Source organism: Diabrotica virgifera, chromosome 8 (assembly GCF_917563875.1).
Source record: "Diabrotica virgifera virgifera chromosome 8, PGI_DIABVI_V3a".
Taxonomy (NCBI): Eukaryota; Metazoa; Arthropoda; class Insecta; order Coleoptera; family Chrysomelidae; genus Diabrotica; species Diabrotica virgifera.
The window spans coordinates 35,875,456-36,019,634 of NC_065450.1; the positions used below are offsets into that span (position 1 = coordinate 35,875,456).

The 144,179-nt window shown below is 33.1% G+C and overlaps 1 protein-coding gene across 5 annotated transcripts; it reads right to left on the bottom strand.

Moving 5' to 3' along the window:
- Positions 1-34,536: 34,536 nt before the first annotated feature.
- LOC126889439 (cuticle protein 19-like) lies at positions 34,537-99,838 on the bottom strand. 5 transcript variants are annotated; one of them, XM_050657742.1, is made up of 4 exons: positions 80,381-80,515; positions 61,885-62,208; positions 39,235-39,520; positions 34,537-34,947 (listed from the first exon to the last, which is right to left on the bottom strand). In XM_050657742.1, exons 1-4 carry the CDS (start codon positions 80,390-80,392, stop codon positions 34,916-34,918), a joined length of 654 nt encoding a protein of 217 aa, XP_050513699.1. In that variant the 5' UTR covers positions 80,393-80,515; the 3' UTR covers positions 34,537-34,915. The 5 variants fall into 5 exon arrangements, with proteins under 5 accessions (XP_050513699.1, XP_050513701.1, XP_050513700.1 ...); XM_050657744.1 differs by lacking the exon at positions 80,381-80,515 and adding an exon at positions 76,820-76,865; XM_050657743.1 differs by lacking the exon at positions 80,381-80,515 and adding an exon at positions 71,661-71,772.
- Between the last annotated feature and the right edge of the window lie 44,341 nt (positions 99,839-144,179).

A 144,179-nucleotide genomic window follows, 5' to 3' on the forward strand; every position in this document is an offset into this window, starting at 1 on the left:
ATGGAGTAAATTACTTCATATGCAGTCATGACCGCGAATGTGTTAATTAAACGCTTTTTTAAACGCTTTTATTTAGTTCAATAGTGTGCGTCAAATATTTAGAAGTTAATTTGGGTGCCTTTTCACCAATACAAATGAATGAAAATTTGCAGACATATGCATTCGCGGGAACAATACACGAACAATCAACAAAAAAAAAGTTTTATGTTTATTAATTGTTTAAATAAAAAAAAACGATTTTAATGGAAAATGCTTAAATTCTCTTGTTTTTTACAATGTAAAAACTTGAAACTTTTACGTGTTGTAGCTAATGATATGAACTATACATAATTTCAATTTTTGCGTTAATTGTTTACGTTATGCTTCATAAATAAACAATAAAGTTTCAAATTTTTTGCCGATCCCGATTACTTTTCATGACGATATATTTTAATGTTTGAAAAGTGTAAGACTAAAAAGTAAAAAATAAAAAAATATGAAAAAAAATTTTCGGACACGCTTTTCTTTAGTTACGAATGACTAAAATTAAAAATATTATGAAAAATATTAACTAAAAAGCAAAAAATAAAAACAATTGAAAAAATCCAACACATTCGTTAAAGAAAAGCGTGGGGCCAAAACCGTTTATTCGATGAAGACGCGCCACGCTTTTCTTTGACAAATGTGTTTTTTTATTTTTTTTGTTTTTCAGTTGATTTTTTTATAACATTTTTAATTTTAGTCACTCGTAACTAAAGAAAAGCGTTTCCTAAATTTTTTTTCATATCTTTTTTTTAATAATATGAACTATTATGTGTTAAACAATTCACCTTATACCAGTTTTTGTGCAGAAACGTACGTTTTTGTTTAATTTATTGCGTAAAATATCAGGACAGTGAAAGACACTACCACAAGCGTGAGACGAATATGTAGGAACAAGTAGTCGTGTCGTTGATTAGGAATGATAATTGGAGCGTTGAATGCCGGAATATGGTGATAAATTTAAGTGGTACATAAGGAAAATGCAAGAGTTTGCTGATGAGAATTTAATTAACTTACTGACTATACTTGTACAGTTTATTATGTTTGTAAAATCGATTCAGAACGTGTAACACTTCGTGTTCTGGTTGTAGAGCTAATCTCAACGGACTAAAGCATTTTAGTTTTTACTCTTAAAGTGTCCATATAAGTGTTATCGTAAAACATAAAAATGTAACTTGGCCAGATTATTAACTAGTCTTTGAAATTACTTGTGCAGCAGATTTATTTTTTGTTCATACAAGAGCTATTTTTATAGAATAACTTTTCTAATACCTGACGCTGATATCTTCCCTGTTTTTTTAACATGGGCTTATAAACTTACCGTAACGTATAAGATTGTGCGGTTCAGAAACTTCTTTCGCAAACTCTAAACATAACTCTAAAAATCTTCTTCTTCTTCTTATACAGCCTGTTTGCATCCACACCTGGACAAAAGCCACCCCATCAGTTCTGCATTCTTTTCTCTATTGTGCTATTTGGTGCCAGTTTCTCCCCATTTTTGCTTTGATATCATCTAGACATCGTTTTTGTGGCCTGAATACGACTATGCTCACGTAGTCTCCAACGTACGTCTTCCATATTCGTCCTTCTTCGAACGTCCTCATTTCCAGATATTGTTCCCTCTGAGAGAACCCTAATCCTGACCAGACATCTCGTAACGCGACAGTTCGTAACCGGACAACTGGTAACGGACAATTCGTAATAGCGACAGTTCGTAACGGCGACACTTCGTAACGGCGACAGTTCGTAACTATATAAATTCGTAACGGACAATTCGTTACGTCCAAATTGAATTATTCTGTTTATTTTTGTTAACGAGGAATCTAACTGTTATAACAGTTATAATTGAAATTATGTTTATCTATTTAAGGAATCAGTACTTAGGGGAGTGCATATAGATTTTCACTTCGGAAAAAATTAAACAAGATAGAAGTTTTTGTAATTTCATTAAGAAATGTTTAATAAACAACATATCAAAAAGTTCTACTCGAGAAGTGGGTGCATCATTTTTAATTAAACAAATGAACTGCGAAATTAGATGTTTTTTAAATAACTCCGAAAATATAAATTGAAGAAAAAAACTGACTTGACCGTTGAAAAATTCAGAAAATTTTACAAAAAAAGCTTTCCATAAAGATTTTTCTAAAATTAAATCTGTAGCTTCTATAATTTTTTATTTATAACTCTTAAAGTCATCCTTCTCACAAACATTGGCGCACTGTAAACTAGCGTACAGGGAAGTGCACGATTGAGTTATTTTAATGTAATTATTTAACTAGTGGATCAAATGAAATTTTATAAATTGATCATGGAAGAAGAATAATTTAGCAATCTTATGGTTGTAATAATAAGAAACAAAATGTATGGGCATAAGAATGGTGTGGGCGGAAAATGAGACATACATGAATTTGGTTTAAAAATGATTTAAAAAATTGTAACTAATACATTTTTTCTTATAAAACTCTCAATTTTGCATAGCTTACCTTTCAGACATGTTACTAAATGATATTTCTCTCAAAAAATCTCAACAATTTAATTCAAATGATACGACGTCTCAAAAAATGTAATTTTTGAAAACTTCTTAATTTTAGAGAACTACCATCAATTTAAGACGGTATTACTGAAGTTTGAACAGGTTTATTACAATTCTATAGGTACTTTTTTAAAGCTTAAGATGTAATCTTTATAATTCACTAAATTATTTTACTTTAGAAATGAAATAAACTATTTCTCTTTGAGAAAATTAAGAAAGATAACAAAAATGTAATACAAAAACCGAAAATTACCAGTTAAAAAAATGTTTATACAAAGTGATCAAAACTTGTTTCTATAAAACTTACCTAAAATACATTTAATAATAAGCTTCGACAATAATAAATGTTCAACAAAAAAAAATTTTTAGCTCTTATACAGTATGTCTGCGTAACTTTAAACCTATTGATAACTTTTTTATTATCAGTTTTACGAAAAAAAGTTATTCTTTATAAAATACTCTGCATCGTATAATATAATCTAAGATGCAACCATCAAATATCAAATTTTATCGAAACCTCATATTTCGATATACCTCGAAATACGAGGTATGTCAAACAATATGAATTTTACTCAGGAGTAAAGTAACTTTATATTTCACAATATCGAAAATTATTATTAGAAAAGTTGTTTGGAATTAAAAAATATGTTTTAGTGTTTAATTACATCCTTCTAATTAAAATATTGTGAATAATAGAGGCACTTAACTCATAAGTAAAATTCACATTTTTTACATACCTCGTATAAAATTGCAAAAGTTTGATATCTGTTAGTTGTATCTTAGATTTTAGACCAGGTAGAGCATTTTGTGCAGAATAACTTTTTTTCGTAAAATTGATAATAAACTAGTTATCACAATTGTAATAAAATGATGATGGGTACCCTAATTTGAGGAAAAATAAAAAATTCGATTGGAATGATTTAATTGTATATTAAAACATAGTTTTTAATTTCAAACAACTTTTCATAATAGCATTTTTTGATATTCTGGAATATGAAGGTACTTTACTCTTTAACGAACTTTATATTTTTGACATAACTCGTATAAAATTGATAAAATTTGATATATGACGGTTAAGTTTTAAATTTGTGACTGTCCAGAGTATTTTATGAGAATAACTTTTTTCGAAAAATTGATAATAAAAAGTCTTGCATGTGGTTTCTAGCTACGCAGACATACTGTATAAGAGCTTCTTTATAAGAATTTTTAAATTTTAATGCCATATTCGGATTTAGCATAATCAAAAACAAAATAGAAATATATTTGATTAAAGTAAAATGATGAATTCAACGATATTTTTAAAATTATTTATATAAAACAATTGTTATTGTTTAAACAATTAATAAACAATTAGCGGCCAAATCTGAGAGTAGAACTTTTTACTTTAACATGTATATAAACTAACAAAAAAAGTTTTAGATAAATATAAGCTTGTTTGAATTTTTCCGAAACAATGCATATTTTCGTTCTAAATGCACTCCCCTAACTGGGATAAACATGTTTAACCCATTTTATGATTAGTGTTTCAGAATATATTAAAAGTCTTTAAAAACAAACAAATATTTAAATACATACAAACTTTTAACAATATTTTTAAAAGTTTATCACTCTTATTGTTCCTTAAATTTGCATATACCTAGACAAAGGAATAATGAAGTCATTCGTGAAATCTTTAAGCCAACAACCGTCTTTAAACATTCCCAATTTTCTAGTAGTTTGTAAAGGAAAGATTATAGTTGCCTGTTATTATAATATACCTTGTGATTGGTTATAGCGTTGAGGTATTCAATCAACGATTATAGTTGATACGAGGGATGGCTTTTAATACTTTAATACTTGGTTTAGACACCACAATAGCCGGTAGTAAAACAATAATTCTCGGCGATTTAAACGCCAGAGTCGGCAACATACCTGTGGCTGGAGTTACACAAAGATTTAACGAAGAAACGCTCAAAGACAACGGAGAAAGACTCCTAGAACATTGTTTATTGAAGAACTTCCGAATTAACAACACATACTTTGACCATCCAATACAGCATAAGATCACCTGGTCAGATACAAAAGGACGTAACTCTATGATTGACTACATTATAACAAACAGACAAATACACCCCAGGGATATACTAGATGTGCGCACTCTATCGTCCGCCAATGTAGGATCCGACCATGGCCTGGTACTAGGGAAAATAAATATATAAATCAAAACACAACGCAAGCGAAATACAAAAGTCGAAGAAAAGTTAAACATAGAAAGCTTAGAAGACGAAGGGACAAAAAATTGTATAGAAACAGACTAACAGAAAAGCTAAACAGCCATAACCTAGAGACTAAAAAGGATATAGAAGAAACCTGGAAAATTATTAGAAAAAGTATTCTACAAGCAGCAGAAGAAGCTTTAGGTAAAAGAAAAGTCAACAGGAATAAACGGGAATACAAAACTCCATGGTACGACGAAAGGGTGAAAGCACTAGCAAATCAAAAGAAACAAGTTTTCCTAACATACAAAAGAGTGAAGACACCGGAGGCACGAGACGACTACGTGACAATCAGGAATAGAGTAAACCAAGAAATAGATAACATCAAAAACAAAATACTGGTAGAAATTTACCAAAGATATGGAATACGACCTCTATGGATCCCAGAAAAAGGTGTGGAAGATGATAAGGAGATAAAAAATAGAAATGAATGAATTTGATAGATAACATTACGGAGACACAATGGACTGAGCATTTCACGAAATTATATGGAGAAGGAGAAGAAGAGAACAGACAAATAAACATTAATGAAACCCACGATAGAGTTCTAATATCAGAAGAAGAGCTACAAGAACGAAAAAAAATTAAAAAATAGAAAAGCACCTGGTCCTGATAAGATATATATTGAACTGATAAAATATGGAGGAGGAACACTGCTCAAATGGCTCTTAAAACTATTTGTCGATATAATAAATATCGGAGTAGTACCAGCGGAATGGAAGGAAAGTCTCCTGCTACCGATACTCAAAAAGGGAGACTCAAAAAATCCTGAAAATTATAGAGGCATTAGCTTGATGAACAGCACATTAAAATTGTTGACGGCAGTTATAAAAGATGAAATCGAGGAAAAATCGAACATGGCAGATGAACAACAAGGCTTCCGGAAGAACCGCAGCACAATAGATGCAATTTTTATTATCAGGCAAATAGTAGAAAAGTCTATTGAATGTGGAAAACCAGCATACATGTGCTTTGTAGATTTAAAAAGTGCTTTTGACAGGGTGAGGTGAAATGATATCTTAAATTTATTTCAAGCTGAACAAATAGATCACCAGATAATAAAGCTAATTAATGAAATTGACAAGAACAACAAGACCAGAGTTATAATGTCAACAGGAGAAACAAAACGCATAGAACTGAAAGGAGGAATCCGCCAAGGAGACTCGCTCAGTCCATTGTTATTCAATATGGTGATGAATCAAATAATTCACGAAGTAAGAAAACGACATGGATACCACATGGGAGCGCATAAAATCACGATACTATGCCGATGATGCAGTACTAATTGCTGATAACGAGAATGATCTACAAAATCAGCTCCACACTTTCAATATCACAGCAAATAAACTTAATATGGAAAATATAAAGGCAGTTTTTGTTTATATTCGATTCAGAGTTGGACCACCATCTCCATACAGCTATTTCAGCATCCTCATGCCTCCTCAGTGAAGCTATGCAGTCACAACTCTGATATGAGAATATCAGTAGAAAAAACTAAATGTATAATGATAAGTAAAGAGCCGCGTAGATGGAAGTTAGAAATAGACGGCAAAATTATAGAGCAAGTAATGAAATTCAATTACTTAGGGGTAGAGATCACTAGTGACAGGAATATAAGAACAGAGACCACAACACAAGAAACAAAAGTGGCAAGAGTAAGTGGTTGCCTCCGAGAAACCATACGGAGAAACAAAGATCTGACCACGGAAAGCAAAAAAGTATACAAGACAAGAGTAAGACCTATCTTAACATATGTAGCCGAGACAAGGATCGATACCAGAAAGACGAAACAACAAATCAACAATGTCGAAATGAAAGTATTAAGATCAATAGCGGGCATATCATTAAGAAACAGACAAAGCAACAGAAGTATACGAGAACGATGCAAAATTCAAAATATTAACAGGTGGATAAAAACAAGAAAGAAAAACTGGAACGAACATGTAAACCGAATGGAATCAGATAGATTAGCGAACATCTGTAAAAACAACAGGCCGTAAAGCAGAAGACCCGTTAGAAGGCCGCCGAAAATGTGGAAAGACAATGTACAGTCAACAACAACTGAAACAGAATAAGAGGCAGACAAACAGGAGTAACCCTAGTCGTGCGAAGAAGAAGAAGATGATGAAGAAGAAGAAGAAGAAGAAGAAGAAGAATACTTGGTTTAAATACTTTTATTATATTCTGAAACACGAAACATAAAATGCCTTAAAAATATTTATCCTGATACTGATTCGTTAAATTGATAAACATAATATCATTTTTCTACAATCACTTGATAAAGAAGACTTTTTCGCTTGTCAATGACAACGAAAAGTTGACGTTTACTGAGTACCGTCACTTTACCGCTCTAGCGCGTAAAGTTTGATTTTATGCTCGTTGTCTGTAGCAACCGTACAACCTTAAATACAAACACATTGACAATTCAAACTGAAAGATATAAAAGTTAATGTTATGACAATATAATGACAGATATAAAATAGTTACAATAAAGTTAATGATTTAAAAATAGTTTCATTTTATTAAGTGATTGTGACTGTAGAAAAAATGTTGCATCTATGTATTACAAGCGCAAAGTGACATTATTGTTTTCGAGTACCTAATTACCGCTCTCAGCTACGCGTCGAGCGATTACTCTTACTCTCAAGCAATAATGAAAGCAAACTTTTCTCTCTTAATATATAAATAACTATTATAACTGTAATAACATTTAGTTTCCAAGTTAACAAAAATAAACAGAATAATTCAAAAATGAATAACCATTTTCAATTTCGTTGCAAAACGAAAACACAGCAGAACCATATTCTAGTCCAATCAGAGTGTGCTGCAAGCACCCCTACCGGTTTCGAAACTTATTAGTCTCTCATCAGGAGGCACATATGCTGCTCTCCCTGATCCAACCAAAACAAACCCCAGCGTGCAGTCCCGGATTGCAACGAACGAAATGGTATAGATGCCCTAGCGGCAACTACTAGCAAAAAGACTAAGTTTTCACTCTAATGGCATATAAAACAACATAATGCTATTCTACATCCCACCAGAATGAAAACAATGGGAACCTTCTCTGGTTACACCTCGGAGGCTTCTACAATTTGCAAGCCATACGGATGCTGCGACTAAGGAAGATGAGGGAATTCTACAATTTACAATTCACGTCCCATCTGCTCAGCGCGGTAAAGTTCCAACGAGAATGGTTCCCTTCATATTCCACACAGAGTAAATGTAAATCAAAAATGAATAACCATTTTCAATTTCGTTGCAAAACGAAAACACATCCGAACCATATTCTAGCCCAATCAGAGAGTTCTGCAAGCACCCCTACCGGTTTCGAAACTTATTAGTCTCTCATCAGGAGGCACATATGCTGCTCTCCCTGATCCAACCAAAACAAACCCCAGCGTGCAGTCCCGGATTGCAACGAACGAAATGGCATAGATGCCCTAGCGGCAACTGCTAGCAAAAAGTCTAAGTTTTCACTCTAATGGCATATGGCATATAAAACAACATAATTCTATTCTACATCCCACCAGAATGAAAACAATGGGAAAACTCTGGTTACACCTCCGAGGATTCTACAATTTGCAAGCTATACGGATGCTGAGACTAAGGAAGATGAGGGAATTCTACAATTTACAATTCACGTCCCATCTGCTCAGCGCGGTAAAGTTCCAACGAGAATGGTTCCCTTCATACTCCACACAGAGTAAATGTAAATCAAAAATGAATAACCATTTTCAATTTCGTTGCAAAACGAAAACACAGCCGAACCATATTCTAGTCCAATCAAAGAGTGCTGCAAGCACCCCTACCAGTTTCGAAACTTATTAGTCTCTCATCAGGAGGCACATATGCTGCTCTCCCTGATCCAACCAAAACAAACCCCAGCGTGCAGTCCCGGATTGCAACGAACGAAATGGCATAGATGCCCTAGAATAATTTAATTTTGACGTTACGAATTTGTATAGTTACGAACTGTCGCTGTTACGACTTGTCCGTTACCAGTTGTCCGGTTACGAACTGTCGCGTTACGAGATGTCATGGAACCTCTCCTATCATAGCCCGTTAGATCGCCCTGTGTCGTTCTCAATCTGTTGGCTGATACCTCTGTAAGTGTCATGGTCTCAAATCCATACCTAGGTCATACCATTGGTAGAATACAAGTGTTGAATACCGATTTATTTAGATTTATTGGTATATTCTATTAATCGCTGCCCTTTGATACTATTTGCCTACAGTATGATCGTGGTACTTAGGTAAATAACCTACATGGTTAAAATCACCCCAAAGACGGTAAATAATTGAAAAAAATTCGGAATCCATACGTAGTTTCACCATAAAAACCTATCACCCCTAAAAGGTTGAACCACGCCGAAGCCAGCGAATAATTTAAAATTCGAGATTTATACCTGAAATCACTCTGAAGAAACAAGTAAAACAATAAATAAATCGGAGTATGTACTTAAGTTTACTATAAAAGTTAAAATAAGTGTACCTATAGATATGTATATTACGGTATACCGCATCATCACTCGCATCACGATTTTTGAATATCGAATATTAATAGGTTTTTGGTCATGTCAAAATTCCGTACCGGGCTGTAAGAAGTATTCCCTAAAAGAAAAAAGATAATGTATTTTGATTAGTAAATAAAAATATTAATAAATAATTTTTCTAAACGTATGTCTTTTTCTAAACGCAAACTAAATGTAATAGACCAGGGCGCATCAGTAAAAATTACAGTACATTTGGACGTTGAGAGGTGACTCAAATTTTTTTGCAGAAATTGCTTGAAAATAACTCAAATAATATTTGGGTTATCCTCCCTCTTAAAAAGGTCCGGAACATTGTTTAAACAATCAAAATGTCAAAAAATGAAGGAAAAATTCGATTTTTTTCTTCGTTTTTTGATTATAACTTTAAAAGTATTCATTTCCGAGAAAAGTTGTTCTGACATAAAAGTTGGGTAATTAAATTTCCTATAATATAAAATTAGTTATAAATTTAAAAAATAGTCACCCTTGTTTCAAAATAGTAATAATTGCGAAAAAACCAAACAAAAACAAGTATTCGCATTTTACGTTTTTCAACCATTTATGCTACACTTAGGAGCTTCATATTTCACCCAAAAAAACTTTATGATACAGTAAAACAATACTGCAAATTTCTTTAAGATCGGTTTAATATATTTTGCAAACTGAATTTTGCAATCCAGCTTTCGCAAAAAAAATTCATTTTTTCAAAATGTTACAGGTCTGAAAATAAAGCCGATAGCAAGTTAGAAGGGTACTGTACCTTTTATTTGCAATTTGCATAATTAAAATCGATTAACTACCACGACGTCAGAAATTTTTTTAAATAAACATTAATCATCGGTTAGTTTGCTTAACAGCGGATAGTTTGCTCTGATTGGGCATTCCAATGACCTTTGATAATGATTGATACATTTTAATGTTTATTACATTTCGATATAAATAAATAAATTTGTTTATTGCAAAATAAAAACACATACTCTATTCTTTGAAATAACACTTTTTTTTAGCAAAAACTTTCTTTGTTCATATATTTTAACTTAGAGAATAACAGTTTATTATTTTTAAACATATGCAATTTTTTAAACAATATTTCACAAACGATAATAAAATTAGTTTGATTTTTGTGGAATTAAAATATTAAAATACAACAAAATATAGAGTAAGAAAATAATATATTAGATAAAAATTGGAAGAAATTTTGGTGGAAATCAACTTGTGTGAATCGAACACCGCTGTCCTGCTCGTAGCACCAAAAATTAATGTTTATTTAAAAATTTCCTGACCCGTGGTAATTAATCGATTTTAATTTTGTAAATTGTAAATGAAAGGTACAGTACACTTCTATAAGCAAACAAAAATTCAACTTGCTATCTGCTTTATTTTCAGTCCTGCAACATTTAAAAAAATGAATTTTTTTTTTGCGAAAGCTGGATTGCAAAATTTATTTTGCAAAATCTATCTAACCGATCTTAATGAAATTTACGGTGTTGTTTAACTATCACATATAGTTTTCCTGGATAAAATATGAAGGTCCTAAGTTTAGCATAAATTGTTGAAAAACGTAAAATTCGAATACTTGTTTTTGTATGGTTTTTTTGCAATTATTGCTATTTTGCAACAAGGGTGACTATTTTTTAAATTTTTAACTAATTCTATATTGTAGTAAATTTAATTACGCAACTTTCATGTTAGTACAAGTTTTCTCAGAAATGAACAGTTTTAAGGTTATAATCAAAAAACCAATACAAAAATCGAATTTTCCTTTCTATTTTGACATTTTTATTATTTAAACAATGTTCCGGGCCATTTTGAGTGGGAGGATAACTCAAATGTTATTATTTGAGTTATTTTCAAACATTTTCTTGCGAAAAAATTTGAGTCACCTCTCAACGTCCATCTCAAAACAGATGCGCCCTGGACTATAAGTCACGTAATTAAGATGTAAGCTAATTTTTAACATATTTGCAGTTTAGTTTTTCCTCTCTAACTCATTGTTATCTGATTTGAATTGATCAGTAGAATATCGATGCTGTTGTAACCACAAATGAATATATTATACCAGAATATGCAATCAAGTATTGGTGCAATATCCGTTCAATTTCAGAGATTGTCTTGTAAGTGATAATTTTCCGATTGAATTTGAATTAATTAAAGTTAGCCTTACCCACTTTATTGTCTTATATATTTGATTGAAGAGGTAATAAAAACTAATATAAAATGAAGAAGCAAATATACAGTGTGGCAACCTCTTGAAACTACATGGAATATAATCCGATTTCTACGAAAAGATGTTGAATATAACAAGCCATTAGTCCTGATATTTGATCACTACAAAACGACATAATAATACGTCCTCGGGAGTGCTCCTAGTAGCATTTAACGTGTCTTGGTTTGTTCATTTCTCCTGCATTTTGATTGTAAATTTTATATAATACAGTTCTGGACCTCGGAAGTAAACTACACTATGTCGACATGGCGTTTTTCTGAACAAGTTTTTTTAATCCAGTAGTGTTTATGATTCCATAAATCAATCTCTCCTTGAATGGAACTTGGTATGTTCAACTAAGGCTTTTTGTTTTAATACGTATTGTTTGTCTTTCTGTTTAAAAGTTTTTAATGAACATAACAAATGTGTATTCGCTCTTTATGGTTGGTAAATACCATTTTGGTGTCTATTATTTTTTTAGTAGTTTGTTGAATTATTACAGAATAAATCTTTTGGTATAAATACTTACATCTTAACTTCCATCTTATCTTTGGTATTTGATAATAATCATAAAAGAGGCAAAAAATTTAAATCTAGTGCAAATGTGTATTTTATGATACTATATACATTGGAACCTCGTTAACTCGGATTAATCGGGACCGCGGTCGATCTGGGTTATCGAAAATCCGGGTTAGCCGGAGAAAATGGTAAAAATTAATAAAATAGGGTATACTTACAGATAAACTCCGTTATAATTGAAATAACGTGAAATATAAATATATGCACAGTACACATCTGAATTACGTAACAATTACGCCTTTATCAATTCTACCTAATGCTTCTAGTTTCTTTTCCATTGCCACTACAACATTTTTACCTTTTGTTGCCATTACGTAGACAAAAAAATAAGCAAACACAAAATCTGAATAGATTTACGAACGATTACAGAACGGAAACGAACAATACGACTGTACTACACACAATACGGTCTCAATCGCAACGATGTTATGTTATTTAATAACAATAAAGATTAAGACCATTGTTTAAAAAATAATTTTTTAATAGTCTTTTAGTCTTTTTTAAACAATGCTAAGAGAGTTTGAAATAAATAAAGGATACTACAGGTGCCTGTTGTTTCCGATAACACGACAATTAACGTCGTGTGCCATGAGTCATTTTTACTATCGTATATGTAGTCCAAATTACACAAATACCCATTATCTCTCAAATATTATATTATATTACATACATTTTTATTGTTGAAAGGTTTGTCTGATAAAAATCGGTCCGGGTTAGCCGGACTTCCGGGTTATCGGGGCCGACTTATCGGGGTTCCACTGTACTTATATACTACCCCAATAATATTATTATTATCTAGATATTATCTAGAAGCCTACAGATTCCTTAAAGTATTTAATGCCTGGTTGCACCAACAGATTTTAGGCTTAAGACGTGCTTTAAGCACCACTTACGAAACATACGCCATGCACCATGGAGTCTTAGATCAATTTTCAGCTTGCCACAATGAGCATTTTCAGCATCAGAAGGGAATTTCAATATTCCCTTCTGATTGGATGATATCAGAACAAGTTGAAGAATTTATTGTACATTTCATTCGCTACACCTGCAATTTTGAAGAGAACCCTGCTTTATTAATTTATGATAACGTAAAAAGTCATTTGTCTCATTAAAGCTCTCATGATATCCAAGAAAAATGATGTTTTAATTTTAACTTTACCTCCCCATTAATCCAATTAAATGTAACCAAGGGATATTGATGTCTTTGGCCTTTTAAGGCTTATTATAATGAAGAGAAAACCATGACACCTTCTACTATAATTTCAGAACTCAAAAAAGTAGGGTACATTAATTTGATTGACATGATTTTACCGAAGCAGACTTCTTTAGTCTGCTTCGGTAGCAATTATGTGACTGATCTTGTGAAATTATGTGACTGATCGACCGGCTGCTGGCACTGTGGATCGTCAACAAGACATACTATACTCTATCAAGTACGTCGCCCAAAGGTTACCTTCTACAAGTAGAAGAACGAGCTGCTTTAAATAATTCAGAAAACAGTTTCCTTCGTCCAGAAGATGGTTCAAGTCAGTGCCGGTTTAACCTAACTTCGGGCACTGGGCGCTGGATATTTAGAGGCCCCCTTAATTGCTACTCGTCAGTTTTTTTAACAAGAAAACACATGTATTAACTATAAATGTTTATTGTTAAATCCATACAATATTTTTTTAAAACAAACAATAATAAGAATAGCAAACGTAAAAAATATTCCAAAAAACATATTTAAAAATATATAAAAAAAGAGAAAGTTCTACAAAACAACACATGACAAACACAAAAATATATTCTAAAAAATACATAAGGCAAAAATTAGATCACTTGTTTTCTTGACTAGGCATTAGCAATCAGTCATATAATACTATCACAATTTAGTTGCTCCAGGTCTTCATTTTCTATAGTACAATAGTGACATGCGTCTAGATTTTCTTGATCCTTTGGTGTTAAATATATTTTTATTATTTTTAAAGCCGAAAATACGGCTCGCCTGACGTGAAGTTTGTATCGTCAAATTAATAAACTTGCAGTAAATGTGAAATATTGGGAATCGTTGCCTATACAACCTGAATGACAACAAATTTTTCAAATGTTTTTTCAACTTTTGGCATAACGTTATAGAATCAGTAATTTCATTATGCAAGTTTTCTTTGGTTTCATCAACATGTTTTTTATATGAGGCGCTCCGTGGACAAACGGCGAATACGCCAAATGGGCATTTTGAGAAAAACGCGATTAAAGTTGAAAAAGTGTTTTTAATTCAATAAGGGCGAATATACACGTCATCAAAATTTTGTAATGCGGTTAGGTAAAAACTATTTTTTTTATAAAAAGTTTTGCTTGTTAAGCAAATAAGATCACCCCATCTAAACCAAAATTATAATTCAGGATATTGAAAAAAGTTTTATTCAAAGGATATGATATGAAAAACATTTTTTAATTAAAAATTGTTCTGTTTAAGATAAATCAAAAACTAAAAAAACACCAAACAATAAATTATTAATTCAAGCAAAAATCCATAACATCATCCTGACTTTCTCCAGTTAGCGTTGCCAAATTGGTTTGTGATTCTTGGAGAGAGATCAGCTCATCAAAGAAACTCCTATGATGAAGCGGTATGTATGGAAGAAGTGACTTGATGTCTTTTATTTTTTCCTCTGAAAGTTTTATAGGCTGTTGGTATTTAGGAGACAAAACTGCGGCAGATAAATCAAACAAATGGCGTTGATATTCTCCTACTTTTCCTTTCTGCAAAACAACTTGTTCGGACAAAACATTTTGGTACGTTGGTTGTATGGAAAACCCTTGTTTGAACAACTTGGAGTAAAGAAATACTTTACCATCTTTAAAACTAGCAGTTGATTTTCTTTTTGTAATTAACTTCTGAAGAGCAGTGAAATCAAAAAACATTGATGATGTCATTTTTACTACTTTGAATGGTCTGACCTTCCTTGATGAACGAATTAAGTCAATATAGTGGTCTTCAGAATAAACATCAATATTTCGAAGCCTTAACTCAATGTGACCAAAATCCCTGTCACAAGGTAAATATGAATGTCCAGGAATCATAAAGTAATGTTCTATGAAATCAAATTTTAATTCATGAATTTTTTTCAAACAAGCTAAAACAATGTTCATATTTTTGTTCTGGCCCCCACAATTTTCACTAAATAGCACAACTTTTTTGACTTGATGATCCATAGAATCAAAGTAATGGGACAAGCAGCTTGCTATTTCACATGAACCACGACCTCCAGTACTTTCATTCCACATGTACATAACACATTTTCCAGATTTAACATCATGGACTGCAAAATTGTAGGTCCAAAGCTTCCTTTTGTAATACTGTACAGATGTCGTCAGTTTAGGGGTAGGGAGAGTTTGCTGCAGATCTATACAAATTGCTGAAACTGAGTCTTCATTATTACTTTTATAACTTTTAAGTATTTTTTGAACTGCTTTGGCTCGTCTTAAATGAAGTTCCTTGGCAACTTGCAATTGGTTACGTTGTAAATCATCACAATTTGAAAGTTCCATATCTGTTTTGTCACAAAAATTACAAGTATCCGACTTAGGAGGGTTGAAACCAATATTGAATTTTTTATTAAATGTGTCACGATAGAACCGTGAGCTGACAGGGTCAATTAAAGGGTGATTTTCTGTCATCCACTTACAGTACAGGTCATACAACTTGTTTATGTTTAAGTCTGTGGAAAGGTACTTTCGGTAAGGGCTTTTTGCTCTGCTGTAATGGCTTGAACATTTGGGTAAACTATTTACATGTAACATTACAGTTTCTTTCATTTCTACACTTACTTTGTTAACTGGATTTTTATTTCCTCTTCTGTCCAATTCTACAGTGCCACTTGTGGATACTTTATTCAAAACAGTTCGAACCCTCTTTTCAGTGACACCATGAATCGCATAGAATGCTTTTCTGCAGACTTTAAATTCATTGCTTTCAAAAAGTACACTGTACTCAATACTACGTAACTTTCGACTAGGTCGATTTTTAATGCGACAACGGTTGACAGAAACAGATTTCACTCTTTTAGATAAGTAAGCGTTTTGTAGGTTATACTCAGATAATTCCCAAAAGTTTTTAAAAATTATACTAATTTTCTCCAAACCTACTTTCTCAAAACATCCACAGGAACAGGGACTTCCCACAGTCCGCTTAGGCACAAGTTTTCTGTTTTTAATGGTGCTGTATTCTTCACCTGAGTTTCTTTTAACTTTATTCACATTCTTTTGCCACGTGTCTTCAGTTTTCGACCTTTTTCTAGTGTAGCCTTTGTTTTGGTCTTCTGTAAACTCGCTTTCTGACATTGTAGCAGTAAAATTTTAACTTTATTAGTAAAGTAACTCAAACTATTCAAACTAATCAAAATAAAAACTACTTGTTTTGACAAGCAAAACGACACTGTAGCTTAAAACGGTAAAAATAAGACGGAAATCACGGAAATTTTATTCAGAAATTTGGCAAGACAGAAGTGGGAGGGCTAGCTGTGTACCGACGTAGCGGTGGCGTATTCGCCGTTGTTCCACGGAACATTTACCATACTTTTTAAGATTCATACAGTTTGCTTCCGTTAAGTCAACCTATTATAGTTCTGAATAGAAAGGACGAATAAACCATGTTATGGTGGTACATTGTTCGAATAATGATCAGGCTATCCATTGCATTAAAAAAAAACTGTAACTGGCGTATTCGCCCTTTTTCCTCGGAGCGCCTCATATGTCAAGCTAGTATTAATTCACGTCTTGACTGCTTCTTTATCTATCGTAGAAAAAAATCTAACAGCTGATGTAACATCTTTGTAGTTTCACGTGTATGTTTACGTGTGTAAACATACATGCAAAACAGTGTATGTTTCAAAAATTTGAAAATTTGAGCGGGGCGTAAGCAAATGGGTGAGTTCCAAAGTTTCACAAGAAAAAAGCGAATATTTCGCGAAATGAATGACAGATCAAAAAAATAAAAAATACGTGCTCATTATTTTTCAAAAATCTATCGAATAATACCCAACACGACTTCCCACGGAGAGGGGTGGGGGGAGATTTAATATTTTAAATACGAATCCCGCGATATTTCGCGAAATGAACATCAGATCGAAAAACTGAAAAATACACTTATTCAATATTTTAAAAAATCTATCGAATGGCACTAAACGCGACCCCCCACGGAGGTGGGATGGGGGGTTACTTTAAAATCTTGAATAGGAGCCCCCATTTTTTATTGCAGATTTGGATTCTCTACGTAAAAATTAGCAACTTTTATTTGAAACATTTTTTCGAATTATGGATAGATGGCGCTATAGTCTAAAAAAAATTGTTGGAAACGGAAAATTAAATTAAAAAATGGAAAGTCCCCACTAAAATGGAAAACTTTACTTAATTTTTTTTGGTTTTAGGACCTACTCTTCAAAACCCAATAGGTACCCAAAGCGCTAGAGTGACTGCACATTTAGCATACTTTGCTCACCTACCATTAGATATGGTGTTGTTTTTTCAGTCGTTTCATGGCATCCTTTGCTCTATTTCATTGTACCACGGGCATGGTGCGCAATGAAACAAAATTGAATTTTTCGAATATGGCCGCTCACAATCACACATAATACAAAGAATAATGGATGACGTATTTTTTACATCGATTAGATCATAAGGTAACAGGTAAAATTTTTTGAAAATGAAAAAACAAAAAAAAAGTTCAAAAGTCTCAGTTGGGATAGCTATGGGTAAAAACAACTTTTGTGTTTCAATGTACCCCAGCTTCGCCTGGGTGGAAAAATGTTAATAGTAAAGCATCTAATTATGTAAAAAATAAAACTATGAAGAAATGTTAAAGAATAATCTTAAAAAATCTGAATATTTTTGATTATTTTTTGTTAAATGGAAAACGTACACCTTCAGTAGTTGCTCAGTTATGCGCATTAGCATTCATAGTTGAAAGGTGTTATTGATAAACTTGACGGATGTATTTTAAACGACATTATATACAGCCATTTAACATATGTAAATACAGCCAACTAAGGTTTTATTATCTACCTCTTTAGGAAGTGTTTGAATATGTAATGTTATACATTTGCCGATATTATCATTCCATGCAAAGCAGTAATCAGATGACGAGATGTGGTTTTCACTTTCACTCATTTTTTCGTATACTAAACCAAGATTACATACATATATCTATATATACAACTTTATATATCTATATATTTTTTTCAAACTTAATAGGCCGAAACGGTTTGTATGTGAGACTAAAATAAAATAAGTACTAAACCTTTACTCTTTTTTAATCTTTAGGCAATCAAGTTTGATCTCATTGCATCACAAAATAGGGAACTATTTTTGTGAGTGGGTTTTTAAGAAAGTCATATTATGTTTTAATCCATTTCGTAGTGAGTTGTACGTTTTTGGATTTTGCTCATATAATGGTAAACTAGTCATTCTATTCCTTTCAATCTATTAGGAAATTGCTTATTGCATTCACCATGGAAATGCCAAAATAGTTGAAATATTTTAAAGTAAAATAGGTACAAGATTAAAAAATGATTAATAAACCTCTCAGTTTACTATTTTTACGGAAAGGAAAGGGCTTTTTACGTAATGATCCATATACCCCCAAAACGTCATTTTGGGGTGGTATCTAAAATCATTTAAGAACTATGGCTTTAACAGGTCGTTAATTTTGTACCTATTTTCAATTAGAGCTTAGAGCCTTTAAGTTATTGTTTTCATTTAAAGGTGACAGACAACCTTTTAAATATATGCTTTATTAAGTAAGGCTTATAAAGTAAGGCTCCTGCAATGTTATATTTTCTCAATATTATACTACGGGTCTGAATCCTGGACACTCACTGAAGCGATAGAGAGAAAACTTGAAGCCTTCGAGATATGGCTATGCAGTCGAATACTAAGGATATCATGGACGGAGAAGATAACCAACGAAACAGTACTACGAAAAATGGGGAAAGAAAGAAAACAATGTCCTACGAATAAAAGGAGAAAGTTAGAGTATGTATCTCGGACGCATAATGATAAACGGCACTAAATACATATTAACTAAAATAATCCTTCAATGCATAGTATTCGGAAAGTGAGGAATTGCGAGAAGAAGAATATCATGGTTAAAAAACCTGAGGAAAGGGTTTTCTGCAATAACTAATCTATTTAAAGCATCGGTTAAAAAATAATTATAGCCAAAATGATCGCCATTATTCGAAACCAAAGACACTGAAAGAAGCAGAAAATACCCTGTATAACGCAGAACACCTTCTTTTATAGTAGGGGAGCAAAGTATGCAAAATGTGCAGTCACTCGAGCGCTTTGGGGACCTCTTGGGTTGTGAAGATTATGTTCTAAAACAAAAAAAAGTTAACTAAAGTTTTCCATTTTAGTGGGGACTTTCCATTATTAATTTAATTTTCCATTTCCAACAATCGTTTTTTCAGTTTATAGCGCCATATATTTATAATTCGCAAAAATGTTTCGAATAAAAGTTGCTTATTTTTACGTAAATAATCCAAATCTGGAATAAAAAATTTGGGGCTCCTATTTAAGATTTTAAAGTAAGCCCCCATCCCACCTCCGTGAGGGGCCGTGTTTGGTACCAAATTTGATTTATAATAAAAAGATTTTACTAATCTTAGCTAATTTACTAATCTACTTAGAACTCTTTTAGCGTTTCTGTTACTTTATTTCTGTCTATTTTATCGTAAGGAGCTTTGTAATCAATAAAAAGTACTTGGGCTGGAATGTTGTATTCATATCAAGTGATCAAGATTTTTTTCAACATAATAATTTGATCCAATGTTTATCCTCTCTTAAAAAATCCTCCCTGTATTCTCCTAGACTTTTCTCCATATATTTTCTACTTGTTTTTTGATTAATATGGCGAGCACCTTATATAATATCTCTAACTAGGATATTCCTCTACAGTTTGCTCATCCAGTTCTATAGTATTTTTACTACAAAAGCGATATTACGTAGGTCAAAATTTTTATTATAAACATGGCAATAATGAAAAGTCACATTCTAATGTTTTGACAATTCTCTTACGTCAAAAATTTTGACCTACGTAATATCGCTTTTGTAGTAAAAATACTATATCTCCCTTTATGTGTGTGACGATAATACAGTACGTAAATTGTTCAGCTGGACATAGGAAACATACATCGTATATATTTAGATACATAAATCCATACATTGTATTATATTGAGATAATTGTGGCAACTGAGCTACAAATACAAATTGTCAGTAATTGTTTATCCTGGATGTTAGCATTAACTTCAAAATTCGTTAAACGTCAAGTATTATTTGTCATCTGACCCCCAAAGCGAAGAGTATTGTTCAAAATGTTTATTTATACTTCTCCAGAAAAGATACACATAATTAAATGGTATTATCAAGGTAATTCGTTGGCAGAATGTGTAGATCTATTTGCTAATACTTTCGAAACTAGACCCATACCTTGTAGACAAACAATTGCAAATGTTATAAATAGTTTTGAAATACAATATTGCTTAAAAGATTGTACAAAATGTCACAAAAGAAAAGAGATGTCCCCGGAAAGACAGCAGGAAACGAAAGAAGGGATGAAGATATTTGTTCTACAATTGAGGTAGATAACTGCAGAACCACCAGAAGTGTCGCCAAGGAGTTGGAGGTTTCGCATACCACAGTTCATAAAGTTCTAAAAAAATATGGCTTTAAGAGTTTCAAATACTCGAGAACCCAGGAGTTATTTCCCGGAGATCATTATCGTAGAATGGAGTTTTGTCAAGCTGCAATGGATGCATCTCACGAAAATGATGATTTTGTAAAAAACATTCTTTTCACCGATGAATCGTCATTTTCTGTACGGGATCATCACAATCCTTCCAGAACGCGGTATTGGTCTCAGGAAAATGAACATAAAAGCATTGTACATCGGACTCAACGCCCTCAAAAACTTAATGTGTGGACCGGCATTTTGGGTGACCATGTAATTGGTCCATTTTTCATTGAGGGAGTTCTGAATTCAGCTAAATATCTTGCTCTTTTACAAGATAGCATTATTCCAGCTATTCAGAATCTCTCAAATGTACGTTTAGAAGATGTCTGGTGCCAACAGGATGGCTGTTCCGTTCATAATGCGCGTATCGTGAAAAATTATTTAAGCACAATTTTTCAAAATCGCATTACAAGCGGAACAAGCAACCAAATTAAATGGCCTGCAAGATGTCCCGGTTTGGCTCCCATGGATTTCTTTTTCTGGGGACATATTAAATCCACCATCTATGGCAACGATCTCGAGAGGGCACATAGTCTAGAGGATTTGGAAAATAAAATAAGAAACGCTTGTGCTACGATTACGCCACAACAGCTTGAAAACGTTAGGCAAGCATTTTATGATAGACTAGGTTATTTTCTTGCAAAGCAAGGTGGTCTATTTGAACCTTTCATTTAGTTTACTTATTATTTTGTACCGTATAATGTATTGTTGGATTTCCAATTACTTTAAATTAATTATTTATTTGTGTTTAACTGGTTTGAATAATAATTTTTCGTTTTTCGTTGGGCATAGTACACAATATAATTTTTGAAAGGTTTTTAACTGCATTTTATTCACCTTAAATTATTTACGTAGATTTACGTAGCAGAATTACCTTCCTAGCGTCTTTTTCATGAAAGAAAATTCTACATAGAGTTTAAAAACAATCGGCGTGGTTTCCTGTAGGCCTATTGGGGACGATCTTCAACAATAGAAAAGATCAACGCACTGGCTAGCTTACCTCAAGTGGTATGAAAACGGCTAGATATGTTTGTAAAGGAGAAATTTACTTTACTCAAAGGATTGTGACCGATCAGAGGTCACAGGTCAAAGTATCCTCAAAATACTAAGGTGGCCACTTGAGGACACTTTTGCCTTTGACCCCCTACGACACGCAAAGACCGCCGTTCGTGAAGTTAGAATCCTCGTTTATATTCATTTCTTCTTCTTCTTCTTTAGTTTATTGGCCTCCACCTACTTGGGTATTTGGCCAGCTCATCGTCGCGGAATAAGGGAAAAATCCCTTATTCACTTACAATTTGGAGTTAGTACATTGTACAATTTGATTATTCTTATTCTTCTTCTTCTTCATTTCGACTGACACAAATAAAAGTCAAAACATCACAATATAGTAGCTGAATATTTTTGGCCTGTGGGAATGAGAAAACTGTGTCTGTTTAATTTTGTAATTAGTTTTAAATAAAAAATATTTTAAAAATTAAAGTAAAATTATTAACTCATTAATCATAATCTTTGTTTTTGAGATATTTATGGACATTCTTGCTTACAAATTTACTTATTATATTCGTTGTAACAACTCTATTGCACCAGAAACTCGAACTCGAACACAAGCTTCAACTAACACAGATTAGCGCAGTTGCCACACTCAACTTAATGTACATTGCCTATGTCCAGCTGTACGATTTACGTACTGTATAATTTTATCATCTAGAATACGCCAATGAATTAAGTAGAACGTGTTTTTGTACCGTCTCGTACGATATAAAAGTCGGAACGAAAAGCTTATTGATGATTATTCTTGGAGCGTTGATCGAAGAATAATAAACAACAATGAGGTATAAGAGGTGAGTTATCCCGACCATTTTATACCGTCGTTTTGGTGTGTTGAACGATTCCGACGGATTTCCTTTTACCTATCCTTATGCGAGCGGTGATCGTATTTCCCAACATGTCTTTTCCGCTGGCGAGCTGAGCGAGCTTTCCTCTCCTTATAATATGTCCGTTTCATATTAATAAATGTAATTATTCCTAATCCACGCGTATTTATTCATGTACCAGATATCGTCATATCAACCCGTACCTAATATTCGATACGTAGGTTTAAAATATATTTTATTAACGACATTAACGAGTACTAATTAAGACTAATTATCTTATCATTTGTAATGTTTTGATTCTAAATAAATGTCTTAAAAAGCGAACCTTCTGTCTTCGGCTGAATTTTTGTTACCTGGAGCAACAAACGCAACGACCTCGTTACATGTGTATGGACATTATAATGGACTTGTTCTAGTCTTGGGGTATTTTTTGAGCATTCCATACTTCTACTTTAACTCGATACTTTGTTTTCGTAAGGCCTCTCTTCCCTGTATTAAGTTCTCTGCCACAATGCCAGTTTGACCTGGTCGTTTGTGATGTTTCATATCTTTTATTATTACTGAAAGACAGGGAGGGAAGTAATTTTGAAATGTATAAAATATTTATTTTCTAGCTGAGCTCTTTCGGCTTATAAAGCCGTCGTCAGAGCTAGGGTCAATAATTTCAAAATACCAATATGAAGAAAGAGGGATCCAATGTAAGATTGAAAAAACTTTTTCTTATGCAGTTTTTTATTAATTGGAAAAAACTTTGTTCGATGTTTGGAAAAAAAATCTTGTGTTCAGCTGTGAAATTGTGGTTGATACAATGAAAAACATCTAATACAGGCACAAAGGACTCCCACAAAAAACACATTACAAAAATAATTTGATCATGTTAAGGTAAAAAAAAACTTATCATCTGAAGTGTACGTTGGCAGCAGGCAGAATAAGCATGCAGTATCTTTTATTATTTCTTCAATTTCTTCTTTTGTAGGATTTGGGATTTCCTCTCCTTCTGTTTGCGAATCAAGAACAATATAATTTTTTTTAGTAACCATTCCATACATGGTGGTCAGTAAGCGCGAAATATTAAACAAACAGCTTTTGGTATAGAAACATAATCAAAGAGATCAATAGATCCAACAAAACACGAATTAAAACCGCACATGGGCTCACGGAAGAAATCAAAATCAATGTCGGCATGAGACAAGGGGACAGCCTCAGTCCACGCCTATTTAATTTAATAATGGAAGAAGTTATAGGTATTGTTATCAGAATGAATCAGGGATATAAAAAGGGTAACCGAACCATGAGAATACTTTGCTACGCTGATGATGCAATCTTAATAGCCAAAAACGAAGATGACTTACAACGCCTACTACAAAAATTCAAAATAACCGCCGAAAAGTATAACCTGACACTGTCCACAGAGAAGACCCAATCGATGGTAATATTCAAGAACCCAATTAGATGTAAATTAGTAGTGGACGACCATATAATCGAACAGGTAATGGATTGTAGATACTTGGGTGTGGAAATATCTAGCGACAGATATCTGCGTCAAGAAACAAAACAGCAGGCAACGAAAGCTGCGAGAATATCTGATTTCTTGAGGGATATAATCTGGCGGAATAAATATATGAGCACCGAAAGCAAAGTCCGCATTTATAAGACATGTGTTAGACCCGTGTGAAAGAAATGGAAACATCTGAAGAAACGAAATAAAGAGAGGAGTCCGGCAAGGCTGCATACATCTATTATTATTTAACGCTAATTCTGAAAAAGTAATGCGAGAAACTCTGGAAGATGAAACAGTCGACATAAGAGTAAATGGAGTCTCAGTTAACAACATCAGATAGTTAACAACATCTTAGTTAACAACATCATAGTTTACAAGACCTGCAAAGACTCATGAGTAAAATAGTAAGTAAAGGTGTAGTAGTGAGTATGGACTCTCCCTCAATATCAAAAAGACGAAGTTTATGAAAATTTGTAAAAACATCCATAATACTAACGAAATCTTGATAGTAGAGGGCCAGCAGATCGAAAGAGTAAAGAAGTACTCTTACCTAGGAACACTTATAACGGAAAATAATGACTACACTGCAGAAATCAAAGTCAGAATCGAAAAAGCACGTTCTACTTTTATGAAAATGAAAAGGTACTATGTAGCAAAGATTTAACATTAGCTCTTAAAGTACGCCTAACAAAATGTTACGTATACAGTGTACTATACTCTGGAGTGGAATCATGGACGTTAAATGTAGAGACAACGAGACGACTTAACGCCTTTGAAATGTGGACCTATAGAAGAATTATGAGGGTTTCCTGGGTAGATAAAGTTACGAACGACGAAGTACTAAGAAGAATAGGTAAAGAGAAGGAAGTTGAACTTACAATTAAAGAAAGAAAACTACAGTATCTCGGACATGTGATGCGGGGCGAGAAGTCGGGGCGACTCATAATGTAAGGAAATATAGATGGCAGAATAAGCATCGGAAGAAGACGAATTTCATGGCTGAAGAACCTGCGAGAATGGTTTGGATGCAGCTCAAAACAACTATTTAGAGCTACTGCCTCTTAAAATTAAAATAGCGATGATGATTGCCAACCTCCGTAGCGGAGATGGCACCTGAAGAAAAAGAAGTTAGACCCGTACTGACATACGCAGCTGAGACAAGGGCCGAGACAGACAACAAAGACCAAACAAATAATGAGAACAACAAAGATGAAAACCATAAGATCCATAAGAGGTATCACATTCAGAGATAGAATACGAAACGAAGACACATTGAGAGAGCTGAAGACTCAATAAACGATGGTACGAGGGATGGAGCTCCGGATCGCAGTAAATACTGTAACAGAAGAAACAGGACATAGTCCTATTACAAGAAGAAGAATAACAAGAAGCTTTTGGTTAACCAACAACGAATTGACAGGTGAACAGCTACACATACCTTGCTACCAACATAAACAGCCAATGGGACAACTCAAGTGAAATAAAACATCATCATCACCATCATCATCCAGCCCTTTGCGTCCACTGCTGGACATAGACCTCCCTCATTTTTGTCCATTGTGCTCTATTTTAAGCACTTTGCATCCAATTTCTTGACATTCTCTTGAGATTGTCAGTCCAACGAGTAGGTGGTCTTCCTCTACTGCTTTTGTCTAATCTCGTGCTCCACTCAAGTAGTTTCTTCGTCCACCTCCCATCACTAATTCGAGCGAGTGTCCGGCCCAGTTCCATTTCAGGGTGGCAATTCGAGAAATTACATCGGTAACTCCTGTTCTTCGTTTTAAGTCTTCATATAACTAAAACAACGCATAGGAAAAGCGACATCAACGTTCATAATGTTGAAGTCTCTTTTCAGAAGTCACGATTTACCAGCTGCTACCAAATTCTCTATTATCAGATGCTATGCATTTTCTACGTTAGTATACGGAGTAGAGGTCTGGACACCTTCCAAAGCTTCTTTAAGAAAACTCGAGGCAGTGGATATGTGATGTTACAGACACATTTAAGAATTCCGTGGGTGGATCGTGTGATTAATGTTGAGGTTCTGCGTAGAATAGTCAAGGAATGCGAGATTATTAACACCGTCAAAGAGCGCAAACTAGAATATCTGGCTCATGTTATGAGGAATGAACAGAGATATGGCTTGTTGCAACTCATTCTTTAACCCTAGAAAGACCAAGGAGGGTTAAAAAGTATCCACAACATTGCATTACATCCGATTTTCTAAATACCTTTGTTCCTAAAAATCTCAAATAATTAGTAGTTGTCGGCGTACTACTACTTCCCTATTACATGGCATAATTAAAGGAACCGAAAATTAAAGGAAAGGAAATTAAAGGAACCGAAAATCTAGATTTTACTAATGGAAGTGCTAAGTTTAAAAGTATGATTGAGTTTTTAAATTTTAATTCATTTTTGCTTTATAACAATGTAAAAAACTGGCAGGGCAAAACTTTAGATCAAGTAGTAGCATCTGCAGATAATATAAATAGTTGTAAGGTATGTCAAGAGCAGTTACCGTTAGTAAAGGAAGATAGATTATATCCATCTCTGGAAATTCAACTTTCATTTACAGTATCAAGTTTTAGATAAACAGATAAGTTAGTTGGTAATAGATTTAATTTTAAAAAAGCAAATTTTGATTTGATGTGTGATTTGATGAGAAATATGACGTGGGAAGCTGTAACAGAGGAAATAGAGGTAGATAAAGCTCTAGATATATTTTACTCAAAAGTACTTAATATATTTGAAGGATCTGTACCACAATATAATATTTACAAGAATTATTCTAATTTTCCGAAATGGTTTACGCCTGATATCAAAAAGTTGCTCAAACAAAAAAATAATTTTAGAAAATTAAGACATGTTTCAATTTATTTTAACAATCAATTTATAGAGACCAGAAAAAAACTGAAATCATTAATTAACATAGAGCACAGGAAATATATACGGCAAATTGAGGAAAATATAGAAAATGAGTTTAACAATTTCTGGAATTTCATTAATAATAAGAATTCTAAGTCTAATCAAACAGAAATATTTTATTTTGGGGGTAAAGAAATAAATCAGAGTGATACTGCTAATGAGTTTGCGAAATATTTTGAATCTGTTTATTCTACCGACATTTCCAGCTATAACACTAATTTTACAAATATTATTAGTAATAACAATGTTTTGAATTTACCATCAATAACAAGCGTGGATTATGATAATGCAGTCAAAAAGCTGAAACCAAAGAAAGCTGCCGGTATAGATGGCATCCCCCCGTATATTTTAAAGGCATGCCAAGAGTGGTTAAAGTTACCATTATTACATATTTTTAATCTAATAATAACTTATTCAAAATTTCCAGAAAGATGGAAACTATCTTCAATTACTCCAATATTTAAGGCGGGTAACAAAAGAGATATTGAAAATTATAGAGGAGTCGCTATTATGTGTGCTCCATCAAAAATTTTCGAACAAATATTGCATGCTCATGTATATAATCACGTCAAAAATAGTATTAATGATCATCAACATGGTTTTATGTCGGGTCGCTCGATAAACACAAGTTTTATTTCATTCACCGAGTCTGCAAACAATGCGTTAGAAAAACAATTGCAATTGGATGTAGTGTATACGGATTTCGAAAAAGCCTTTGATAAAGTAAAACACGATGTTCTTTTAAGAAAGTTATGTAATTTTGGCTTATCTGATAATCTAATAAAGTTATTTAAAAGTTATTTGCAGAATAGGAGTCTTGTTGTAAAACACAATGGAAATACTTCTGGTAAATTTAAGACTAACTCGGGAGTACCACAAGGGTCTAATCTTGGACCACTTTTGTTCTTAATGTTTATAAATGATTTAGCAAACGTCATCCAGTATTCAGATTACTTATTATTTGCAGATGATTTTAAGTTATTCAAAATAATTCAAACTGTTAGGGATTGCGTAATGATTCAAAGGGATATTGAGAACATTTTATTATGGGGTGACAATAATAAGATCAAATTCAATATAAATAAGTGCTACGTTATGTCTATTACCCGTAAAAAAGAACCAATAGTATTTGATTATTTAATAGGACTGAATGTTTTAAAAAGGACCAGTGAGGTCAAGGATTTGGGTTTGATTTATAATAATCAACTGTCATTTGCTACACATATTGGTAAAGCTGCAAAACGAGCGAACCGGATGCTGGTTTTTATATGTCGACAAACTGGCGATTTTACTAGTATTAAGGGTATAAAAATATTATATAATACTTTAGTTAGACCAATTTTAGAATTTGGTTCCATTATTTGGGGACAACAACCTCAAGTACATTTAGAGGCACTAGAAAAAGTTCAGAATAAGTTTCTGCGTTATTTGTATTTCAAAAAACATCATCGATGGCCTGATTATGGAACCATAAGATCAACCATGCTAAGGGAAGAATTTGAAGTTTTGTCTTCGACTATAGGCGCAAATTTGTAATGGCAATGATTTTATATAAAATAATTAATAATATTTCAGGTACAATTGATTTACGAATGCGGATACCATTTAATGTTCCTCGAAAAGCAACGAGATATCAGTTGTTGTTTGGAAAAATAAGAACATCTGTTTGCTCTCCTCTAGAGGCCATGTTGAAACTAGCGAACAATATAAATTTAGTAAAAAACATTGATTTTACAATGTCAGTTGGTTGCTATAGACGTATAGTGCAAGAGCACTTTAAACTAGTAGATGGATAATAGATATCATTAGTCTAGCTGTTTTTGTGTCAAAGTCTTCTATATCTGCCTATCAATAGTTGTGCTAATGACTGTATATATTAGTTATATTTGTTATATAAAGTTTATGATTATTATTGTCCATGTAAAAAGGTTTTAGGACCTGTTTGGATTTTTATAAATAAATAATAAATAAATAAATAAATAATTAGAATTTCTATTATTTAATTCATTTGCTCATATGTACTTTTATAAAAACTTGAGAGTGGACTATAAAAATAATCCCCTTGAATACCTTCAACACCATCCCAAAATGGAAATGGACGATATCAATCATGTGTCAAATTAGCAAAATCTAAAAAAAATGCCAATAAGTGGGCAAAAACAACCATAGTTTGTTCAAAATGCAAGTATATATGCGGTAAGCACAGCAAGAAGTCAAAAATGTTTCTGCATCCTACGATGATGCCAATTCCACTGAAGCCGAAGACTTCGGGTAAATTATAAATTCGTATCTTTTAACTATTCCATTAACGTCTAGGAATAATATAAAAGTGTTATCTTTAAATTAGTTTAAATAAAGAAGCACGTTTTTGATTAATTTATGTGTGGACATTTATTGACCCACCATGGTCTTCGCTGTTTCTACTAAAAGGTTGGTCCTGCGAGAGTTAAGGGAAGGTATTTGGAAAGATAGAAACAGGGCGAAGAATAATATATTTTCTTCAAAACCTAAGAAAATGGTTTAATACCTTCATCGACAATCGGACTGTTTAGTATAACAGCAAGCAAAGTTAAGATAGCCATGCTGATCGTTAACATCCGAAACGGATAGGCAACGTAAGAAGAAGAAGAAGAAGTAATTTCGTCATTTAGCAGCTGCTCGAAATATTCTTTGCATCTTTCACATATTTGGTCTTCGTCCACCACCAGGTTTCCTTGCTTATCTTTGTTTCACATACTTGTTTAGTAGTACGTTCTTTAACGTTAAAATATTGCAAAATCTCTAAATTTTAAAGAACCGCTTGGATTGACATGAAATTTGGCATACACATAGCTAACAAGTCAAAGAAAAAAAGTGATATTGTGCCGATATGTGCTTTTGCCCCGGGGGTGGTTTTCACCCCCTATTGGGGGTGAAAAAATATTCGTCCAAATTAAATCCAGAAATTGATAAACTGACTAATTTTAAGTAATGTTTGCCCTATAGAGTTTTTTCACAAGTCAATACTTTTCGAGTCATTTGCCAGTGACTATGTTCATTTGTTCAACAAAATAACCACGCTTTTAGACGGTTTTTCGCAAATAACTCAAATAGTAAGTATTTTGTCGAAAAAACATTTGTAGCAAAATTATAGCCTTTAAAAAATTAAAAAAAAATGGTGTATATATCACGTCTCTATACCTAGTAGAAGCAGAGTGATAGCTAATTGAAAATAGGTTCATATTCGTCAAATTCCAAATGGAATACTTTTACGTGAAATAACCAAAAATGAAGCACATTTCGGGGAAAACTCATTACAACTTATTTAAAGTGTTTAAAAAAAGTTTTATTTTTGATTTATAAAAAAAATTTCTAGTATCAAAAGTAAACAAGTTACGCTCAAAATTAATTAGTCCCTTTTTTCTGGTAAAATATCGGGAAAATCAGCCCCTAATTAGTATCTCAAATAAAATTAATCGTTACGACTTCACAAGTTTCTTGACTCGTGTATATATTGTTTATACGATCTGTAGGTTACATCGGTTCAAAGTCCTTATTTTTGAAGGGGCTGTAGTTAAAAGGGTTTGAACGGGTCACTGATCACGAATGTATGCAAATTTAGAAACACCAAATCTTAATCAATTTTTGTGTAACAGAAAAACAAAAAAATACATGATATTCAGAAAAGCAATGCTGATTTTTTTGTTTTTTAAAATTTTTGGTATCTCTAACAATTTTTAAGTTATTTTCAAATAAAAGCATATTTTTCAAAATTAAAATTTTTTAAAATTATACTTTAAAACCAATTTTTTTCAAAAATAAACACTTTGAATCGATGAAACTTACAGATCATATACACACAACGTAAGTAAAATAATTTGTGGAGCGGTAGCGATTAATGTCATTTAAGTTGCCAATTAGGGGGTCGTCTTTCCGATTTTTTTTTGCCAAAACAAAAGGGACCAACTTTATTTTGAGCGTAACTTGCCTAAATTTAATGCTATAAACTTTTTATAAAAACAGAAATAAAGCTTTTTTAAACACTTTAAAAAGGTTATAATGGGTTTTCCCCAAAAAGTGCTTAATTTTTTGGATATTTCACTTCGAAATATTCTATTTGAAATTTGGTGAATATGAATCTATTTTTCATTGACTAAAACTGTGGCTCTACGAGGTTCAGAGACCTAAGATATACACCATTTTTTTTACTTTTTTACAGGCTATATTTTTTCTAAGAACGTTTTTTCGACAAATTACTTACTTTTTGAGTTATTTGCGAAAAACCGTCTAAAAAATGTAGTTATTTTGTTGAAAAATGAACATATTCACTCGCAAATAACTCAAAAAGTGTTGACTTGGCGAAAAAGCTCTATAGAACAAAAGTTACTTAAAATTAGTCAGTTTATTCATTTCCGGACTTACTTTCGACATATATTTTTTCACCCACAAGAGGGGGTGAAAGTCACCCCCAGAGCAAAATCACACATCCGCACAATATTACTTTTTTTCTTTGACATGTAAGCTATGCGTATGCTAAATTTCGTGTCAATCCAAGCGGTTCTTTAACCCTTAAGTACTAACATCTTAAATCAATGACGTAAACACTAAATAACCGTCTGACAGACGGGTTTAACATTTTACTGGTTATTTTTTTTTTGTTAAATATTTTAATGCAAAAAGATATTTCGATGGCTTACTGAAAGTATTACATATCTAAAAAACAGTAATTGATCTAGTTTTTCTAGATTTATTAAAATAAAAAACATTATAACAAGAATGGAAGGATTGTTTGTGTACGTTTTTATTCCTGAAAAAAAGTGTGATAAAATTAAACAAATTAACGAATCTTAATAAAAATTTATAATCGTGTTAAACAAAGAGTAATAAACGTCAAAATAAAATTTTTTTTAAAAAATGTTAAAAGAGAAAAAAAAACTGACAAGCACTAAAATTTGTACAGCGTAGCAATGGTAGTCAGTGGCAACATTTTCATTACAAATTGATCTCACTTCGCTTATGTCGTCTTCTACCTCATCAAGTCATTTCAAAAGAGTTTCCTCATAGTCTTTATCCCCTTATTTGAACTTTTTGACGAACTGGGGAATTTATGTTTAATGACGAACTGGGCACAAACACTAACACCCCGTCTATTAGACGGCAATCACAATTTGAGTCTAAATATCTTTCGAATGATAACCTGCCGAAAATTGCCGAATTCAATACTACTAAGGAACAACCCAACTTGAAAAGTCATAAACGGGTGACCTTCAAAATTTTCTAGGAAGGGAAATATTCCACTTTCAACAAGCGATGCCGTCTGAGAGACGGTACTTAAGGGTTAAAATTTAGAGCAAAAACCGTGAAGGAATGTACTATACACTGAAAAAAATATTGTACATAGTACCAATGAACGCCAATCATTGATTTTTTTACATTGATTCAATGAAAATTTCGTTAATACTATAAACATGTAGTCATTAAGTAACGACCATATTCATTATTACAATGTAATTCTATTCATTAAATTCCAATTCACATTCTATTATTCCAATGAATCTTTTTATCTATCCAATGACTTTTTTCATAATACTAATAATTTATTCATTGTATATATGAAATTATACATCAGGATTATGCGGTTAAATTAATGAATATAAAACGTTGCACTAATGTACAGTGTTCTTTAAATTACGAACTCGTTTATGGAATCAATGTTTTCGTAACATCAAATCAATGTTTTCGACTTTGATTAATAACTCGATACATTGTTTTGATGTAACGCAATCATTGTATTAATGTAATATACCTGAATCAATGATCAATTCATTGTAGCAATGATCTTGTACATAAACCGACACATTTCTTAAAACTCTATAAGTGTTTTTATTGGTGTAAAAAAATCACGTGACAACAGTTGCAGCCTCCTAGCAGACAGTCACCCTGCAGACTCTGAGGAGCGGTGTTTGGCATAGTGATTTGGTTGATGTTTCTAAGGTATGTATTTACATGTATTTTTAACTATTTATAAATTATTTTGTTGGATTTCTATAAAAGTAAGTTGTACTTCTATTTCCACTTTTGCAAATTGATATGGACTTTGGAGTGGCATTTGGAAATGGAAATGGACTTATTGATGGATGGGACAGCAATAATTTCGAAAGAAGTATCTCCTTTCTTCGGTGTGAAAGTCATATCAAGAATAAAACAAATAAATTTTTATTTGAAAAGATTACCCATGAAGACATTACGGAATGTAAGTACTTATTTCATTATTCAATCCTGCATATTTAGTATTAATCAATTTTTGTTCTCTGTAAATTTTTCAAAAGCTAATTCGACACATAGGTAAAAGAAAATATGAACCATTTGAAAATATTTCTAAATGGTATAATCTTATAAAAGATTAGTAAATTAAGTCTTTAGGTGATTAAACCGTAAATAATTGAAAACTTTTATTAACTCTTGCAGTCGGTAGTATCTATCAAAGTAAAAATAAACATCTCAACATCTAGCAATTTTTTTCAGGTTAAATTAAAATATTTCTATAAAAAAAGTGATACCCAAAAATACAACTATGTTCACTATTTAGATTTATTTTTTTTATAATAATTATTAATATAAATTGTAGATGGCTAACATGCAGTTATTCTTTGGGTTCTACATCGATATATTGTACGAACTAATAAAATATACCATCAGAGATTTCCAGTAATCATTCTTACATCGGGAAGATCCAGCAAGAAGTCGAAGATCATATTAGAATTTTGCACTGAACCAAAAAAGTACGTAAATATAATGAAAAAAATAATTGATTCAAAAAAGGGGAGCATTAATTTTCGTCCAAAGATCGGTATCATTGGTCCAATGTAAGTAGATACATTAACTAATGCTTAAAAACATTAATTTTTATGAATTAGTACGTTCATTCAATGTATTTTCTAGTTAAGAATCAATGTATCAGTACATTGAATCAATGTATCGGTACATTGAATCAATGTATCGGTACATTAATTCTTAACTAGAAAGTACATTGAATGAACGTACTAATTCATAAAAATTAATGTTTTTGAGGATTAGTTAATGTATCTACTTACATTGGACCAATGATACTGATCTTTGGACGAAAATTAATGCTCCCCGTTTTTGAATCAATGTTTTTTTCATTATATTTACGTACTTTTTTGGTTCAGTGTAGGTCGTTTTGTTTTTGTGATCACAGATTCTAATCTCCATTCTAATCTTTTCTTCAAATTTGTTTTACATTCGTCATTGAACCAGTGTTTTTTTTAATATTCTTTATCTTCGTATCTCTGTTTATCCGACGTTGTTGCAAATTTTATAAATAAAACACAAAAAATATATTATACGGAGTATATTTATTATATAAAACACACTAGCTCATTATATACAACACACATCTACATCAGTATTATTACAAGCGCAAAATAAGAACAACATCAAACAGGTATCATTTGGCATAGCGGTCGAGTTCAAAATATATCCCAGAACGTCAAAATAAATAATAATAAATTAAAATAAACAGTATTCAGGCGATAATTTTAGCATTTCATTGTACAATTTACATTACTCAAGTTCTTGCTTTAATGTAAGGCCAAAAATTAAATAATGTAATACAGTAGAAACAAGCACACAAGTATTTACGGCAGTCAAAGTGCTATGGTCCTACTGCAACCCTTAGGCAAATGTACAAATTGGATATAAAGTAGCGGTGAGGTTTAATAATGTGATCCTAGGCCATAACCAGGTCCTGAAAATAAAACACAATTTATGAATAATTGTTTCGTGTTAATAGATCTAAATTATAAATATAAATATATTATTTGAAATCAGCGGGACACTTAAGTGAAGAAACAGAAGAAATAGCCATAGAAAGTGGAGTCAAACAGTGTTGTGTATTATCCCCTATCCCCTCTTCCTTATTACGATAGACTGGACAGTAACTGATGATCGAACATGCATCAGATGGAACTTATTCAAATACTTAATTAGAAGGAAGATCTTGAATAAGCCAATGACATTTGCCATCTAACCTCTTCTCCTGTCTTCTTTTACTTCTTGAAGATCTTTCGATCTGTTTAATTCTGAAGCTGCCTCTGGTCAATTTCCTGGAACGTAGATTGCCAAATATCCCTTCATCTTTTAGGTGGTCTTCCGGGGGATCTTGAACCGGGCGGGTTGTTTTGTAGGGCAATTTTGCATTGCTCTCTAATGTCTTTATTTCTCACTCTGTCTCTTCTTGTTTTCCCCATTTAGGTTTAGTTAGTTTAGCTAGTTTAGGTTAGTTTTTCCCATGTTGTTCTTAGGGTTTTCATTTCGGCAACTCTTAGCATCTGTTTCGTTTTGTTGGTGCCTTCGCGCACTTCTATACCATATGTCATGATCGGTCGTATGTAAGATTGTAGTGTAGATCTTGTATCTTGTAGATCCTAATTTTACTATCTGTGCGCATATACGGATTTGACCAGACTATCTCCCGCAGACATCCTGGCAATGCAGATGCTTTGTTGATCTGACTCCTCAGGTCCTTTACTGGGTCGTGGGTGCTTGATATATCTATGTCCAGATATCTGAATTGTATCACCTGTTCTATGGGGTTGTTCTCAACCACTAACTTATATCTGGGTGGAACTTTTGCTATTACCCTACATTTAGTTTTGTTTGTAGAAATGTTCATATTTAGTTGGCGGCTTATTTACCGTCCATCTAACCGAAAACCGAAATCATATGCAAATAAAAATTATTAAATTTGCACAGGAATTCGACACGATCGGACTTCGAACAAACAAAGAAAATAATAACCACCCAAATGATAAAATAATAATAATAGATAGAAAAGGGGAAAAGTGACTAGGTCATGCATTAAGAATCAATTATAAAAAGAAACGGGGGTTTAAAAAGTATGTAATATATGTTACCGGCCAAACCGGATTTCAGGACAAACTAGTTTCGCCTAGGCCAAGCTAGTTCTTTCTGAACGCGTTAGAATAAACTAGTTTGACCTAGGCCAAACTGGTTTGTCCTAAACACGATAGGATATCCTAATATTAATACGGACACTGCAGGATAAAATAGTAAGGTCTTTATAATATACCTACAAAACAAAAATAAATAGATGCACTGAATAAAATACTCTGTAATTGGAAAATAATCATTTTTATTATAAGATAATGACTCCTCGTTAAAATTTATGGAAAATTGGTAATACAAACAATCATGTTGTAAAAAAATAATCAGTATTTTTTATAAAGCAATAATTATACCTCAATTGTAAAATTATTTATTTTTACATGGAGTGTTTATTGCGGATTATCATTGCCTTCGTGCTTTTGCATCTGTTTCTAGAACAGTTTTTGTTGAAGCTACATTTGACAAAACCTTGTCCTAATCCAACTGAACCTCTCGTAGCTGCAACCCTTAACGTTACGTACTTCAGAGCCTTACTACTCTACTACTTCTTAAAATGTTGGATGGCAAATATCGAATTCTGATCTGAAAGAGACAGAGACAATAATACCCCAAAAAGTTAGATAAGGTATCTCTAAAATATCGCTAAGGGTTGCAGATACGAGAGATCCAGTTGGATCGGAAAAGGTTTTGTCAAATCCAGCTAGAACAAAATAGTTACACAAACAGATGCAAGTGCAAAAAGGCAATAATACTCCGTAGTTTTAAGTGTCACCAAAACACTCAATGGAAAAATAAATAATAATTTTTATAATTTATGTGTATATATTGATCTATAAAGAAACATTGATTATATTTTGTAATATGATTGTTTGTATTACCTATTGTCTAAATTCAGAAGAAGGGAAGAAATTACAGATTTCATAGAGCGAACAGTATGGCTGAAGTGGAATTGGGCGGGCCATGTAGCCAAAATAAATTACAGAAGGTGGATCCAAAAAATTACAGTTTGGAGACTATAAGCAAATATAATAAGTGGAGGTAGAACACCTACATGATGGATAGACGAAGTCAAAACTGTCGCTGGGAATTGGTTGCACGCAGCTCAAGACCGACAGAACTGAAAGAAATTAGGGAAGAGCTATGATCAACTTTGGACACAGAAAGCTGGATGATGATAATGATATTAATGAAATTAAGGCAAGACATTTTTTGGGAATAACATAAATGACCTGGGATAGTCCGCAAATAAGAACAGGGGATGTTGATGATGATTTACTATAGATAAAATCTGATAGATCTAAGCAATTTAACCTTCCGATGACCAACCTTTTTTTGTTACACGGATGACCAATGGGGGGAAAAATGACCCAGGTCAAAAATGTCAAAAATGACAATTAACAAAAAAATGAAGGTTATTTTTTATTTTTTTATGGCATGGAATTTATGTCATACAGCCAGTCACAACATGAGTGTTAGTGTCATGTGTAGTGTGTATGTTGAGTAAGTGTCTTGTTACTTTGCAAAGTCGACGTCATTAGCGTAAAACTACTTGGAATTGCACATAATAGACGCTATTTTACTAAACATCAACTTCAGAATATATTTTTTATTCGTAAAATATAGGGAATTTTTTTTATTTCAAAATATGAGGATATCTAGAATGATACTAAAGTCAAATAAAAAAATAATGAGTTAAAAATTGAAAATACTTTTGAATTTATTAAAGAAAAACATACGCTGGGGTCACAATTTCCCCCGCTTGGTCATCCGAAGGTTAAGGGGTAACCTATATAAGCCTTGTATTAACTGTAAGAATATTTCACAACAGAATTAGACGCAAATGCGAAAAAGATCCAGAAGATACCCAATTTAGTTTTAGAAATGCTATGGGAACCAGGGAGGCACTTTGAGCTTAACATCCTATTACAAAAATGCCGTTACCAAAGAAAAGATGTATTTGCATGTTTCGTGGACTTCGAAAAGGCATTCGATAAAGTGCAGCATGTAAGATTAATGCAAATACTGAAAAATATCGGAATAGATGACAAGGATATTCGTGTCATTAAAAATTTGTACTGGAATCAAACTGCTGTCGTAAAAATTGGAGATAACTACACCGATGACATCTCCATACAAGGAGGAGTCAGACAAGATTGCATTTTGTCGCCAACATTTTTCAATGTTTTCTCGGACCAGTTATTTAAAAAGGCACTTGAGAGACAGCCATATGGGATAAAAATCAACGGGGAACTACTTAATGTGATTAGATATGCAGACGATACAATAATTCTGTCATATAATATTGAAGGTCTTTAAATTCTGCTTGATCGTATTCACGAGGTAGGAGAGGAAATGGGCATTAAAATAAACTCAAACAGAACCAAACTTTTAGTGTCTAGTCGTGACCCACATACCGATGCAAAGCTTCAATTAAACGGAGTCCAAGTTGAGAAAGTTCACAAAATGACATATTTGGGAACTATGATAACGCACCAACTAGATCCAGACATAGAAATAAAACGTAAAATAGCAGTGACTAAAACTACTTTTATGAAAATGAAGTCATATCTTTGCAATAATCATCTCAGTTTAGAACTAAGACAAAGAATGGTTAAGTGCTATGTTTGGTCCGTACTTTTGTATAGTGCAGAAGTGTGGACGCTAAAAGTATCGACCATGAACAGAATTGAAACATTGAAAATGTGGATTCATAGACGGATGCTGAAGATACCCTGGACAGCAAAAAAAAAATTGAAGGATAGAAGAATTACTAAGGATAGTCAACAAAGATAGAGAATTGCTATAGACTGTTAAACATCGAAACATGTCTTATCTGGGACATATAGTGAGGGCAAGTCGAAATAAAATATTACAACTGATCCATAAAGGCAAAATAGAGGGCCGTAGAAGTGTAGAAAGAAAACAGGTTTCTTGATTAAAAGGCATTCGTGAATGGACGCAGATATCAAATGCAGGACAATTATTCCATATTGCAGAAGACCGAAATGCCTTCGCAATGGTGATCGCCAACGTCGGATAATTTTGATATGGCACGTGAACAAGAAGAATTAACTGCAATTCTTGATTACCAAATATTACTTATACAAATAACGTGGTAGATGTTTACCTAATCCATATGCCGGAGCAGCTACATGAGCAACCGCTGGAGCAGCAATGACTTTCTGTGCAACTATGGGAGTGGCAGGATGAGCAGCGTGTCCAGTCCTTGTTACTACAGCATTGAAACCATTGTGATCATCAGCAGTATATTGTACGGTACGTACAGTGCCGTCTGGTTCGACTACGGAATATTGTCCCTTTACAACGTCACCATCACGAACTTCTGATTGGCTCTTTTGGTCTCCTGTATGGCCGTCAGCGACACCATAGTTGAATTGGTATTTGGGATACGCCTAAAATTATTAAAAAAAATGTTTAGTCTAGTCAACAATACAAAAATCAGTGGATATGTGAATATGAATTTTTGTTGTAAAGAAGTTTTTTTATTGTTAAGTTAGAAAATATATGGTTATAAAAGTAAAAATATGGTTTCAGTTTATACCTCTTTGGACGGCTGTAATACGATTACCTAAGATATTAGTAACGAACACATAAAGTGCCATGAAACTGATAGAATCGTAAACTAAATTGGATTTGATGAATTGGAAACAACAATGAATTGGGGGTATTTGCCACCCCATCCCGGGGGTGGAACTTTTTTATTATATTTTGACCGCAACAGCTGGTAAAAGCATTCATTCTATGCAAAAAACATTATATACATTTTTCTGATAAAATTAATAGTTTTCGATTTATTCGCTATCGAAATTGTTAGTTTTTTGTCCAAGAAATCAATGTTTTTAATAAGTTTTCTGCTAATAACTCCAAAAGTTTTCGTTTTATCAAAACAAACAACTTTACTTAAAAAAATGTACCTTTTCAAAAATAAACAAAACCGTCTTTTAAATTTTTTTAAGACCAATAGCAATTGTGTTATACTTTATTATATGTTAGCTCTTCTTCGTCAAATGCTAAGTATTGTAGTTTCAAAGTCAAAAGACGGAAAAACTATGCATTTTTCGAGGATAACTTGTTTAAACTAATTTAAAGTATTAAAAAATATCTATCACCAGAAATAAAAAAATAGTCTCTAGCTAAAATATTAAGTGACTTATAATGAAAAGAATGCCAGTCCCTATATTTTTCAGCGAAAAGATGATCGGAAGCAACCTCCTAATCACCACTCTACTAATTAAAATTAGTTATTAATCTTATTTAGCCTTCTTTATTTATGTATAAATAGGTTCTAAAGTTTTGACCGGCTTAGAATGATTAGTTTTAAAAAAATGGAGTTAAAATCGAATAACGAATTTTTGTAGTTTGGGAAAAAATGGCCTTTTCTTCAGAATAGAAAGATAAGCATCAAAGATACGAAGAACTGTTTAAATATGAAACTATAGCTTATTTAATTTCCAAGAAACTGGTTTGCAAAAATTTTTTCTGCGGCAAAAATTGACTGAGCTATTATTGACAATTAAAACTTGTAATAACATGCAAAAACCACCTTTATCAACCCATTCAAACTATATTCAACCCAACTATTATAGTCCAGGAACCGAAGCTTTTCACCTCGCAATTTTTACAGAATGGATCGATTTGCTTGAAAATTTGAGAATAAGTAGTGGATACTCTAAGGATCAAAATCAATATGATATCGAAAGGCGCTTTTACCATGGGGTGGTTGCCACCTCATCTCGGGGGTGGAAATTTTTTATTATGTTTTGACCGCAAAAGTTGATAAAACATTCATTCTAAGCAAAAAATATTCCATACATTTTTTTGATAAAATTAATAGTTTTCCATTTATTCGCCATTGAAAGTGTTAGTTTTTATCGAAAAAATCAATGTTTTTCGATAACACTTATTTAGGATTCACTCAATTTTTGCCGTAGAAAATTTTTTTCAAACCAAGTTCTTGGGAATTAAATAACCTACAATTTCCTATTTAAACTTTTTTTGTAATCTAATCTTTCTATTCTGAAGAAAATTGCATTTTTTACCAAACTTACCAGAGGTTCTCAGAATTTAATCAGTTTTTACCAGAGGTTCTCAGAATACTGAAGAAGAACCGAGTGAACAACATCAAATATCGAAAGCTACAGAATTGCGGAGACATTATAATAATGTCTCCGCAATTCTGTAGCTCTCGATATTTGATGTTGTTCACTCGGTTCTTCTTCAGTATTCTGAGAACCTCTTCATTTATAATTTGATTATTCCACGGGATCTTGAGTATTCTCCGATACAGCCACATCTCAAATGCTTCCAACGTTTTGCGCCATCTTCGTTCAAGTTTCACAATTCAATACCATAAAAGAGAACAGACAAGACGAAGCCTCGTAGCATTCTTGCTTTTATTCCAAGGTTGTGGCTTTTATAATCATAAAGTAAATTTTACTGCAGATTGCCCTTATCTTCTGATTATTGGTCTATTCTTCATTTATTACTGGTGCTGAGGTAGTAGTGGTGAAGTTGACTTTCTGTTAACTTTCTCTTGCTATTTATCATAAGCTTTGTCTTCATTGGGTTTATATTAAGAAGTCCATATCGTTGACTGTGGTAGCCGAATTTTTTTCATAAGGACTTGTAGGTCTTCTAGGTTGATCGTAAATATAACGGGATGTGTTTACCTTCAATTCTAAGATTTGTGGTTTGATTCCAGTAGGGGTTTCCAATTATTTTTGTTGCTAAGTTTAGTTTCTTTTCTTAATGCCGTTATTATTAAATAACGGCTTGTTAATATATTGTCATTTAATCAGTTCTGGCTATGATTTTTTTCGATATCTGTTATTCCTTGTACTGGTAGGTTTCCTACATAAGCTTTATATTCCCGGAGCCCACAAAATTAGGAGTGGAATCTGTCGTAGTATCTTTTTATCAAAGAATATGCATGTGTATCATATAGTTGTCACACCATTCAGATATATTTTCACACCTAATTAATTGCTTTACTTCTAATAAAATCATTAAAGACAGACAGGTCACAAATTTTGGAAATGTGTAAAATAAGAAATTAAGAAACTAGTAATTACCTATTAATGTAATATAGAGATTAAATTTTAAACTTGCATAATAACTTAATAACACTCACCTATGGTATTCTAATAAATAGTGGATAGAAATCAAACGCGTTCGTTTTATTACATAAAGGTGGCCACATACGTAAACATTTAAATATCAATTCATTTTTATTTTCTTATAACGTGATTGATAGCTTTGGACTTGAATATTTTCATTCTTTTTTACATACAGTTAAATTAGTAAAACCAAGTTACCATGAAAACAGTGATATTATCTCTAACATATTAAGAACATTCTTAGACAATTGGCCAGACCCTGTAAATCTATATACAGATGCATCTAAAACGTTAGTTGGCACTAAATGTGCCTTTTACATACCTGCTACTAGTAGCATTTCTAAACAGAAAAAATGTTTAAGTTAGGCCATGATTTTTCTATCTTCAGTGCTGAAGCCATAGAAATTTATGATGTAATTCAATATTTTAAAGAATCAGAAGATATATCTGCAACAATTATTTTCGATTCACTCTCTGTTCTTCTTGCTATTCAAACTATAGATTTTCCCAATAATCGTTCAAATATTTATACACCACTAATTAAGAAAATCATTTTTGAAATTCATAAAAATAAAAGAAGAGTGAAATTTTTATGGGTAAAAGCTCATAAAGGACTAACGCATAATGAATACGTTGATAGTTTGGCTAAAAAAGCTATTGAGTATGGTACTTCAAATAATCGTAAGTTTTGCATGTCCGATTTAGTTAACACTATTAAGCATTGTTAATATGCTGCGCAACATGAGAGCCAACGATCGACAAGCGGTCTCGGCACCTTAAGAAGAATTAAGCATCGAGTTAAAAATCAGTGGAGTCAATCATGGCGAGATCTTTGTAAACAATCCAAATCTCAGTATTTACTGATTCAACCTTCTGTTTCAAACATATACTCGTTTAAAAAATATGTAGTACCTCGAAGAGATATAACAACATTAATCAGAATTAAGTTTGGACATCCATATTTCTCTCTACATCTAGCAAGAATTAAAGTATTTGATTCAAATCTTTGTACTGAATGTCAGACGGTGGGTGATTTGAATCACACTTTTTTGAGTGCACAAAATACATTCCATACGCCTCTAATTTAATCGAAGATTTAATAAAATGTAATGTTTTTCCACCTTTCAATATATCCTATCTATTGTATCTAACAGCAAAAATATATATGACTGTTTAATGGAATTTATCTGTGAAACTAAAATTAACCTCTAAACTTATTAATCCATATTATTGTGAGCAGCTTGGATAGTCCATAGCGGCCAGCTGCAGCTTTTGAACTGAGTAGAGTGCTGTGGAAGAGTTTGCTATGGAACTCTAAGGACCTCATTGCCTTCTTTATAGAATATAACGGAAGAGAAATATGCTTTATTGTCACTGAAAATTATACAATTTTATGGACAAAGCTTAACATAGATTCACGAAAAAGATATACATAACAATAACAAATACAATTTTATAAAATTAGATAAATCGTCAATAAGAAAAATATAAACAAGTTAAAAAAGTGAAGTAAAAAAACAAAAACCAGTATATTGCAAAATTACTATAAATTGCAAAATTGAACATTCAACATAATATAATAAAACACAAACAAAGGAACTAATAAGTTTAAGCTGCTGTATGTGACACCCAAATATAGATAAATAATACACTTTAGTTACTTGTATATTACTGTGATTTTTTAGTTAGTCATTAAGAAACTCTTCTACTGAATAATATGGTCTTTTAGATAAATGAGCTTTTGTCATTTTACGGAACTTGAGAAAGGATGTTGCAGATTTGAGTTGTAAAGGGAGATGGTTGTATAGTTTTTTTGCGGAATATAGTATAGATTTCTTTACTAACTCAGAAGACGGGATCGGTAAATAGACATCAAAAGTTGAATTTCGGCTGGAGTAGTCATGATTAGGCCTTGCTGGAAAGACATGCATGTGTTTACGAATTAAGCAAACAGTTTCTAAAATATACAAAGATGGAAGGGTTAAAATTTCGTGATCTTTAAAGTAACTTCTGCAATGGGTTGTTCTTCTGAGGCCAAACAGATATCTTATTGTTCTTTTTTGTAATTTGAAAATAACATCAAATTGGGCAGCTGTACTAGACCCCCAAAAAGGAAGACCATGTTGAAGATGAGACTCGAATAAAGGAAAATATGTTATTTTAGAAGATGCTAAATTGAGGTCCTTCGAAACAGATCTTATGGCATAGCAGACCGAGGCGAGTTTCTTACTTAACAAATCGATATGAAGAGACCATTTGAGGTTGCTGTCTAAAAGAATACCAAGAAATTTTACAGAATCAACGGTAGAGATCTGGCTGCTATTCACAAGCAGGGGTTGAAGAGCACCTTTATATGATAATGCTACCGTTTTATCCACGTTAAAGGAGAGTAAATTAGAGTCAGACCAGGTTTTTATCGTAAGAAGATCAGAAGTTATAGTTGCATGAAGAGTTGCAATAGTTGAGTTGCTCCAAGTGATACTGGTATCATCAGCAAAAAGAAAAATTTTTCCATCGATTTTTAAATTAGTGATGTCATTTATAAAGATCAGGAAAAGTAGATGACCCAATACTGAACCTTGTGGTACTCCACATATAATGTTTTTGAGACTAGAGTCAGTATCATTTGCTCTAACCAATTGTTTCTTATTATCTAAGTAAGATTTGAACCAATTCAAAGAAATACCTCGAATTCCATAGTAACTAAGTTTTTTAATCGAAATGTTTACACAATCAAAAGCTTTGGAATAGTCACAGAAAACAGTGGCAGTATAAAGATTATTGTTTAGTGCTTGGTAAACCTCGTGAAGTACAGAAAACATGGCATCAGTTGTACATTTATTAGTTAAGAAGCCGAACTGATTTTGTGATAAAATATTGTTATCAAAGAGAAAGGACATAAGTCGGGTTTTTATGAGCCTTTCAATAATTTTGGAGAGTACCGGTAGTAGGGCAATAGGTCTATAGTTGCAGGCATTAGATTTTTCGCCACCTTTATGAAGAGGAATAATAATGGCTGTCTTTAGGCACTCTGGAAATTTACCGTTCTCAAAGGAATCATTAATTAGTGACACGAGGAGTTCTAACACATTATCTGTGAGATTTGAGAAGATTTTTATGGATAGTCCATCAGTACTACAAGATGATTTGCTTTTGATACTATTGATCGTCTGGATCAATTCAGATTTATAGATTGGTCTTATAAAGAATGAATTCGAGACAATTTCTGAATTAGGGAGATAGGAAATGGGATCTTGTTGAGACTGAATAGTTGATGTTATATTTTTACTCACGTTAATGAAGTATTCGTTTAGATTTTCAGGGTTTGAAAGGGCAAATGTTTGAGCTGCGTGGGTTTTATTTCGAAGATCGTTTATTATGGACCAAGTTTCTTTGCAACACTTTTGGAGCTTCCCAGACGATTTTGATAGTAGGCTTTTTTAGCTGATTTGATGAGTTTTAGGTATGTGACTCTGTAATTGGTGATATATTGAGTGACAGAGACTTTGGTAGTAAATTTCTTCATATCAAGTAGTGAACGCATATTTTTTGCTGATATGCGGATACCTTTGGTAGTCCAGGGTTTGCGAAGTTCTGGCTTAATCGTAATTAAATGAAATGCCTTATTGAAGATACAGACAAGCTTCTCCAAAAAATCACTGAAATTATAGTCCACGTCCGTAGAAGGAAAATGCCAGTCAGAAGTTAAACATAAATTTTGAAATTTATGAAAATTCCGAGCGGAAAAAATCCTACCTAAACGTCGGGTTTTCGAGGAGGGTTTGCTGAAGATGTTAAATTTCGTATATACTGCTTCATGATCCGATAGTTCAGCATTAACAACTGTAGAGCAAACATTAAGGGGTGAGAAATCGGAGACAATATAATCAATTATGGTAGATGTAGTTTTTGTAATCCTTATAGGAGAATTAACGTGCATTGAGAGACCATATGATTCAAATATGTTGACCAAGAACATTTGGGTAGCACAAGCAGCAGCATAATTTATGTTGAAGTCTCCGCATAGAATTTTTCTGCTTTTGTGAGGCAAGTAATCTAACAAATTTAGCAGGTTCTGAAAAAATAATTCCACGGAAGAGTCAGGTGATCTATAAATGCAAATAAGGTAAAGATTTAGATTTTTATTAAAAACTAAGGAAAATTCAAAGAAGGCTTCATTCAACAAAAAGTCATATTTTGTTATCAGAGAAAAATCATTGTTTGCAGAAAAAATTAGGGTGCCTCCATGAGCTGAGTTTGGACGATCATACCTAGCAATTGTGGTATATTTCTCTACAAAAAAAGGCTCGTTGGCTGCAAGCCAGTGTTCTGTAACAGCAACTATCTGGGGAAATCCTAATTCCTCTAGAAACAAAAATAATTCGTCAGTTTTATTTCTTATAGAACGAATATTAATCAGAACCATACTAAAGTTGTCATCACTAAAATTATTCGAGGTTTCTAGTTCCTCAGAACACGTCGTATTATTTAAAAATTTCGTCTTGGAGAGCTAGTGGAATAATACTCGTAATTTCGGTGACATTCCCTTGATTTTTGCAGGTGAATAATTCTTTCCGAAGTGAGAAAAGACCTAAAAGCAGCAAGATCAGCGTCTACTTCATCTGCACCGATTCCATAAGCATCGTTGAATTCTAGAAGAATTTTTCTTAGATCTTCATTCTTAGTCGGAAATCCTTCGGAAGCCAGAAACAGTTTAACACTTGTGTTGGTATACCCATCATAAAATACTGATGCAGGTTGGTCGTGTAGAAAAGCAAAATGAATTTTAATGGCCTTCAAGATATCCGGTTCCCTTAATCTGGCTAAAAGATATCGACTATTCGAGTTATTGGTCAATCTAACTCTTGGTGGGGTCAAAGGATCCAGATTTATCGATGGTTCTAAAGTATCCTTCTTAATGAAATTAATATGAGAACGGAAAGGATCTTTAGATTTGCACATTGCAATGGCCTGCTTGTCTGTCAGTATATTTGTGGTATCAACTTCATTCATTATGATGTTCATTATGATTATGATGACTATGTACCGGGTGTCCCAATAAGAATGGCTCTCGGCCATATCTCAGGAACGGTTTATAGTACAGCTTTGAGAAAAAAATAATTTTTAAAAAAGTTACCTCGGGAAAAGCCTGGAAATTATTTTCATAATTGTAGGTTTACCGCTAGAGGGCGTAATTGAATATAAAAAATTAAAAAATCAAAATTTACAAAATTTACCTGATGAAAGGGCACTGGAAATCCAATCATCGTATTCTTCATAAAATTCTGCGCATATTTGATTTCACAAGTTTAAGTCTACCTTTGCAAATAAGAGGTGGAAGTGAGTGGGAACCTTCTTATGGAAAAATGGCTGTAAGTCCGGTTCTGCTAAATAGAATTTTGCATACTTGGTCTTGTTGAAAATAGCTCTTTCTCGTCAATGTAAGTGCCTTATTTTCGAAATAGCCTAATAAATAGTATGCAAGCTAGGAGGCGTTATTTAATTATTTTCAGAAATCTGGTTTTCTTTTGAAAATATTAAATAAAAGTATGCATTTTTAATCATGTATTACAAAATGAGACCAAATTAGCAATATAATACCGAAAACCGAATGTCGATACCTTTTTTCTATCTCGAGATACCTTAAGAAATGTATAAATTTTAAACATAACTATTACTGTCACCGGTAACCGAGATTAAGGAAAAGTAGTGTGTTACGGAAAAAATAAATAAACATTTTCAGATGTAAACGTATATAATTAATTAAAACATACAACGTATGTTTAACGTATAAAATATATCAAAGAAATAAAAGCAACTACCGACTTAGTCTTAGTGACTGCCTAAATGTTCAAACTGTTTCCCATTATTTTCGATGCAAGCATTTACTCTTTCAAGAGTAGTTTAAATAGCAATATATTTAACTGTTTTGGACTTTTATTTATGGGGACGGATTAAAGATATATTTTTTGCCGCTAGGCCCACTACTCGAGAAAATATAATCTAGAATCTAGAGAATACGAAACGCCATTTAAGGCATTGCGAAAGCAAAAATTGAGACTGCTGTTCAATCTTCTCTTGAAAGAGTAAATGCTTGCATCGAAAATAATGGGCGATAATTTGAACATCTATTTCGTCACTAAGTAAGTAGGTAGTTGCTTTTATTTTTTTGTTATATTTTATAGTGTTGTTTGTCTTATTGTTGTTTTAATTAATTATATACGTTTACATGTGTAAAATGTTTCTTTGTTTTTTTCATAGCACACTACTTTTCCTTAACTTGGTTTACCGGTGACATTAACAGTTGTTTAAAATTTACACGTTTCTTAAGATATCTCGAGATAAAAAAAGGTATCGACATACGGTTTTCGGTATTATGTTGCTAATTTAGTATAATTTTGTAACATAGGATTAAAAATGCATACTTTTATTTAATATTCTCCAAAGAAAATTAGATTTCCAAAAATAATTAAATAACGCCTCTTAGCTTGCGTATTACTTATTAGGCTATTTCGAAAATAATACACTTACATTGGCGATAAAGAGCTGTTTTCAACAAGACCAAGTATGCAAAATTCGATTTAGCAGAACCGGACTTACAGCCATTTTTCCATAAAAAGCTTCCCACTCACCCACCTCGTATTTGCAAAGGTAGTCTTAAACTTGTGAAATCAAATATTTTTTTTATGTAATTTTGATTAATTACAATCTACATCATTAAAAGAGTATTAATATGAGCAGAATTTTATGAAGAATACGGTGATTGGATTTCCAGTGTCCTTTCATTAGGTAAATTTTGTAAAATTTTGATTTTTTAATTTTTTATATTCAATTGCGCCCTCTAGTGGTGGACCCACAATTATAAAAATAATTTCCAGGCTTTTCCCGATGCAACATTTGTTATAAATATTTTTTTCTTAAAGCTGTACTATAAACGGTTCCTGAGATATGGCCGAGAGCCATTCTTATTGGGACACCCGGCACAAATAGAAAAAAAAAAGTTGTGACTGGCTAATTAACATCTAAGTCTATGCAATAAAACAAAAAAAAAATGATAAAAAAAAGTTTATTTTTTTACTTTCCTGATAACTAACTTAATTATTAAGTGACTTATCACTAAAAATGAAGATTCATCATTGCGAAGTACTAAATTCTTCTCGAAAGTTGAGAACTCATTACACAATCCTAATGTATCATATATTATTATCCCCTAACCGATTGATATTAATTTCTTAGCCATAACGTTTTTCTTTTACCTCGGCTCCCTTAACTACGGTACGGTCCAAAGAGTTTCTAATATTTTCCTATAGATATATATATATATATATATTATATATATATATATATATATATATATATATATATATATATATATATATATATATATGAAAGGTTCTAGTTTTTATGCGTAATATCAACTAAAGGCCTAAAGTACCAATGTTTCGATTAGAGATTTGAATCATATTTTCTTTGAATGCAAAATTATGGAGTTGTGGTAGCTAGGAGAACTGCTAAAAGACGTAGCGAAGATATTAGAAGAGATTTAAAAGTAAAATCAGAAAAGGAAAAAATTCATGAAAAGAAATTAAAATGGAATAAACACTTATTTAGAATTAATGACAAGAGACAAATTAAAATGACATGGGAAGCGAAGCTGATAGGAAAAATCAGGAGAGGCCGACCAAGGAAAATCTGGAATAAAAGTGTGATTGAAATATTGAAGAATAGGGGAAAATCGTGACAGGAAGCCAAAGAATTAGCTAGGGACAGAAAAAAGTGGCGTAAGTTCACAGAGAATAACGAGTAAAGAAGACACCGCGACACTTTCCGGTATAAAAGGAACATCGATTATGTTATGGAAAACTGCTACAAAAAGTTATAGATTTTATATGAATTAAATTGATATTCGACGATGTGAGGATTTTTCCAAAAAATGAAAAGCTTCCTTAAATACCTGATTTATAAGAAAAAACTCTTTTACAACTCAATTTCTATGTGCTACCTGCTCATTTTTTATACAGTTTAGTCTACATTGTTAAATTATGAACTGGTTAGTTTCTTTTTTGTTTTCTGTAGCTACATTCTATTCATCAATAAAATTTAATTTCTTTGGTTGTTTTATAATTTTTAGGCATGCACGAATGATTTGGTAGCAAAAAATGAAATTTACGTGCATGGACAGCTTTATATAAAACCTGAAGTAGTGCGTCAAACGGGAAACTATGGAAAGTGAAAGAAGATCAAGCAACAACAAGAAGATTCAAGTTGACGAGTTAAGGATGTTAAGATCAAGGCAATATTGTCGTTCGGTTCATTTACTTTCATCTTCCGTTAAGGTCAAGAGTGAATCTTGAATTTGAAATGTATGCAAACGGTATAATATTTATGCTAATTTTGGCTCTACTTTTATAGAACTTAAAAGAAAGATATCCAAAATAATACGTGCTAAGTTCTAATTAACGTAGTACCATTGTTAAGTACGTTTAGTTAGAAGAATAAAATGAAAATGAAAGTAAACATTAACAAGACCAAACTACCGCTGGCTGTAAGTATTCTAGTTCAGAGAAATAAGGAAAAAAAATATCCTGTTGGTGACACAACCCCCTCCAGGTCGAAACCAAATATTTTTTGAGTAGTATGGACATCTATAATAATAACCTATATGTTTCCTGCAGCCGATTTTGATGATATACATATTTATAAACAAATGAAGATCAAAAAACGGTAAATTTTCGCTTTTTTCGTCTAATACCAAAAAGTTAAGCATTTTAAAAAAATTTGAGAGTTAGAAACCCATAAATCGTATAAAAAACTTCAATATGGCGTTCGCTGAATATGTCTATCCTTTTTGGTTGCTTAGAAAATTGCAAAATAAATCACAAATTTTGAGTTTTTATAAATATTCATCACCTATGTAAAAACTAACTTAGAACCTTCTTATTACATGGAATGCTGAGACTTCTGGTGCTTAAATCACACTCTAAATTTCAAAGCAATTGGTCAAATACTTTAAAAGTTATTTAATTTGTTTTCCCAAATTAATTTTTTTTGCAACACTATTAGTCAGAAAACGATGAAGATACAGTAATACTTTGGATAGTTTATGAAAGAAGAAGATTTACACTATTAATTTAATTTAAAAAATATGACAAGAAATAATTCTAAAACTGTTAAAGATACTTTTAGTCATTTTTTAAATTAAGTTAATCGTATAATGTTCCTCTTTCATAAACTCTCCGAAGTATTATTGTAACTTCATAACTTTCTGACTTAAGGTGTTGCAAAAAAATGAATTTGGGATAAACAAATTAAATAACTTTTGAACTATTTGACCAATTGCTTTAAAATTTTGAATAGAACTTAAGCACATGAAATCTCAGCATTGCGTGTAATAAGAAGGTTCTAACTTAATTTTTACATAAGTTATGAACATTTATAAAATCTCAAAATTTATGACTTATTTTGCAATTATCTAAGCAACAAATAAGGACAGACATATTCAGCGAACGCCATATTGAAGTTTTTTTTATATGATTTATGAGTTTCTTATTCTCAAATGTGTTTGAAATGCTTCACTTTTTAGTAATAGACGAACAAAGCGAAAATTTAGCGTTTTTTGATCTTCATTTGTTTATAACTATGCATATCATCAAAATCGGCGGCAGGAAACATATAGGTTATTAACATAGATGTCCATATTACTCAAAAAATTTGGTTTCGGCCTGAAGGAGGATGTGTCACGGGAAAAATCTTATTTCTCTGAACTATTCTCATTTTTTAACCATTCAGTCACTGAATGGCTTTCTCTAATATTACTGCGTTAATATCATAACTATTTATAATTCCTTTTTCAGTCACACATGATTCTTCTTTAAGTACCATCTCCGCGAAGGAGCTCAGCAATCATCCTAGCTATTCGGACTTTAGAGACCGCTGCTCTGAAAAGTTCATTAGTATATCCGTTTCATTCTCTCCGGTTACGCAGCCACAAAATTCTACCTGCATAGTCAACAATTCTTTAATGTCATCCATTATTTTCTTGTGAATGGGTACGTATGGTATAGGTATAGTGATATAATATATGTTAGTTAATTCATTACCCTGGTTCACATCTTCTACTGTCTCGAAATCCGCCACTGCATGGGCTATGTTTGTTTGCATTTGGCCTGTTATCAAACCCTCGAAATAGTTTTTCCAGCATGTTTATAGCTGCATCGTGACTAATATTGTATCCTTCAATATTTCTAAAAGATTAGTTATTGGTTTATATCCCTCTCTGAGTTGTTTCTGGAATATACGTACTCCTCTAGCGTTACCCTGATTGAAATCTTCCTATATTTACATACTCCTCTAGTGTCACCCTGACTGAAATCTTCCTACATTTTCAGTATTATCGTTTTCATATCTCGTGTTCTTTCATCTGCATATTTTATCTACCTTTCTTCGTTCTTCTTCATATTTTTCGCACCTTTCGCGTATTTTTCTTTGAGTATACTCTGCGTACAGTTTGTTTCTTTGGTCTATTGCTTGTTTACATTTTTCATCAAACTAGCCCTCTTTTTTGGTGTTTTTTAATACCTACCACTTTTTTAGCCTTTTCTCATGTTATTGTCTTACTACATGATATTAACTAACTATAAAATATAACACTCATACATATAAATACAATAAAAATATCTAAGCATGAACAATGAAAGTATTGCTGGAACCGAGTATTCTTTAACCGTGTATCAGAGCGTATAACATAAGAAATAAGTCGAGCTGGAATATCATCTAGAAATTGAACCATGTATATATTTAAATTCACTCATATTATCATCATTTTCAGAAGTGATTGCCTTCGAATCACAGGGGACTGAAGAGCATATCAGCAACAATGGAAACCCCATTTTACCTCCCTCCTCAGCGTGTTGTTATAAGAAGAAGATAAGAATAAAATAAAAACAGTAATAAAGCAACATAATGGTAAGATCAGAAAATATCCAAAAGTATACATGGAATTGGGGATATTAAATGGATGATGACTTCTGACTATACGGTACACAGACTCAGGCTTTAACTACCCTTACAAGTAGATGTAAGCACAGTAAAGAAATAAGGTAGAAAAAACACACAATCCAGGCTGCAGGGTTATTCTTGGTAAATAGACCAGAACGGTCGGGTGTAAGAATATTCAGTATTGGTAAAATAATTGTAAATATTTGTATTCCGTTAGAAATCAGGTATGTGTTTCAGGCAGAAATTCATGCAATCTTGGAACGGACAAGAAAAATTAACATGATAACTTTACTACTGAAACAGATCAACGTATGCATAGACACTCAAGCGGATCTACTGGGAGAACGTAAAAGTGTCATACTGATATGAGTTTCAGGTCACTGGGGAATTTCTTCTTCATGTACCATGTCCTTTCAGAACGTTGGTTACCATCATAGTTATCTTAATTTTATTCACTGCCATCCTAAATAGCATACTTGTATCAACACCATACCAATTTCGCAAGTTCTTCAACCATGAGGTTCTTCTTCGTCCTGGACTGCGTTTGCCTGCTGTTTTTCCTTGCATAATGTTTTGTAGCAACCTATATTTGGGACCTCTCATTACATGTCCGAAGTACTCCAGCTTTCTCTGCTTGACGCTTTTTATAATCTCAGTAGTCTTGCTGAGACGTTCTAGTAGGTATTGTGAAGTTTGGAATCTTCTCCACCTAGGAAACTTCGCCTAAAGGCGATTTAGATAGATTTTATTCACAGTCCAGGACTTGACACCATAAAGTAAGACCGAGAAACGTAGCAGCGAAGTAGGCGGATCCTCAATGTCAATTTTAGGTCTCTATTATGTAACACTTTGGACATCTTTCTAAAAGTGGCTCTAGCCTGCTCTATCCTAGATCTAATTTCGCCCTGACTTTCTGTGTTACAATTTAGTTGCTGTTTAAGAGGATCGGTACGTATTTTCGGCTGCAATGCTATTCAAATGGGGATTAATTTTTTTCGAATCCTGAGAAAACTAATATGTGTTTTTGAAAAATTTAAACGCAGAATGAAAGATTACGTTATTAGCGAGGGCCGGAAGTCCCTGAAAACTTCTATAATGTTTATTTTAATAAGTTACAGGGGTGAAAAACTAAGAGAAAATTTAGTGTGATTTTTAATTTCAAATATATCATTCAAAATAAACTTTTTATTTGTTCTAAGGGACTTTCGGCCCTCGGTAATAATTTAGTCTTTCATTCTGCGTTTAAATTTTTCAAAAATATTCATTGGTTTTTTCAGGATTTAAAAAATGAACACAATGCCGTGGTAATATTTTCAAAATCTATCTTTGTCTTACAACGCACTCAGCCGAATATAATATTGTCAGTCAGACACTGACAATCAGTGACAATTTTAAATATTTGACATTGCATCGGGAATATGTTGAGTTATTGATTAAATATTATTGGTATATAGTATATTTGATAAATAATTGATTTAAGACGTGAACTTAATAAAAAGTTATTTATTGTGTATTATTTGTGGAAGATCCAAGCAAAGAATACATCAGGATAATATATTCTGTGATCCTAGTATTTTGTTGTTAAAGATATTCAAAATTGTAAGCGTTCCATAACAATATATTATTAAAAATCACTTTATCACTTTTCCTCTTTTCTTGATTGAGTATTAGTCTTTGTTGTACAAATAAATTATTACAATCACTGAATACATAGCAAGTGAAAAAATTATCACATTTATTAACTGAATTAATAATTTGCAATTATAAAAATAACAGTTATCCAAGAACATTCAAAACCCATCTCTTTAAATTAATGATGACATTTTCAAGTAGAATAACATTCTAGTAATGTTTACATATCCATACCAGTGTGAATTTTACTACACGTAATTTGTCGTGTAAAGAGAGAAAAAGTAGGGATACACGTAAAATATTTACGAATTATGTACCCATAGCCTTAAGGTAAACGCTTTTACCAACTTGCTCAAGTTTGGTATTATTTACATATATAGACGGTTTTATATGGTGTTGTTTACTTATTACGAGTATTTTGGTTTTCCGTATGTTCAGATCTAGACCTGCCTTCCTACAACTCTCAACGACACTATCAAATAGAGTTTGCAGATCTTCTTGACTAGAAACTAGGAGTACTGTATCGTCCGCATATCGCAAATTATTGATGACTTCACCGTTCACAAGTATTCCTTATTGTTTTTCAGAAAGTCCTTTTCTGAAAATTCTTTCGGAGAAAACGTTGAAAAGCAGGGGTGACAAGTGGCATCCCTACCGTACTTCTCTTTTAATATTAAGAGCCTGTGATTCCACACCATCTACTAAAACTGATGTTGTTTAATTCCAATATAAATTTGCAATTATTCGAATATCTCTGCCGTCCCGGCAGGGCAAGACAGGGCTGGGGAATACAGGGCATTAAAAAGGCTCATGAACTTGCCAGTTCAACATATCTGAGAATCAGCTACAAAATACATCGGTCAAGCAAGATACGACCGTAGGGTGCCAGAAAGAACCGCCCCCGACTGGAAAATAGAATAGAAACAATATCGGTGTTACTGGGAGAGTATACCCGGTCAACCACATGGCAAAATGTATATTGGACGGCTGAAGTACTGCTAAAATCCGGCAGGTATCAGCTCAAAGACTTAGCAGGCGTCTTTACTGAACACAAGTCAGTCAAAGAAAACCTGCTTACACTGGAACAAGGCGACTTAAACTTCAGATTCTCTAGCAAAGAATCTGAAGTTGTTAACTATATCTTGCATAACTCAGAGGTATTAGACTGGCAAACACTTTTTGGAGGCTACCCTATATAAGGTGATACACATTTCCAGAATTCTGGAGTGAGTATAATGAATGAACGAAAGATAATATACAATAAGCCAATTGGCTACAATATAATCGGTTTAAAACAGATGGCTTTCGAACACAATTACTTTAAGGACCTTTAGCTTAGATATTACAATAACAACACGTTTACATCCTGTGATTCTACCAGAAATTGTAGCAAATAATGTATAGTGTGTACAAAGGAAGAGATTAAAAGTAGAAAGAAAAAATATTCATAAATTAGTAGTCAAAAAAATCTATCGAATTTATGGACTCACCTAAAACGTTAACATTCTTAATACTTATACTAAAAGACATTATAGTAAGCTAAGAAATAAGGGCAAAACAGATTTCAGAAGAATGTGCAAAGTGTTATGTAACACAGACCTAAAATCGGTATTGCGGATCCGCCTACATCGCTGCTACGTGTTCTCCGTCTTACTTTATGGTCTCGAGTGTTGGACTGTAAACAAAAGGGAACTAAATCGTCTTGAAGCTTTCAAATGTGGTGACATAGAAAGATTTTGAAGATTTCTTGGGTGGAGAAGATTCGAAACTCCAAAATACTAAAAAGTCTCAGCAAGAATTAGTCTTGCCTAAATATACTGAGTGTTATATATCAAATACTCATAATTCATATCCGATATTGAAGAGTATAAATTTATCACCCCGTATATCACATCAGTCAATTTGTTATTATATTATTTAAACATGTGCGGGTTATTTAATTTGTTTAATTGTTGCAATTCATAAACAATATTTTCGGCAATGGACAATAATTTAGCTGACTAATAGCCAGTTGCACCAATAAATAAACGATTGATTTTTTGATTTGGATTGCCCGTTTATTTTAAAATGCGTTGCACCGACCATTACTCAATTAAAACCGACAGTTTTTGATGTGTCAAAATTAACCACCCCATTTTCTGCGGTTATTTAAAAAATCGACTGTTTTTTACCTGACGTTTGACGTTTATTCCAATAACCTATAAAATTCCAGTTGTTGATAAAAATTAAAATAAGATAATTGAAAAGAGTAAAACCACGTAAAACGTTAAATTTAATTATTTTGTCATTTAAAGATGTTTAGAGAATATCATATATCCCATAATACTAATCGTTCAATAATATGGAAGTGCAATTGAAAATACTATTTTAGTTTTTAAATACTTTTAAATTATGGGTATATAAAATGGGGAATTTCTGGAGAATATAATATTATTAGGGAATAGTGGATATCCCAGTCCTCAACTACAACTACCCAATGACACATGACACCATTGCAGAATATTCACACAGAAGTTGTGTTTTACAATCAATCACAAATCCCTTCAAGAGTTGTTATTGAAAGAACATTTGGTATTTTGAAGAGATTTCCCATTTTAACATATGTAATGAGATGCAAGTTACCTTTTCTTCAAAGAATAATATCAGCTTGTTCAGTTTTACACAATATTGCAGTAGATAATAGATAGATAATAGAGAAAACCTTGAAATAGTGGCAAATGAGTGTGCTGTTGATATTGATATATTAGAAGCTGTGGCAGTACATTTTCAACCAGAAGCTAATCTAATGCAACTAAATTGTGTGTGTGTTTGTTTAAAAATATTGTTTGACATTTAAAGCTAGCTTAAATTAATTTTATTTTTGTTGGACTGCAGTTTGTTAATAAATTAATATTAATATTATATCGGTGACTGAGTTTAAGTACTTTATGTTCATTAGCAGGTTTTCAATAATAAATTTATAAATATTATACATGCTATTGGTGTTTAATCTTTTATCATTTAAAATATGTTCATTACTATCCAATATGACCCTCTCTTTTCACCTTTGGATAACTAGTTATCAGGAAGTTTATCTGACAGATTAGATACTAACAGATATCTGACAGAGAAATACTTCCCGTTAACTAGTTATCCGGAGCTGAAAAGGTAGATACTAAGGATACTGCTATATAAACTTCCCAATAATTAGTTATCTGGAAATGAAAAGACCACTAATATCTAATCTGTCAGATAAACTTCCCGATAGACAAAAATATAATAGAAGAATTAACCTTTATGATGGTTTTTATTAATTTTTTTTGGCAGTGTTTAAATAAACAAATACTGAGGGCATGAAATGGATCACGAACAAGGATGTTCTAGGAGGAATGAAAAAAGAATTGGAGATTGTGTTTACCATTAAACACATAAAACTGCAGTATCTGGGACACATATGAGAAATCAACACCGTTACTTCCTGATGCAGTACATATTGCAAGGTACAGTCAAAGCTAAGCGAAGACCCAGTAGAGGGAGAAGATCAATGGAACTGTTTCGAATCGCAGCTAGCAAGGTTATGATTGCTAATATGATTTCCAACATTCGAAACAGATAGGAAGCAAAAGAAGATGGCATGAAAATGAAAGTGTATTACCTAATACTTTTGACTAAAAACTTTATAGATTCTAATCTATAAAAAGATTAAATTTTCAAATATAAATACTTGAGCCTTTGTTTTATTTTGTTAACCTGTTGTTATATATCTGTTGAATTGAACTCTATTTTGAATCTAGAATTTTAACGATATTAAAATTTATTGAAATTACCTCTTTATATCTATAATAAAAAATATTTATTTCTATACAAAAATGTAAAATATATTGAGTTTAATAAATGAGTTAATGATATTCTATGTCTGATCACTGTAAGTAGTAACACTTTAAAATTATTTACATAATATTCCTTTTTACTTTTTGTAATAACTCTAGCTTCAATAAAATGTTCTTTTTTATATTCGTTTGGGTCAAAAGTCAAAACATCAATAATCTATATCTGAGAATATTACTGTAGAGTTCTTTTTAATAAATAAAACCCAACATACAACTTTAATGATGAAAGTTTAATCAAATATCAATCCCACAATAATATATAAATTAATAATCCAAAGAAGCGACAACACGATAAATTCAAAAAACAAGTGAAGTTAGAGCTTTCTTCACATTTTTAACACATTATGTAAAAATAAAGGAACTTTTATAATCATCTTACTGTGAATGCGGAAAAATTGAGTATCTAGATCATATTCTTCTAAAGTGTCCAATAAGAGTATCCAAGCAGTTTAATTTGAGAATCGAACTTACAAAATTAGGAGTACCAAAGAATTCCAATGTTCAAAATATATTGCAACATCTTACCCATGAACAACTAGAGGCAGGGATTATTCATTTAAACATTAACAAAATGGTAAATCAAGGCAACATTTTTAGGTTTTCATTTCAGTGTTGCAGCATTGATTAGAGCAAGACGAGCTGCAATACAATCAAATGTACTGACAGATGCACAAGTATGCAAGCCAAGAAAGAGAGTAAGAAGAAGAAGGAACTTTTATTAAAGGATCGATGTTAAATAGGGTTTCGATATCTCTCTATTATCTAATAAAGTATCATAGTATCATCATAGATTATAATTTATAAAAATGGATTTATCATCAAGTTCATCTTGAGGATTTGGAAGATATAATGCATGTGCTACCAAATATAAGATCTGTAAGAGATCGCAATGAATTGTATAGTATAATAAGTAAGTATAATGAAGATGAATTTAAAACAAGGGATATCTTCCCATATAACAAGCTAATATTTTCCCATGCAATGGCTTTTTGTTTATTTTTCACACCATCTGTTTGTTTATTTTCTACTATAAATTTATATTTAATTGCTAAATCTAAAATTATATCTTTCTCTAAACTAGAGAAGTGGCTTCCTTTATTTTCCATCGTAAGTATGAACAGTATGATAAGTATAATACAAACAAATTTGCAAGAAAACAATGTAGTGTTCAATTCATAACATAGACATAACCTTACAAACTACAAACAAAACTTTCTTTGACAATCTTTTTTGACAGACGACACTCGGATTCGAATGAAATAATCGAATGAAGTACGATGTTGCCACTTATATTATTGTCGGTTTGTAAACCAACAGTTTTTTTGAATGGTGCAACCCGTTTGAAAAATAACCATTGATCATCGATTTAAATCGTCGAATTGACGGTTAGCAAATCAGTTGATTTACAGTCTGTTGGTGCAACTGGGCATAAGTAAAAACCTTTGTTCTTTTGTCCTGTGGGCTATGCCCCAATACATGTTGCCCACAAGAGAGAACATACTTTTAGAATCATTCATTAGAATCACCTCAACCAGGCCAGATTCAGCCAATGCCTTTAACTTCATTCCTTCGAGTAACTTCAACGAGTCAATATGTAGCATCATAACAGACTAAATCTAATTCGCGTACGAGCCACATATCAGTACAACCACATTCTGCCGGGGTTGGTTCTACTACCCTGGTGTCAGTCGCTATCAATAAATTTTCTAAGTGCTATTGGTGTTTCAATAACAGCCGATCAACCTCCACTGAGCCCGAAGAGTAGACATGGTCCTTCGAGCCGGATGTCTCATTTTACGAATACATTGTTTTCGTTTGTTTTACTGTAGGTTTGATCTCGATACGTCCTTGCATCACGACGTCTATTTTATTTTTGATTTCTGTACGTTTTGTCACGGTACATCTTCGTGTCACGTATTTCCTTGGCGTTAGTACTGTTGCAGGTTTTGTTTCTGTATGTTTCTCTTCTTTTAGAGTTATTTTTGTAATCTTCACCTGTTACATTGTTTCCTTCTTTCCGTCGATCGACGTTTTTTACGGTATTGTATTTGTGTCAGTTTGGTACACCTCTTCTGCTCCTTTATACCTACTGTCCTTCGGCATCTGCTGGAGTCTTTTGTTTACTGTATTGTATTTTTGTCCGTTTGGTAAACCTCTTCTGCTCCTTTATACCTACTATCATTCGGTATCTGCTGGAGTCTTTTGTTTTGTGTTTGGACGAGTGTTTCGTCACTCTTTGTCCATGTAATTACCCCTGACAAGGAGCTGAATTGAACTGTATTGTACAATAGTCATAGTATTATGATCTCTTTGTTGAGGACTGGATTCCTTTCTTTGTATCGTTCCTGACACTATCCATCCTAGTTTTGTGTTTTGAGTGAGTAGGCCGTTTCTTAATCGGTCGATACCCTCCATCAATATGTAACTACTAACGCCTCTGTTTCCATCTTGAAATCACTTTGGAAATGTGTTTTGATTAATAGCTTCATGCTCTAGTTGGCTGTCTTTTCTCCAGACGAGCCTATCCCTGATATGGTTGCCTGTATTGGCTGTCTTTTTGTTCCTGGCGCCAAAGCCGCTTGTTCCGTGATAAATGAGCATTGTGACACTTGGTCTATGAGTGCTCTCATTATGTGAGAGTATTCTTTCGCATCTCTTATGCGTACAACCGCTGTGGCTTCCCCCATTTTTGGGGTAATTTGAAAGCGTCTGGGGAAATTTTTATATGCAAAAATGGTTGGGGGATTTTTTGGGGGAAGAATTATGGAGAATTTTAATGGTAATGGTAAATTAACTTTGTGAATATACACTGAGATTATAAAAAGCATCAAGAAGAGCATCAAAGCTAAAGCATTTGGGATATAAATTTAATGAGAAATCCCAAATGTAGGTTGCTACAAAATATTATGCAAGGAAAAATAGCAGGCAAGAGCAGTCCAGGACGAAGGAAAATTCATGGTTGAAGATCTTGCGAGATTGGTATGGTACTAATACAAGCATGGTATGTAGGGTGGCATTGAATAAAATTAAGTTTTCTGTGATGGTAACCAACGTTCTGAAAAGACATGATACATAAAGAAAAAGAAAAAAAAATAAAAAAAAAATTGTGGTACTTCTTTATGAAAGAAGAAAATAACTTACTACATAATCCACAGAAGGTGCAGCTTTGATCACGGGAGCAGCTTTAACAATTGTCGGCGCAGCGTACGTATGAGCTATCGCTGGTGCGGCGATTGCAGGTGCAGCGTAGGATAAAGCTGGAGCGGCGGCTGCGTAGGAAACGGCGGGAGATGCGTATGAGACTGCTGGCGCTGCGTATGACACTGCTGGGGATGCGTATGAAACTGCTGGGGCTGCTAGGGCGTGGCCACCTAGGACCCCGTGGGAAGTGACTGTTGAATATGCAGCTGGAGCGCCTAAGAGTCCAGCTTGCGTTGATGCCACTAATACTATTAATACTGTCACCTGTAAAATTAAATAAGAGAAATACAATATTTAGAGTATGAAAAATTCTCATAAAATGAGAAATTAAATATGTATTAAGTTCTCAAAAAAATGTTTTAGAAGTTAGTAATATCTTCTATTTCAGAATAGTTTATTGTATTCTAGGATGGTTTTAAGTAAAGTATTTTTCGGTAACAGTTTTATTTTTCCACATTAGTTATTAGCAATAGTGCCTAGCATTGTTTCTAACTGATATATTTTATCAAAAATGAATAACCATTTTCAATTTCGTTGCAAAACGAAAATACAGCCGCATCATATTCTAGTTCAATCAGAGAGTGCAGCAAGCACCTTTACCGGTTTCGAAACTTATTAGTCTCTCATCAGGAGGCAGATATGCTGCTCTCTCTGATCCAACCAAAACAAACCCCGGCGTGCAGTCACGGATTGCAACGAACGAAATGGCATAGATGCCCTAGCGGCAACTAGTCTTTTGATATATTTAAATTCATCATCCATCATCAGATGCCAAATTCTTGCGTCTACTGTGGAACATAATTGTCCATATTGTTCCACACTTCCCTAACCTGTATTTCCTGCATTCAATATCTAATTGTTTATCGTAATAGTTCATTTATTTTGTTATTGGTTTAACTCGATATTTCTTGTTTTCTCTAGGTCCCCATTCTCTGAGTCGTTTGGTTCGACGGGAGTGACGACTTTTTTGCTAGCAGGCCAAGAGACAAAGAATTGTCCAACCAATTATGATAATAATGATCAATATTTTCTGTCACCAGTTAGTTTGTTCCTCTCTCTTACGTATTGTTTAGCATCATATCTCTTCTTGTTATCCACAGAACTGCTCTCTCCGTTGTTCTTTGATATATTCTTAACTTGCTTTTTAAGCAAATCTGCGGCTCTTTTTCTCTGAAACATCCTTTTCTTTTTATCAACTTTCCTTTTTACCAACAATAAAACAAACTAAGATTGTGAGTATCGATTTTTCATAACCTTGCTGCAAATCTGTAGGTTCTTTTTAAAATATGTCGCATATTACCAAATGCTGCATATTACAAATCTATGGGGTGATAAATCTCATCTCTCTTGTCTTTTCCTATTCTAATTTCATGCCCCATGTAAATATAGCTAAAAGCCTTATGTACCTTAGTATAAAACAGATTAAGGTAATTTGCTACATATGGCCTTGGATATGTTTTTACAGATGTACTATTGTTTCTAAATATTCTATTAATAATGATATAGCCAATTTGATTTCTGGCTGTATTTTTCTTTTTGATCAACTTGAGATCTACAGGTAATATGGTCGTGTTTTAGGTTGCTGTAACTAAGTACATGTTCGCTATGATGCATGCGTCCTCTTAGCGGAACTATAGCAGTATCTTCTATTATAAATAAGTCAAGAATGACTCAATAAAATTCGCCATTGGACAGGAATACGCAGTAACCACCAAGTCTTGCAATTAGCTGAAGATTTCCATTTCACTCAATTTAGTTTTTTAACTTCGTTTGTTAAGTCCAGTCTCCGCTTCTCATTTATATTCCAAATTAAAACTATATTAACTCTATTACATTACCATGTCAGCTAAAATAATACAACAATTTTAATAATTCAATTATGTATATTATTGTAATTCATAAATCAAGAATAGACTGCAAAGAACTTGTTATAATATCTTTCTCTAAATGGCATATGTCTAAATTCATAAGCTTATTAGACTAGGGAATTTAGCACACCAAACACCGGAATAAATCGATTTTTAAATACAGTTCTAGAGACTTGCAGTTTTTTGTATTGTGTTGAGGATAACATCAGGAAAAATGTGTACAATAGAAAAATAGGTGGAAATGCATAATTGCATTTTAAACTGCATAAAATGTATAAACATTTTCATTTTCTTTGCAACACGAAAATGCAGAAGTTGCATAATACTATTGCAAAATCTGAGAGTACAGGAAGAGTCTATACCGGTTTCGGGGGTTGTTTCCCCCTCATCAGTGGTCCCATATCCTCCTCTCTCAGATTCTTCCACGTACCACACTTTGCGCCTTTCCGAATTGCACAGAAAGAAATGTCACGAATGAACTAGGGTCATGTACCGAAAAACAAAGTAAGTTATCAATCGAAGTAGCAGAGAAAACGACAATAAATATCGTCTTCATATCACCAGATTGACAACAGGTGGAATACTTTCTAGTGGAATGTTTATACATTTTTAATTCATTTACTCTTTTGTTTGAGGATTAAGGAATCTTTCTTGTTGGAGCTTTTACCACGCTGAGCAGATGAGTTGTGATTTATTTAGAATTCTCTCATCTTACTTTCCTCGGCATCCTCTATGATTTATAAATTTTGAAAATCTCAGGAGGTGTAACCAAAGAAGGTATACCTGTTGTCAATCTGGTGGTATGGAGACGATATTTATTGTCGTTTTCTCTGCTACTTCGATTGATAACTTACTTTGTCTTTCGGTAGATGTCCCTAGTTCATCCGTGACATTTCTTTCTTTGCAATTCGGAAAGGCCCAAAGTGTGGTACGTGGAAGAATCTGAGAGAGGAGGATATGGGACTACTGATGAGGGGGAAGCAACCCCCGAAATCGGTGTAGACTCTTCCTGCACTCTCAGATTTGACCATAGTATTATGCAGCTGCTGCATTTTCGTGTTGCAAAGAAATTGAAAATGTTTATACATTTTTAATTCATTTACTCTTTTGTTTGAGTATTAAGGAATCTTTCTTGTTGGAGCTTTTACCACGCTGAGCAGATGAGTTGTGAATTATTTAAAATTCTCTTATCTTACTTTCCTCGGCATCCTGTATGATTTATAAATTTTGAAAATCTCAGGAGGTGTAACCAAAGAAAGTATTCCACCTGTTGTCAATCTGGTGGTATGGAGACGATATTTATTGTCGTTTTCTACGCTACTTCGATTGAAAATAAGCATAACAATGGCTATATTTTGTTGCTTGCGAGCTTTTGTGGTCACTGAACACGACGATGTCATCAGAACCTACCTTCGGAGTATTTGGTGCCTAGAGTGACTACTGAGGTACGCCATTTGGAGGATAAAGGGTTATCGGCACTAAATTGATGCAAACAGATTACAAGATGGGTTTTGGGGGTTACTGAATACGAGTACTCCATCAGAATCGACCCCGGACCATCTAGTGCCCAAGGTCACTGCTAAGGTGTATTATCTTCTGGAGTTTGGAGGGTTTTGGACACCAGGTGTACCCCCCGAGTAATCTGTTTGCATTAAGTTAGTGCCAAAAACCCCTTGAAACTTGAGACGACGTGTCTTATCACTGAACATGGGCACCAGATACTTCGGTGGTCGGTTACTTACGATGGCGTATTCATCGTCAGCGAGCCGAAAAACCCCCGAGTAACAAAATACACCCCTTTTATGCACCTTAAAATACAACTATCCATTTCCACTCATTTTTCTATAGTAGACTTTTCATCACTGAACATGATGCAAGTCTCTAGCTGCTGTATCGATTTATTTTGTACTAAGTGGCCTGGTCTATATTATATAAATCTATTAGTAAGTCTGACTTGAGAATGATACCAGTTTTTTCTCAATTATTATTTAATTAGGCGAAATTAAAATGGAATTGTATCTGGGTAATAAGGTTGCACTTTATTAGCGATAATGGCATTAGAGAAATCTACCTTGACTTGATTAAATAATATAAATTATTATTATTATGACATACATGGTAATGCTTGTGGTACATACATTGAAAAATACTAAATAACATAATATTTAATTCATTCTATCAATTGAAGGAAGGCAAAGGCCAAGTTTGAATATGTTTAGACAAAACTATTGCATAAAGCAGAATCCAAATAATTCAGAGAAAATAGAAGATTTCTTTGTAGAATAATTATTTGTCATTAGAAGAAAGAAGAATATAATGGTAGAATGCAGATGAAGAAGATATAGATGATATCCAATGAATGAGATCGTAACAGTTATGCCTGGTTGCACCAACAGATCTTAAGCTCCAGCTTAGCTAAGATCTACTTAGAAATAGGGCCTCCTTGAATATCACTTACGTTGCACCATAATTTTAGATTCTTACCTTATTATCAATTATATCTATTATTATATTATGGTATTCGTATTGTAATATATTATAATTATATTATATTAACCCTTATGATATTCTCGACTTAAGCTTAATATCTGTTGGTGCAACCGGGCATAAACTTCTAGCTGAGCCTGGAATCAATGTACTATTAGTTGCTAAGGGCAACCAATACAATAAATTAGCGTCGTAAAGAAGAATAAATCGCCACTCCAATTTAAAAATCAGTTTTAATAACTATATGTAATTTTCTTTAACGTAATTTTTATTTTAAGATAATATAAGGCTTTCGTTAGTCAATGACTGAGAAATAATTTCCTAATTGTTATAAATAAAGTCACTACGATTTAAGAAAACAAAAACAATTATATCTGCTTCAGTTGGCCGTAGAAAATTTTCATTCTGTTTTGAATCTTCGTTTTGTCTTCAGCAACACTAATATGTAAGTCAGAAACTCATAGGACGTACATGTACAAGGGCTGTTTCAGGTCTTAATGTTTATAACGAAATTTGCCCCCTTATTTTCAAACCCGAAATAAGAGGTTGAACAATGTTTTATGCATTTATTTACGTGAGGATAGGAAAATATAAGTCTTTAGAAGAAGAGTGGATCTAGCAATGACTCTCTACGATTTGTTTTTTCAAAATGTTAAACCCTTCGACATTTGATTTTTCGAGATAAACAATCTGTAATATCTAAGCAACAAGTTCACCAATCGGGCTTTACAAAATTTTTCTATGTTTGGAATTAAAACGTCTTCATTTTAAAGGCATAAAGAATAAAGAAAGTTATTTTTACAATAAATAATGCAATTGCAAAAAAGGCCATTTTGGACATTTCGCAAGCTGTTTTGTAATAACTAATTAACGAAAATAAACTTGCCATAGCTCAAATTGTAGGTTTTTTCATTTACTACAACTTTATATTTTAAAGTTTTTCACTAAAATGAATATCCTAAGCTGCAAAATTAAAAATCTTTAAAAATTGCAAATTTAACAAATTTAATGAAAAACGTCATAAATAAAAACCTAAAATTTTTGGTTACATTTTAGTAGAAGTTATTCTTGGTATCGTCCTTTACAACACCTGATAGGTTTCAAAAATTCCTGAATTATATCCTGAAATCGACCTATTTTGGTAAACGATAACCGAAATAATGTAGGAAAAATAAAAAAATATGAAAAAAAAGTTTTTAGGAAACGCTTTTCTTTAGTTCCGGGTGACTAAAATTATAAATATTAAAAAATCAACTAAAAAGCAAAAAATAAAAAAAATTGAAAAAATCCAACACATTCGTCAAAGAAAAGCGTGGGGCGTCTTCATGGAATAAACGGTTTTCGCCCCACGCTTTTCTTTAACGAATGTGTTGGATTTTTTAAATTTTTTTTTATTTTTTGCTTTTTAGTTGATTTTTTAATATTTATAATTTTAGTCACCCGGAACTAAAGAAAAGCGTTTCCTAAAAACTTTTTTTTCATATTTTTTTATTTTTTACTTTTTAGTCTTACACTTTTCAAACATTAAAATGTATCGTCATGTTTATTAAAATATGTATATAAAACATATGATATACAAACATAAAAAGTAGTCGGAATCGGCAAAAAATTTGAAACTTCATTGTTTATTTGTGAAGCATAACGTAAACAATTAACGTAAAAAGTGAAATTATGTATAGTTCATATCATTAGCTACAATCCGTAAAAATTTCAAATTTCTAGATTGTAAAAAACAAGAGAATTTAAGCATTTTCCAGAAAAATCGTTTTTTTAAACAATTATTAAACATAAACAAATTTTTTTTATTGACTATTCGTGTATTGTTCCCGCGAATGCATATGTCTGCAAATTTTCATTCATTTTCATTGATGAAAAGGCAGGCAAATTGACCTCTAAAGATTTGACGCAAACTATTGAACTAAAGAAAAGCGTTTAAAAAAAGAAGAATGTGTGTAACTTATTAAATTTAAATTAAAATACATTTTACTGCTGTCATAAACCAGACAAAAATGTTTATATCACAAATAATCATTGCCTTTCGCTTAAATTGAATGTTAAAACTTCCAAGAGGCAGGTGGCTGGCGGGAGCTGGCTTGAATATTTAATTTAATCGAAAAGCAATGTTTATTTCTGTAATACACATTTTTTCTGTTTACGGGCAACTTTAAAATGTATTCTGAGTTAAATAAATTACATACATTCTTCTTTTTGTCAAATAATTTAATTTTAAAAATTATTTTTGGACACGCTGTACAAATAATTATATAAATTTTTACATTACTGAATAAAGAATTGAATTGCTTTTCAAATAAGCTATCGCATGTTTCCTATTCTCATTTAAAAAAATCATCGATTACGTCATTGCGCCCAGATGGATGACGTCACTAGTATGACATATATGCCAAAATATCGTAATTTCAAAATAAAAATCGACCTCTTTCGAGATTTTTCCTTAAAGTCGCCTTTTTATGAAATAACGAATTTATTCCTTTCATTTGCATCGTACTGTATAAACAAACATTGAGTGTTCAAAATATAAAACTTTATTGTTTATTTATGACGCATAACGTAAAAAATTAACGTAAAAAGTGAAATTATGTATAGGTTATATCATTAGCTACAATCCGTAAAAGTTTCAAGTTTCTACATTGTAAAAAACAAGAGAATTTAGGCATTTTTCCATTAAAATCGTTTTTTTTTTATTTAAACAATTAATAAACATAAACAAAAATTTTTTGTTGTCTATTCGTGTATTGTTCCCGCGAATGCATATGTCTGCAAATTTTCATTCATTTGAATGGAAGAAAAGGTAGTCAAATTAACATCCAAAAATTTGACGCAATCTATTGAACTAAATAAAAGCGTTTAAAAATCATCGATTACGTCATCGCGCCCAGAAGGATGACGTCACTAGTATGACATATATGCCAAAATATCGTAATTAAAAATAAAATCGGCCTTTTTCGGGATTTTTCCTTAACCCTGGATTGCTACACTTATTTTCTAAACTCAATCTGCTACATCGAGGTACAGTGGTACCCCAAATAAAATCGACCTAAAATATTTATATATGTATGTTTTAAGAACTTATGACAAAAACAATCTTAAGATAACATGCTCAGAATTTATTTTGTATACAAAAATATTTTATTATATTATTATTCACAAGTTTATTTTCATATTTTCTACACCCACTACTGCAAATTGGTGTAACTTACAAACAAAGTTGGGGTACAAGTGTACCCCAGGTAGCATTCCAGAGTTCAAGTCGCCTTTTTACGAAATAACGAATTTATTCCTTTCACTTGCATCGTACTGTATAAACAAATATATGAGTGTTCAAAATTTAAAAATTTATTGTTTATTTATAACGCATAACGTAAACAATTAACGTAAAAAGTGAAATTATGTATAGGTTATATCATTAGCTACCATCCGTAAAAGTTTCAAGTTTCTACATTGTAAAAAACAAGAGAATTTAGGCCTTTTTCCATTAAAATCGTTTTTTTTATTTAAACAATTAATAAACATAAACAAAAATTTTTTGTTATCTATGCGTGTATTGTCACCGCGAATGCATATGTCTGCAAATTTTCATTCATTTGCATGGAAGAAAAGGTAGTCAAATTAACATCCAAAAATTTGACGCAATCCATTGAACTAAATAAAAGCGTTTAATAACAGTAAACTTGTAAAATAAATCACAATGTAGATGAAAAATCGTTGGAATTATTGAAAAATAATATTTCACAATAATAATTATAATACACTTCACAATACTACTTAGTTTAAGCAAAATACGGCACTGTTTCCTCGTACGTTTCTACGCGACTAAAAATGCGAGAGTGGTTCTCTAGCGACTGAGAAGCTTGCGCGGCTGATATGCGCCTTAAAGATTTTGCTTCCAATTTTTAGGATGTTTCAGATGTTTTGCTTCCAGATGTTCTACTGTCCCTCTGTATACTGTGCTATAAGCAACGAAATGTTCTCATTGGAATTTGCACTTTTTGAATATGGGCTATAGATGCTACAGACTTTCTTTCTCGGCGATTAAATGCATATAATATAAACGTTGATTGATAAATACTGATAATAGTTACCCCTCTGATTACTAAAATAAATACCCGTCTTTAATTTATCAATCAACGATATAACTATCTATATAATATAGCTATAAATGCATATAATATAGCTATTGTCGGTACTCTCGGATATTAACAATGAATCTATATAAATTAATAAAATTAAAATAATTCAATGAAAAGAGTAGGCGAATCGATCTAGAAAGATTTTATTTATTAAACGAATTGAAGAAGGAAAAGGGGTGATAATTACCCAAAATAAGTCACCAATAAAACATCGAAGCATGGGTATTATAAGCTCTTGAAGATGTTAAGTTATGATCTACATAAGTACGGAGTAGACACTTGTGTGAAAGGAAAAAGGAAAAAAATTGATAAAATAATGCAAACCTTTGATAGCAGTTGGCAACAAAAAAAACAATAAAATTTTTTATAAAAATATTTAAATTTAAACTCAGACTATTTAACACTACATATTTAAATAAATACAATGATTATTATTAATATCAGTCCAAAAATTTCTCATATTACATAATATAGTGAAATATTTTCTAGGGTAAAGATTCCATAAAGAGAATAATTTTACCGTATAATTACCGTATGTGTATTTGCCAATATGCTCATAAAAAATGAAAAATATGTTAATGGGCCTAACAGAGCATTTAAACCACTAAATTTATGCTAATTTGATTTCACTAATTGGAAATGTGATACGTAACGGTATTGTTAGTAATGCTTAATGAACATACGTTTGCCATATCTCAAGTTTGACGTTGAGCAAAATTAATTTCTCTGGCTCTTTAGTTAATTCTACATATCATTATGGATTAGATAAATAGTACCTTTTTACGTTTGCATTTATATTTTTAATTTTTTAAATTGTTAAATTTTTACGGAAGCAATTAGGAAACTAAAATTTTTAGTAAAACCGAACAAGCGGGATTCAGAGCAGGTAGACAAACTATTAACAATTTATTTTTTCTATGGATTATACAATGTGCAACTTCTATCATTTCTTACATACATTCAAAACGAACAATTCGGCCATTGCAGTGAGAAATAATTTCCTCGCGGTTTCTCCGCAGTTTTCCACACAATGATCGCCGTTTCCAAAAGTACAGTGTCCAACACATAAGAAAATGACATATTTCTCCCTCACTAGAAATTAATATTCTTACATTTAATACCGATAGAGCAAAAAACCACGGCATAAATTGTTCTAATTATACCGTATTAGGATGTAGAGTAATTTTTGATTTATTTCCACGTAAGTTTAAACCTTCGTCAACATTATGTCACACTACAAGTACTGCACCAAGATAAAGCCAACACTGAACTGCCCACCCATCCCGAACGGATCTTATATACTCAATCTTAACCCTCTGTATGTTTAAACCTCTGGCCAAACTTGAATCGGCAAAGAAAAAAAAAACATGCACATTTGCTATGTTTGATTTTCAGGAAAATATTATGCAGTAACTGCATTGCATTTGTCATTAATTGGAACTCAAAAGTTTCCATATAGTTAACAGATTGCAAAGTCGGCATTGAATCACACACCTTTGCAAATGTTGGAATGGATGTAGACAAACAAAAGAAAAATCAAGCAAATACAATATAATTCTATATCCTGTATGAGAAAAGAAGTAGAGGCAAACCTCAAACAAGATAAAAAAACAGTAAAATCCTGTATAAAAGGTGTATTTAAAAACCCAAAGGGCCACATCAAAATCACATATCTAGTTTTCGGCTAGTTTACCAGTCATCATCAGTGCTTACCTAAAATGAATATAACCTGATAAAATAATACAAAGATATTGAAATTTTGACTAGGGTTAAAAAATTATCAGTTATACTCACGTGCAATGTACATGCTAACCACCAAGATAGTATTTGATAAAAATATTAGGGTCAATGCCCAGTAAAAGAAGTCCGTCTAGGAAACATTGGTTTAAAAAGCTACATAAAGTATGGATGTTTAAAATATTAAGCTAATCTGCCCCAGGTAACATCTGAGATGTGGATTTGACTTGTTTACATGTTGAATGTATGACGGCAAGTGACACTGAGATGGATAGGACCTCTGAACGATGACAAGAAAGAAATGACAGTTCCACAGGAAGTTAAAAATGAACCTGTCATATTTAAGACTAAGGTGTACAGCATGTTAAAATTAGAAATGATGTAACAACACACTCCATTGTGAAAATTATCATTTAGAATTCATTAAGCTAGTTGTTATAATTAAAATGTATTCACGTATACTGTAAGTGCAGTTAGGCAAACCACATTACACAAAAGTTTCGTGTTCAATAACTAAATTCAGTAAAAAAAACCTTATTATCGAGAGATCTAAGATTTAAAAAGCAATTTTGTGTTGACTAAAGTTATCGAATTTAATTAACTTATTGGTAGCTGTTGGACTTTATGTGGGTAAGTGTGTAAGAGATCACAATAGGGGTAACTAAAGTGTAAAAATGTCTTAGATAATCTGGGGGATGTATCATTAAGAAAGCACAAGCTCAAACTTAGGCGACTAATTCTTAAAGGCTTCGTAGGCTGCCCGGATCCCTAAGGGTCCAAAAACCAAAAGACAGTAGGGGCTGGGGGTATGAGATGTCTGTGAGGGAATTAGTGGGAAAGGAACATGAACGAGACCTAGAAAGAGAATTAGACTTTAATTGGTTTTACTAAAGATGAGTTATATTTTGGTAATGACAGATTGAAAAGGTACGGTGAGCATAGCCATATGTAAAAATATGATGGTGGGTTGTATGTAGATGAATATTTGTATATGTGGATGTCTGTGGATGATGATATCAGAAATTTGTATGTAATTATGAATAGATAAAAGTGGTTAGCTGGCTGAAGATGACAAAAGGATTATTGTGGCTGGTACCAGATAAATTATTATAAGTGTGAATGTGAACGAAGCAGTAAAAGGGGGTGGAGATTGATATTGTAAAAGTGTTAAGAAAAAAAGTTGTCGATGGAGTGGTTGGAAGTCCCGATTGAACGAAACATGGCGGTTGACACAATTCGGACTTTTATGTTTTTCCTTTATTATTTATAGGTCCTCGTACAAGTCTAATTATACTAAAAGAGGAAGTCAATAGAAAGAAAAACCACGATTATAAGTGAACAACATATCGAGGATAGTACATATTTTATATTTTAGTATTATTTACAGATCTATGTATTATTACTGACATTTATAATTTAAAATAACATACATATAAAATCAAAATTTTGGTGTTAGTTTTGAGAGTAAACTGAAGGTAAGACCAAATACTTACAATGTCGGGATAGTATCATGAGGTTTTTTCCCGGTTTTTCCTCGTGATTTACTATGGAATCACTAACGTGAAAATTTTACTGTCACCATTGCTTGTGGTTGTCTTTTTAAAGACAAATCGCATGCTATGATTGTTTTGTGACGGATATTCTTGAGTTAAAGTTGATTTCATGTAATCGAATGAACTATCATTCAATAAAATGGTCCCAGGAACGCAACTCATAAATATTGGCAATATCATTTTAAAGCCTTCTATTTTAAAATGTATTATAATATTATATATATTATATGTCTGAATTACCGATATGAATGAGACAGAATAAATTAAATTATTAAAAAATTTTTTTACTAAGCAACAACATATTCCTTTAATTTAGTAATATTTTGTATTTTGAAAACGATATCCGGTGTGGACTTAGAAACGTCAATAAAATCATTTTTTCAGTTAAATTGTGGCTTAGTTCCCATTTAGAATAATAAATTACATAAATGCCACACAGAAATAGATTCAGAACAATATAGGGGATACATAAACAAAATTAAAAAAAAATGATTAGAACTTTGAACTGATCAACTTTAAATATGTATTATTAGATAGATTACTAAGCGTTAATTTAATGGTCGTAGAGGTGTCTTTTATTTGAAAAAAAGTTGTTTAATTTTTATAGAAATAAAATTGTTAATAATAATAAACATTTCAAATATAAATGTTATTAAATTTTGATTATATTATTTAGAATAGTGAAAATATTTATAATACAGGTAAGGTGCTTTTCGAATTTTCTGATTGACAAAAATGTCTCTAATTTTCGAAAAATCGCATGATTTTGCCAAATCATTCTGAATTCACAAAGTTGATAGGCAGCTAACCGATCTTGTTTCATTGTAGCTATCATTACCTCATAGCATTTTTTATGCGAAAAAGAAAACTAAAGGATCTTTCTACTTCTGCGACTGTCACCGGTAATGTGCAAAATATTAACGCGATTCAAATTTGAGATTTGAAATTGAGATTTTGCCTAATAAAATGAAACAAATGAAATTTGTTTAATTTTATTAAGCAAATCTATTGGAGAAAGTTGAGATTCACCAATATTATCCTTGTATTATCGTTCTCAAATGAAAAATTTCATCTATCAATTCTTCACTGATGTCTTCTTTATAAAACTCGCGCAATACATAATATATCAATTTTTTTTCTTAATATTGTCGTCGTTTATATCTCGGAATATCCATAAAATATTAAATAGCGAATGAATTTTATTTTCCTCATTAAATCTTCTGGTTAAATTGCTTATTAAATGACAATATTAAAAAATATTTCCCAGCAAAATATTGCGTCGGGCTCAAAATTTTCAGTCGCATCACTATTAGAATCCCAGGCAAATCATCAAAAAATCTCACAGGCTTTTTGCGCCGTTTTTCTTTATTTGATGTAAATTCTGGATTTATTCCATACTTGCTGGTAACTAATTTAGATTATTCAACATAGATTCTTCTGATTTTTTGTAAATATTATAAAAGCTCTGATATATTTTTAATCTCCATATCCATACCATAGTTTTATCTGACTGCACTGTAGTATTTGACTCGTGTGATTTATTGCTGTTAAAATTTTAAACAAAATGGATTAAAGGTCATAATATTAAATATAGCCGAGTATTATCTAATTAAACTCATTATGGACATAAAGTGAAGACCAAAAAAACGGGAAAAATTACGTTTTTGGTCTGGTCGACGCCGGGCCCCTTGTAGATTGTAGATTGCAAAAGGGGTCGATAGGCCCAGTTGACCTTACTACACTGCGACCTATAAGATCTTTTGTGTATACCCTACATCTATATTTTAGTCCAAAAGATCTAGGCTTCTAAGAAAGTCCATTATCCGTTTTGGAGCTAGGTTTGTAATCTGATCAGGATCAAGGAATACCTGTTCCAGATATTTATGGCGTTGCCGAACAATTATTCTGCAATTGCAGATAATATGTTCTGACGTCTCATCTGCCTCATCGCAGAATCTACATATCCCACTGTCCAGTATGCCCATTTTACAGAGATGATATCTGAGTGAGCAGTGTCCAGTGAGAATTCCTGTGATTACTCTGAGATCAGATTTCTGAAGCTCTAAGAGTAATTTCGCATACCGGGCAAAGGGTCGTAATAACCTTTTTGCCTGTCTTTGGCCTGGAACATTTTTCCAGTAGGCTGCACTGAGTTCCTTTTCATATTTTCGAACTTCTTCCATTATGCGGCTTTTTGGTATGCCACAAAATGGTTCAGGTCCGATGAAAGGAGTACAAGCTCCTTCCCTTGCGAGACTATCGGCAATCTCATTTCCGACAATTCCTGTATGCCCTGGCACCCAGAGCAACGTTAGTTTGTTGCGACTTGCCAGTTGTTACATCGGGGCCGGGCCCCTTACATCGCCGGGGCCCGGTAAAATGTACCGGCTGTACCGCCCTCTCGGCGGCCCTGTTGATAGTGCACTGTACACTGTAGAACAGAAGAAAGTAAGACCACTAGAAAATTGTAAAATACTGTTAAAATATATCTAAAAATATAAAATTGAGAAATTACCAGAAGTGATTTAACCTAAAAAGCCTAGGCGCCAACGCGGGGGAGAATTGTGCAGAAATAGATTGGACCAAAATTTTATTAGCAAAGAACATTACAACCCTATAAAATGTGTCTAGGAAGGCAGAAACAGAAGCCGTTGGCCACCAAATCCTGTTCTGGTGGGACGAAAAAATAAAATGACAAATAGAATATGAAAGAAAGAAATACTAAAAATTTTTGAATACAAAGACCTAATTTTTAATATAAATAACGTAAATAAAATAGTTACAAAGACGTAATTATTTTATAAATTTTTTTAGAAGAGTTCGGTATTATTGAATATTGAGGCTTTTAATTTGTATTTCTTAGACCTCCAAAATACAGCTATTAATATAAAACATAAGTAAACGCAACAACGAATAATCTAAAAATTACTACAAATTAAAGTTCTTATATTACATAAAGATTTCTCTAATGTACATAGCAAAAAACCATGGTGCAAATTGCATCTGATCTAATTATACCGTATATGGATATCGAGTTATTTGTGATTTGTGTTCACCTAAGTTTAAAGAATGGATGCCCTACCTTCGTCAACATTATGTCACATTACAAAGTACTGCACAAAGATAAAGCCAACACTGAACTACCCACCCATACTAAACGGATCTTATATACTCTGTATGTTTCAAATCTTACCCCTCTGTATGTTTAAACCCCTGGCCAAACTTGAATCGACAAAGAAAAAAATTAATGCACATTTGCTATGTTTGATTTTCAGGAAAAAATTATGCAGTAACTGCATTTGTCAGTAATTGGAACACAAAAGATACCTAGTAAGACTAATATATTTATAATATGGAGCAGAAACAAGACCCGTTATAGCCACCACAGACACAACTCAAATACTACTCAAAATGGCAGAAATGTTTATTCTTATGAAGAATTACATTAAATACGCTGAGAGATCAAAAGAGGAGTGAAGAAAGAAGAATAAAATGTAACGTAAAGTATATATGAATGGCCTTTACTTGATGAAGCAACAGGACAATGCTTATATGATAAGAACTAACAAAGAGCTCGAAGAACTTTACCCAGAACAAATGAGTACCTAAATTAGTTTACAATTTTATTATTTTTAAGATATTTTGTTATATAGGTATATTTTGCTTGTCTCAAAATTGTGCAGTTCTGTTGAAGATTTAGGTTTTTAACTTGTTTAACCTAAAATTCATTTCTTAAAATAGTGTGTGTGTTTTGTGTTTTATTGGCACTGGTTTTCACAACCAACTGGCTAGTCAATTTCATCATGATTTTTTAGACTATAACTTATCAATAACTCAGGGGAGTAATGTGTAGTGTGTGTGTTGAGTAAGTGTCTTGTTACTGTGCAAAGTCGACGTCATTGTCTTTGCAAAAAGACGCTAATTGTATCCGAAAGTCTGCGGCCCCTTCGGTGAGTACCGACCCCACAAGGACAGAAACTATTTTCATTTATTAATTTATAATAAACGAAAAATTCTCTACCCAGGTGAGATTCGAACTCACGACCATTCGGATCTTTAGATCCAAAGGTAGGCGCTCTTACCACTGAGCCACAGAGGGGATTTCTTAAAGTAGAAAGCAAAGAAAAGGAATATCGAATAATCTAAAAATTAGTATAAAGTAAAAATCTTATATTAAATAAATATTTGTGTAATGTACATAGCAAAAAACCAAACCACGGCACAGATTGCATTTGATCTGATTATACCGTATATGAATGTAGAGTAATTTGTAGTTTGTGATTTATATCCAGTTAAGTCTAAAAGATGCCCTACCTTTGTCAACATTATGTCACACTACAAGTACTGAACAAAGATAAAGCCAACACTAAACTGCCCACCCATCCTGAACGGATCTACTTTTCTTTTGGGCTACAGCCTTGACAATTATCTAGCAACCAGGACCAATTTGATTGGCCAATATAATTAAAAGTGCTAAAAATGTTGCTGAGCTATGAAACCACGTGTCGCTTTTCCAAACTTGCACGGTCCCAATAGGAATTACAGGAAATATATAATAAAATTAGAGAACATACATAAAACTCTACCGTGTGCTTCACTTTTCAACTTGTACTCTAAAGAATTGTGGGAGGTTCTGGAAAATTGGGCAGCGAAAGTAACAGTTAGTAAACAGATTCCTTATTAACAACCTGAGATATGCAGAATATGCTGTTTTAATAACGGAGAATTGGGGAAATAAAAATATCAGAAAAGAAATGAAAGGCAGAATTTACAAAAAGGTCATCAGACCAATAATGACATACGCGGCAAAAACACGACTTGAACAGAGAGGACAAAAAGATAGCTCGAAACAGCTGAGATGAAAACCCTCCGAAAAATCGATGGTAAGACTCTATGGGACAGAGCTAGAAGTACAGATATACGACGGAGATGCAAGGTGGATAACATTAATAACTGGGTAAGAAACAGAAGAATAGAATGAAATGACCACATAAGCCGAATGACAAAGGGTAGTCAGGACAGCGAGAGACGGTTCCCCAATAGGAAGACGATCAGTAGGAAGACCACGAAAACGATGGAACAACAACTTACTAGAGGCACATTGAAAAAACAGACAGCGTCATGTCTATACAAAAAGAAAAAGAAGAAGAAGAATAACGGAGAATATTGATGAGCATCAAAGAATAGTTCAAATAGTATACAATAAGGCTTAAACAATAATGCTAAACTATGGTTAAACATGGACTTAAAAGACTTGCTGTTTTTACTGGGAAAAAGCCACAACTTTGCCTTGAAGTAGGTTTATTTTGATGTTTGTTTTAAGCACAATATCCTAAGTAGAAATCGAAAAGTCAAAACAAACTAATTTTAAAGTAAAATCGTGGCTTATTCCAATAGCAGTAGTCAGTTGCATTAAAATATTAACAGAAAATAGTTACATAATATTATTAACTTGGAAAGTAGTAGTGCCCAACTCATTGCTAACCCAAATATCAAACGTATGGAAAAGCTATATTATATAAATGATGATAAAAGATAATAATGATTTCTCTATATAACGAAGAACACAAATTGGAATTGCACATAGTTTATTTTTAGATAAATGAGGTCTGCAAGATCGATATCAGACTCAGAGTTAACATACATAATTATTAAAACCTGGGATCAATTTACGGACCAAAATATAAAAGTAAGGTTAAAAATGAAATTAAAATTAGACAGTAAATGTTATCAGTCCAAATAGGTTATAGGTCCAAATAAAATTAGACGTAAAAATAGAATCGAATAGGAATGTATGTTATCTTAGAATCTACTTAGAATTATGTAGTATCATTAAAGACATACTTATATGTATAGACCTCTAAGATTTGTTAAACTATCTTCAATAGAGAACTAGCATAAAATTTTAAATTCGAAAAAAATGCTATAAATCACAACAGAACATAATTTAAAACAGATATCAAAGAAAAAAAAAAGTGTTTTTTTGTCTTTCATTTGGCCCCAACAGACGATTAAAAATTCAAATTAGAGCAGCCAGACCAAAACGCGCCCTCATTGGTTGTGATGTTATTTAGTTGTAGTATTGGATGTCCTCACCTTTAATTCATTAGGTTTGGCATTCGTTTTGACACTGACACTTAGTTTTATAAATATTTTGATAGAATTTCCAATCTCAACAAACTGATATATATTATTACAATGGCATACGATAAATGTCATTAAAATATAAATATTTCCCTAAACATAAATATAAATAAAATATAACTAGGTGACGTCACGGGTCGTTTGAACTATTTTAAATAACAGACGATTTTAAATTTGTATTTTTAAGTTATTATCAGTATTTGAAACGTGAAATTTTGGAAATCTTATTCTTAAACAGGTAAACAATATTATGATATAAAAAAATGTGCAAGTTCTCTATTATAAAAATAAATACTTCTATTTTTGTAAAAACTAAGGTAAATAAAATAGATACAAAAGAAATACCGAGTAATATAAAAATTACATAAAATCAAAATTTTTTATAATTTATACAGCGAATATCAAGGCGTACATTGCATCTGATCCCATTATACCGTATATAGAGTAGATGTAGAGTAATTTGTGATATATGTCCTGCTAACTTTAAAGGATGCCCTACCTTCGTCAACATTATGTCACACTACAAGTACTGCACAAAGATAAAGCCAACACTGAACTGCCCACCCATCCTGAACGGATCTTATATACTCTGTATGTTTCAAATCTTACCCCTCTGTATGTAAACCTCTGGCCAAACTTGAATCGACAAAGAAAAAAATTAATGCACATTTGCTATGTTTGATTTTCAGGAAAAAAATATGCAGTAACTGCATTTGTCAGTAATTGGAACACGAAAGTAACCATATCGTTAACTGATTGCAAGGTCGGCATTGAATCACAAACTTTTTCAAATGTTACGACGGATCTAGACAAACTTGATGGTAATTTTTCTTGTCTGATATATCTATCTCGTTGGGTGTGTCTCTTTTGTAAAATTCGGTTTGCATGTATGGTATTGAATTAAGTTAGTGCATTTTCTATTGCATATTATTACTATGCAAATTGTTATTTCTTATAGGGCACAACGATTATGAGTAATAATTATATTGTTAGATTGTTATAGTGTTATACCAATAGATTTCAGATAATTTTCGCAAAAACCTACATCAGGAATAACAGAGAACTGTTTATGTCTGTGTTTATTAAAGTAGAGGTTACAATAATAATCAGAAATATCATTATGGCAAAATAAAATCATTATATTTATATGTAATCACATGAGATATCAAAGAAGAACCAATTAACGATTGCAAATTCAGAAATTGGTTTCGATTGATTTATTTTACAGACCAGGACATATAGAACAAAAAAAACACCGAAGCAAATCCACTAAAAACAGCAAATTACTCTTATAGGAAAATACTTTCCTATAAGAGCTATTATAGTGTATTTAACAAACATAGTGAACGCGATAATGAGATTTAAAATATTCCCAAACAGATGGAAAGAGCCCATGTCATTATGATCCTAAAACCTGGCAAGAACCACATATTCCCGCAGAATTACAGGCCAATCAGCTTACTCCCAGCGATCAGCAAGAGAGTTGAAAGAATTTTTCTCAGCAGACTGCAAGCGGAAACAAACAGATTAATGATAATCCCAGCGAGCTACAAGTACTCAGACTAACTGAGTACATAGCAGCTGGATTCAACGACAAGCAGTACACTGAAGCAGCATTCCTGGACGTAAGCAAAGCTTTCGACAGAGTATGGCATAGGGGGCTCATATGTAAAATGCGAGGTTACGGGTACAGCGGGGCGATGACGAGGCTGATCTCTTCCTACTTGGGCGACTGGAGTTTCAGGGTTCGGATAGGACAAGTCCTGTCCGAGCTCGGAAACCCGGAGGCTGGAGTGCCACATGGAGCAGTCCTGTCACCACTGCTGTACACAATATACACCGCAGACGTACCAAGAACACCAGGTACCCTGATGAGTCTCTATGTCGATGACAGAGCGATAGCGGCCAAACACAGAAACGTAGATGTAGCAGTGACCAACCTGCAAACAGCATTAGAAGACATCGAGGAATGGAGTATAAAGTGGAAGATAGCCATCAACTCCGAAAAGTCGTAATCGGTGCTATATAAGACAGGAAGACAACAGCCAGAAGAACAACTGACGGTGCAGAACAACCCCATCGAGTGGAAAGATGAAGCCAAATACCTGGGGGTCATCACGGAGAAATGATTAACCTTCCAAAAACATGTAGAAACCACAGTCCAGAAGGCCAACATGGCAAGAACAACATTAAGGGGACTCACAGACAGGAAAAGTAAATTAAGATTAAAAACGAGGATAAGGTTAATAAGCAGCATCATATCACCGGTACTAAAATACGCATCTCTCGCATAGGGACAAGTATGCAGGACACACAAAAAGAAGATACAAGCGGTTCGCAACAACACCCTAAGAGAAGCAGCCAAAGTCCCGAAGTACGTCGCAGAAAGATTCCTGTTCAGAGAGCTAAAACAGGTGAGAGTTACAGAAATGATGACAGACAAGGCTAGGGTTAAATTCGCGGAGCTGGAGCACCACCAAAACCCCATACTGTGAGAGATGCTAGGGTATGACGCTTTCCACCGATGGAAGCACAAACGTCCTAAACAGCAAATAGTGGAATAAAGTAAAGAAAATAAAGTGGAATAAATAAAGTAAATAAAGAGAGACACAAAGAATAAACTGAAAGTGAAAGTAAAGTGATAAAGAAGTAAAAATAAAAATAGTAGATGGTTCGTAGCTCGAAACACCAAGTGCCGAAGAAACACGTAACCCAAGCGTAGGTCCAATACCACGATCATAATAAAGTCAGCCTACAAAAAAATATATTAAAAAGGCGCAATCCACCAAAATAATAAAAAAAAACAAAAAAATTAATGTGTGTGTACTTTGTACGCACGTAAGAAGTTATATTTCTATTATTATGATTTCAACGAAATTAATATACTTAACAGGTTATTTTTATTTTATTTAAATATTAAACTAACTTTCTTTACCTACCGCTTATTAAAAAATTTTTATTAAAACCATACCCAAAAAAATAAAAAAAAAATATGAATCGTCCGGGATTTGAACCCAGGACCTCGTGATCTCCGGTCACAAGCTCTACCACTGAGCTATATCCCTTTTGCTTTGACAGCTTACAAGATTTCTTATACATACTGACAAATTTAATACAAAAATGCTTTAAATATACTTACTATTTTTATAAAATATCTTATTCTCGAGGAAGACAAATCCAAAGACACAAAAATTTTAATAAATAATACATTTACTAAAAACACTATAATATATATAATAACACTATATAATATATTCTTTTCACACCTTTTCTTGCACTGATATATTTATACCTAACTTGAAATATTCAGCAACTAAACGCCATACTGTCTGTGTGCGCATGCGCGCAGTATTATGAAATTTTACTCTCAATCGCGTTTAAAGAAGTATATCTTCAAAAATACTTGAGCACCAAGCCATTGGACCGAGCCCAGTGGGGCTTAGTACAATGACTTGGGGCCCAAGCAAGCAATTTTTAGAGTGCTTCACGCTGGCCTAGTTTTTAATTCGATTAGGGCACCATATTGGAATCTTATTACCCAGGATTCCATTTTGAAGAGCATTTGGCCACGATAGTTGTGCCCCTATCGCGCATCAGCCTGCTATAGGAAAGGGATGACCTGGAGCATTGGAGCGAGGTGGGGTGATACCTATTTTTACTCGGGTTAAAACACCTCGCCTCAATGAAATGTTACACCCGAATGTACGTTTTCGATAGGGTGGACATCTCTGACATGTCGGGTTAAATCAAATTGCTCTTGCAAGATTGTGAACAGAGTGAATGTTGTGCCCGAGTACTATGTTTGCATCAATTTAGTCTCGGAAAGTTTTGAAATTCCATAAAGTGACGTGTTTTAGCACTGAGCCTGTACACCAGATATTCCGAGGGTCGGTTCTGATGGTGAAATTGTGTTAAGCAACCCAAAAAATAAGTAGTATGTTTTCATCAATCTCCAAAAGATGTGCTTTAGCAGTGACCCTTGACACGAGGTGCTCGGGGAAGGAGGTCGGTTCTAGCTTATTCATGATTTTGCCAAAAACGACAAAGAAATTTTGGTAATCAGTGAAAAATTCCCAGGAGCCTGATTATCGCAACAGCATATTAAAATGTTTAATCCATACGACGTTATTAAAAAAACAATTTATAAACAAATTAGGACAATCTTCAAATGCTATTTTAGAGGGCAGTTGAATTGAAATTTGAATTTATCAATACATTTATCGAAAACATACATAAAACTAAAAGTAATGATGTTTTACATAGATTTATATTCTTTTGGTAACAGCCGGGTTTTTGCAATTGAAATATAGTAACATTTAAATAACCAATTAAATATTTCATAAATTATTAAATATTTTTTAACCAATGTTTTTTTGCCTAATACTGGTAACATAGCTCAAGTTCTCCTATTAAATAAAATAATTGATAGTGGTTATTTAAAAAGCAAATAATATTTTTTTGCAAATTTGGTTTTTAAAATTTTTATATAATTATTTAAAAAAATAGGGGTTCAAATTTAATTTAGTAAGTCTTATGTACAAGGTTTATCCTACAGTTTTGTAGAAAAAATTCCTAAAGACCTTCATTAAAATCTATCACATCAGAAGCTAAAAAAGTAAATAATATTGTGCAGAAATCACCCCTTTTTAATTATTTAAACAATGATCCCCTCATACGAGTTGGAAACTTTTTTCAAAATATCTTCTGTATTCACCTAAACTTTGATATAAAATTTATTCCAACTTGTACGGAATTACATTTTGATGTTTTTTTATTTTATTAGGCTATTTAGTTATTTTGTTAGTCATTTTATGATAAATGCGTTCGACATCAACTTTTTTACATGAGCGCTAAGAAGCTATAAATAGTGGTGTGTAATATTTGTCAACAGAAAGAATGGGAGCTAAGCGAGAAAATCTGAATAAGGATAAAGTTGCTCCTTATGTCAATGTTTGAAATAATGGTGTCCAACACAAAGGCATAATAGCATAAAAAATAAACAAAAAATTTTAATAAGTTCTAAATGATTAAGTCAAAATTTAATACAGGATAACTACAAAAAAATTATGAAAAACTTGTAAAAAGTGGGTAATATGTATTTGTTGACAATGAAAAACATGAGTTACAATATTTACAAAAATACATAACAATGTAATATTTGATATTACATACTACAATTTACTGACGATTTATGACAAGAATATCTGGGACAAAAATCCTGTAATCCATTTTTCTTTACACAATCACAATTGTTCAATAATACGCCTGCTATCAACTCAGCACGGATTGTGGATGGGTCCATGACCTTCGGTGTTTCTTTATTTTTACTCTGATCCTTTTTGTGGCATTTACTAGAGGACGACAAAACAGAGATAGCAGATTTGCAGGACGGGGAAGGAGAAGGATCTCTATGTGTTTCTTCCTTATTCTGCTCATTTTTATCGCGTTTACTAGCAGACGACTTAACGGATGTAACAGACTTACAGGAAGGAGCAGGTGATGGAACTCTATTTGTATTATTCCCATTTTTATCGCACTTACTAATGGACGACTTAACAGATGAAACAGATTTACAGGAAGGGGCGGGTGAAGGGTCTCTATGAGTTTCTCTATTGTAATTCTCCTTTTTCTCGCATCTACTAGCAGATGACTTAACAGATGTAACAGATTTGCAGGAAGCAGCTGGGGAAGGATCCCTGTATGTTTCTTTATTCTTTAAACTTTTAACACTAAAACCAAACAAACGGATAAGCTTTTCCGTATAATCAACACCTTTTTAAGATTTTAACGGGCATTAAAAATTAATTTCTGTTGACTTTTGTTACACTTTTGTTGTACTGTTAAGGGCAAATCTAGATATTTATTTAAATCGTAAAGCTTTGTTAATAAATTGATTTTTTCACTGAATGTTTCAACCGCCTATTATTACCCCTGGTTTTACCCCAGGTTCTCATTTTATTCAGGATGAGTCGACCTGGGGCCTATAGACATTTTTAAAAATGTCTAGTTGTTCTTGCCGGCGGTAGGATTTGAACTCCGGACCACCGGCATGCGAGGCAAGCACACTACCACCTGCGCTACGCCGGCATTATGCACTAAAATACCCAAAATATGCATGAAAATATGCAATTAAACTTACCATAATGTCCATTCAGTTAATATCTGCTCATATTTATGCATATTTCTACATGTTTGTATTTAATAGAATATGAAAATGCTTTTGATAAAGTCGAGTACAAAAAACTAATAGAATTTTTACAAAAAAAAAATATCGATTGAAATGCTATAAACATAATCCTTGGTTGGAAGAAGAACGTCACAACTCAAAAATTGCCATTTTTGAGGTTTACCCTCGAACCAACTCTAAATGTTAAACTTTATTATGGGAAAAATTGTCCGAAGTTGCACTCATGTAATTACCGCTAGATGGCGACTTATAACAGTTTGACTTTGTCAAACCAAACTTTGTTGTGGGAGTTACCACGTATTTTTTGGAGAACCGTGTTACAAGTTAAACAAGGAACGTATTTTTTTGGGATATTGTGTTTAATATTTAATGCAAGACAGTTACATTTCGTCTCAGGTAAGTATTCCTTACAGGATATGTGCGTTTATATAGAATTATTATGGGCAATACAGTAACATTTCAACAAATTTTGGAAAAAATTGTTACAAATGCTAATTACAGGTAGAAAGGTGAGGACAAAAAAGGCCTTTCTATTTATATTTAAATGATAATAATGGGCTCTTTAATATTGTAAAAGATTTTACCTCTTATTTTTTACCTTACCAAAATTATAATACAAACTAGCACATTAAAATTTTAAAACGTAGCTCTTGAAAATTAGAACTTTTCGACTTGTAACAGTGTTCTTCCAAACCAACTTACTTTTTTACTTTTTCGCGTCTGGATCCGACTACAGTTTTTCTGTACAATATCGGGCCACGTCTACACCCTTTGTATTTGCGAGCCATAAATCATCGCGGGTGCACTGTGATGGGTACAGTCTGCATACCATCAGGTGTTCCACTTTCTGTAGTTCCCCACATTCAAAAAGTGCGTCGTTATCTGTCTTGATGCCCCATTTAATGAGGTTCTGTTTTACAGGGGCAATACCTGTGCGTATGCGGTTTAGTGTCCGCCAGGTTCATTCCATTAGGTCGTTCTGGATGTAGGGGGAACAGGGTTCTGGATATTCGGGTGGTTCGACGCTGACATTTCTCATAAACCTTTTCCTTTATTTAAGTCGGCTGGTTCCTACCGGTTGGTCAAACCCGTATAAGTGGTACCTTTCATTGAAAGTTTGCCTGAACTTCTCCACATATTGTGAGGCGCGTCTACGGTCGTCTGGTGATGCGAATCCAGCTGCCCGGTACAGTAGGAGTAGAGGGGTAGGCTTCATGCAACCGGTCATTATTCTACATGTTTCATTTAACGCCGTGGTGACTTGTTGGGCGTGTCTAGATCTACCCCAAACGGGACAAGCATAAGAAGGCCTCAGCTGTTGACTTTAAGACCTGGGGGTTTGCATCCCACTTGCTCCCTACAAGTTTCCGGAGAAGGTTGCTTCTCGTAGAAACCTTTTGTCTTGTGCTCTGACAGTGGAATTTATACGTTAGTGACCGGTCTAGTATCACTCTAAGATATTTGGGCCTATCAGTATGTTCCAAGCGTTGTCCCTCCCAAGAAACATTCAGTTTTACATACGCCAGATGGTTGTTGAGATGGAATGCACATACTTGGATTTTTCTAGGGTTTGGTTTTAATGAGATGTTTGTAGTAAGTTGACATCATGTTTAAAGCCTCTTCCATTGTCGACTCCACTTGTGTGAGTGTTTCCTTTTTACGCCCATACCAAGGTCGTCAGCGTAAACAAAACTATCAGTCTGAGGGTGCATTGGTTGGTCGTTGGTGTAGATGTTAAATAGGAACGGCGCCAGAACGCTTCCTTGAGGTAGGCCATTTTTTTGGGTTCTCCATCTGCTGTCCTTTCCATTTAGCACAAGGTAGAAGCGTCTATTACACAATAGTGATCTAATGATATTTACCAGGTAATAGTCAAGTACAGTGTTATAGATCTTAGTTAGCAAAGTTCTGTGGTTTATCGTATCATAGTCCGCTGTAAGGTCTATCAAGGCTACTCTCACTACCTCTTTCTGTTCAAATCACTCCTCTATGTACTCTGTTAGGTTCAGCACTTGGCCTGTGCATGATTTACCTGGTCTGAAGCCTGCTTGTTGTGGGATTAGTTTTGCATCTAATTTTTCCTGGATGCGGTTCAAAACGAGGCGTTCTTACAATTTATACAAATGGCATAGCAGAGATATCGGACGGTAGCTACCCGGTAGTTCAAGGTCTTTTCCAGGTTTCACAAGGGCTACTACTTTTGATTTACGTCACTGTTTTGGAATCTGGTAGGTGGAGCGACAGATGTTAAATATATCCAGCGCCCATTGTCTCGCTTTTTCTCTGAAGTGTTTTATCTGCTCTGTTAGGATTTCGTCCACCCCAGGTGATTTTCCATTTTTCATACAGTCAATACCATTTTTGAGCTCTTCGATGATAAATGGGTTTTGCAAGAGAGTTGTTTCCTGGTCTTGAGTTCTTATGATCTTTGGCGTTTTGCAACGATGGTTTGCTTTGCCATTCAGAAGCAGTTGGTGGGCTATCTGATTTGGCGTTATCGCACATGGCTCTTTCATCTCTTTTGGATCACCATTAAGTTTTTTGATCATATTCTAAGCCTGCTTAATACTGTGCGTCATATCCATTTTACGTAATGTCTCGCTCCACCGTTCTTGTCTGGAGGCGCTTAGTATTTGCTGCAGTCTCTCCCCTATCTCTGCCGTAACTTCGCTGAAAGGTCTTTACTATATTCTTCGGTGTACTTTGTCATAATGTATTTTGCATCGTCATTCAGACAAGATATGTAATGTTGTTAACATCCTCTGGGTATATGTTTACATGAGGTTCGTTTTACAAGTTCGATGAACGCATCATAGTTTTTGGGGATCGGGACTATGTTTTTCACTTGTGTTTCCAATTCATCAGTATATTTTTCCCAGTTCGCTTTTTTGAAATTAAATCTTCGTTTGAAAGTAATTTTGGGAGCTTTTATAGCGCTATATACGGTTATTCCCACGGACCTATGTTGTGTCTTTGGTATAGGCTTATATACATTCCTAACGCAACGGTCCTCTAATGACATGCTGATGAAGGCGAGATCAGGATTGTAACCTTTCTTCCACACTTTGCTCTGGAACGAATAGGGCAGTTTTGGGTCATGCAGCAGTGTCAGGTTGTTTTGTTCAGCCAACGATTCCACAAGATCTCCATTTTTATCAGTTGAAGCGTAGCCTCAATGAACATTATGACTATTAAAATCCCCGAGAATGAATCTAATTTTTTGAGAAGCGGAATTTTTGGGAGGGGAAAAAACAAAGACTCTCCAGGGTAGTTTATACACAGATGTCACTGTGCAGGCTCCTGTTTCGACGGTCAGAATTTCAATGTCATTGTAGCATGTTTTTTCAGCTGATGTTACATCAATATCTCTCCTCACGAAGATGGCGCCCTTGTGTTTTGCACTTGGATGTTCAATGATAAGCTACATTCTCTCAACGCTAGGTCTACGTGCTGATATGTCACGGTGAGTCTCTTGTATACATAATATATCACATTTGTGGGTTTTAGACAGTTCAGACAAAAAGAAGATATGGAGGAGAATCTAAAAATATAAAAATATACAGGGTGTCCCATTTAAAAAAACGAGGTTATAAGCAACTTCCGGTATAACCGGAAGTTGAAAAAAAATGAAAATATTTTCATTTAATAGATCATCCTTCAAAACCGCTTCATTCCAATTTTCATGATTCTGTTGCCTTTAGTTCTCGAGATATTTCTAATAGGCCAGTTATCTGCCTAACCCTATATATGTCATATCTATTTTTTTAAACTCAACTGGTAAAACAGGATATATACTATGTGGTATATGCTGTTATACGGTAATATACTTCATAAAAACAGCGTCCCAATTTCAATGGTAAAATAGTATAATATTTCATATACTGTTTTACCGTAGGATGACCAATGGGAATTTTTATTTCCTCCGACGGTATATACGGATAAGTCTATTATATACTCTTTTGGTATAACAGTAACTAAGGCAAAACAGTACATGTCACTTTATAAGCACATTTGAAAAAACTACACTTATTTGCTGTTGTAATATTTATTATAATAAAATATTTTTTTGTATTCAAAATTTCATTTGTCTATCTTTATAAATGACAGAATGGCACAGTGAAAGAACAAAAAGTCATTTATCTCAAAACTCAGATTTTTCATATATACTATTTTACCTTTGCAGGCAAGACTTACTGGAGGTACATTGATAAAACAGAGCCATGTCTACAAAAAATTCGAAGAAGAGGTCATTCTTTATATTCAACAAGTGTATACCTATAATAAGTACTGGGTAGGCCACGTTACCAGAATGGAGACTTGGCCACGATGCGTGTGGTAATCGAGGACGTCCTCCAACAAAATAGAGGAACGGCATTCATACCCGGCCCTGGGGATTTTGCCGCCCTGGGCAAGACGGCAAACACCGCCTCCCCCCCCTTGGTAGACTCATGAGATGCCATATTACCACAGAGCAAAGAAAAATAAAATTGCGGATTTAATTTGCCAAACAGCTTGCCTCATGAGTTGTTTTTGACGGTGATTTCTACAAGAGCACAGTAGATTTCTTCAATTTGGTATCTGATGGGGTAATTGCATCAATTCTACTTTTCCATCTAGTTTCGTAGTTTGTAGTTTCACTGAAACCACAAAGGTTTCAATGTCAGGCTAGAAATATGATTTCAACGATGAATAGATGCTGCAAAAAGTTGTCAATTTTTGTCACTAACGAAAAGAAAGAAACTGCAAACTGTGAGGATTTAGAAGCACCGTTCACGACTAAGTTAAGTGAATGGCTTGAACATGGGATAAAAAATGCTCTAGGATTAATTTTCAGAATTCTGTTTTGAACTTCTAAGTACTTCCCCTTCATGTTTGCTCCATTATCATACCCTTGTTTTCTCGTATCTTCCAAACGTATTCCCAGTTCATTCAGTTTTTGCAAAATAAGTTTTGTAATCCCAAGCCAGTGGTTTCCAGTACAGGCACAAATGCAAGTAAATGTTCTGCAATTTTAACACTTTGTGAACAGGAACCTAAATTGATAAAACGTACAACAATAGCCATCTGTTCCACCCCCGAAATATCAGGTGTACAATCTAAATTATGCTATAATACTGTTTTGATTTCAAAAAGTTTAAAATTTTATTTTTGATTTGGTTATGAGGGAGCTGAATAATTTCGTTTTGAATACGTTTTCCCAGTAGTAATGCTGCTTGTTACTATCATCCGTTGTTCTCCTAACGTGCTCTTGTAAAACATAATCAGTTTTTCCAAAGAGCTCAACAAGTTTTAAAAATTTACCATTGTTTTGATGACACAGGTTATCACAATCGCCCCTAAATGGAAGACATTGTTGTGCTAAGAACTGTATTATTGATATACGTCGTTTTATTACATTTTTCCAATGGCGAGTGTCTGAATTTAAAACTTTTTGTGTTTCTTCGCCTATGGTTTTACCCGATTCTAGTCTATTAGTTTGTTCTACCCACTTTCGCTGTGACTGTAGATGAGCTGGATACTTAGCGTGGCTGGACAAAGCTTCGGCCATATGTTTTAAAATAATTATCCATTTTCAGTAAATTCAATTTTGACTTTAGAAAATATTTTACAGAAAAAACAATACACAGAATGGTTTGTCAGAATAAATTAACGACTTTCTCTAAACATTTTCACTATTGCACATTTTGTAACTGTAGTAGTTAGTTGTAAATCTATATGTTATCTGGTATGATCTGTTATCTGTTAATCTATGATTATTATTTCTTCAATTTAAAAATTGGCTGTCCTCTAAAATTTGCCGCCTCTAACTTTGCCGCCCTGGGCAGCCACCCAGTTCGCCAACCCCTGGGGCCGGCCTGACGGCATTAAGCGCATCCAGCACAACTGGATTCAAGGTTCTAAAGACTAGTACTTTTTGCTAATTAGCAAAATACAAGAAAAAGTTATTTACCAGCAATTTTATTACTGGAATCGAATCTTAAGATTATATATATTAATAATATAGGTATGCAAAGTCCGCAGATAGTGTGCTACTTTTTATAAACCAAATGGCGCCCGAAAATCGTGTTTTTTCAATTTTTGCTTTATAACTCCAAAACTTTTAACTTTACACCAAAAACACCCAAATAAAAATTCACCGTAATTAAATTCTGCATAGAGACGTGCTTTTGACCATTTACCTCGACGAAAATTTTTCCCGGAAAATGCGGGTTATTCCAACACAATCTATAATTTTCAACTAAAATTTTAGATAAGTACTTGTTTATCAATAATTAAATAATTTGGCAATATAAAATCTCTTTTCGTATAGATTATAATTCCAAAAGCCGATGGACATTAAACAAAGCAACAATTAAATTGTTAAATAAACATTTACGGTCGCTATAATAACCACAATAATTATGACACATAAGAAAAACTATTAGTCCAGAAAGCCACTGCGCATCCGCTAGGAAAAATATTCTAATTCGGATTTTTTGCACAATCTTACTCAAAAAGGACTCCTTTTAACAAATTTGCATGTTGCCAGGACCAAAAGGTGGTCAAAAATTTTTTAAACGTTTTTTTTTTGTTTTTTTCCTAAAATTATTTTTTTTGCATGGAAAAAAGTTTTTTTGGGTTTTTTGGGTCATTCCAAACAGAAAAGGTCTTTAGTGACTTTTCTCTAAAAATGATAGTTTTTGACATATAAGCGATTAAAAATTGAAAAATTGCGAAATCGGCCATTTTTAACCCTCAAAAACTATGTGAAAAACTGAAAATTTGAATGTTGCCAAGGTAGGTAGATATTCTTTAAACATCTATTAATGAAATCCCGAAGACTTTTTTGCAATACAATATTCAAAACTCCTTTGTTTTTTAATTGCTAATCAAGCGTGCGCGACACTATTTTCCACCGACAGTATGGTGCAAATGAAAGGAATAAATTCGTTATTTCGTAAACCGGCGACTTTAAGGAAAAATCCTGAAACAGGTCGATTTTTATTTTATAAGTTATGATATTGTGGCATATATGGTATACTAGTGACGTCATCCATCTGGACGTGATGATGTAATCGATGATTTGTTTTAATGAGAATAGGGGTCGTGTGCTAGCTCATTTGAAAGGTTCTTCAATTTTCTATTCAGTAATATAAACATTTACATAATTATTTATACAGGGTGTCCAAAATTTTTTTATTAAATTAAATTATTTGACAAGAAAAGAAGTAGAAGGACACCTTGTATAAACAATTATGTAAATTTTATATTACTGAATAGAGAATTGAAGAACCTTTCAAATGAGCTACCACACTACCCCTATTCTCATTTAAAAAATCATAGATTACGTCATCACGCCCAGACGGGTGACGTCACTAGTATACCATATATGCCACAATATCACAACTTAAAAATAAAAATCGACCTGTTTCAGGATTTTTTTTTAAAGTGGCCGGTTTACGAAATAACGAATTTATTCCTTTTATTTGCACCATACTGTCGGTGGAAAATAGTGTCGCGCACGCTTGATTAGCAATTAAAAAACAAAGGAGTTTTGAATATTGTATTGCAAAAAACTCTTCGGGATTTCATCAAACGATGTTTAGAGAATATCTACCTACCTTGGCAACATTCAAATTTTCAGTTTTTCACATAGTTTTTGAGGGTTAAAAATGGCCGATTTCGCAATTTTTCAATTTTTAATCGCTTATATGTCAAAAACTATCATTTTTAGAGAAAAGTCACTAAAGATCTTTTCTGTTTGGAATGACCCAAAAAACCTAAAAAAACTTTTTTCCATGCAAAAAAAATAATTTTAGGAAAAAAAAACAAAAAAAAACGTTTAAAAAATTTTTGACCACCTTTTGGTCCTGGCAACATGCAAATTTGTTAAAAGGAGTCCTTTTTGAGTAAGATTGTGCAAAAAATCCGAATTAGAATATTTTTCCTAGCGGATGCGCAGTGGCTTTCTGGACTATATGATTTTTGTATAAAAAGACACTGTGCCTATCTAATGCACTTTACAGAATTCAAATTGGACTATTTAAGCGGCCTCAGGAATATTTTAAAATTATAAACAATTTTTAGGTTTATAAAAAATAGAATATCTCGTGAAATATTAAATTAAATTAAATCATGAAAACAGTATTGGAAAAAAGCAGCAGGACGCTTCTATTAAAAGAAAAAACGTTTAGTTGTGATGAGTGCTTCCTAAGATACAACCGGTCAAAGTTGACCGTCATTTACGGCAAAGTTATAAACAATAGGATCATAATTTTTGAACTAGGTATCACCTTTTTACTTTTGTCCTCTTTCTCCACACTAATTTTCAAATCTTTAAAGTACTCATAATATATATTATTATAATAAAAACTATCGATATTACGAGTGAAAATTGCCAAAAATAGCAAAATTCGAATCAAAAATTAGGTTGGAGAAAATGTAATCTCAAAGTTCAAAATCGGTATACGTTAAAAAATGCATTATATCCGCTTCCCATGGAACAATATTCTTCATTGTTTTTTTGTTCCCAAGTAAGTCTAGTAGAGCCATCTAACTAACGCATTATTCAATGTCAAACTAGCCTTTGTTTTGTTATAATAGATTAATTTATTTATAAGGAAAGAATACCACATATTTTCTCCAGTTGTAGACTTTTTTTAGATAAACTTTCTACAAGTGTACCTTTTAACGGTAAACACACAAATATTCTTATTTGAAAACTGTATAATTATTTAAACAATCTTTATTTAAACAAATTAAAAATTTTTGTTATAATAAATAAATAAATCTTTTATAACAAAACAAAAGCAACTTTGACATATAATAATGCCTTAGTTAGATGGCTCTACTCAAGTTACTTGGGAACAAAGAAGAATGAAGAAAATTACTCCATGTGAAGCCGAGAAAATTCATTTTTTTAACGTATACCGATTTTGAACTTTGGGATTACATTTTCTCCAACCTAATTTTTGATTGAAATTTTGCCAATTTTTGGCAATTTTCACTCGTAATATCTATAGTTTTTATTATAATAATTTATGTTATAAGTACTGTAAAGATATGAAAATTGGCGTGGACAAAGAGGACAAAAATAAAAAGGTGATGGTTTAAAAATGATGATCCTATTATTTATAACTTTGCCGTAAATGCCGGTCAATTTTGACCAGTTGTATCTCAAGAACCACCCATCATGGTAGGGGAGCAAAGTATGCTAAATGTGCAGTCACTCGAGCGCTTTGGAGACCTATTGGGTTGTGAAGAGTAGGTCCTAAAACCAAAAAAAGTTAAGTAACATTTTCCATTTTACTGGGCGCTTGCCATTTTTTAATTAAATTTTCCATTTCCAACAATCGTTTTTTCCGATTATAACGCCATCTATGCATAATTCGAAAAAATGTTTCGAATAAAAGTTACTTATTTTTTCGTAAGGAATCCAAATCTGCAATAAAAAATGGGGGCTCCTATTTAAGATTTTAAAGTAACCCCCCACCCCATCTCCGTGGAGGTTCGTGTTTGGTGCCATTCAATAGATTTTTTAAAAATATTAAATAAGTATATTTTACAGTTTTTTGATCTGATGTTCATTTCGCGAAATATCGGGGGATTCGTATTTAAAATATTAAATTTACCCCCCACCCCACTCCGTGGGAAGTCGTGTTTAGTATCATTCGATAGATTTTTAAAAAATATTGAGCACATATATTTTAGTTTTTCGATCTGTCATTCATTTCGCGAAATATTCGCTTTTTTCTTGTGAAACTTTGTGACTCGCCCATTTCCTTACGCCCGGCTCAAATCGTCAGATTTTTGAAATATACACTTTTTTGCATGTACTTAACTTACCTTATCTTAATCTGACAATTAAGAGTTTTTTTAAGGATAGATTTTTTTTTCGGGTCCCCCCTTAACGAACTCCCCTGTGTTAAGAGCCAATATATGGTAGAGGTACGTATGCAGGGTACCAGGTTTCTCCACATATGATAATCTGACGCGCTCGAGTAACTGCAAAAATCCCCGCTTGGGCTCCCCTACCATCAGAATTGAACGTTTTTTCTTATATAACAAGCGACCTGCCGGTTTTTTCCACTACCGGTTTGCTAATTTAATTTAATTTAATATTTTCCGAGATATGCTATTTGCTTTTAAGCCAAAAAATTGTTTATAATTTTAAAATATTCCTGAGGCCACTTAAATATTTCAAATTCAATTCTGTAAAGTAAATTAGTTAGGTACAGTGTCTTTTTACACAAAAGTCATAGATATTTTTATGTATCTTAATTATTGTGGTTATTAGAGCGATCGTAAATTTTTAATTAACATTTGAATTGTTGCTAAACTATTCATTCAATTTGCATTGGCTTCTGTTGCTAAACTATTCATTCAATTTGCATTGGCTTCTGAAATTATAATCTATACAAAAAGAGCTTTTATATTAACAAGCTATTTAATTATTGATAAACAATTAGTTATCTAAAATTTTAGTTGAATATTAAAGATTTTGTTGGAAAAACCCGCATTTTACGGGAAAAATTTTCGTCAAAGTAAATCGGGAAAAACACGTCTCTATGCATAATTTAATTACGGTGAATTTTTATTTGAATTTTTTTGGATTAAAATTAAAATTTTTGGAGTTAGGGAGCAAAATTTGAAAAATCACGATTTTCGGGCTCCACTTTGTTTATGAAAAAAGTAGCACACTATCTGCAGACTTTGCATACCTATATTAATAATATAAACAAGCATAAGATTCGGTTCCAGCAATAAAATTGCTGGTAAATAACTTTTCCTTGTATTTTGCTAATTAGCCCAGAGTATAATTTATTGTAGCCACAAACAGGGGAAACAGAAGAATTCGAAATCAATAAAGGAGTGAGACAAGGTGACTCACTGTCAGCAACACTATTTAACCTGACAGTAGATTTTGTGTTAAGAAAGATCCACAAGGGAAACCTAAGAGCATCAGGTTTCCAAGTAATCGCCTATGCAGATGATAAGGCGATAGTAACAAAAACACGAAAAATCATGAAAAAATTAATAATGGAGATAGAAGAAGAGGGAAAGAAGGTGGGACTAAGAATCAATGAAAAGAAAACAAAATTAATGAGACTCGGATCTCGGAAAAGCAGAATAAAACAGAGAGATAAGGATAGGAAATAAAAAATTCGAGGAAGTACAGAAATTTAAATACCTGGGCGTTATGGTAAATAACAAAGGGGAAAGAAAAACGGAGATCGAAGAAAGAATAACTGCGACAAACCGGGTATACCAAGCAAATAGAAAACTACTAAAGAGTAAAATATTGACCAAACAAACAAAAATATATATACAGGGTGTCCCGAAAAGATTGGTCATAAATTATACCACAGATTCTGGGGTCAAAAATAGGTTGACTAAACCTCACTTACCTATATACAATATTGCTCACAAAAAAAGTTACAGCCCTTTAAAGTTACAAAATGAAAATCGATTTTTTTTAATATATCGAAAACTTCTAGAGGTTTTTTATTGAAAATGGACATGAGGAATCTTTATGGTAGCAGCATCTTAAAAAAAAATTATAGTGAAATTTGTGTAACCCGTAAAAATTTTATGGGGGTTTGGTTCCCTTAAACCCACCCAAACTTTTATGTACGTTCCATTTAAATTATTATTGTGGCACCATTAGTTAAACACAATATTTTTAAAACTTTTTTGCCTCTTAGTACTTTTTTCATAAGGCAGTGTTTATCGAGATATTTTGAATATTTGTCGAATCCACCACCTATTTGTATAATATGGTTAAGTATGATTATAGACACCTGTTAATAATCTGAAAATTTATTTATAACTTAAATTTTTTGGTATATTTTGAAAAAGAAGCCACATCTCGATAGAAGTTGACTTATCAAAAAAAGACTAAGAGACAAAAAAGTTTTAAAAACACTGTGTTTAACTAATGGTACCACAATAATAGTTTAATTGGAACGTACACAAACATTTGGGGGGTTTAAAGGAACAAAACCCCCATAAATTTTTTATGTAAATATAGTAAAAAAGTAGCCGCATCTCGATAAAAACTGGCTTATCGAAAAAATACTAAGAGGCAAAAAAGTTTTAAAAACGTTGTGTTCAACTAATGGTACCACAATAATGAATTAATTGGAACGTACACAAAAGTTTGGGGGGGTTCAAGGGAACAAAATCCCCATAAATTTTTTATGGGGTGGAAAAATTTCACTATAATTTGGTTTTAAGGTGGGCCTGTCATAAGAATGATACGTGCCCGTTTTCAATAAAAAATCTTTGAGAGTTTTGGACATATTGAAAAAAATCGATTTTCATTTTGTAACTTCAAAGGGCTGTAACTTTTTTTATGAGCACCTTTGTACTAAGGTAAGTTAAGTTCAACCGAACTATTTTTGACCCCAGAATGTGTGGTATATTTTATGACAATCCTTTCGGGACACCCTGTATAAAACAATAATAAGACCAATAACGATGTATGCAGCAGAAACCATGACTATGACAATAAAAGAAGAAGAGAAATTAAGTATAAATGAACGAAAGATAATAAGGACAATACTAGGTCCAGTGAAATTCGAAGAACAAGACTATAGAAGGAGAACAAATAAAGAAATTTTAGAAGAATTGAATGGTGAAGATATAGTAAAAAAATAAAAGTACAAAGAACCAAATGGCTAGGTCACATATGGAGACAAGGACCAGAATCAGTATCAAAAGCTATGATATTGTGGCAACCAGGAGGAAAAAGGAGACGTGGTCGGCCCAGATCGAAATGGTTAACTGAAGTAGAAGAGGACCTAAGAGGACAGGGATTACAAAATGGAAAGAGAGGACAATAGACCGAAAGAAATGGAGACTTATTAGTGAACAAATACAATGATTATGGGGACTCATCCAAAATGGATCTAGAAAGCAAAAGCGGCGAAACCCCACATGGGGTGTTAAGCCTAGAATTTATTGTGGTTATTATAGCGACCGTAAATTCTTAATTAACATTTCAATTGTTGCTAAACTGTCCATTAAGCTTTCATAGGCTTCTGGAATTATAATTTATACGAAAAGAGATTTCATATGACCCAGTTATTTAATTATTGATAAACAATTTTATTACTTATGTATCTAAAATTTTAGTTGAAAATTAAAGATTTTGTTGGATAAACCCGCATTTTCCGGGGAAGATTTTTGCCAAAGTAAATCGTGAAAAACACGTCTCTATGCAGAATTTTATTACGGTGAAGATTTTTGGGCGCCATTATATTTATAAAAAAAGTAGCACACTATCTGCGGACTTTGCATACCTATATTATTAATGTATACAATCATAAAATTCGATTCCGGCAATATAATTGCTGGTAAATAACTTTTCCCTTCCCAAAAAATGGCCTATTCTCCGATAATCTGCCCAGACTATAGAAGCAATGTAACTATTTCCGTGAGACCTATGTTCAGCAAAGGGCTTAGAAGAGATAATGCTAATGACTCATTGAAAAAACATGTAACAACTAAATTTGTATACCTGCAGTCCCCACAACAAGAATGACTACCAATATTTTGCTGAATTTGACTTCTTGTTAGCTCTCCTGCAGTATTTACGTTTTTCCTTTTTTCAGTTTTTGAGCTTTGTATGCTTACTGCGCTGTCCGCTATGCATGCGTTCTTTTCATGCTTCTCTCCTTTTATATGACACCCTTTTTCAGAATTAGTCATTTTTATAAATACCCAAAAATTTAGCGTTAAATAAATTCGTCAAATAATCGATCGTAATATTTGACATTTATACTGTCAGTGATTAGTTATCAATGATAGTTTGTAGTATGTAGGTCAAGTTGACTAATGATATGGCATTCATAGAATATTGCTGTGATTTCCATTGAGACAAGGCGAAAACGGCGGGTTGGTTGAAGAAAATATACCGATGAGATTTTTTTGCATAATCACATTCGTGAGACATCCCAGAATAAGGTTCAAGAAGTCGCCCACGTGAATAGTGCTCCAAATTTTTTTTTAACAAAAAATCCTGAAGAAGTTTTTGTAATTATTTTATTACTAAACTGTTATTTTTAAGTAATAATAATGAGCGCCATACACGTATTAGGCGACCGTCAATGGGAGTGTGAGAGAGATGCCACTCCGGCAGTCAATAGTGCATCTTACTAGCACTCACATTTACAGCCGCGTCAAGACGATCTTACCGCTTATTGTTAGTAATTAAAAATAACAGCTTAGTAATAAATTAATGACACAATTTTTTTAGAATCATGTAGGGTAGGCTTTAAACTTTGATTTAGCCACTTTCTGATTTTCATAATAATAATTTTAAACCGAGTTATTAAGTTTTCAAAATGGCCATATTCGCGTTGTTCAAATTTTAAATTGCTTATAACTCGAAAACGATCATCTTTAGGGAAAATAACTACAAGAGACCTTTTTTGTTCAAAGCGGTCCAAAAAACATAAAAAAATGTACAGACCAAAAATACTTATTTTTAAAATTTGATTAAAAAAAATTGTTAAAAAGATTTGGACCAATTTTCGCGTGGGCGACTTCTTGAACCTTATTTTGGGGTGTCTCTCTAGTAGAATGTGATTATGCAAAAAAATCTCATGGGAATATTTTTTCCAACAAACCCGCCGTTTTCGCCTTGTCTAATTTGTTCAAAAATTCTCTGGGCTTTCAAAAGTGACAAATTTAGTAAGAGAGCCCAAGCGGGGATTATTGTGGTTACTCGAACGCGTCAGAAAACCATATCGGGAGAAAACAACTTGTACCCTGTAAATGTGCCCCTACCGTATACAGGGTGTTTTGGTAAAGAATGGGCCATAGCTTAACCGTAGATTCCTGCGCTCAAAATAGGTCGATTTAAGCTAACTTACCTTAGTACAAAAGTTGATAATAACCGAGATACAGGGTGTCAAAGTTAAACTTTTATTTTATTATTTTTGATAATTTCCAGACAGGCATGGGACAACAACACGAAATTTGGTAAGTGGTGGTAGTACTGTATAGCCTACTAAATTATGTTAAACAAACGTTTCTGACTACTACCAGAGGCGTACGACGGGGGAACGTGAATGGTTGACCTTTCCCAAATTCTAAGCCACTGGCGGAATTGCTATTTTAGTGCAATTTTTTTAGTCTCCAATACTTTCTATGTAAAAAATATACTCTTCATTCGTAACGGTAAAGCCATTAGTTTTCGAGATATTTGAAGCTAATAACAAAGGAGCATAATACATTAATTAAAATAAGTGTGCCTTATCATTTTTAACTTCAAATATCTCGAAAACTAATGACTTTATCGTTACGACTGAAGAGTATATTATTTGCATCGAAAGTATTGTAGAATCTAAAAATTATGCTAAATAGCAGTTTCATCAGTAGCGTACAATTTGGGAAGAGTCAACCATTCACTTTCCCCTGTCGTACGCCTCTGGTAGAAGCCAGAAACGATTATTTAACATAATTTAGTAGGGTGTACAGTGCCTACACTTTATGCCAAGTATGACACGGATATGTCAAATTATTTTAAAGTATATATTCTTTTTAAATAATTTATTCTTTATTTAAAACTTTGTGTGCCCGTGTGTATTTAAAAGAAATATGTGTGCCCGGTAGTATAAAACTATTTGACATATCCTTATGATACTTGGCAGAAAGTGTAGGTACTGTACACCCTACTGAATTATGTCAAATAATCATTTCTGGTTAATACCAGAGGCGTACGATAGGGGAAAGTGAATGGTTGACCCTTCCCAATTTCTACGCCACTGATGAAACTGACATTTTAGCATAATTTTTAGATTCTACAATACTTTCTATGCAAATATTATACTCCTCAGTCGTAACGATAAAGCTATTAGTTTTCGAGATATTTGGAGCTAAAAATTAAAAGGCACACTTATTTTGATTAATGTATTATGCTCCTTTGTTTTTAGCTTCAAATATCTCGAAAACTAATGGCTTTATCGTTACGAATGATAAGTATGTTATTTACATAAAAAGTATTGGAGAATTAAAAAATTTCCCTAAAATAACAATTCCGCTAGTGGCGTAGAATTTGAGAAGGGTCAACCATTCAGGTTCCCCCGTCGTACGCCTCTGGTAGTAGCCAGAAACGTTTGTTTATCATAATTTAGTAGGGTGTACACAGTGTACAGTACTACCACCAGTTAATCTATCGAATGATACCAAACACGACCCCCCACGGAGAGGAGTGGGGGTAAATTTAAAATTTTAAATAAGAACCCCGCGATATTTAGCGAAATGAACATCAGATCGAAAAAATTACAGAATACACGTATTCAATATTTTTGAAAAATCTATCGAATGATACCAGACCCCACGGAGGTGGGGTGGGGGGTTACTTTAAAATCTAAAATAGGAGCCCCATTTTTTTGCAGATTTGGATTCGTTGCGTAAAAATAAGTCACTTTTATTCGAGTGATTTTTTGGAATTATGGATAGATGGCCCTAGAATTGGATAAACTATTGGTGGAAATGGAAATTTAAATAAAAGAATGGAAAGTCCCTACTTAGATGGAAAACTTTACTTAAATTTTTTTGCTTTTAGGACCTAATCTTCACAACCTTATAGGTCCCCATAACGCTCGAATAACTGCAAATTTAGCACACTCACTTTCCTCCCCTACTATTATATTTTCTCAATAATAAAGATTTGAATAGGCCTAGATTAAAGATGATGATTAAAATATCTATTTATAGACCCACATAAGAATTTGCCATTTATTTTTTTTTTGTCTTAACCAAATTTGGGTAATAGCCATATTATGCACCTATAATTTTTGTAGTGTCTAATTTTGCCTACTCCTATTATGATTAAAATGATACAAGGCTGGACTGCAATTTCTGCCTACATTGTATTTATTTAGCTCCCACATATTCCGACGAATTCAATAGACCAAAGATTCTAATCACATTGTTGTCAATATATAATAACATTGTTATGAAATTTGCTTGAAGATGTAACCAAATATGAATTAATTCTCATCAAATATTTTACTTTTTCTTAAAATGATTTACTTATGGTAAAATGTTGATGGTTTTTATGACATATTGTGTTTTTGAGGACGTAGCAATATTTTTATAAGTTTTGTAAAAAGCAGTATTTTTCAAATAAGAATATGATTAACAAATCAGTTATAACACGCAATAGGTTGCAATGGAAAAAATAGTAGATACATATATTTATTAGCTAGCGATCCACAGCTATTTATTTATTAGAATGCTTTGGATCGGTCTCGGCGCCGGCGGAACATTATTAACCTTCCGCAACTAACATTGGTTTTCTGAACATTAAAGCTAACATCGGGTCTCAGAGACCGACATAAAAAAATGTTTCTATTGACACACTTTCAAGCGTAGGATTGTGTTTACTCCATGAAGGAGTAAAATTAAACATAACTGATCATCATCATCATCATCACACAGCCAAATTTGTCCACTGTCGGACATAGGCGTCCTCAAGATTTCTCCACCCTTCTCTGTCCTGGGCAGGTGCAATCCAGTTTGTCGCTATTCTTTTAATATCGTCGGTCCATCTGGTAGGTGGTCTTCCACGACTTCGTTTGTCCGCCCTTGGCCGCCACTCTAGGATCTTCTTTGTCCATCTGTTGTCTCTCTGTCTTGAGACGTGTCCTGACCATTTCCTGTGGACAAGAATATTTTTTCAAGTATATAATCAGACCTTTTAAAAAAAGTTTCTAGCATTAAAATTGAGCGACTTACGATCAAAATAAGGTCGGTACCTAGTTTTTTCTACGAAAAAATCAGTGAAAACAACCCCCTAACTACCCACCTAATTAAAATTGACTTTCGGCCTTCTGTAGTTCTTTTCATACAGTGCGCTGGAATAAGTGTTACCCCACCCCCCCCCTTAATAACTTATTTATTTCTAGCACATAAGCAAAACGCTCGGACAGGTCGATTTTTAAATTAATCAAAGTATATTATAACATCAATATTTCGAACTTTCCGCGATTCCTCTTTAGGTGACAGGCAAAGTGATTTTTTTAAATAGGAAAGTAGATCATGTGATAGACCATTTAAAATCGTTTGAAATACTGATTATTTAAAATGTATGATACTTTAATCCTTTTTAAGAACGTAGGCGCAAAATTTTGATCAAATTGTTTTTAAACGCATTAATTTTTTTTTAATCCTGAGAAAAATAATAAGTATTTTAAAAAAAAATTAAACGCAGAATAAAAGATTACATTATTACCGAGGGCTGAAAGTCCCTTAGAATAAACAAAAATTTCTTCTGAATGATATATTTGAAATTAAAAATCCGAATAAACTTTCTTATTTTTTTTTTCACCCCTGTGACTTATTAAAGTAATCATTAGGTATAGAAGTTCTCAGGGACTTTTGATCCTCGATAATACTGTAGTATTTCATTCTGCGTTTATATTTTTCAAAAACAATTATTAGTTTTCCGAGTATTCGAAAAAAAATGAATACATTTCAAAATAATTCGACCTAAATTTTGCGCCTACGGTCTCAAAAAGGATTAAAGTATTATACATTTTTGTAATCAGTCTTTCAAAAGCTTTTAAATGAGGTGTCACATGGTGTAGTTTCCCATTAAAAAAAATCAAAGTTATCACTGTCGTCTAAAGAGGGACCGAGTAAAGTTCGAAACAATGATGCTATAATATATGATTATTTTAAAAATCGACCTGGCTGAGCGTTTTTTTTATGTGATAAAAAGAAATAAGTTAGTAAGGGGGGGACTTTCACCTATTTAAAATTTAGAAAAATGTAGTTTAAAGATAAAATATATATAGCTCCAACAAGGGTGGTTTTAAGAAATGAAATATTATGATATTATATCCGAAAGCATAAAACAATCATTATTTAACTAATAAAAACCAAATATTGACCATAATATGAAAGTTTAAAATGCTATTTTATAGTTTTTTTACAATTAGAGGTAGGTCACCCTTAAAAAACCAAAAGCGTACAACGGATCAATATAGAAAATGAACTAGAGGGTAAAATGAGCCTAATCCCAAAATGTTTGTACAAATCGATGCTGGACGAAAAAATTGCGAGGTTTTGCCATTTTTCAGCTTCATTTACTGGCCTATATTTGCAAATCATGATAAGTAGTTGAAACGGTCAAAACAAAGAGACGCAGTCATCAAAAAAGCACGTGAGATTATATTAGTATAATCAACATTTACTGATTCGATCCAGGAATAGTCAACTCCAACTAGTAAAAGTTGAATTAAATTTTTCAAATCAACTTTTACTGCTCGTTTTAGTTGGAGTTGACTCGAACTAGGAATGGTCAACTCTAACTGAGAATCAACTTGAACTGTAACATAAATATACAATGTAAATCCCAAATCATGATTTCCAACGTTTATGCATTGTAAATTATGATTCGGGAGTGCTCCTAGTAGCATTTAACCTGCCTTGGTTTGTTTATTTCTACTGAATCTTGGATTTAAACTTAATATAGAACCTAAAATGTTGAAAATATTTTTTAGCACCTATATTGTAAGGTAACTCTAAACCTGATTTTTAAATTACGTCGACTTTGCAAAGTAACAAGACACTTACTCAACACACACACACACACACACTACACATTACTCCCCTGAGTTAGTGATAAGTTATAGTCTAGAAAAACAATTATGAAATTGACTGGCCTGTTAATTGTGAAAACCAGTGCCAATAGGGGTTCAAATGGGGTAGTGAAGCGCAATACATGATGCTGTTTCCAGTTAGCATCTCTAGCCTCTCCTACTCAATTTCTATCCTCACCTCCACGAAGTGTGGCTTAGGCTGCACGGGTGAACCCCGGAGAACCTGAGCAACCATGCTGGAGATTGGGTAACCAACCCCAGTGGAAGGCAGGGTCAGGGGTGACGAGGAAGGGAGAAGTGGTCCTCCGAAAAGGGGGTTTTGCTATGGACCAGCAACCCATACAAGGAAAAAGAAAGACGCTACGAATCGAATACTATTGCCTCGTAATAGACATGAAACACGGATTAGACCCAAGCTACGAAATAAGGACATTCTTTTAGGCACATGGAACGTGCTAAGCTGGTTCAGGCCCGGAATTGCAACACATGCCATAAAACAGCTTCAAAAATATAAGATGGACGTAACAGCGATCCAGGAAGTGAGATGGACAGGATCGGGAAGCCTGCAAATGGAAAATTCCATAGTTTTCTGGTCAGAAGAAGAGGAAAGGCACGAATTTGGATGTGGGTTTGTAGTTAACGGAAAACTCAAGTCTGCCATAATTGATTTCAAACCAATCAACAAGCGCATATGTGTTCTCTAAGGCTTAAAGGAAAATGGTTTAACCTAACCCTCTTCTCAACCCACACACCAACTGAAGAAGCAAATGAAGACGACAAGGAGGAATTTTATGAAATTCTAGAACAACAGTACAGAATGGCACCCAGACACGACGTCAAAATCATACTGGGAGACTTCAATGCCAAACTAGGTAAAGAGGACCATCTTAGAGCGGTGATCGGTACACATAGCTTACACGATAACACCAATGATAACGGATCAAGATTAGCAGAGTTCGCTGTAGCCAACAATATGGTAGTCAAAACTACACAGTTCCAAAGGAAAAATATACATAAAGTAACCTGAGTGTCAAATGACGGAATCACACGAAACCAGATAGACCACGTGCTCATCGACGGAAGACACTCTAGCAATATCATCGGCGCACACAGTTTAAGGGGAGCAGAAAGTGACTCTGACCACTTCCTGGTCAGAATAAAAATGAGAACAAGGCTAAACACGAGACATCCAAAGCAACGCCAACAAGGAAACAGATGGGACATTTCGAGGCTCGATCTACCTGATAATGAACGCCAATATCAGTCACTGATCCAAAATAAATTGCAGACAATGGAAGAAGAAGAGACATCAACACCAGAATTGACCATAGACCAGAAATTGCAAAATATAACAAACGCCATAGAAAGCGCCGCAGCGGAAACGATAGGGAAACAAAAGAATAACAAGAAGAAAAACCAGTGGTTTGACCAGGAGTGCGAACAAAGCTTACAGCAGAAAGCAATCAAGAGGCTGGAGCTACTAACGCGACCTACAGAAGAGAACAGGGAAGACTACAACAGAGTAAGGACTCAAACGAGAAGACTTTTGAGATGAAAAAAGAAACAGTACCTAGAAGCACGAATACAGCAACTCGAGGAGGAACATAGAACCGGTCAGTCTAGACAGTTTTATAGGGACATAAAAACAATGACGGGCAACACGATCAACAGCCCAAGATTTATAAAAGACGATGCAGGACAATTGCTCACTGACGACGAAGAGATAAGCCGCCAATGGAGAAAGTATTTTGAGCAACTCTTAAATACAGAAAACCCCACAACGACAGGGCAACAAAGACAGTACCAGTTAGCCGAACCTGAAATACCATGGCCCACACTAGCTGAAGTAAAGTCCGCAATTTCGTCCCTAAAAAACCATAAAGCCCCAGGCCCAGACGGCATACAGGCGGAACTACTAAAAAAAGGGGGAGACAAACTACATCTTGAGACATATCATCTTATAAGAGAAGTCTGGGAAAGAGAAAAAATACCGAAACACTGGCATGAAAGCCATATAATACCTATTCACAAGAAGGGAGACAAACAAATATGTCGGAACTATAGAGGAATATCGTTAATTAATACAACATACAAGATTATATCCATAATACTGTTTAGAAGATTAACTCCATACGCAGAGGAAATAATTGGCGACTACCAAAGCGGATTCAGACCGGGAAGGTCGACTATAGACCAGATCTTCGTCCTACGCCAGGTGTTGGACAAAAACTGGGAATTCAACCGCGATGTACACCAAATCTTCGTGGACTTCAAACAAGCTTACGATTCTGTTAGCAGAGAAGCATTGTGGGAGACTATGGTAGAAATGGAAGTACCTGGAAAACTGGTACGATTAGCAAAGGTGAGCACGGAGAACGCTTCCGCACGAATCAGAGTTGGCAGCAACACGTCGGAGGAATTCCTCATTGACACCGGACTTAGACAAGGAGATCCTCTCGCCCCCCTGCTGTTTAACTTCGCACTGGAACATGCAGTAAGGAAAGCTCAGCCACAACTGACAAACGGATTTGCCGCCCAAGGATCAAAAATACTATTAGCCTTTGCGGATGACGTGGACACAATTGCACAATCCACCAGAGATGCAAAAGAAGTTTTCACCCTATTCGAGAACGAAGCCAAGGAAGTTGGTCTTAAGGTCAACGAGGACAAGACCAAGTACATGGTGGTTACGAAGAACCCAAGACCAAGGGTTAGACAAAACGTAACAATTAATGAATACAATTTTGAAGTCGTCAAAGAATTTAAGTACTTAGGAGCGATCATAACATCTGAAAATAACTATGAAAAGGACGTGGCAGCCAGGATTATTGCAGGAAACAGGGCATATTACTCGTTAAGGACCCTACTTAAATCAAAAATACTCTCAAGACCAGCAAAAATAAGAGTATATAAGACAATAATTCGTCCCACAATAACGTATGGAAGCGAAACCTGGACTCTGAATCAGCGGGAAACAACAAAATTACTGGTACTTGAAAGAAAGATACTGCGGACTATCTATGGGCCTTGCAGAGAAGAGACAACAGGAGAATGGAGAAGAAGACACAATGATGAACACCAGACAATATACGCAGATGAAAACATAGTACGCTACATTAAATCAAACAGAATACGATGGGCGGGTCACGTACTAAGATCAAGTGACGAAAGACTTTTAAACGCCACATTCTGGGAAAGGCCCGATGGAAAAAGGTCAGTTGGTCGCCCAAGAAAGAGATGGAAGAACGCAGTAGCCAGCGATCTACGCAAAATGGGAGTACAGCAATGGGAAATAGCTGCTCAGGACCGACAACAATGGAGGGAAATAGTAAACGCGGCCAAGACTCACATAGAGTTGTAGAGCCAAATGATGATGATGATGAGTGCCAATAAAACACAAAACACACACACACAACTCTAAACCCTCCTACTATAACTGTTATAATAGTTCGAATTCAATTTTTCATATTTTACTTATAAGATTTACAATTTACATTAACTTTAAAGGATACCTATCAATATTGTATAGGCTGATTATGGTTAAAATGCCATACATGATAATAATCTTATCCATTCTGAATCGCATTGTAAACACATTCATTTTGTAACAACAAAATCACGATAGATATTAGTTTTGATCTCAATAGAAACAACAAAAAAGCATTGTGAGTCGAACAGGTATTGCACAGAATTTAAATTTAGTTGTGTAGAAAATGGAGCATAGTAGTAACTGCAGTCGATCAACTTGTGTATATTCAGTGAAAGTCAAGTGAATATGTTCTCGAATTCAGCAATGAAAATACCACGCCCAAAAACATGGGCTGCACAGAATTAGTTTTGCATTATGACAAAAGCTTGATTTTGGTTGTCATCTTATCCGTACTTTGATTTTTTATCAGCAATCAATTAGTAAGTTCCCTGACGGTAAAATATTGCAAAACCTATAAATTTTAAAGAACCGCTTAGGTTGACATAAATATTGGCATACCTATTCATAGGTGACATGTCAAAGAAGAAAGGTGATATTGTGCCGATGTGTACTTTTGCCATATGGGTTAGTTTTACCCCTTCTCGGGTGTGAAAAAATATACGTTCAAAATAAGTCCGGAAATGGATAAACTGACTAATTCTAAGGAACTTTTGTTCTATAGGATTATTTCGCTAAGTTAATACTTTTCGAGTTATTTGCGAGAAAATATGTTCATTTTCCAACAACAAAAAACACATTTTTAGACGGTTTTTTGCAAATAACTCAAAAAGTTAGCATTTTATTGAAAAAAACAGTCTTAGCAAAAATATAGCCCATAAAAAAGTTAAAAAAACGGTGTGTGTACGAGATTCCTAGACCCAGTAAAAGAAGAGTTGTAACTCAGAGTGCTCAAAATAAAGATATTTCCTTTTAAAAGTTTATTTCCTTTTAAAGTTATTTTTATTAGGTTGAAAAACTTAGTCTTTTATTTAGCAGATGCCGCTAGGCACCTACTACCATCTCGTCAGTTGCGGTGGGAGATGGATATGTCGAAGATTTTTACCTGGGCCAGAGAAATGCAGCCTATGCAGTCTCTGATGAACCTCTAACAAGAGGTGAAATCGTCGATAAGAGTGCTGGCTGCACTCTCTGATCTGAGTAAAAATTAAGACAGTTTTGGTTTCGCACCGCAACTGAATGAATAAAAATGGTATACATTTTTATTTTTATATTAGTATTACTCCTATAGAGTAACTAGGTCCATTTTCCGTTGGAACTTTACCACGCTGCAGACGGGGGTTTTGAATTGCATAGTGTAGAATTCCTTCCCTTTAGTCTTCACTGCAGCATCCATTTGGCTTGCATATTGTAGAAGCCTTGGAGGTTGTCACCAGGAAATGGGCCAATAAAGTTTTTCAATTAAAAATCTTTTAAAAATATTTAATTTACAAATATTTTTATTAGGTTGAAAAACTTAGTCTTTTATTTCCTTTTGTTTTGTAAAAAAAATCGTAAAAATCACTGCCTAATTAGCATCTCAAATGAAATTATTAGTTACCACTTCACAAGTTGGTTTACTCGTGTATGTATTATATATGCGATCTGGAAGTTTCATCTGTTCAAAGTGCTTATTTTTGAAAGAACTGTATTTGAAAGGGCTTGAACTAGTCAATAATCACGAGTGTATGAAAATTTTGAACAGCCATATTTTAACCAATTTTTGTCTTGCAGAAAAAGAAAAAAATCCAAAATATTCAGAAAAGCAATACCTACATTTTTTTGCTGTTTGCTATATTTGCTATCACTAACAAATTTTAAATGTAATTTGTAAAGCGGTAACGATTAATTTTATTTAAGATGTTAATTAGGGAGTGATTTTTCCCAGTTTTTTTGACCAAAAAAGGGACCAACTTTATTTTGAGCGCAACTTACTTATTTTTAATGCTGGAACTTTTTTAAAAAACGGAAATAAATATTTTTATCTTTTCTATCTCATATTATGTATAAGTTTTTAGTTTGTGAAAACTGTCATTATAGATAGCAGTGCGTGAAGGATTTAAAGTGTACGTGAAGCAACAATGTATTCTAAATGGGATTTACTTTTTCGCACTGTTTTTGGGCACACTTTCATATAATCAAATATCCTTAGCTTTTCAGCTTATTGTTTGATTTTATTTATTATTGTTACTTATAATTTTGTTAATTCTTTTTATTTTTTATTAAAGTTCTGTATTAAAGGTTTTGACTGATTTTTTATTTTTTATAATGTTAATCAAAATTAATTGATAAACCAATGAGATAAATTCAGATTATAACAAGACGTACGTAATTTTTTGCACGGCTAGCTTTGATCCCAATAATTTTGGATCGCACGTTATGAAAGTGTGCCAAAAAACAGTGCGAAAAAGTAAACCCCATTTAAAATACATTGCTACTTCACGCACACTTTAAATCCTTCACGCACTGCTATCTATAATGACAGTTTTCACAAACTAAAAACTTATGCATAATATGAGATAGAGTAGATAATTAACTAATTTAAATACTTTAAAAAATTTATAATGAATTTTTCCAAAAAGTGCTTCTTTTTTGGTTATTTCACGGCGAAATATTCCCTTTGAAATTTGACAAATATGAACCTATTTTTCATTAGCTACAACTTTGCTTCTACGGGTTTTAGGGATTTTATACATAGGAACACTGTTTTTTTTTCACTTTTTTAGAACCTAGATATATTTTTCTAATTATGTTTTTTCGATAAAGTACTTACTTTTTGAGTTATTTGCAAAAATCCGCCCAAAAATTTTCTCGCAAATAACTCGAAAAGTATTAACAGTGGAAAAATGCTATGGAAAAAAAGTTGCTTAGATTTACCTCCAAGAATGGGTTAAACTCACCCCCAGGGCAAAAGCACAAATTAGCACAATATCACTTTTCTTCTTTGACATGTTACCTATGTGTATGTCAAATTTCATGTCAAACCAAGCTGTTTGAATTTGGAAAAAAATCCGCGAAACAATGTACTAAATTAAGATTAAAAAAAATAAATCAATAATTTTTTAATTCAGCAGCTATCGACTTCTTTTTCGCATTTTTTGCCTTTTTGGCATTGTGTTCAGGTTGGACGTCAGCAAAAAAGTCTACAATAGAAAAATGGGTGGAAACGCATACTTGCATTTACTGTAGGTACATGAAATGCACCCAAAAGTGCATAAACATGTCAAAATCAATATATTAAGGACATATTTTGTCACTTAAGGTTTTTGGGGTCACTGAACATGACTACACATCATCTGGGGTTCGAGGGCTTTCGGCAATAAATTGATACAAACAGGTTACTTGGGGGTTTTTGAGATCGCTTGCCACAAATACGTCGTCAGAGCCTACCCCCGAAGTACCTGGTTCCCAGAGTCACTGCTGAGGCACGTCGTCTTCTGAAGTTTTGAACGTTTTCTGATTGATACAAACGGACCACTCGTGGGGTTTTAAGCTTGATAAACACAAATATAACAACCCAACGGACCCTCGGAGCACCTAGTGCCCAAGGTGACTGCTGAGGTACGTAATCTTCTGGAATTTCGAGGCTTTGCAACACTAAATTGATGCAAACAAAGTACGGGGTATGAAAAAATAGCAAACACCCACCCCGTAAACTGTTTGCATCAAATTAGTACCGGAAACTTCAAAAAGTCTCGAAACTTCAAAAGATGACTGCTTTAGTAGCGCCCTTCCGTACCAGGTGTTCCGCGTGTCCATTCTGATGATATATTTTTGTTCAGCGACCCCAAAAAACTCCGACTAACAAAAACTAGCCCTTAATATGCTGATTTTGACATGTTTGTGCAAAATTTATATTACTTTTTATATTAATTTTGACGTTTCCATTACAACTCCAGAAACTGTCATAATGGTAGGGGAGCCCAAGCGGGGATTTTTGCAGTTACTCGAGCGCGTCAGATTATCATATGGGGAGAAACCTGGTGCCCTGCAGATGTACGTCTACCATATATTAGCTCTTAACACAGGGGAGTGCGTTAAGGGAGGCCCGAAAAAAATATATCCTTAAAAATACTCGAAATTGTCAGATTAAGATAAGGTAAGTTAAGGACATGCAAAACAGTGTATATTGCAAAAATGTGACGATTTGAGCGGGGCTAAGGAAATGGGCGAGTTAAAAATTTCACAAAAAAAAGCGAATAATTCGCGAAATGAACGTTAGATCGAAAAACTAAAAATACACTTAATCAATATATTTGAAAAATCTATCGAATGGTACCAAACTCGACCCCCCACGGAGGTGGGGTGGGGGGTTACTTTGAAATATTAAATAGGAACCCCAAATTTTTATACCAGACTTGGATTCTTTATGTAAAAATAAGCATATTTTATTCGAAACCTTTTTTCGAAATATGGAGAGATAATCTGAAAAAACGATTGTTGGAAATGGAAAATTAAATAAAAAAAATGGAAAGTTCTCACTGTAAAGACCTACTATTCACAACCCAATCGGTCCCCAAAGCGCTCGAGTGACTGCACATTTAGCATACTTCGCTCCCCTACTATAAAACAATTTTTAAAACAAAATTATTAAAAATAATAATCTGTCCTAAACACTTACAAATCTGTCCTATAAACAATCGCAAATTGAGGATATGGAGATTTGGGGACATTGGGAATCTCAGGGTATATACAACATTGATATGGTGTCTGAATATTATCTGCCATAGTCATGATTCATGATAATTGAATGATGAATTTTCATGTGAGTTTGGGAGCAAAAACCGATTTATACTAATATTTTTTCCATACCTACTATTAAAGCCATTATCGATATTATAGTACCCTTTGAAAATTGTCGACTCTTCATATCGGCTCGATCATAATTCAATCTTCGTTTGTCCACTGCTTGACATAGATCTCCCTCATCATTTTTCTTCTATTTCGATCTTGTGTCTCTTGCAGTCAATTCTTGTGGCAATGTTTTATATCGTTAGTTCAAAGTGTTGGTGGACGACCTCTCCTTCGATAGGCATCATCTCGTGATCTCCATTCCACTATCCGTTTTGTCCATCTGGTATTTGTTATTTGAGCGACATGACCTGCCCAGTTTAATTTCAGTGTTGTTATTTTCTCTAGAGCATCAGCTACTAGTGAACTTCGTCGTAGCTAGTAGTTTGTATCTTGTCTTTGCCGTGAAATGCCCAACAATCCAACATATTTGCCCAAATGCCCAACAAAACTCCATCGTTTTTGAACCACACGGATTTTTGCACTATTCTCTTTGTCATGATCAACGTTTCCGCTACGTAATTTAACACTAGCAAAACACACTGAATTAAGGTTTTTTTAAGACATACTAGTATGATGGGCGATTTGAAGATGTAGTTTAACTTACCGAAGGCTGCCCAAGTCAGTCTTATACGACAGATAAGCTCAATGGTTAGGTTATCTTTTCCTATGAGAATCTCGTGACCTAGGTATTTATAGGCCGTTACATGGTCTATGAATCTTGTTTCTATGCACATATCTTTCTGACTACAAGATTTGTCATCATCTGTCCTTCTAGAGAGGACAGGTAGAGCTGATTTAAAAGTTTTTTGACCTCATCTATCCTTTCAGCTATAAGCATTGTGTTTATAGCAAACATCATCTGCAAACCTCAGGTGCCAAATCTTTTCTCCGTTTATGTTTATGCCCTTGTCGGTCAGTTTTGCCATTTTACGTAAATATTCCAAGAGCGTAGTTAACAGTCTCGACGATATAGTCAGTCACCCCCCTGAGTCCACGTTTTAAAGGGAATTTCTGAGTTTGAGGATCGCCCATCAGCAGTTGCGTCTTGGTATATAATATGTTTGATTGTATTTTTATATATCGATAGTCAATTCGTCATTCTGTCAAATTTTAAATATTTTTTGTTAACACAGTGGACGTGTTCTTTAAAATCATTTGCCGTTCCACCGCTGTGTATGTTAATTGAAATACAACCCAGCATTATCTTGAGAACTATAAATATTCTTATTCCACTTATCTACTTTAACACCTAACGTCTGTCAATTATATACATGCGAGTGGAACACTTACAATAAAAAAAACAGGTTCAACTGGTCTAATAAATAATTGACACGCGACCCTATTTTTTATAGAATTTTTATTGCGATGATTGTAGATAGCATAATTATAAATTTACTTTATACATTATATTAATCAACTTTTTTATCTGCTTGTTATCTATCTCTGTTTAAAATGGCTCGTGCAACCATTTTAACCATATCCCTTTTATGTGCAGTAAGATCAGAATTAGTTGAAAGACTGATGAATTTTTTACAGACTTGAATGAATAAAGGAAGTGAAAAAATTCGTAGAATAAAGTGTGTAAAGGTATTTTATTTTCCTCAGATAAGCGCTTTCGGCAAAATTGTCATCATCGGAGCCAATGGTTAGGTATATTGTTACTCTTCGCCGTCGTTACCAGTTTTTATACTCATTTTTTTTTGCGAAGGTAAATAAATACTTTAATTTCCTAACTTAAAGAAAAATATATAAGAAATCAAAACTGGAGAGCACAAAATATTTATTCCTATTTAAAAATCTATAAAATCGATATATATCCATAATTATTTAATCTTAAGTAGTTAAAAATATAAAAGAAAACAAAAGAAAGAGATAAAAAGCCCAAAAATAATGTGTATGCTTGCCTCGAAGAATATTCTTTTTAGCGTACACTAATATTATAATTATTTAAAACTATGTACCTAATAGTTACTATTTACAAAAAAAAAACAAAAAACAAGTTATCCGACTGATGTATCTGTATATGGCGGTGGCGCTTAGACTGGTAAAACAACGTTTTCTTAAATAAAAATTGGTCTGATCCTACCTTATTCTGTCGATTTTTTACACGTACGACATTGTCCACGTTATTGTCCACAACGTGGACAATGTCGTACGGGAAAAACACACAATTCTCTAGATTGCTTTATTTGTTTTCACGGGCACTTAATAGTTTTTCCCAGTGTATGTATATCGGCCTTGAACAAGGCTGTTTAAAAAAACTCACAACATCAAATAAATAGGGGAGAAAGAAAAATTGGCCTGAAGGATAGCGTGTGGCCAAAAGAGAGAAGGTCATGAAAACCTAAATAACCCAGAATTATAAATCCTTGACAAGCAAGATACTCTAAAACTTCAGAAAATTGAATATTTCTTGGTTAATTCCCAGGATGACTTCTAATTTAAAATCCTTACACAGTTTCATGAGACAGCACTTGTCCTCAAGAAGTATGAATCAAAAGTGGACAAAACATGACACATGACTGGTAAAACAACGTTTTCTTAAATAAAAATTGGTCTGATCCTACCTTATTCTGTCGATTTTTTACACGTACGACATTGTCCACGTTATTGTCCACAACGTGGACAATGTCGTACGGGAAAAACACACAATTCTCTAGATTGCTTTATTTGTTTTCACGGGCACTTAATAGTTTTTCCCAGTGTATGTATATCGGCCTTGAACAAGGCTGTTTAAAAAAACTCACAACATCAAATAAATAGGGGAGAAAGAAAAATTGGCCTGAAGGATAGCGTGTGGCCAAAAGAGAGAAGGTCATGAAAACCTAAATAACCCAGAATTATAAATCCTTGACAAGCAAGATACTCTAAAACTTCAGAAAATTGAATATTTCTTGGTTAATTCCCAGGATGACTTCTAATTTAAAATCCTTACACAGTTTCATGAGACAGCACTTGTCCTCAAGAAGTATGAATCAAAAGTGGACAAAACATGACACTAGACAGGTAAAGACAAACAGATGACACTTACTAGAAAGGTTTTTATACTCGGTATACAATTTACACCGAAAGCCTACTTCATGCCTGATTTCCTATATAATTTCGGACAAAAATGGCTTGATATCAGCTAATATTCAAGACAATATTGATTCTTGATTTTTATAATTATTTAGGTCAGTACTTGTGACAATAAAGCAAAAATTATGACAATCTGTTTATTAAAAATCGTTTTTCTACAACCACTATTCAAAGTGCACTTTTCTTCACGGTTTTATGTTAGCAAACTTGATATTTTCTCACAGTATAAGATATTTGACATTAGTGTGCAGAAAAGTGACGTTTCTGTGCCGCAAAGTGACGTTTCTGTGCCGCAAAGTTCTTTTCTGCACAGTTGACTACCTCATTCTGAGTAACGTTATATTCTGTTTACATCCGTGGTTAAACTTTAGACAAATATATAACCTATAAGACAATTATTATATTTAACTATAGCATAGAAACTAAATTATGGATGTTACAACTGTTTTATTTTACAATTTTATTCTTATTAAACATTTTATAATTATCAAATAACCAATAAGGATTTAGCAACCTGTGCAAGAGACGTCGAATGAAGTAGGTTTTGTGTAAATCCGTGACTGCATAAATATAATGTCAATAATGTGTAATAATCGTTTAAATTTAAACAAATTAAGGCAGTGCATTCATTTTTTAACTGATTTCTGTGCAATTTATTTAGGTATAAGGAATTTAAATTGATTAGTAGGTATTAATTAAATACAGTTTAAAATTTATCACATAGGTACCTATTATAATTAATCGTCGTTTGGAAATTGTGATTTTTATTTTTAGGAAAAACTGTGCTTGTAGAAAAAGTATAGTGTGAAACACGTGCAGAAAGGTAATTTCTCACTCGTTTGAATTGCGGCACTCGCTTGCGCTCGTACCGCAACTTTTCAAACTCGTGAGAAATTAGTACCTTTCTGCACTTGTTGCACAATATACTATTTTTTCTACAACCACTATTCAAAGTGCACTTTTCTGCACGGTTTTATGTTAGCAAACTTGATATTTTCTCACAGTATAAGATATTTGACATTAGTGTGCAGAAAAGTGACGTTTCTGTGCCGCAAAGTTCTTTTCTGCACAGTTGACTACCTCATTCTGAGTAACGTTATATTCTGTTTACATCCGTGGACTACCGCATTCTGAGTAACGTTATATTCTGTTTACATCCGTGGTTAAACTTTAGACAAATATATAACCTATAAGACAATTATTATATTTAACTATAGCATAGAAACTAAATTATGGATGTTACAACTATTTTATTTTACAATTTTATTCTTATTAAACATTTTATAATTATCAAATAACCAATAAGGATTTAGCAACCTGTGCAAGAGACGTCGAATGAAGTAGGTTTTGTGTAAATCCGTGACTGCATAAATATAATGTCAATAATGTGTAATAATTGTTTAAATTTAAACAAATTAAGGCAGTGCATTAATTTTTTAACTGATTTCTGTGCAATTTATTTAGGTATAAGGAATTTAAATTGATTAGTAGGTATTAATTAAATACAGTTTAAAATTTATCACATAGGTACCTATTATAATTAATCGTCGTTTGGAAATTGTGATTTTTATTTTTAGGAAAAACTGTGCTTGTAGAAAAAGTATAGTGTGAAACACGTGCAGAAAGGTAATTTCTCACTCGTTTGAATTGCGGCACTCGCTTGCGCTCGTACCGCAACTTTTCAAACTCGTGAGAAATTAGTACCTTTCTGCACTTGTTGCACAATATACTATTCTAGTTGTTTAGCGACTTTTAACCAGTAACAATATAAAAATAAGTACCACTACTTAGAGTAGTGTGTGTGCGCATCGTGTTGAACATTGGATATTAAAAATGTATTACAATATTACGTAGATCAAATGAAGGGTACAGGCAAAGAAGGTGCTATGTCAAAATAATAAGTTTCGAGAAAAATGGTTTTGAAGGTTAAGACTCTCTGGTGTTTGTTAATTATTTATGCACTGACAAAAACTCGTTTATTTACTAAATTTTCTGTAATTGTGATGGCATCAGCCTACGTCTACACAACATGACATAGCACTTTTTCGCCGGGACCGCGCGGACTTGCCACCTAACTAGAGAAATTGAAATATGTTGTTATTCCTGACTGAACACGTTCATAGCGGTGATTGATTTATAGAATGGTAGTCGAGATCGCTGGCTAAAGAGGGGACCAGAAACTCATTTTCTGCAAAAATTGACATAGCACCTTCTTTGCCTGTACCCTTCAAATGTTTCAGTTGTGCACTGTGCAACTTCGGAGGAGGAAAAAACAAAAACATGTAAAACTGATTGACTGACAGTCAATTACTTCTCTTCAGCCGTAATGGTTGGGTGAAAAAACCCACGACATGAACAAAATTGTATGTGTTTGTAATGTTGGAGTGGCTGTTTTACATGTTTTTGTTTTTTTCTCCTCCGGAGTTGCACAGTGGACAACTGCAACATTTGATATACATAATATTGTAATACATTTTTAACCCTTAACTGGTCCGGCGTCGTCTGACAGACGATTCAATAATTTTGATTATTTTTTATTGGAAATTGGCACCGCCCACATGCAAGTCGTTCTATCTAATCCTTAAACTATTGGAGCTTGACAAGTGGGTGTATTTGAGACAAGTTTCTCTCAGTTCCTAAAAAGTTATCGCAACAGTTAGGTTGAGAGTAGTTCTTCAGACGACGCCGGACCGTTTGTGTCACTTTTTTGTGTTCATACTTGGAGTTCAAGAAGAGCAAGAGGATGTTCTTATTTTAGAAAAAGCGCAAGATTTGCAGTTTATATCCTTGTAGAAAGCGCAGGATGACAAAATACCTGTGCTTGAGTTGCAAAAAGCCTGTTTGTTTGGGATGTATAAAACCACTACCTATGTAAAAATTGCATATAAAATAGGTAAAGTGTGACTGATGCTGGAAACAAACATTTTTGATCGATTTCTATTTTACCTAGTGTTTTGTTTAGAACATCTATCCTAGCAATACATTTTTTTTTCATGTTGTTTTTTATATTTTTTTTATTTACTTTACAAAACTATGTACATTTTCACAAATATCTTTGCGGATTTCAGTTTTATTTTAATATTTTTTTCTTAACAAAAATAATGCCCAAATCTAATACGTTCACTTTTATATAAACATGTCAAGGTATGTTTGTAACATTTATTCTTAATAAAAAAATTATTTTCGAGTGTTGTTTTGCTTTCTTGAAAAGAGTAGTTTCGCAGACGACGCCGGACCAGTTACGCTACTGCTACAGTACCGGACCAGTTAAGGGTTAATATCCACGTTCAACACGATGCGCACACACACCACTCTAACTAGTGGTAATTCTTTTTTATATAAAATCATACAGAAGTAAAAAACTTCATTTGTACAATGGTATAAAAAGTTTATTAAAAATTATTAAAAGCCATCCAAAAGGATCTGCAAAACGTTTTCAATATGCCCTTGGTTTCTTTTTCTTTCTCTTTCCCCCCTTTAACTATACCTTCCTTAACACAGCCTACCTTTTTTCATTTCCAATTTTTCCTTCATATATTTTTCCAAACACAAAGTTATTGCCATCCCTAACACAGTTTACCTTCTTTCCTTTCCAACCTCCTTTATTAAAAATTTTTACCAACCACAAAGTTATATTGCCATGCCTCGTGTCTCTGTCTTTTCGGTTCCCCTTGCACTTCTTGCTCTAGTTATTCTTTTCTTTTTCAACACTATTCATTAACTTCTTTCGACAATATTTCAATCTGTTACTCCGTTACTAACTATACAATTTCAAATTATCAGTTCACCAATTTAGTGAATCAGTTCATCTAGAATTTTTACTTCATATCGAAAATAATCCCAACATTCAACCTGGATTACATAACTTTCATTCAAATGTACTTACATTTTTAAATCCGTAAATCTTTTACAGTATTTTATATTTCATACATTTCAATCTGTTTATTCCATTACCTTCTATAAATTTCAAATTATCAGTTCACTAATTCAGACAATAAATTTAAATTAAAATATTTTTTCAATTTGCAACAATGATCACAACTACAATAATAGGCAACCAACATTATTCTTTCTATTTTTACATCATTACTCTTTTATTTTTACAACATTACTATGTACCTTACTTTTGTAGATCTTTAAGTTGTTCACATTGAATTAATTTTCTTTCACTTTTTATTTCAAATTAAATTAAATATTCGTCTTCTTTCACAACTGTTACCAGTGACGTCACTGACTTTACTATGAGTAATATTTTTACCAATTTAACAGTAACAACAGTTCTTTCTGTAACAGAGAGTAGCCTTTTCGATTTTTCATTATATTCCTAATTTATTATAATTTAAATTTCACTTAATACAGTTATTAATCTACATTCAGTTTAACTAATAATCTAAATTCTAAAAGCACTATTTTATATTCATAACCAAAAATCGACTACCTGTCTTGTCATGTCACTTCTGTCTTATAATTGGATTGTCATCTCCTTCACCTTTGTTGGTCTGTGTCTATTGAACTGGCAAGAACCACGATTTTTATCGAGTAGGGAACCATGTGGCCCTTTGAGCACTCCTAACACATAAATGAATCCTTTAACATCGACTTGGAGTCGCTATAAATATTATAGAATTATCATGTAAACCATATTTCTCGATGTTACCATTTTCATAAGGTTGCTAGTTCCATGTACTAGGCAGAACGTGAGTATTACCACATTTTTTCTTCAACTAGTCACAATTTTAACCTTTTGCATTCATTCTAACGTGGAAATACTTCGTTCTAGGAACTGAAGATGATCTGATCTAGATCGAAAACGTTTTGCAGATCCTTTTAGATGACTTTTAATAGTTTTTAATAAACTTTTTATACCATTGTACAAATGAAGTTTTTTACTTCTGTATGATTTTTTAATTATGGTATACAGCCAGCTACTGGGTATTTTCCCATTGATTTTTTTTCTTTTTTATATATTTGAGAATCAGCTCCGATGATAACAATTTTTTCGAAAGCACTTATAGACCTGGATCCCACGTACCAAAAAAAGTTGATTAATAGCAAGCTGAAAATTTGTTAATAGATTAACTGTGTCTAGTCGGATAAACTTTTTTTGATGTATGGGAACACTGGAACAGGGGAAGATTTAATTATGGAACGGGTTAAAAATTTGGAACGTCAGACTACGAAAACGTTCGATGTATTTTGTCGGACAGAACTTCCAATTAATTTGTTACCATTTAATTCAACTTTCATGCAAAAATCAGACTGGTGTTTATCACTAACTGAGCATTTTAATGAGTAGAACCCGGAGAACATATCAAATGACAGGAATCATGTTATTTAGTAATAGCAGTCTGATTTTTGCATGAGAGTTTGATGAAAGGATGTTCAATGAAATCAATTGGATTTTCTGTCCGATAAAATACATGGGACGTTTTCGTAATCTGACGTTTTAAATTTTTAAACTGTTCCACAATTAAAACTTCCTCTGTTCCAGTGTTCCCGTTTAAAGTTTGTCCGACTAGACACCGTTAAGCTATTAACAAATTTTCAGCTTGATATTAATCAACTTTTTTTGGTACGCGGGATCTAGGCCTATTAGCTAAGGAGAATAAAATACACACACTTTGCACACTTTAATATACGAATATTTTTCACTTCCTTTATAGATCAGAATTATCATCAATCTGGGAAAATTATGCACGCTATTGCAACTATGAGGTGTAAGGTGAAAATGCTACCAAAAAATCTAATCTTTACAACAAGTAAAATACCAACAATTAGATTTTACAGGCAAAATCGATTTTAAACGACTTTTGAAGAGGCAAGTATATAGCAATATCCGCTCTAACAGCTGATTCTTCGCAAATTGGGTGCAGTTCAAGTGAGGAAGAAGAATACGAGGATGAAAACTAATCTTATCAGCAGCGAAAGTGACCATAGTTAGTATGATAAAAATTAGTAATAACCTCCGGTCTCATTGGCAAATAAACCTGCAACCAAAAGCAACAAAAGGAGAGCTGTAATTACTTAAACTTAATGCGAGCATATACAACCAGATACAAAATTTATCGTAATACATTACAACACTTCTTCTTCTTTAAGTGCCATCTCCGCGACGAAGGTTGGCAATCAGCATGGCTATTTTGACCTTTGAGACAGCTGATCTGAACAGTTGCCTTGAGCTGCAATCAAACCATTCTCTCAGGTTCCTCAACCAGGAAACGCGTCTCCTGCCTACGCTTCTCCTACCTTCTATTTTTCCTTGAATTATGAGTGTCAAGATCTTATATCTTTCGCCTCTCATCACATGTCCGAGATATTTCAATTTACTTTCTTTTATTATGTTTTCAATTTCCCTCTCAATGCCAATTCTCCTTAACACTTCTATATTCGTGACTCTACTGTGGCAATAGGTACTACTGATCCAGAATATCTGCATTCGGTATTCAGTATTGTTCACGATATTTTTGCTGTACAGATATTTACTCAAACAGCCAAAAATACAAATGTGTATTCGATTGGCTCGAATCTTTCCCAGGAAGCATAGGTTTTATGTTTTTATTATGCATTAATTCTAAATTCTAATACATTTAATATGTTACCCAAAGGTTTTTACATCTTAACACATTCACGGACACGCTGTCATTGTATGTATACACGTATTCGTATGGAGTAAATGATTTCATATGCAGTCATGACCGTGAATGTGTTAAGTGACTATTTTTAATTATTATGTTTTCAATGACGATGGTCTGACTAGACTGAAAACATGTTGAAATTTTAGTTACTTTGGATAAGTTAAATTTTTTATAATAGTTATTTATGTACCAAGTCAGTAAAGTGACACTTTACCGAACGAGTCTGATATTTCGAGAAGAGCGAGCGAAGCGAGCGAGGCGAGTAACAGACGAGTTCGATAAAGAGTCTTTACTGACGTGGTGCATACAAAACTTTATCGCCAACCATAAAAAACATTCACAAATAGTCATATTTTGTACAAACATACAAACATAAAATAAAAATTTCATTATGACAGTGATGACAGATGACTTTTGCATGATGACCCCTTTCGATTTTTAATCGATAGTTATCAATATTGAATAATTACTAAATCGCTAAAGTTTTGATTTCTTTTATATGAATATAATTTCAAATTACATACTACAGAATTTCACTTTTTGACATAAAGTTAATTAAGGTGATACAGTAGCGATCAACAGGTAGCCAAAACGCGTTCCAAGATTGCGGCTGTAATTTTGAATATTTTTTCGAGATATTTGGCACACGTATTCGTAATATAATAAAGAATGGCGGTACAAAGCCCAATTTGAAAAATATATTAATATGTGGAAATTACTCTGTAATTAAATAAAATATTAAAAAAACGAGCCTGTACCGCCATTAAGAAGAACAAAAAATACATTTTCTTCAAATACACTTTTTTATCCGATGCCTAGATTTTGTGTCATTTTGGAACCACTAATGAAATAAAAAATTTTAGTAGTTCCAAAATGACACAAAATCTAGGCATCGGATAAAAAAGTTTATTTGAAAAAAGTTTATTTTTTTGTTCTTCTTAATGGCGGTACAGGCTCGATTTTTTGATATTGTATTTAATTACAGAGTAATTTCCATATATTAATATATTTTTCAAATTAGGCTCTGTACCGCCATTCTTTATTATATTAAGAATACGTGTGCCAAATATCTCGAAAAAATATTCAAAATTACAGCCGCAATCTTGGAACGCGTTTTCCCTACCTCGATTAAACGCGATTAAAGTAAATAAATTGTAAGTTAGCTCAAATAAATAATCGCTTATTAGCATCCACCACTTACATTCAATCTTGGTTAACGTGATTAATATTTGCGGCAAGTGAGTTCTTCTTCATTAAGTACAATAAAATATTACTTTACTGCCGCTAATGAGTACTATAATTAAGGACTTAGTGATGGTTGGCGATAATAGTTATTTATGTACCAAGTCAGTAAAGTAACTCCTTATCTAACAAGTCTGATATTACGAGAAGAGCGACCGTAGCGAGCGAGGCGAGTAACAGACGAGCTCGATGAGGTGTCTTTACTGACGTGGTGCATACAAACTTTTATCGCCAACATATATTTTTTAGATTTAATGTCGTCCGAACCACTGGGGTTATAAACGACAACAATGTAAAATACATATTAAAAATAAAAAGAGATTGTAATATTAAGTAAACACATATGTACTAACAAAAAGTGTACCTGAAAAATTTGTGATGCAATTAAATGTCTTTTATTCTTATTTCCGTTAAAAACTGTATGATTTGTTGATATTTGTATTGTCTTTAAGAAGCTCAGATATGTCCCTGGGAAGGTTGAGTTTACTTCTCGTTTGCTGGTATATTTGACAGTCGGTTAAGATATGTTTTATTGATATAAAATAATATTTGCCAACATAATTTGATATTGGTTTCAACACTTACTTACAATTTACAATTTAAGAACTTTTTAAATTTTAGACGTCATAATAATTTCATGACAGTGATGATAGATAACTTGCAAGATGGCCGCTTTCGATTCTTAATCGATAGTTATTAATATTGAATAATTACTAAATCGGTAAAGTTTCAATTTATTTTATATGAATATAATTACAAAATACTACAGAATTTCACTTTTTGACATAAATTTAATTGATAATATCGCAAATTGCGTACAATATTTTTAATAATTATAGTAAATAAATTGTAAGTCCACTCAAATACTCGCCATTCGATTACTGCCATCGACCACTTACATTAAATCTCGGTTAATTTGATTAATCGCGGCAGGTAAAGTAAATTTCTTCTTTCAGTACAATAAAGTGTTACTTTACTGCCGCAAATGAGGGCAAATGAGTACAATAATGAATGACTTTAGTGACGGTTGGCGATAATAGTTATTTATGTACCAAGTCAGTAAAGTTACTCTTTATGGAACCAGTCTGATATTATGAGTAGAGCGAGCATAGCGAGCGAGAAGAACAACAGACGAGTTCGATAAATACTCTTTACTGACGTGGTGCATACAAAATTTTATCGCCAAAATTTGATATTGGTTTTAACACTTGCTTACAATTTACAATTTAAAAACTTTTTAAATTTTAGACGTCATAATAATTTCATGACAGTGATGACAGATAACTTTTGCAAGATGGTCGCTTTCGATTTTTAATCGACAGTTATCAATATTGAATAATTACTAAATCGGTAAAGTTTTAATTTATTTTATATGAATATAATTACAAAACACTAGAGAATTTCCCTTTTTGACATAAATTTTATTGATAATATAGCTAATTGTGTATAGTATTTTTAATAATTAAAGTCAATAAATTTTAAGTTCACTCAAATACTCGCTATTCGATTACTGCCATCGACCACTTACGTTGAATCTCGGTTAATTTGATTAATCGCCGCAGGTAAAGTAAAATTCTTCTTTCAGTACAATAAAGTGTTACTTTACTGCCGCAAATGTGGGCAAATTAGTACAATAATGGATGACTTTAGTGACGGTTGGCGATAAAAATAATTATCATTAATTCAAAGGTAACAACTGAGTCTTATCATACCAGCCGACGATTAAAGACTTTAAATTCTAATTAATATTTGCTTACAGTTTTTGCAAAAGTTAAAAACGCGTTTTGTAAATGTGTTATTTTAACGATAAACATTGGTAAGGTGACTTTATTTAAATACATATTATAGACGACTTCAAAAATAGGCCAGTGTTTACTGGCCCCAAATAATTTATATTTTGGCATACAAGATATCAATTTCTACGTCATGGCATCCTCATCTACGTCAACTAAACCTAGTTCTACACCAGACCAACAATCTCTAGAACCTAAAGCTACTCTTCCGTAACCAGACAACCAACCGTTAATATTTTTCCATCAAGAAACCAAGCAATTGTGTTCGACGCAATTGACAACACCAAAATTGAAGATTACCTTCACAGTTTTTCCACATTATTTTCTGTTCAAAGCTATCCAACAACAGAATGTGCATTTACTTAGCAAATGGAAAATTAGTGGACGACTTTATTACCAACCACGGAAAAATCAAAGTTAATCAACAACTCTTACAAGCGCGACTACTAATCACACCCAGCCAACGACTAGTACTCTGTATGGCGTATGTCCATCTATTCCACACTCAATCTTAGAACCCGAATTGCAAGCACTTGGTGTCAACCTTTTGTCACCCTTATCATTTCTCCGTATAGGGACTTCCAGTCCTGAGTTCCAGCATATCTTAAGCTTTAGGCGACCAACCTATATATCCCCTTTAACCAACCATAGCTTACCTGATTCTTTTATTATAACCCACGAGGAGACATCATATAGAATATGGATATCTTTAGACAACCAGACTTGTCATATATGCAAAAACACCAAGCATTCAGCAAAAGACTGTCCAACAAAGGCATCTGTATCAGGTGACACCACTTCAATTCCTCAAAATACAGAATCAGGTGAGAACTCTATTGAAAATAATTACAATCAGGCGACTAAAGAACTAACGAGTGGCATCCCACAAAATAAAACCGAACTTAACGATCAAGTTGTACAAAATGAAACACTAAGCACAGAACTCCAAACTAACCACATAGAAACAGATCCAATATCACAAAAACGCACAGTTTCTGAGCGTTCTCCAACTCCTTCATCAGAACACGCTTTTGAAGTACCAAAAAACAAAGAGAAAAAGACTAAATTAAACCAAGGCAATAAATCCAAAAAGACGTTAGAGGAAATGCTGAAACCTACAGAAGAATTATTTAGAGACCAAAATTCCAGTTATATCTTAAACTATGATCAACTAATAGATTTATTCGAAAATTGTACAGGCTTTTCCGACCCAATAAGCATTACAAAAATGTATACCAATGAAATTTCTGAATAAGATAAAAAAGGGTGCAAGGCAGGTTTTGTTTATATTCGATTCAGAGTTGGACTACCATCTCCATATAGTAACTATTTCAGCATCCTTATGCATCATCAGTGAAGATTATGCAGTCACAACTCTGAAGGGAATACAAACATTCTGCCTCTTTTAAAGCAAACCATCGCGATGCGATGAACCCGCCTTTTGAGACGCAATACAGCGACATCTCTCGTATTACGAGGAAAACGAAAAGCCCTAGATACAAAGTTTACTACTTTTTAAACAATTAGAATAATTGAAATAAAAATATAATAAACAATATTTTAAATCCAAGACTTTTCGTTAATAAACTGCTTTCTGGCTGCATCCCATATCTCCGGATTTTACAATATATAGTCACATAGAGACGACGAAATAGGAGAAAGCAAATAGAGGACACTTAGGCCACGCATTTACCTTCTCTTCGTCTAGGAAAAGGACCGAAAGACAGTTTCTAAATACTCACAAATTGAGTAAAAATGAAAAAGATAAAAAAGGGTGCAAGGCAGGTTTTGTTTATATTCGATTCAGAGTTGGACTACCATCTCCATATAGTAACTATTTCAGCATCCTTATGCATCATCAGTGAAGATTATGCAGTCACAACTCTGAAGGGAATACAAACATTCTGCCTCTTTTAAAGCAAACCATCGCGATGCGATGAACCCGCCTTTTGAGACGCAATACAGCGACATCTCTCGTATTACGAGGAAAACGAAAAGCCCTAGATACAAAGTTTACTACTTTTTAAACAATTAGAATAATTGAAATAAAAATATAATAAACAATATTTTAAATCCAAGACTTTTCGTTAATAAACTGCTTTCTGGCTGCATCCCATATCTCCGGATTTTACAATATATAATCACATAGAGACAACGAAATAGGAGAAAGCAAATAGAGGACACTTAGGCCACGCATTTACCTTCTCTTCGTCTAGGAAAAGGACCGAAAGACAGTTTCTAAATACTCACAAATTGACTAAAAATGAAAAAGATAAAAAAGGGTGCAAGGCAGGTTTTGTTTATATTCGATTCAGAGTTGGACTACCATCTCCATATAGTAACTATTTCAGCATACTTATGCATCATCAGTGAAGATTATGCAGTCACAACTCTGAAGGGAATACAAACATTCTGCCACTTTTAAAGCAAACCATCGCGATGCGATGAACCCGCCTTTTGAGACGCAATACAGCGACATCTCTCGTATTACGAGGAAAACGAAAAGCCCTAGATACAAAGTTTACTACTTTTTAAACAATTAGAATAATTGAAATAAAAATATAATAAACAATATTTTAAATCCAAGACTTTTCGTTAATAAACTGCTTTCTGGCTGCATCCCATATCTCCGGATTTTACAATATATAATCACATAGAGACGACGAAATAGGAGAAAGCAAATAGAGGACACTTAGGCCACGCATTTACCTTCTCTTCGTCTAGGAAAAGGACCTAAAGACAGTTTCTAAATACTCACAAATTGACTAAACATGAAAAAGATAAAAAAGGGTGCAAGGCAGGTTTTGTTTATATTCGATTCAGAGTTGGACTACCATCTCCATATAGTAACTATTTCAGCATCCTTATGCATCATCAGTGAAGATTATGCAGTCACAACTCTGAAGGGAATACAAACATTCTGCCTCTTTTAAAGCAAACCATCGCGATGCGATGAACCCGCCTTTTGAGACGCAATACAGCGACATCTCTCGTATTACGAGGAAAACGAAAAGCCCTAGATACAAAGTTTACTACTTTTTAAACAATTAGAATAATTGAAATAAAAATATAATAAACAATATTTTAAATCCAAGACTTTTCGTTAATAAACTGCTTTCTGGCTGCATCCCATATCTCCGGATTTTACAATATATAATCACATAGAGACGACGAAATAGGAGAAAGCAAATAGAGGACACTTAGGCCACGCATTTACCTTCTCTTCGTCTAGGAAAAGGACCGAAAGACAGTTTCTAAATACTCACAAATTGACTAAAAATGAAAAAGATAAAAAAGGGTGCAAGGCAGGTTTTGTTTATATTCGATTCAGAGTTGGACTACCATCTCCATATAGTAACTATTTCAGCATCCTTATGCATCATCAGTGAAGATTATGCAGTCACAACTCTGAAGGGAATACAAACATTCTGCCTCTTTTAAAGCAAACCATCGCGATGCGATGAACCCGCCTTTTGAGACGCAATACAGCGACATCTCTCGTATTACGAGGAAAACGAAAAGCCCTAGATACAAAGTTTACTACTTTTTAAACAATTAGAATAATTGAAATAAAAATATAATAAACAATATTTTAAATCCAAGACTTTTCGTTAATAAACTGCTTTCTGGCTGCATCCCATATCTCCGGATTTTACAATATATAATCACATAGAGACGACGAAATAGGAGAAAGCAAATAGAGGACACTTAGGCCACGCATTTACCTTCTCTTCGTCTAGGAAAAGGACCTAAAGACAGTTTCTAAATACTCACAAATTGACTAAACATGAAAAAGATAAAAAAGGGTGCAAGGCAGGTTTTGTTTATATTCGATTCAGAGTTGGACTACCATCTCCATATAGTAACTATTTCAGCATCCTTATGCATCATCAGTGAAGATTATGCAGTCACAACTCTGAAGGGAATACAAACATTCTGCCTCTTTTAAAGCAAACCATCGCGATGCGATGAACCCGCCTTTTGAGACGCAATACAGCGACATCTCTCGTATTACGAGGAAAACGAAAAGCCCTAGATACAAAGTTTACTACTTTTTAAACAATTAGAATAATTGAAATAAAAATATAATAAACAATATTTTAAATCCAAGACTTTTCGTTAATAAACTGCTTTCTGGCTGCATCCCATATCTCCGGATTTTACAATATATAATCACATAGAGACGACGAAATAGGAGAAAGCAAATAGAGGACACTTAGGCCACGCATTTACCTTCTCTTCGTCTAGGAAAAGGACCGAAAGACAGTTTCTAAATACTCACAAATTGAGTAAAAATGAAAAAGATAAAAAAGGGTGCAAGGCAGGTTTTGTTTATATTCGATTCAGAGTTGGACTACCATCTCCATATAGTAACTATTTCAGCATCCTTATGCATCATCAGTGAAGATTATGCAGTCACAACTCTGAAGGGAATACAAACATTCTGCCTCTTTTAAAGCAAACCATCGCGATGCGATGAACCCGCCTTTTGAGACGCAATACAGCGACATCTCTCGTATTACGAGGAAAACGAAAAGCCCTAGATACAAAGTTTACTACTTTTTAAACAATTAGAATAATTGAAATAAAAATATAATAAACAATATTTTAAATCCAAGACTTTTCGTTAATAAACTGCTTTCTGGCTGCATCCCATATCTCCGGATTTTACAATATATAATCACATAGAGACGACGAAATAGGAGAAAGCAAATAGAGGACACTTAGGCCACGCATTTACCTTCTCTTCGTCTAGGAAAAGGACCGAAAGACAGTTTCTAAATACTCACAAATTGACTAAAAATGAAAAAGATAAAAAAGGGTGCAAGGCAGGTTTTGTTTATATTCGATTCAGAGTTGGACTACCATCTCCATATAGTAACTATTTCAGCATCCTTATGCATCATCAGTGAAGATTATGCAGTCACAACTCTGAAGGGAATACAAACATTCTGCCTCTTTTAAAGCAAACCATCGCGATGCGATGAACCCGCCTTTTGAGACGCAATACAGCGACATCTCTCGTATTACGAGGAAAACGAAAAGCCCTAGATACAAAGTTTACTACTTTTTAAACAATTAGAATAATTGAAATAAAAATATAATAAACAATATTTTAAATCCAAGACTTTTCGTTCTGAAGTTACAGACCTACTGACAAAAATTTATCCTAAACTAATTGACCGAAAAATTAAAAGTACATGCACCCGAATAAGAAATAAAATTTTACGACAGATTCATCCGGACTTCCATACCGAACCAGAAAGCGACACCTCTACGGACACATATTAAAATATCAATATCATTCACTAGTTTAATTCAATGGAATCTGAATGGGTATTACACCCATTTAGAAATGTTGCAAATACTAATCTCAAAATACAGACCAATGATTCTATGTTTACAAGAAACTAATTTTAAAAACAACACTGCACATAAACTAAAAAACATTAATTGTTTCTTTAAAAATCGACAACATGCTAAAATCGCCAGTGGAGGAGTAGCCATATACATAAAGGACGACATTAATAGCACAGCAATACCACTAGAAACAAACATTGAGGCAATTGCAGTCAGAATCAAAGACGTAACTAGTTTTTCCGTATGTAACATATACATACCCCCCAATCAAGAACTTAACCATAACGAAATATCGGATCTTTTAGAACAAATACCTATTCCACGATTAATTGTCGGGGACTTCAACGCACATAATCCTTTATGGGGTTCAAAAAAATTAACACATCTTGGTAGAAAAATAGAAGTACTTCTGGAAAAACTCAACCTAAATTTACTTAATGATGGACAAGATACCCGTTTCGACATAAGAACGGGCGAGGGTTCTGCTATCGACATATCTATATGTGAACCATCAATAACGCATACACTTTCATGGGATGTATTACCAGAGCCATACGACAGCGACCATTATCCTATTTTAATCCATAACGAAGATGCATCTACAGCTATACCAGAAGCAAAATGGAACTTAAAAAATGCGGATTGGACGAAATTTCAAAATCATATCGAACGCAATTTGCATGCCATAAATGAAAATAGTAATGTGAACGAAGAAGTAGATTTCATTACAAAACTAATAATAGATTCAGCAGATAAAAATATTGGAAAAATTAACTTCAATAGTAAATTCCATCCAGTTCCTTGGTGGAATCATGAATGTCGACAAGTAATACAACAATCCAAAATAGCGTTTAATAAATTCAAACGACAGAAAAATGAACAAAACTCTTTAGAATTTAAACGATTAAGAGCTATAACCAGATTTACTATCAAAAAAGCTAAGCGCGAATCTTGGAAAACATACGTTTCAACAATTGACAGTTCTACTCAAATGAAAACTGTGTGGAAAAAAGTAAAAAGAATATCTGGTGCAAAATCACACAAGTCAATAAATCTGTTAGAGCAAAATAATATAATATATAAATCCCAAAAGGAAATATCAAATATACTGGCATTAGTTTATGAAAAAAATTCAAGCGACGCAAACTATTCACCAAATTTCTTAAGGAACAAAAGAAATGAGGAAAGATATACCATAGATTATGAAGATCAAAATAATAGTGAAATAAACTTTCCAATATCGATGGATGAATTAGAAGCGGTAATAAAAAACTGTAAGAACTCGTGCCCTGGACCAGATAATATACCCATTATTTTTCTAAAAAACCTTACCTACCCATCTAAAGAACACTTGCTCAGCATTTTCAACTTAATCTTCTCGAAAAGTTTATTTCCAAAACCGTGGAGAAATTCAATAATAATTCCTATTCCTAAGCAAAGTAAATCAAAATCATATCCCGAAACATATAGGCAATATCTCTTACTTGTAGTATGGGCAAAATGCTAGAGAAAATAATAAATAACAGACTAATGTGGTATCTGGAATCAAAAAAATTAATTATACCAGAACAGAGCGGCTTCAGAAAACATCGTTCTACTGTAGACAATCTTATTGACGTAGAATCGGAAATACATGAGGCTTTTGCAATTAAACAACATTGTATCGGAATATTTTTCGACATTCGTAAAGCCTACGATACAGTGTGGAGATTATCAATATTAAAAACTCTTAGCGAATGGAAAATTAGAGGTAATATACTCAAATATATATCAAACTTATTAGAAAATAGACAGTTTCAAGTCAGAGTAGATGGCGTATATTCCTCAACAAGAAATCAAGAAAATGGTATACCACAGGGCTCGAACCTTAGCACAACTCTGTTTCTTATAGCTATGAACTCTATTACCGCAAAAATTAAACATCCTGTAAAAGCTAGGCTATATGCAGATGATTTGGTTATACTTTGTAAAGGAAAGAACCAAACAACCATCCATAACCATGTCCAAAAAGCCATAAATCATATTGAAGAATGGTCATCCACAAGTGGACTTCAGTTTAATACCCTTAAAACCAAAGCAGTGTGTTTTACGAAAAGTCACCAAATACAACTGAAGAACTTATACTTAAATGGAGCACAGGTTAAATATGTAGACGAAGTTAGATTTCTCGGTATGATATTTGATCAAAAACTAACTTGGAAAATACATTTAGAATATTCAAAAAAGACATGTCAGCCTGGAATAAATTTGTTACGATCACTTGCAAACAAAAAATGGGGCGCCGACTCGTCTACATTACTACATATCTACAAGGCCCTAGTACGTTCCAAACTTGACTACGGCTCAATCGTTTACAACTCCTCAAAAAAGACGTACTTAAAAACAATAGATGTGATTCAAAATACAGGTCTTCGAATTTCCTTAGGAGCACACCACAAAAGTCCAATACAAGCTCTATACTGGGAGACTGGAGAGATCCCACTCACGTTTAGAAGACAATATCTAAGTCTTTCGTATGCCGCTGCAGTATCCTCTAATCAAGATAACCCAGTTATACACAACGTATTTGCTGACCGCTTTAAAAGTTGTTTCCAAAACTCAAATAGAACTGATCACCCTTTTTATTACCGCATACAAACTTACTTATCAAAAATAGGTATTCATTTTCCAGACACCTACGATATTTCCGCAATCCAAACCCCTCCTCCTTGGACAATTCGCCTTCCCTCTACTGATACCAGCTTATTGCGACTAAACAAATCAGAAACGCCTGCAAGTCAAATCAATCAAGAATTTCTTAAAATATTAAGCAAATATGGTAGCTGCTTCAAAGTTTACACCGATGCCTCCAAAAACGAAGACGGAACTGGCGCAGCAATCTACTCGTCAGATTACACAGCAGCTTATAAGTTATCTTCATATACAACAACGTTCTCCGCTGAACTGTTTGCTATTCTAAAAGCATTGGCTCTGATAGTTAACAAAAATAATAAGAGAAACATCATTATCACAGATTCTCTCAGCTCAGTATTGGCATTAAAACAACTCTAATTCTGATCATCCACTACTACTTTTCATTAAAAAGGAACTGAAATATGCAGAAAATATGAATATTAAAGTTAATTTTATCTGGGTACCATCTCATACTGGAATCGAAGGTAACGAGGTTGTGGACAAAATAGCAAAGAATGCACCTAATAACCCAAACGCAGAAGAGAACATGAAAACCCTACACACCGACCTGAAAGCATATTTCAAAGTAAATACTTTTAAAATATGGCAGGATACATGGAGGGACTCATCAACCAAGCTATACGAAGTTGACATTAACCACAATCAAATTCCACAATTCAAAAACAGAAAAGAGCAAGTAATCTTCACTCGTCTCCGGATCGGCCATACTCGATTAACCCATGACTACATACTCCAACGTGCCGATCAACCTGTGTGTGATTTGTGTAGAAGTGTCTTTACCGTAAAGCATTGTTTATTGCAGTGTCCGAAGTATAAAATGCAACGAAAAAAGTGTAACATACCACCAACATTAAATAGTGCACTCGGAAAAAACAGTGATACAAAAAGCATCTTCACATTCCTCAAAGACTGCAACCTCTTACCAAAAATATAGTATTTTACTTTACTTTGTATAGATTTAGAGCTTTTTATAATTTCCTATTGTTATGTTTAAAATCTACTTTTAAGTTATAATTTTGTAACACAATCCATACACGCTAATAACCCTGCGTGGTTGATGCGTAATGTAAGGAAAAAAAAAAGGTAACAACTAACTTAATCACAGTCATATATTAATTATTTTCTGTGGTGTCTATGCCACATTCCAAACGAAAAAATATATTTTGTCAGTCGGCATCTCTTGAACTTCTGTCATGTGAACTTTACTTGTAAATAATGGAGATGGGCATTGATTTCTTTCCACCCTCTATCTGTATCTATTTAACATGATATTTCTCTCCAAAATTAATTTTATTTCGTCAATATTTCTTGGGGTGAGCAGTGTGTTATTTTGTATTTGTAGTTAATAAGTTTTCAGTAGTAATTGTAGCATTGTAGGAGAGCTCTAAAATTATCGTCACCCGAAGGGGAGTAGCTAGATGAAGCCCTAACAATCGGCTTCCATAGTTAGCTGTGTTTATTGTTATACACGTTATACATTACTAGTAACTCCCAACTTTCTGACGGTCGTTTGAAGGTTGCACACTAAAGGTAAAAACATTATTCATAACCTTAAAAAATCACGGCTGAACCGTGGTCCTGACAGTATAACAGTCAGTGCAAAGTAATTATGATTCGCGCGGCCCTGTTAGTAAAATTAACGCGAATCGTATATGATTTGAGCGGCGTTCAACGTGTTAATAAATCATTTAGAATAACTGGCAGCTCTCCTTCAAAATTTTTCACTATAATTTTTAAATAATTTCCGCAATTCTACAAGTAGAGAAATAAAATAAAAAATAAGATATCTAGTCCATTTATTGGACATTATTCACGCTCGTCCAAGAGAACCGTTAGCGAGAACTGTAAATCACGAACAAAATACAACCGTGTACTCTTGTGTAATAGAAAATAAACGATTTGAGTTATATAATTGTTAAGGTTACAACCTTATTACATTATTAAATAATTTATATATGACATAAACTATAATAGTGCAGCGTATGATACGGTTGCATTTAGCGCGGACATAATTGTATTTATTTATGAATCACGTTTCTCAGCGTCTCGATGTCGAGATTAAATTTTCAATTATTGAAGAAATACATTAAGAACTAAATATTATAATATACTATATTAGTATACTATATTAGTATACTATATTAAAATATTAGTACATTTGGATGTTGAAAGGTGACTCATATTTTTATGCAGAAATTGCTAGAAAATAACTCATATAATAATATTTGAGTTAACCTCCCACTCATAAAGGTCCGGAACATTGTTTAAATAATCAAAATGTCAAAAAATTAAGGAAAAATTCAATTTTTTTCTTGGTTTTTTGATTATAACTTTAAAAGTTTTCATTTTCGAGAAAAGTTGCACTAACATAAAAGTTGGGTAATTACATTTTGTACAATATGAGATTGGTTAAAAATTTTAAAAATCGTCACCCTTGTTGCAAGATAGCAATAATTGCGAAAAAAACATAAAAAAAAAACAAGTATTAAAATTTTACGTCTTTCAACCATTTATGCTGCACTTAGAACTTTTATAGTTTACCCAGAAAATCTTTATAATATATTAAAACAATACAATAAATTTTATTAAGATCGGTTCAATAGATTTTGCAAAATAAATTTTGCGATCCAGCTTTCGCAAAAAAATAATTTTCAAAATGTTGCAGGACTGAAAATAAAGCAGGCAGCAAGTTGATTCATTTTACATATAGAAAAATACTGTACCTTTCATTTGGAATTTGCAAAATTTAAATTTAAATCAGTTTACTACCATGACGTCAGGATTTTTTTAAATAAACATTAATTTTTGGTGCTACGCGCAGGACAGCGGAAACTTTTGCTCCTCTGATTGGGCATTTTAGTGACCTTTGATAATGATTGATACATTTTAATTTTTAGTAAATTTCGATATAAATAAATAAATTTGTTTATTGCAAAATATAAACACACACGCTGTCCTTTGAAATAACACTTTTTTAGCAAAAAATTTCTTTGTTAATATATTTTAACTTAGAGAATAAAAGTTTATTATTTTCAAACATATGAAATTGTTTAAACAATATTTCACAAACAATAATCAATTTAGTTAGTTTTTGTGGAATTAAAATATTAAAAAACAACAAAATATAGAGTAAGAAAATAATATATTAGGTAAATATTGGAAGAAATTTTGGTGGAAATCAACTTGGGTGAATCGAACACCACTGTCCTGCGCGTAGCACTAAAAATTAATGTTTATTTTAAAAAAATTCCTGACGCCGTGATAATTAATCGATTTTAATTTTGCAAATTGCAAATGAAAGGTACAGTATTCTTCTATATGAAAAAAAATTCAACTTGCTATGTGCTTTATTTTCAGTCCTGCAACATTTTGAAAAAATGAATTTTTTTTTTGCGAAAGCTGGATTGTACAATTTGTTTTGTAAAATATATTGAACCGATCTTAATAAAATTTACAGTTTTGTTTTACTATATCATAAAGTTTTTCTGCTTATAGTATGAAGGTCCTAAGTGTAGCATAAATGGTTGAAAAACGTAAAATCCGAATACTTGTTTTTTATGTTTTTTTCGCAATTATTGCTATTTTGCAACAAGGGTGACAATTTTATAAAATTTTATGCGATACTATATTGTAGGAAATTTAATTACGCAACTTTCATGTTGGTACAACTTTTCTCGAAAGTAAATACTTTTAAAGTTATATTCAAAAAATTAAGAAAGAAATCGAATTTTTCCTTAATTTTTTGACATTTTGATTATTTAAACAATGTTCCGGACCTTTTTGAGTGGGAGGATAACGCAATTATTATTATATGAGTTAATTATAGGCAATTTCTGCAAAAAAATATGAGTCACCTTTCAACGTCCATCTCAAAACAGATGCGCCCTGGACTACAATGTATAATACACTTAATAAAGACAAGGAAATGTCTAATGGAAATGGCCAGCGGAAATTTCAACTTTTTTATTTTTTATAATTTACGTTTGATACGTAGGTAAATAAGATTTATTATTTGTTTGTGCTAGAGTATCCACTCGTTGTTCATTCGTTGCAGATTTCTTTAGCACATCAACAACTGTTTGAGCTATATAATATGTCATCATTAGAGAGCGGAATATATGCAAAGTGCATATAGATGCATATATTGCATATTTTCAGACAACAAACACAACATTGCATATTTAAGCTAAACACGATTTATTTTGCATATTTTAAAAATAAATTATGTAAAAGATTAAAATTTTCCTCTCTTAGTTGGAATTTTATACTTCGATATGAACGAGCTCGTTATTTATCTATCTATCGCTCATCTGGACTTTCCCATTACTACCTGAATTTAACAATTATGGGTGTTCCCAGAAAAATATTATTTTATTAGCGTAGCAAGTCGTAGGTACCTACCTGCTTATAAGGGTCTAATAATTATTTTGCCAGTTTCCGGCCAACATTTGTTTAAAGTAAACGTTGTATCGTATTTAGTGTTTTTGAAATGATTGAATTGGTATATATTAAATTTAAATATGTCTACCATTCAAAAAAGTGCTTGGATAAAGTGTTTTCCCGAGTTAAAGCTAAGTGGAGACAAAGTATTTTGCAAGGCCTGTTCCAAAATCGTAAGTTACATTCATTTTCACATTTCATTTTTTACATGAGGAACTGACAAACAAAATCATCATGTCCCACAAAAGAAATTTTTCTGGAAAGAGTGTTTTTATTCGACAAATTCGCTTTTACTTCTATAAAGACGGACATAGAGAGAAGCATCAAAATACATAAATCCATCAAATTGTAGACAATTCCGCTTTTGTTCTTCAGCTTAAGTAACGTACTTTGTTCTTTAAGTAACGTACAAAGTGCTAAAGAACTTATGTTCATAAAAGTTAATTTTAGTTTTTTACCAGATCTAATAAAATCATTAGAACAAAGTAATTTACAATTAAGTGATTCGGTTAATCTTGTTAACACTTTTTCTGCTCATTGTCAAAAAATTCCCGGAAATACAGGGATTACAATTAGAAATAAATTAAAAAATGTTTTAGAAAAAAATGAGGGCTTCGATTGTTTAAGGAAAGTTGTACGTATTTTGGAAGGCAACTTTTCTGAAGATCTTACGACTTAATATATTGTTTTATTTTTGAGTATTTTTAATATACATTTGCATATTTAGACAAATTTAGAAAAAATACCTGCATATTTGTAGTAAAAGTAATGCATACAGGGTGGGGCATTAGTGTGACAAAGTCCAATTACTCGTTTGTCGTAAGAGATACGAAAAAAAGTTATTTAGGTAAAAGTTGGGGCACACATAGTACCATAATTTAAAAATATTTTCAAATATACAGGGTCGTCCGTATTGACAGGGTGACACAAAGTTATGTTTTTATTAATGGAACACCCTGTATATTTTTACATTTTTGGATTCTCCTCGATGTTTTCTTTCTTAAAATATATGGTTTTGTAATATTATACGAGGTAGTTTAAAAGTTAATTACGTTTTTTTGTTAATTTCGTAGCAAAATCTACACCCTGTAGAATTTTAGTGATATGACATCAAATTTTTATTTTATGTTCAAACGATTTCTAATATTGTCTACTATTGTCAAACATTAACAGTATAGCGAAATGTTTAATTTTAGTATACAGGGTGGGTCGAAACTCGGAATGAGTATTTTCTGAGTTTTCTTAAATGGAACACCCTGTATTTAAGTATTGTAATAAAATGATATTTTATGGTACTTTTTTATTCCTTAAGCGTTCCCTATACCTAAGTGCTTTAATTTGTAAGTTATTCGTGATTCTTTAAGCCAAACATTAATTGTAAGAAAAATTACGTGACATTTTATCAGGTGGCTGTGAAAATATTTAATCAGAAATAAATTTTGGAAAAGAAAATACATCATAATCTATTCTGATCCTTAATTTATTACTAATGGATGAAATATCCAAATAAATTTGTGGTTAAATTTGTTGGTGCGCAAAATATTAATAAAAACATACAATATTCTACCTCGTCGGCTATGACACTAAATTTCCTTAAAAATTTGACATTATACTATTTTTATAGATCCAGTTGCTTTGTTACCATTACTAATATGTATTTTTCTTATGAGAAACTGACTAATAATATTTTGGTGCTAGTGGAATATAACAAAACTGTGCTACTAGCAATAAGAATTTTTCATTAGAAATTCCCTGATAAACGACAACTAAGAAGAGAAACGTTTAAAAATATACTAGAACGGTTTCAACGGACTGATCACTTATATTATGATAAATCTGCTCGAATAAAAACTATTGTAAATGAAGAAAACAGCAATTATATGTAATCCTTAGTGTCACTGAGGATCTGCATATTAGTACAATCGTTCTTACAATCTAAGTATCTAGTCTGTTGAAACCGTTTTAGTATACTTTCAAAAGTTTCTCTTTTTGGTGGTCGTCTATCAGGGAACTGCTGATGATAAATTTTTATTGCTAGTAGCTAATTTTTGTTATACTCTCCTAGCACAAAGCCATTTTAATCCGTTCCTCATTAGAAAAATTAATATTAGTAATGGTATCAAATCAACTGAAACTATATAAATAGTATAATGTCAAATGTTTAAGCAAATTTTGTGTCATAGCCAACTAGGCAGAATTTTGTGTGTTTGATTCATATTTTAAGCACTAACAACCTTAACTAAGAATGTATTTGGATATCTCATCCAATATTAATAAATTAAGGATCAGGCTAGATTATTATGTATTTTTTTTTCGAAAAATTACTTTTGATTGGATATTTTCACGGCTACCTAATGAAATTTTACGTAATTTTTTGTTGCAATTAATTTTTGCTTAAAGAATGACGAATAACTTACAAATTAAAGCACTTAGGTACAGGGAATGCTTAAGAAATAAAAAAGTACCATAAAATATAATTTCATTACAATACTAAAATACAGGGTGTTCCATTTAAGAAAACTCAGAAAATACTCATTCCGAGTTTCGACCCACCCTGTATACTAAAATTAAACATTTCGCTATACTATTAATGATTAACAGTAGTAGACTATATTAAAAATCGTTTGAACATAAAATAAAAATTTTATGTCAAATCACTAAAATTCTACAGGGTGTAGATTTTGCTAAGAAATTAACAAAAGAACGTAATTAACTTTTAAACTACCTCGTATAATATTACAAAACCATATATGTTATGAAAGGAAACATCGAGGAGAATTCAAAAATGTAAAAATGTACAGAGTGTTCCATCAAAAAAAAACATAAGTTTGTGTCACCCTGTCAATACGGACGACCCTGTATATTTGAAAATATTTTTAAATTATAGTACTATGTGTCCCCCAACTTTTACCTAAATAACTTTTTTTCGTATCTCTTACGACAAACGAGTAATTGGACTTTGTCACACTAATGCCCCACCCTGTATATATGCGCATATTTTGGTAATGTTGTGTTGCATATATTCCGCTCTCTAGTCATTATATTATTTACTCTAAGGTCCTCACTTGAGTAACGCTATTTAATTTCAGCGCCGACTTTTCGGTTTTTGCTTGGTACCAGATTTTTCATGTATTGTATTTACAGTATGCGGCAAAATACACATTACTTAAATGTATTTTGAAATGTTTATGATTATTTATATATTTAGTATAGGATGATATAGCCTTGCAAACATTATTCAGGACGACGTTCTCGATAAATCAGATGTTAAATATGCCCTCAGGTACGAAAAAATCTTTAATTTAGTCCGCAGTGACAGAATATTAGACGGTGGATCAGTCTGCCCTCTTCAGCATTCCCCATCTGTACGCATCAGGTGGCGTTAGGTTTGGTAAATGGCTATCTCCTAAAATGATCGCACAGTGTTAGAAGAGACTGCCTGGCCATGTGACAGGTTGCCCCGTCTTGCTGAAACCATTGTTGGTTTTAAGCTTAGACCGTTTTCGCGACTTTTTACGTATGACCCAAAATAGTATTCCACGATAAAAAAATTTTCTACAAAACTGAGGACCATCCTGGACCACCTAGCATTAACACGACATTCACATACGTTATAACGATGTTCGGAAACAACTCAGTAGGTTTCGGCGCATGACAAATACAAATTTGAGGTATATACGCATTTCATTATTGTTTGTTTTCCGCAAACCGTATTTCCCAAATGTATGTTCAAACTGACTTTCTTACACAAGACATTTAACTAAGTAAGCATTTTTCATTTATTTATTAAACACCAATAAGATGCTTAAGAACATTAAAATGTGATCAAATAATGTGATCATATGGGCAACTTATTTCTAACCCAAATTACTACTAAGAACTTAAGACTAAGGACAAACTCAATAATACCCCTTAGGTTCTGTTAATATATTGCACAAATGTTGCTACTTAACTAACTCGATGGGTTTCTTCCTCTTGAGTCTTCTAGCTAGATCTGTGTTGTCGAGGAACTGGATGGCCTCAACATTGACGTGTTCGTGTTAAAGACTCGTTGTTCGTGACTCTTGGCAAATTTTTCTATGGTCCTGCTAACAGTATCCAAGTCTAGGTCCCTATGGAGGTCACTGTTCCTATAGTAGCATGGAGCGTTGACAATGTTCCTTAACACTTTGTTTTGGAATCGTTGAATGATGTTTAAATTATTATTACTAGCGCAGCCCCTTAGATGGATGCCATATGTCTATATAGGTTTTATAATATGTTACTAAGTAAGCATGGTTCAATTTTTTTATGTGTCATCAGAACTATGTTGTCCGTAAATTGCCAACCTCCAGGTGTTTAAAAGCATATTCCAGAACTGCCGTAAAGAGTTTCGTAGGTAACGTGTCTCCTTATCTAATTTCTCTTTTCCTTTTTATACTTTTTGTATCTTTTTGTAATCAGACAACCATGGTTACATTATTGAAAATACATTTGATCAGTTTGGAGTACTAATAATTTATACGACTTTTCTCTAACGCTCATTATGCTGTTAATTTCTATAATATCGAATGATTTGCGAAGTTCTACGAAAACCAGGACCAATGGTTGGTTGTATTCGATGGATTTTTATAAAATCTCTTTAATGCAGTCGAGGAGGTCATTAGCGCCAAAGTTTTTCCTGACACCTGTCTGTTTTCTCGATGGGTAAAAATCTTCTTTTTTTAATTTATTTTATTTTTAAATAACAAAGTTCTTAATTTACTTTTTTGGTGATGACATTACTATCTTTATCTTCAATTTCTTTCTTTCTTATTTCTTTACCATTCGTTAATTTTCTCCTTAGAGCTGTGAGGCTGCTGTTTTCTACAACAGTTTGTGGGATTTGTTTACTTTTATGATTTCGGTTGTCCGTCCTGATGGATTTTTGGTATTCTTTTACTTATCTCTCAAGTTCTTGGTGTTCTTTGCTTTCATTACTTTTCATTTGTCCCCTATCCTCAAATAATGCCTGTTCGTGGAGACTTACTC

Coding starts and splice junctions, on each gene's coding strand:
- LOC126889439 (XM_050657740.1), bottom strand. CDS start 99,760: ATGACTAATTCTGAAAAAGGGTGTCATATAAAAGGAGAGAAGCATGAA. Junction 85,611..99,569: donor TCTTGTTGTGGGGACTGCAG/GTATACAAATTT, acceptor GTTTGGTTTTAG/TGTTAAAAGTTTAAAGAATA.